Genomic DNA, 144,179 nt, shown 5'->3' on the forward strand with positions numbered 1-144,179 from the left:
CGACGGAGGGAGGACTTCAAGAAGCGCCAAGAGGCGGGGACCCGCCTGAGCGCCTGCGATAGGCTGAGCAAGTTTAAACCACGCCCAGTCTCTACTGTGATAGGCCAACAGATGGGTTGGAACAATGTCTATCACAGTATAAGAACACTGTTTACATACATCTTGTCAGTTCTCTGTTCTGCCCTGCGTGGTATTACAGTGAGCCCGTATATACGAAAGTTGCATTTGCCATTTATTACTTAGCTAATAAAAAATACATAGTATACAATCGGTGACTCATTGTTATATTTATCCTGATACCAGATTCGAATTTACGCAACTCTAACAAGTTGTGGGTGATTATTTTCTGTTATGTGTATGTCTCCTTTCAGAACTGTTTCGTTTCTCCTTTGTTATTTTGTTTAGTGTTCTCGGTTTAATAAATATATGATGAACACTTACCATGCTGCGCTTTGGTCTTCACCTCATTCCAACGATGATCATGACATGCTGTACAAAAAAGAACATTTCTATTGTCAGAGTTTTGGTTGCACACATGTACATTCTCTTGATTAGAAGATATGTACTGAAAAACCCAATGTAAACCTAATACACAAAATGTTTTAATAAATATCTTTAATGTCTGAGGTACAGGAAAACAAACACTCACTTAATAGGGCTGACCTCTGACCTCTGTTCTGACTTCCTGGTGAGGCCTGATCACCCTAGCTAGAAAGACAGCAGACATTATTTTTGTATTTATTTATGGGCTATGTAAAAACAAATATTTAAGAAGAAGTGTATCATTTATCAATAGTCTTAAGTGTGTTTCAGACCACAAGAAGGACAGAGAGAGAGAGAGATGTTTCTAGTCTATTTTACCATTACCTTATGGGATACAATTATTTCCTCATGGAGTTATCAAGAGATAATTTGATTTGTTATTCTAATTAGTTTATTTTTTATTTAACAGGCAGTGCTGTTTTTTTGTTGTTGTTGATGCATGAATCAGGGTGTAAGTCATGTGTCCAAAGGGGTAATTACTGGTGCCCTGGTGCCCTTTGGTATATACACTGGGGCCCTTTGGTAAATAATACCGGTCCCCTAAACTAAACTGTTGTTCTGGTCTGACCACAGATGGTATGGAGATGGGTGGAAGATAATTCTGCCGAGAACAGTGTGAACCTCAACACCCCCTCTAACTGGCTGAAAATGGCGTTCAGTATGGTCCTTCACTTCTACAGAGAAACCTGAGTCCGAGCTAGCAACCTGTACACAGAATCCAGAAGCTATCAACTTCTTTTTCTCTCATGCTTTTTCTCTCAGGAGTGTGATGTGGGTCCACGTAGAGTGAGCATGGAGAAAATCCAGTCTAAACTTATCTCATGCTGCTGGCGTACTGGTAGGAAAATGGACAAGACATAATGGACTGTAAAGGACACCGGCGGCTCAGGTGAGAGACATTATCAACGGCCATCCACTTCAAATGTGCCATTAAAAGGACAAACTGAAACACTATCTGAAGAAGAACATGAAGAAATGCCAGGAAAGGAAGGATGAGTGCCGGGGACGGAGGGGGTGGTCAACCGGGCCTGTAATTGATTTAGGCTTATCCAAAATTGTTTATTTGGGGTATCAGGTTGATTGTGCACACAGCAAAATGTAAAGCAATTTAGACTAAGAATGCATTGAAATACCAATCTGTCATTACCACAGGTGATGAGAAAAGTTAGGGTCTTAAATTAAAGTGATAGAACCAACATGAAGCACTAAGGACTGTCATTAATCAATTTGGTTTAGATAATTTATCAACAGTTATAGTTAGGATTTGGAAAGGCAAGGCTTCTAGAGACAGAGCTTTGCCCTAAAAATGTGAGGAGAGCCACTAGATTGTATCTTCGGCTAACGTTGCCCCGATCTCCTTCTTAGCAGGTTTGGTGTGAAACTGTTATAACATGTGTTCTCTTTCTCTTCCCTGTGAAATGTTATTAACATGCTGTAAGGTGATATGCACCTATGCACCTCCCATTTCCCCCTGTAAATATGGACGATAAGTAATGATTGAAGGTTGTTTTCTTTTAACAAATTGGGGTAAGGTCATCTAAACCCTTAACCTGTTTACATCATGTGGAACACTGTGCTGATGAGCAAGCACCAACCTTTTGAGGGTCTTAGCAGAATTGTTAAATAACAGGGTTTTATACTGTATTTCGACTAAGTTGATGTCCCAGTGACAGTTAGTGAAAAACATAGGTCAATGCAACCCGATTGTGGTGAGAAATATGGATACAATGGTTAATATTGAGAGATTTATTCACTTCAGTTTCAGGTCTCAGATTAGAGAGAAGAAGCCTCATGAGGTATTGGTCTATCACATGTCATGAATCCGTTTTGGTCAGTCACATGAATGAAACAAAACGGTAATGATGAATTAATTATGCTAAATCGTGCAAACTATTTATTTCTATATGGCTGCACAAACTCCCCCTGTCCATGGAGTGGAGGAACATGCACAGGTAGCCTACATTGTAATTCATTTGACAATCAGATGAAAACATCATGACTGGTTGTGTTCATGCCAAATTATAAGCTAAATCGTTTTTTACAGTTAAATTAAGTATTTATTATTAGGCCCTGCCTATAGTTTATTATGTGTAGGTCTATGTGAGTAGCATGTTAAATGCAAGAGTCATGGATTTACATAGGACTACAATATTATTTGGTCTAAAATTCAAAATCACATTAGATAGGTTGTGGTTTGTGATCGATTACAGTAAGGTAAGCTTGTATGATAATTTAATGATGGTTTGATGGTGGCTGTGGTAACTCATAACAACATAGTTTTGTCATCCCACAATAAAAAAGTAATTGTTTAGCACATCCAGAGTGTCGAATTTGGTCAGCAAAAAATAATGGTTTATTTGATCAAATATAAGTTTCGTAATGGTTAAGTTGTTACGAATGTTACGAATGTATATAATGTTTTTTTGTTTGTTTTTCACCCCCTTTTTCGTGGGATCCAATTGTTAGTAGCTACTATCTTGTCTCATCGCTACAACTCCCGTACCGGCTCGGGAGAGACAAAGGTTGAAAGCCACCGATACACAACCCAACCAAGCCGCACTGCTTCTTAACACAACGCACATCCAACCCGGAAGCCCAATGTGTCTGATGAAACACCGAGAACCTGGCAACCTTGGTTAGCGTGCACTGCGCCCGGCCCGCCACAGGAGTCGATGGTGAGCGATGAGACAAGGATATCCCTACCGGCCAAGCCGTCCCTAACCCGGACGACGCTATGCCAATTGTGCGTCGCCCCACGGACCTCCCAGTCGGTTACGACAGAGCCTGGGCGCGAACCCAGAGTCTCTGGTGGCACAGCTGGCGCTGCAGTACAGCGCCCTTAACCACTGCGCCACCCAGGAGGCCCATCACGGCAACTTTGAGAGAAAAAACACTATAAGGGAGTTGTCTCGAGATGGTTATGCATATTCGTTAAATTAGTTGGGAGCATCTCTATCCATTGAATACAGGTGGGTGACGTCAACAACCCTCGTGCTTATTACATCACTTTACATCACTTTTACATCGAATATTCAAAAACAGATTTACAGTGATGAGATGTATCCACCAATCCAAAGAAAGGATGAGCGCAAGCTAGACAGCCCGCCGTGCCGTTTGGTGGACAACGATTCCCAGTACCAGGGCGGAGAGACTATCTTGTCAGTATATCCATAATCTTTGGCACAACTTCATTACCTTAGTCAAAGGCTGTGTTCGAGAGCGTCATGATGTATCATTGTTAAATTGTGACTGACTTACTGATCTACAAAGACTATTGAGTTGTTATTTAGGATGCACGGTGATTTGTAGATCAGTCAGTCTCGACTCGCTTTTAAAATTGGCTGCAATGTCGAACGTGACAAAAGTCAAGGTGGATGTTCGATTAATTTTGCCCGGGCGCCCGACTAGGCGTGTTTTGCACCGGTTGAAAGTTGATTGTTGACTTCGGGTTTAGAATCGGGTGCCCGCTCTGTCGGACGGCGAAGTTGGCTCAAAATAAAAGTGATGTAAAAAGCACGTGTAGTAATGAGTATGATTCTGTGTTTTCCCATGCAAAGTGATTGCTTTTTTGATACAAATGCTTTATCTGCCCTCCAATAAAACAAACATAAAACATGTATTTTATGGAAAATGTATGTTGTATGTTTCTGGACGATACCATGCTGCCTTGTTGACAACATCAACCGACCGGCGCAGATTACTGTTCGATATGAGAGGCGCTCCTCCCTACCCGCTTTCGCCAGACGACGTGACGGACACTTCAACGCGGGCCAGGGTAAAATAGGTCCCTCAAGTATTCAGGGTCGATTGGACAAGAGGCTTAACCCTCTGACACCACCCACTGTTTCAACCAACTACAGCCCCTTTCGACTAAAAAGGGACGCTGTCATTATTATCTTCTTCCTGTTCAGTCCACTCACAACAGCAATGGCGGCTGCTGCACGGTTTCTTCTCAGAGGTGCAGTCTCCAAAGCCTCCATCGCGAATGTAAATGTCGGTGCTCAGAGCTCGTTTGGGATCACACTGCTGAGGTTATCCCCGAATTGCTCATCCAAAACTAAAACACAAAGAAGGAATGCTGCGCACTTCACCTACCACCCTGACCCTGTCCCCACAGAGTATGGTAAGTGAAATGCCCTTGCGTTCTAAAATAATTTCTCATACAGCCAACTATCTTTGCTGAAATGGTAAAGATCATTTGAAAATATCTTCAATTCGTGGTCTTTAAATTTTTTTCTATATGAGTTAGCTAGCTATCGAACTAACATGATAACATTAGCTAGTTGGTTATAACGTTATTCCAGCTGCATTCCTGCTTTGCTTTTTCTGTTGGCAAATTGGCTGTGTTGCATGCCCATACTTCTGTTTGGCAGATGTAGATGGCCGTCACATGGCTCTTTCAAGGGTATCAGTGAGCATTTCTGGCAGTGGACAGCTGTTTGGAGCTGCTAGAAAGTAATTCATAATAATTTCCTTTTTTATTTTATTCATGTGAATACATTAATATATGAAGGGGGAACATTCAATACAGCTAATTCATGAGTTGAATCAACAGCTATGTTTAAACCCTTTCTCGTGCTTTGGAGTCTTCAGATTTGGCTAAAATCGAGTGACATAAAACACAACTTGTTTCCTACATGTATGATACATCTACCAACATGCACATATTTACCTCGACTAACCGGCGCCCCACACATTGACTCTGTAACGGTACTCCCTGTATATAGCCTCACTATTTTACTGCTGCTCTTTAGTTATTTGTTACTTTTGTTTCTTATTTTTTTTACTTATAATTTCCTTAAAACTGCATTGTTGGTTAAGGGCTTGTAAGTAAGCATTTCACTAAGGTGCATGTGACATAAAATGTGATTTTGATACTGTTTGCTGTTATTATATACTTTGCATTTTACAATTGAATTATACATTGACATTGATCCTGGGAAATTCCTGGATATTGCTGTGACTCACTTTTTTTTGTGTGGAGACCTCAGAAGTGTACTGTAACATTTCGTATCTCCCAATGTTACAGTGTGAAGTTTTCATAGGCTCACATACATGAAGTTTATGTGATTGCAAAAAATTCTATGCTTCAAACCATAAAGATGTACTTTAATATGATTAATAAAAAACAAATTGATACTGTCATTAACAGGGTTTTTCAATAATTACTTATAATTGTTATCGTTAAGTGGAGACATTATCGCACAACATCAGCTGATTCAGGAAAGGATTTTCTGAATGACAAGTCAAGTGATAAAGACCTTGTGTGATACTGCACACAATTTAACAACAGCCAAAGTGTGGGAATTAATGTTCATCTCAATGATTGACTGAACATTTGTGTCTGTTGGGGCGGTCATGATAATTAGCCTACTTCGTGGACAACATTAAATCAAGATTCCTGAGGTAAAGATTAGGGTTCGTGTACATTTTGATTGTTTGTTTTCCGAGTTAAAACGGCCTGTTATTAGTTTGAGAATATAAAACCAAAAAAAAACAACTTGCTATTTAGATGGTTAAATGTGGAATGCCTGGTCAAGTGCACAGCCAACACTCCCGTCCTTTCAAAGTAGGTCACCCTTGAATATATATATATATTTTTAAACTAGGCTAGTCAGTTAAGAACACATTTTTATTTTCAATGACGGCCTAACAAAAGTCAAATGGCCTCCTGCGCAGACGGGGGCTGGGATTAAAATATAGGACAAAACACTCATGACGAGAAGCATCCACAACTGTCAGTAAGACTGTCCATGATTTGATTCTTTGAATGAAGAGATAAAATGGTCCAGTGAGTTTTTTGCAGTGCGTTCCATTCGCTAGCTGCAGTGAACTGAAAAGAGCCAAAGTGCGGGAATTAATGTTGATCTCGATGAGGGATGTGTGTGCTTTGGGGACCTTTTAGCAGAATGTGACTGGCAGAACGGGTGTTGTATGTGGAGGACAGGGGCTGCTGTAGGTATATCAGATAAGGGTGGGGAGTGAGGCATAAGCGGGTTTTATAAATAAGCATCAACCAGTGGGTCATGTGACAGGTATACAGAAATGAGGAGTATAGAGGGCAGTGATGTGTCCAATAAGGAGCATTGGTGGCAAATCCGATGGCTGAATGGTAAAGAACATCTAGCCGCTCTAGAGCACCCTTACCTGCCGATCTATAAATTACGTCTCCGTAATCTAGCATGGGTAGGATGGTCATCTGAATCAGAGTTAGTTTGGCAGCTTGGGTGAAAGAGGAGCAATTTCGATTGAGGAAACCAAGTCTAGATTTAACCTTAGCCTGCGGTTTTGGATTATCTTGGCAAAGGAGAAATGCTCTCTGACAGGGACGTAAGCACATTTCTGCACAAAATTTGAGTGAACTAAGCTTTTTGTGCATATGCATTTATTTCAACTAACATTTTTACATTTTGCGTTTAGATTTTTGCTCAGTGTAGTATCTTCCTGACAGGTGGTTATTTTTTCACATTTTAAAGAAACTGAATATGCTTCTCTACATTTCTGCTGAAGTCTGGGTAAAAGATTGAAAGGAATTGTTCCTGGATGTTACAAGACTGTGTTAGCCCTCTTCGCTAAAGCCCATAGGGATGAGATGAGGAAGGTAATGTAAAGGATGACACACTGCTTGCTTCATGAGTACCGCTTCCCCCTAATTCAGCTTATATCGAAAGTTGAGCTCGGGACCTCTGCCTCAGACATGTCTGCCCTTACAATAAAATATACAAAACATTTGAAGTGTGGCGTCCCATCAGGTTATTCATTTTACTGCAATCAGGGTCACTCAGTGTTTTATTGGTCGTCTTAAACAATTCTACATTGAAACAAAAGTATAGACCTTACACACGTGGTAATGTTCTTAAAAAAAAAAAAGACACCAGTACCATGTCAGATAGATGTAGAGTTGAAATGTATTCAATTTTGAGTTTGTATCCCAATATTACACTTTTATACATCACACAGGACTAAATTATAAAGAAACTGTTTGACATAGAAACATCAGATTTTCTGCAACCCCCCCCCCCCCCCCCCACAAAAATGAAATTATGAAAAATATTAACATTCCACCCATCGGGTAATTTTACTGCAGGAAACAGTAAGGATTCTTCAGTAAAGTCTGTTGCCATTCAACGAGGGATGACTTGTTTCCAGCCAAACTGAAGTATGTGGACACCTTTAGTTTCATGTCTCTGGCAAGGGCACATATTATAAGGGTAACGTGACTGTCTGGGTTAAGACTTTTGTTAGCCTGCGGAGCTAAGGCCTAGGCTTTGGTTCTGTGACTTGCGACACTTTCATGATGAGTAACTTGTTAGAGACCTGAAAAGTTGCATTGTGTGGTGCACAGGAGACCTGAGTTAGAACCCCATCAGTCAAACTAATATGTCTTCAGGTCAAAGGCAATAATGTTGCACATCACATGCATGGATCACTAATCCACCTCTGTTGCAGTCTCATTGGAGTACACAGAACCTTCTGCTTCTGTTTGCCAAAGAAAGTGTTGTTGTGCAGTAGGCTTGAGTTTGAACCCAGTCAGTCATGTACAAAATTATTGGCACCCTTAATCAAGATGAGCAAAAAAATATTGTCTAAATAATGCAAATCATATGTTTTATTGTATGCAAAAAAAATAATGTATATTTTAATGAGACAGGAGAACTCCATACATAATATTTCCAGATCCTTGATATTCTTTCATGGCCATTGCAAAATGTAGATTTTTGTGGTCAATTAACAATTTCTTTGGATTTTGGGTGACTTGGGGTTATTGATTTGCTGGAAGATCCACCTCCGGCCAAGTTTCAGCCTCCTTGCAGAGGCAACCAGTTTTTTGGGCAAAAATATTAGGGTACTGGTTAAAGTTCATGATGCCGTTGACCTTAACAAGGGCTCCAGGACCAGTGGAAACAAAATGGCCCCATTAAAATCAGATCAACCACCATACTTTACAGTCGGTATAGGGTTATTTTCTGCTTATGCATCCTTATTTCGACCCCAAACCCACAACTGGTGTGCGTGGCCAAAAAGCTATATTTTCATATCATCCAACAAATGTAAACGCCTAGAGTTTGATAAACTGCATTGGCACTTGGATTGGAATTGGTGCTATGGTCAGATGACGTGAGAAATGGTTATCGGAGCCAATAAATGCATTTCACATATAACGTGTCCTGCCCATTCTGTGACCATAATGCAGAAGGCACAACCATGTTCCAGTGTGTCTAAGGTTTCAGGAATAGGGTCATAGTAGCTTATAGCCCAAGCGGTTCAAACGCTAGTCAAGTTCATAGGAAGAAAATAAATTCAACCTTTTGATTTATTAGGATCACCATTAGCCGACACCAATGGCAACAACAAGTCTTACAGGGGTTCGACACATAACGAAAAATACTATAATTACTACAATTTACATTTAAAACATTGTGTGTGTCTGTCTATCTGTTACACATACATGTCAGTACATACCAACAAGTAGGTCACATGAGGGAGAGGCGTTGTGCCGTGAGTTGTTTCTTTATATTTTTTTTTAGACCAGGTTTGCTATTCACTTGCGCTATTTAAGATGGGAGTTCCATGCCTTCATGGCTGTGTACGTTTCCTTGAATTTGTTCTGGACCTGGGGACCGCGAAAATACCCTTGGTGGCATGTCTGGTGGGGTAAGTGTGTGTAAGTTGACTATGCAAACAATTAGGATTTTCCAACACAATGTTTTTTAAAGAAACAACAAGAAGTCAGTCTTTCCTCAACTCTTAGCCAAGCCAGACTGGTAAGCATAGTATTAATATTAGCCCTCTGATTACAATGAAGCGCAAGACGTGCCAGTTGCAGCTTAACCATTTCTTTCTTTATAGCACTTGACCATATGACTGGACAATAATCAAGATAAAACTAGAGCCTGCAGGAATTGCATTGTGGAGTGTGGTGTCCAAAAAAATCAGAGCATCTCTTTATTCCGAACAGACCTCGCCCCATCTTTATAACCTTTGAATCTATGTTTTGACCATTACAGTTTACAATCGAAGGTAACACCAAGTAATTTAGTCTCCTTAACTTGTTCAACAGTCACACCATTCATTACCAGATTCAGCTGAGGTCTAGAACTTAGATATAATGCTCTTAATTTTAGAGCTGTTCAGGACCAGTTTATTTCTGGCCACCCATTCTAAAACAGACTGCAACTCTTTAAGGGTTTCAGTGGCTTCATTAGCTGGGGTTGCTGATGCGTATATGGTTGAGTCAGCAGCATACATGGACACACATGCTTTGATTAATGCCAGTGGCAGGTCATTGCTAAAAATAGAAAGTGTAGAGGGCCTCGAGTGCTGCCCTATGGTACACCACACTTTACATGTTTGACATTAGAGAAGCTTCCATTTGAAAAAAGCTCTGAAAAGCCATAACATCAAATAAAATGTTATTTGTCACATACACATGGTTAGCAGATGTTAATGCGAGTGTAGCGAAATGCTTGTGCTTCTAGTCCCGACAATGCAGTAATAACCAACAAGTAATCTAGCTAACAATTCCAAAACTACTACCTTACACAAGTGTAAGGGGATAAAGAATATGTACATAAAGATATATGAATGAGTGATGGTACAGAGCAGCATAGGCAAGATACAGTAGATGGTATTGAGTACAGTATATACATATGAGATGAGTATGTAAACAAAGTGGCATAGTTTAAAGTGGCTAGTGATACATGTATTACATAAAGATGCAGTAGATGATATAGAGTACAGTATATACGTATACATATGAGATGAATAATGTAGGGTATGTAAACATTATATTAGGTAGCATTGTTTAAAGTGGCTAGTGATATATTTTACATCATTTCCCATCAATTCCCATTATTAAAGTGGCTGGAGTTGAGTCAGTGTGTTGGCAGCAGCCACTCAATGTTAGTGGTGGCTGTTTAACAGTCTGATGGCCTTGAGATAGAAGCTGTTTTTCAGTCTCTCGGTCCCAGCTTTGATGCACCTGTACTGACCTCGCCTTCTGGATGATAGCGAGGTGAACAGGCAGTGGCTCGGGTGGTTGTTGTCCTTGATGATCTTTATGGCCTTCCTGTGACATCGGGTGGTGTAGGTGTCCTGGAGGGCAGGTAGTTTGCCCCCGGTGATGCGTTGTGCAGACCTCACTACCCTCTGGAGAGCCTTACGGTTGTGGGCGGAGCAGTTGCCGTACCAGGCGGTGATACAGCCCGACAGGATGCTCTTGATTGTGCATCTGTAGAAGTTTGTGTGCTTTTGGTGACAAGCCAAATTTCTTCAGCCTCCTGAGGTTGAAGAGGCGCTGCTGCGCCTTCTTCACGATGCTGTCTGTGTGGGTGGACCAATTCAGTTTGTCTGTGATGTGTACGCCGAGGAACTTAAAACTTACTACCCTCTCCACTACTGTTCCATCGATGTGGATAGGGGGGTGTTCCCTCTGCTGTTTCCTGAAGTCCACAATCATCTCCTTAGTTTTGTTGACGTTGAGTGTGGGGTTATTTTCCTGACACCACACTCCGAGGGCCATCACCTCCTCCCTGTAGGCCGTCTCGTCGTTGTTGGTAATCAAGCCTACCACTGTTGTGTCGTCCGCAAACTTGATGATTGAGTTGGAGGCGTGCGTGGCCACACAGTCGTGGGTGAACAGGGAGTACAGGAGAGGGCTCAGAACGCACCCTTGTGGGGCCCCAGTGTTGAGGATCAGCGGGGTGGAGATGCCTACCCTCACCACCTGGGGGCGGCCCGTCAGGAAGTACAGTACCCAGTTGCACAGGGCGGGGTCGAGACCCAGGGTCTCGAGCTCGATGACGGGCTTGGAGGGCACTATGGTGTTGAATGCCGAGCTGTAGTCGATGAACAGCATTCTCACATAGGTATTCCTCTTGTCCAGATGGGTTAGGGCAGTGTGCAGTGTGGTTGAGATTGCATCGTCTGTGGACCTATTTGGGCGGTAAGCAAATTGGAGTGGGTCTAGGGTGTCAGGTAGGCTGGAGGTGATATGGTCCTTGACTAGTCTCTCAAAGCACTTCATGATGACGGAAGTGAGTGCTACGGGGCGGTAGTCGTTTAGCTCAGTTACCTTAGCTTTCTTGGGAACAGGAACAATGGTGGCCCTCTTGAAGCATGTGCCGTACACATACCGTACCAGTTAAATTCAGTTCATTCAAGGGTTTTTCTTTATTTTTACTCTTTTCTACATTGTGGAATAATATTCAAGACATCAAAACTATGAAATAACACATATGTAATCATGTAGTAACCAAAAAAGTGTGTGTATGACACAAGTAATTTTTCCACCAGTTGTTTACAGACAGATTATTTCACTTCTAATTCACTATCACAATTCTAGTGGTCAGAAGTTTACATACACTAAGTTGACTGTGCCTTTAAACAGCTTGGAAAATTCCAGAAAATGATGTCCCGATTTTAGAAGCTTCTAATTTACATAATTTAAGTCATTTGCAGGTGTACCTGTGGATGTATTTCAAGGCCTACCTTCAAACGCAGTTCCTCTTTGCTTGAAATCAAAAGAAATCAGGCAAGACCTCAGAACAAAATTGTGGACCTCCACAAGTCTGGTTAATCCTTGGGAGCAATTTCCAAACGCCTGAAGGTACCACGTTCATCTGTACAAACAAAAGTACGCAAGTATAAACACCATGGGACCACACAGCTGTCTTCCCTCTCAGGAAGGAGTTCTCTCTCCTAGAGATTACGGGAAACGGGTACAAAAGTATCTATATCCACAGTAAAACGAGTCCTGTGTCGATATACCCTGAAAGGCCGCTCAGCAAGGAAGAAGCCACTGCTCTAAAACCGCCATAAAAAAGCCAGACTACGATTTGCAACTGCACATGGGGACAAAGATTGTACTTCTTGGAGAAATGTCCTCTGGTCTGATGAAACAAAAATATAACTTTTTGGCCATAATGACCATCGTTATGTTTGGAGGAAAAAGGGGGACGCTGGCAAGCCGAATGACACCATCCCAACCGTGAAGCACGGGGGTGGCAGCATCATGTTGTGGGGTTGCTTTGCTACTGTAGGGACTGGTGCACTTCACAAAATAGATGGCATCATGAGGAAGGGAAATTATGTGAATATATTGAAGCAACATCTCAAGACATCAGTCAGGAAGTTAAAATCTTGGTCGCAAATGGGTCTTCCAAATGGACAATGACCGCAAGCATACTTCCAAAGTTGTGGCAAAATGGCTTAAGGACAACAAAGTCAAGGTATTGGAGTGGCCATCACAAAGCCCTGACCTCAATCCTATAGAAAATATGTGGGCAGAACTGAAAAAGCGTGTGCGAGCAAGGAGGCCTACAAACCTGACTCAGTTACACCAGCTCTGTCAGGAGGAATGGGCCAAAATTCACCCAACTTATTGTGGGAAGCTTGTGGAAGGCTACCTGAAACGTTTGACCCAAGTTAAGCAATTTAAAGGCAATGCTACCAAATATTAATTGTGTGTATGTAAACTTCTGACCAACTGGGAATGTGATGAAAGGAATAAAAGCTGAAATATATCATTCTCTCTTATTCTGCCATTTCACATTCCTAAAATAAAGTGGTGATCCTAACTGACCTAAGACGGGGACTTTTTACTAGGATTAAATGTCAGGAATTGTGGAAAAACTGTGTTTAAATGTATTTGGCTAAGATGTATGTAAATTCTGACTTCAAATGTATCTAACAGTACAGCTCCCACAATCTTCCTATTGTACATTTCTTTCAAACAAACCAATCTTCAGTCATTCGTCAGTGCAGCACATGTTGAGTGCCTTTCTCTATAAGCATGCTGAAAGTCTGTTGTTAAATGGAATTGTATTTGGTCAAACACAATGTTTTCCACCAGTTTGCTGAGAGTTGGTAGCAAGCTGATAGGGCTGCTGTTAACCAGAAAAGGCCGCTTTAACACTCTTGGGTTGCGGAATAACTTTGGCTTCCCTCCAGGCCTGAGGACAAAGACTTTCCTCTTGGTTTCGATTTAAAGATATGACACAGGAGTGGCCGTAGAGTGTGCTACCATCCTCTGCATATTTCCATCAAAGTTGTCAATGCCAGGTTTGTCATTATTGATCGATAACAATATTGTCTCCACCTCTCCCACACTAACTTTACTAAAATTCCAACTTACATTGCTTTTCTTTCAATATTTCTTTTTATGTATGAGTATGATGGCTCACTGTTCGTTGTTGGCATTTCCTGCCTAAGTTTGCTCACTTTGCCAATTTAAGTAATCATTAAAATAATTGGCAACATTGGCTTCAGAAACTGCCAGAAACCTGTTTAACACAGCATTTGATTCTCTGTTCTCTTCTAGCATTCTTTGATGGCAAAGTACCAGAATGTTGTCTCTGTAAATTCAGTTCTCCAAATTAATTTAAAAGAACCAATCTGAATGCTGAAGTGCGACATGGTTACTCGCATACAGTGCCTTGCGAAAGTATTCGGCCCCCTTGAACTTTGCGACCTTTTGCCACATTTCAGGCTTCAAACATAAAGATATAAAACTATTTTTTTGTGAAGAATCAACAACAAGTGGGACACAATCATGAAGTGGAACGACATTTATTGGATATTTCAAACTTTTTTAACAAGTCAAAAACTGAAAAATTGGGCGTGCAAAATTATTCAGCCCCCTTAAGTTAATACTTTGTAGCGCCACCTTTTGCTGCGATTACAGCTGTAAGTCGCTTGGGGTATGTCTCTATCAGTTTTGCACATCGAGAGACTGACATTTTTTCCCATTCCTCCTTGCAAAACAGCTTGAGCTCAGTGAGGTTGGATGGAGAGCATTTGTGAACAGCAGTTTTCAGTTCTTTCCACAGATTCTCGATTGGATTCAGGTCTGGACTTTGACTTGGCCATTCTAACACCTGGATATGTTTATTTTTGAACCATTCCATTGTAGATTTTGCTTTATGTTTTGGATCATTGTCTTGTTGGAAGACAAATCTCCGTCCCAGTCTCTGATCTCTGATCAGTCTTCTCCTTGTATGAGCTGAAAGTTTAGAGGGACGGCCAGGTCTTGGTAGATTTGCAGTGGTCTGATACTCCTTCCATTTCAATATTATCGCTTGCACAGTGCTCCTTGGGATGTTTAAAGCTTGGGAAATCTTTTTGTATCCAAATCCGGATTTAAACTTCTTCACAACAGTATCTCGGACCTGCCTGGTGTGTTCCTTGTTCTTCATGATGCTCTCTGCGCTTTTAACGGACCTCTGAGACTATCACAGTGCAGGTGCATTTATACGGAGACTTGATTACACACAGGTGGATTGTATTTATCATCATTAGTCATTTAGGTCAACATTGGATCATTCAGAGATCCTCATTGAACTTCTGGAGAGAGTTTGCTGCACTGAAAGTAAAGGGGCTGAATAATTTTGCACGCCTAATTTTTCAGTTTTTGATTTGTTAAAAAAGTTTGAAATATCCAATAAATGTCGTTCCACTTCATGATTGTGTCCCACTTGTTGTTGATTCTTCACAAAAAAATACAGTTTTATATCTTTATGTTTGAAGCCTGAAATGTGGCAAAAGGTCGCAAAGTTCAAGGGGGCCGAATACTTTCGCAAGGCACTGTATGTGCCAAATATTTTGCTGTGCATCCTGATGTAAAAATATAGGGAGTGCCAGTGCGGCTAGAATGTATTTTTCATTGTTCTCCTAAATACCTTTTTGTGTGCCTACATTTTTCAACTTAGGCACTCATGTGTTCCTTGTAAAGAGGTCAGAGTAGAATCTTGAAATGCGTCTTGAGAAGTTGAGTATATAAACCTTTGTTAAAATTGGAAATTATAGTTTGAACTTGGTACACACACAATGAATGCGATATTTACCATATTGAAACTGATTATATAAATATAGAATTTTAATATTAACCTCGTTTGAAATCTGAATGCAATATTCATTCAGTTTCAAATTAAATACAACTTCAATTTATTAATTAAACGATTCCATCTGTACATTACAAATTCTCTCTCTATATGTGTGTATGTGTGTATGTATATTTCAAAAATATGGAATTCAAATCGTTTCTGTTTGCACTTTAATCGTTCAATAAAATTCTCCCAACTTCTTGTAGGCCCCACTACAAAAATGAATTTATTTCAGTCTGTGACCAGTGCCTTGGACAACACTCTCGCCAGCGACCCAACCGCAGGTAATTAAACTGGTCTGGGTAGTCATTTCATGTATTCATCAATATCTTGAAACACATGCAATTTAGAAATATTAGGTTTATGTATTACTGTGTCAATCAATGAGATGTATCTGTGCTTCAGTCATCTTTGGGGAGGATGTCGCCTTTGGTGGAGTATTTCGTTGCACCGTGGGTCTCCGAGACAAATATGGTAAGAGGCCGAATCGTTTCCCCTTACCATTTTAGACAAATAAATCAGTATGTTTGTGCTGATTAATGTTAATGACATTGTGATGCCACCAGATGGCAGCCGAGGATCATTTTCATGCCCTTGTTGGTCAAAACTCTGTGTGTGTGTATGTGCATACACCTATTGGTCAAAACTCCAAAATTGTGTGCGTTACTTTGCATGTGTGTGTGATAGTCCTGACACAGCTGTGCTTGCTTACAATTGTTGATGGCAAGGAGACGCATTTCTACAGAAACTTTTTTTTCATATAGTAGTAATCATTTTTGTCAGCTATGCCCATGCATACTGTTAGGCTATTCATTGCACAGTTGTATTCCTTCTCTTATTATCCTAATATGAAATTATGGATTGACTTGTGCAGGTGTACTGCTGCTACAAATATGCGGGTTTTGAAATGGCCATTATATCTTTTGTGTGCTGCCTCCTCATAATGTAGAATTCTTTACCCTCAACTCCATAATGTGGAAACCAGTCGTGATTCACCCCTGACTAGGTGGAAATGTATGATTAGGTTTTGGAAAAGCCAATGCACGTCTCCCTCTCTGCTGTCTTTTGTTGTCATTGACGTCAGATGTGTTGACCTTCTGCTAGGGATCATTATTTTTAATCTCGTCTAAGGGAGGTAGATGGCGGAGAGGGATTTTTTATTTTTTTATTATCCCCCTCTCTCTACCATTATACTACATGCAGGTTTATGGGAAGTATCCTGATCTCTATTTGTGTGGCTGACTGACTCATTCACCAAAGTGATGCATTACTCCTCCACTGAGTAGCGTGCGCACAGGAAGTGTCTCCTGCGCCGTTCACCTGTAAACGACTAGCCACTTCGACCTCGGTCTTTCTATTTCTCCTAAATGAAAATGAGAATCATGAATGACTAGCTAATAGATGCCTCAAACATGTGCAAGTGCAGTGCATATTCCTCAAATGTGAGCTCCAAAAGTATTGGGACAAATTCACTTATGTGTATTAAAGTTGTCAAAAGTTTAGTATTTGATCCCATATTCCTAGCAGGCAATGTTTAAATCAGGCCTGTGACAAACTTGTTGGATGCATTTGCTGTATGTTTTGATCGTGTTTCAGATTAGTTTGTGCCCAAATGAAATGAATGGTAAGTAATGTATTATGTCATTTTGGAGTCACTTTTATTGTAAATAAGAATAGAATGTTTATGAACACTTCCACATTGAGTGAAAAAATGATAACCTCCCCTCTTATCGTAATGGTCAGAGGTTAGCGTGTCTTGAGGGTATGATATTTGTGCGTCTAACATTGTCACTCATCATTATTCGATTCATTCAGGACTATCCGTAATCATGGTAGCATCCACATTCATGTAGAAGTGACTCCAAAATGACACGATACATCACCTGTAACACAACCAAAAACAAACAGAAAATGCACCCATCAAGTTTGTAGAGTCACGCTGTGATGTAATGGTTGGAATATAGGATCAAATACTAAACTTTTGACTACTTTAATACACAAGTGAACTTGTGGTCCCCTAAAATAGGGAGACTGTAAAAAGCACTGTCATTTTTAAACGGTTCACCCGATATAGATGAAGATACCGTCTGCACTTTAACACCATAGTCATTGTATCATTTCAAATACAAAGTTCTGGATTACAGAGCCAAAACGACGACAAAGCATTCTCACTGTCCCCAACACATTTGGAGCTCACTGTGTCACTCATTGACCACCAGATTTATTTGTTGTATACTCTGGCTGTGTTTTACAAGTACACAGGATTCTGATTGGACTGACAGGTTGGCCTAATTCTTCATTTCTGAGGGCTTGTAGGGCTCTAATGGTGTCCGGTTTTTGGTGAGAAGTGGGCAGAAAAGAGGTTTGGAGGGACCAATGAAAGAAAATGCTTGCTTCTTGGCAATTAAACAAAGCAAAGGAACCAAAATAACATTCCTCCCAAAATGTAGAGCCCCAGTCCTGCGGCTCCCGGTCAAGATTATAGAGTGCAGGATGGAAAAATAGTTTTTGTTTATTATTCAGACTAGGGCTTTTTAGTGCATCACAGCCTAATTTGCTCCAGTTGAGGTGCAGTCATCTCTCTCTCTCTCTGAATGTCACTTATTTTAAGTCCGGATGCTATTTTAAGGAGACGCTGCAATGAATTAACACACTTATGAAGCAAGTGTTGGGTAGGGGAGTGACTGACAAACCTTGTCATCCATCATTGTCCTATTACACTGTATTTTTCTTGGATTTCATCCCTAATTGAAAAGGAATGAGTGGATGTTTTGGAAGTGATTAGTCAGCAATGCAGAGCATTAACTCTTTCCTTTGGTTGATATGGGTGTGCTGTTATTTGTTGTCATCAGCCCCCTTGGCAGATAACTGAGTAACCCTCTTTCTCTCTCCAGGTAAAGACCGTGTCTTCAACACTCCTCTGTGTGAGCAAGGCATTGTGGGATTTGGAATCGGTGCGGCAGTTGCCGGTGCCACGGCCATCGCTGAGATCCAGTTTGCCGACTACATTTACCCTGCCTTCGACCAGGTGAGCCAGTCTGACTGCGCGCTGTGCATGAAGTGTAATTTCTCAGTCACTTGTTTGCCTGTTTGCTTACGCAGATGGTTTTATTTGTTATTTTCATAGTCCAGCCTCTTGTGTGACAGGAACAGATTTGATCGGGGACTACTGGGATCCATTTCCCACTTCTGCTTCATTCATGCATATGTTTTCACCCACCAACAAACACCTGCTTCATCTGCGTCCATGTCAATCTTGTGTAATTAGTGTAAATATAATATTTTCCCTAGTGAGTTCTCTGCTCATAAGTGATTAGGCTTCCACACAATCAAGTTGTAATCAAACGCTGTCAAAAAAGCAAAACATTATAATTGAGGTGCAATTTGGCCAGATGCCAACCACACACTAGCTTTTAACACTATCTGCTGACGCATTTCCACTCTAAATAGCACAGCTGATGTTTGAAAGACAGGAAATTGACACCGGAAATCTGCCCGAACTATGCCTCCCTCACTGTAAAAATTTGCTCAAAGATAATACTAGGGTAGTGAGTCTACCTCAGAAGATAGCAATGGGACTTTAATGCACTGACCTGGAACTCGTTTCCAGGCAGCATATCCGCATCCCAAAGACCAATGAGTTTCCCTCCCTTGTCAAGGCAACCGAAAAACCGCTGAATGTTGATAATGATGAGATATTTCAGACTGCTGCCATATTGCTACAGAGTAAAATGGCATGCCAGGCGCGTTGAATCACTCACACACACACACACACACACACACACACACACTACTCTCTCTGTACTCTCAATTAAAACGAGGGAATCCAACATGGCCCCCAGAGATGCATAAAATCAAGAAAGAATTGTCTACCTGAATATTAGATGAAATAGAGCCTTGGATACCACCAGTGGAAGGGTCAGGTTCTGTCAACCGTGAATACATAGGGGGGAAATGGTTCTGAAATCAGGTTCCTAGGGACTTGGAGTTATTCACCTGTTTTATATGATAGGGCACATTCTATAATTTCATGTAACCATATTTACTGTTTGTTTATGCATTTCTGTGAATTACTTAGTTGGTAATAAATAAATGATTTAAGACAATTGATGTATGGATGACTCATAGTGAAGACTAGGTTTGTGCAGATAACCAACAATTTACGACGTTTGGAATGAGACTAACGTGAGGTAAAATAAATAAATAATTAATCAGAAGACCATTGATCAGATATGAAAATATCTGAATGGTTATATTGGGAAATTATAACTTTGTAATCTGAATACTTTCCTTGGTGCCCCAACTTCCTAGTTAATTACAGTTACATGATTATTCAGTTTAATCGAGTAGCTAATTACAGAGAATCTTTGATAAAAACAAAGTCTTCAGTTTAATGATAGTAAAGACACGACAGCTGGGTAGTACAATTTTATACAGTGTCGACAGAGTTCACTCTGAACAACTGCAAGTAACCATAGAGATCATACATATAGCGTTCTATTCTGAAGACACTTTTTGTTGTCTGTCAGCCATGTTTGGTATCTTACACACATTTCAGTAGTCAATTCTCTGGTTTCTGTTGGAGAGTTTTGGCCCCTCGGAGGTGGGAAGGGCGTACTGGTCCTTGGGCATAAATTAGGGCCGAGCCTACAAAATCGTGTGAGGTCCAAGTCTTTCTGTTATGGGGGACTGAGGTATTGTTATGAATGTCTAGCTGTGACTGACCAACTTGATGAGTGGTGTTTGTTATTATTTATGTATCTCTGTCTGTCTGCCCTCAGATTGTAAATGAAGCAGCAAAGTACCGCTATCGCTCCGGCAACCTATTTGACTGCGGGAACCTCACCATCCGGGCGCCGTGGGGCTGCGTGGGCCACGGCTCGCTCTACCATTCCCAGAGTCCAGAGGCCTTCTTCGCCCACTGCCCAGGCATCAAGGTTAGACAGTCATCCCTATTTCCCTCCCTCCCTCTCTCCCTCCATCCCATCCTCCACTCACTCACTTCTCCACCTCACATGTACTTTTAAAGCACCTTATAACATATTTACTTCTGCACTGCTTGCCCCTTCCTTAATGAGCCTGTCTTTATGGTCTAAGGCACACACATCTTTCTCTTTGTATCAGTTAGCCAATCTCTCTCTTCACTTCACTGCACTTATTACATATATTTTGGTGTAGTCGATCTCCGTGTATGTACCTTGCAAAAACACCTACTGGACTGTTTGGATTGTTGATTTGATGAGGGTAGAAAAATGTCTACCTCAAATTGCTGTTGACCTATTCATGCACCCACTCCCTTAATTTCCAAACCCTGCTGGCTGCTGCATTGTGCTTTACATCCATAGAAATGAAAGGGAAATTAAGCACACAGACTCTCAAATAAATACCTGACTCACTGTACGCCGTGTGCTGTCACCTGGGGTTCAACCGGCTGATCTGTGAGCGTGTGTGATTTAAGATGGCATTTAAGGCACATGCGCTCGGAGGGAAACGAGTGCGTGCTAAAAATGTCAAATATGATTCACCCCCCCCCCCCACACACACACACACACACCATCATGAAAGGAATAAAAGTCTAAAGTTCTCCTACGCAGCCAAGCATCACAGCACCAGTTAGCGCTTTACAGCCATAGTCAATTCAGTAAACATCCTCTGTTGTCTTTTTCAAAGGTCAAGGTAATAAACACTGCAAGGGGTGAGAGAAGGCTCAAATGTCTTGCTCAGATATAGAGGAAGCCGGCTTCTGCTTTCCACCCAATTGCACATCGTTTGGATCTGGGTTGTTTGTGTGCGTATCAATTGAATAGTATGGTCTGTTCTGGTACAGATACACCCTGTTTGCACTACTAAGTCAAGGCTGTACTGTTGTCCTGGGTACACTGCCTTAATAGTTGCTGTAACCGTGCTGAAAAAGGACAACGTTATACGAAAATGTCCGAGCCAGTACAGTTCAGGTTGGCACGATATTTAGTGTGGAAAAGGTAATATTGTACTATGTATATCACTCCAGGTTGTAATACCCAGAGGTCCGGTCCAGTGTAAGGGACTGCTGCTGTCGTGCATTGCAGATCAGAACCCCTGCATATTCTTCGAGCCCAAGATCCTCTACAGAGCAGCGGGTGAGTGAAAGAGCCCATCTGACCCAGGTGATGTGTGTTTGTAGGCGAGGTGTGTTTACAACAAGTTTCCTCAAGCATTCTCAATGACCTTCTGTCAGCCTTTTGTCTCCTTGGTGACAGATGGCTTGTTATTGTTGTGCCAGAACAGAACAGCAAACAAACTATGTCCTGGCTGCTTGGCTCTGGGCTGAGTGTGAGTGAGTTCAACAGATTCAATCGCAAGTGTGAACCAGCTGGTCCAAATGGGCCGTAAAGTGCTGACAGCCTCTGGCCTGGCCTGTGTCCTGTCCTCTGGCTGGCTGTCCACTCTAGCTCTGGCAGGACTGGCAGCATGCTGGCTAAGGCGCCTGCCTCAGGCCTACATCGTTTTTTTTGGCTTTTAGAGCAGGGATCGACGGCCTTCACGACAGAATGACCTCTTATTATCCCTTTCAACAAAGCCTATAATTTCCACACACAGCTTTGGGTGATAAGAGTCTATTCAATTAAGTTGTGAGATTGTTTTGATTAAGGCATTAGAAAGTTGTCATGCCCAGAACATTATTTTTCTTCTCAGGTATTAAAACCATTCGATCCAAAACGAGCCTTATGTCCGTTTTTCCCTCTGTCTCTTCTGGGTTTGTGTTCAAATAAAATTTTATTGGTCACATACACGTGATTAGAAGATGTTATTCCGGGTGTAGCGAAATTCTTGTGCTTCTAGCTCCGACAGTGCAGTAATATCTAACAACATACAGTTGAAGTCGGAAGTTTACATGCACTTAGGTTGGAGTCATTAACTTGTTTTTCAACCCCTCATACATTTCTTGTTAACCTCTCTAGGGTATGTGGGACGCTAGCGTCCCTCCCATCTGGCCAACATCCAGTGAGGTTGCAGAGTGGCAAATTCAATTACAGAAATGCTCATTATAAAACTTCAGAAAACAAAACATATTTTACATAGGTTTAAAGATGAACTTCTTGTTAAACCAACCACAGTGTCATATTTATAAAATGCTTTTCGGCGAAAGCATACCTAGCCCAGAACATAGCCCAGTTGACAAATTATTACAAACAGTAACCAGCCAAGCAGCAGCGTTACAAAACTCAGAAATAGAGATAAAATTAATCCCTTACCTTTACCTCTTCATATGGTGGCAATCAGAAGACATTAATTTACTCAAATGTTCCTTTTGTTCGATTAAGTCTCTTTATATCCAAAAACCTCAGTTTTGTTAGCGCGTTTTCTTCAGTAATCCACAGGCTCAAACTCAGTCAAAACAATCAGACAAAAAAATCCAAATTGTATCCGTAAAGTTCATAGAACATGTCAACCGATGTTTATATTCAATCCTCAGGTTGTTTTTTTAGCCTAAATGATCTATAAAATTTCAACCAGACAATAACGTTGTCAATATAAAAGGTAAACAAGAAATGCACATGCTCCTGAAAAAACTCTGCGTCACGTTAGGGTCCACTCGTTCAGACTGGTCTTACTCCCTCATTTATAAGAATACAAGCCTGAAACGATTTCTAAAGACGGTTGACATCTAGTGGAAGGCATAGGAACTGCAAATGGAGTCCTAAGTCAATGGATACTGTAATGGCATTGAATAGAAAACCACAAAACCAAAAAAAAAACTACTTGGATTTTTCTCAGGTTTTCGCCTGCTAAATCAGTTCTGTTATACTCGAACAGTATTTTAACATTTTAGAGACTTTAGAGTGTTTTCTATCCAAATCTACCAGTTATATGCATATCATATCTTCTGGGCCCGAGTAGCAGGCCGTTTAATTTGGGCATGCTTTACATCCAAAATTCTGAATGCTGCCCTCTACCCTAGAGGTTAAACTATAGTTTTGGCAAGTCCGTTAGGACATCTACTTTGTGCATGATGACACACATAATTTTTCCAACAATTGTTTACTGACAGATTTTTTTCACTTATAATTCACTGTATCACAATTCCAGTGGGTCAGAAGTTTGCATACACGAAGTTGACTGTGCCTTTAAACAGCTTGGAAAATTCCAGAAAATTATGTCATGGCTTTAGAATCTTCTGATAGGCTAAGTGACATAATTTGAGTCAATTGGAGGTGTACCTTTGTATGTATTTCAAGGCCTACCTTGACATCATGAGAAACAAAAGAAATCAGCCAAAAATTGTAGACCTCCACAAGTTTTGTTCATCCTTGGGAGCAATTTCCAAATGCCTGAAGGTACCACGGTCATCTGTACAAGCAATAGTACGCAAGTATAAACACCATGGGACCACGCAGCCGTCATACCGCTCAGGAAGGAGACGCATTCTCTCTCCTAGAGAGGAACGTACTTTGGTGCGAAAAGTTCAAATCAATCCCAGAACAACAGCAAAGGACCTTTTTGAAGATGCTGAAGGAAACGGGTACAAAAGTATCTATATCCACTGTAAAACGAGTCCTGTATCGACATAATCTGAAAGGCCCCTCAGCAAGGAAGAAGCCACTTCTCCAAAACTGACATAAAAAAAGCAAGACTACGGTTTGCACATGCGGTCAAAAATCATACTTTTTGGAGAAATGTCCTCTGGTCTGATGAATCAAAAATAGAACTGCCCATAATGACCATCGTTATGTTTGGAGGAAAAAGGGGGACGCTTGCAAGCAGAAGAACACCATCCCAACCTTGAAGCACGGGGGTGGCAGCATCATGTTGTTGGCGTGCTTTGCTGCAGGAGGGACTGGTGCACTTCACAAAATAGATTGCTTCATGAGGATGGAATTGATTTGGATATATTGAAGCAACATCTCAAGACATCAGTCAGAAAGTTGAAGCTTGGTCGCAAATGGGTCTTCCAAATGGACAATGACCCCAAGAATACTTCCAAAGCTGTGGCAAAATGGCTTAAGGACAACAAAGTCAAGGTATTGGAGATACAAAGCCCTGACCTCAATCCTATAGAAAATTGTTGGGCAGAACTTAAAAAGTGTGTATGAGCAAGGAGGCCAACAAACCTGACTCAGTTACACCAGTTCTGTCAGGAGGACTGGGCCAGAATTCACCCAACTTATTCTGGGAAGCTTGTGGAAGGCTACCTGAAACGTTTTGACCAAAGTTAAGCAATTTAAAGGCAATGCTACCAAATACTAATTGAGTGTATGCAAACTTCTGACCCATTGGGAATGTGATGAAAGAAACAAAAACTGAAATAAATAATTCTCTCTACTATTATTCTGACATTCTTAAAATAAAGTGGTGATCCTAACTGACCTAAGACAGGCAATTTTTATTCGGATTAAATGTCAGGATTTGTGAAACTGAGTTTAAATGTATTTGGCTAAGGTGTATGTAAACTTCCATCTTCAACGCAATGTAAACAAATCTAAGTAGGAATGAATTAAGACTTTATACTAATGGATGAGCGATATCAGAGAGGAACGGACTAAGATACTGTAGAATAGTATAGAAAACAGTATATGCATATGAGATGAGTAATGCCAGATATGTAAATATTATTAAAGTGACTAGCGTTCCATTCCTTAAAGTGGCAAGTGATTCCTAGTCTATGCCTATAGGCAGCAGCCTCTAATGTGCTAGTGATGGCTGTTTAACAGTCTGATGGCCTCGAGATAGAAGCTGTTTTTCACTCTCTCTGTCCCAGCTTTGATGCACCTGTACTGACCTTGCCTTCTGGATGATAGCGGGTAGGGTAGTTTGCCCCCGGTAAAACATTGGGCTGACCGCACTACCCTCTGGAGAACCTTGCGGTGATGCAGCCCGACAGGATGCTTTCAATCGTGTCTGTAAAAGTTTGAGGGTTTTAGGTGACAAGCCAAATTTCTTTAGCCTCCTGAGGTTGAAGAGGCTCTGTTGCGCCGTCTTCACCACACCGTCTGTGTGGGTGGTCCAGTTCAGTTTGTCTGTGATGTGTATGCCAAGGAACTTGAAGAATTCCAACAGCACCTTCTGCTGTTTCCATAAGTAGTCCACGATCATCTCCTTTGTTTTGTTGACGTTGAGTGAGAGGTTGTTTCCCAGGTACCACACTCCCAGAGCCCTCACCACCTCCCTGCAGGCTGTCTCGTCATAGCTGGTAATCAAGCCTACTACTGTTGTGTCGTCTGATAACTTGATGATTGAGTTGGAGGCGTGCTGGCCACGCAGTCATGGGTGACGAGGTATTTTAGGAGGGGGCTGAGCATGCGCCCTTGTGGGGCCCCAGTGTTGAGGATCAGCGGAGTGGAGGTGATGTTTCCTACTTTCGCCACCTGGGGGTGGCCCATCAGGAAGTCCAGGACCCAGTTGCACAGGGCGGGGTTCAGACCCAGGGCCTCGAGCTTAATGATTAGCTTGGAGGGTAATATTGTAGTAATAATGCTATTTTCAATCTATGTAATTGATGAAAAAACAAACAACTGTCAAATACCCGAAGCTGTTAGGTCATTATGTAGATTATTTATGACATGCATGCCACACACAGCCTAGCGGAATAATCTGTCTGGTAGTAAGAGCATGCAGTGCTCAACAGTTATACGACTAACTATGAAGAACAACATACAGATGTCACAACTCACTTTGTGGATTTGTGGGATGGTGTGAGTGCACAGAGATATGGAGGAGTCCAGTTGTTGGGCAGGGCTGAGGTGTAGGAGCTTGCTCCCCTTTCTGCAATTGCTTGGAGACTGTGTAGTGTGAGACCTGGAGAGTCAGGAGGGTGTTTGGCCCCCTAGCAACTGCCATAGCTACTTCCTTGGCAACCAATAAGAGCCAGGTCACACAGGTCCGAGAGAGTTTGAGAGGTCAGTTTATGGTACCCATATACTTTCAGGCACCACTCCTGGTTGGATAGAGAGTGGAGTGTGCAACTTGAAAGGGTTGTGAGGTACAGTGGGATATGCAGGTCCAAATTGTGTACAGTGTCTATGACTTAATGAAACCACGTCAGAGAGGGAGAGATTCGGTGCATCTCTTTGAGGAGAAGTAACTCTTGTCTGACTCAAATAGTTCCATGGCATACCACCTAATGGATATTTCTCTCCTTTCCTTTTGTGAAAATATCTCCTAGCTATGTTTCCCCAGAGCGAAATGACCCCATTTTGTTCCTTTTCCCCCCGAACTTGGTGTCAACAATCGCTCGTCTGTTTCCCATAGGGCTCTCAGAACTGGTAGCAGTTAGGTAATTACTTTAATTTCCGAAAAGCGCAGAAAGCACTACCTCGTGCCGGGTCCTAATCCCTCTGAGCGGTGCTTGTTTAGATGATGTCATGTAATGTTTTTCATTGAAACAGTCATTTTCTTTTCTTACCAAGCCAGAGGGGATGGAACCACAAGCGCTGGCTTTATCAGGACCGTAGTTAAATGTAGGCTAGTTAGTGACAGAGATTCCCAATATTAAGAGAATATTTTTTTATGAAGACTGTTATACATCACCATTGTCACGTGAGCTTATGATCTCACAGCTGGATGTTGAGTGGACTTCCTTTAAGTGAGTTGGGGACTGAAAAAAGGCAATCACCGCCTGACATTGGTCTTCTTGAGTAAGATCGGTCACTACTACTATAAAATGACTGCTGTGTCACGGTCTGAAACGGGGAAGCTATGTACACCAGAGGAGGTTGATGAAATTCCACTATATAAAGATCCCTGAATCCAGTCAACAGTAGTTCACTGTTTTGTTCGTTGGTGGCAGGGGTGGGATTTTACTTGATGCCTGTTGTGGCTTTCTGTGTAAGGTTAACTTAGTAGTTTACTGTATGCTTACGTATTAGAAGTATCTCAAGATGTTCCCGAGAGAGAAATAATTTGAAATTCCATCATTGGAGTTGGTATTTTGAAAGAGTGCATTTTCTTTTTCCAATTCCACGTCTTTCTAAATACCCCTGAGGATTAGATGACTTGCTCTGAGAGATACTGATTAACCAAAATAAGCAGCCTCTCATCCCTGACATCACTTAAATTTGGAAGCCATTTAATTGTAAATAAATGTCCCATGTGGCCTATAGGTGAAATCTATGATTCATTTGAACCATGTACCAGCACACACACTGACTTCAGGATTGGGTTGGGAAAAGCCAGAGGTAGCTCTTTTGACTCGTTTGAAATTGAAGCCGGCAGCCTGTTTCTTAACCTCTAGAGGGGGAATGGGTGGAAGTCATCCCGACTGTTCCAGGAAGAATAGAGTCGGAAACCGTAATGTCTCCCTCGAGTATCAATAGTACGCCCAGTGGCTGTTGCAGTTCATGTGTTACCTTGCAAGATACTTTTTTTTAAAGAGCACCAGTCTCCCCACTGAACACCCACACACACCTTCTAAAGGTCTTATCTTGCTTGTCAGGGTCAAAGCTGTGTATGATGAGCGCCAAAGACCTGTGTAATGTTGTTACCAAATAACTACATAATAGGCTATGTTGGTGCCTCAGTTTTTTTTTTTTTTGCCACCAAGTGTTTAGGAACTCCAAGATTACTACAAATAGGGTGCCAAAGGGTCGGATGCATGAATATAATGTCCCTTGTGTGTGTGGAACACATTTTGAACTATATCCTGTCCCGCAAATGTTTTGTTGTCCACATTGATCAGGGTGACTGGCCTATAGTTGTTCACTAGATATTGTTAGCGCATAGATTTATTTTCTTATTAATAATAATAATATGCCATTCAGCAGACGTTGTTATCCAAAGCGACTTAGTCATGCGTGCATAAATGTTAGGTATTTGTGGTCCCGGGAATCGAACCCACTACCCCTGGTGTTGCAAGCGTCATGCTCTACAAACATAGCAACAGAGGACCATAGAGAGGCGCGCACACAAGGCTCCTTGTGATTGATGAGGTCTGGGAAAAGCATCTCAAATGGGCCAGAGACTTTGTTCCTAACTGGAAGCACAGATTGTAGGCTTTCATTTGTGAGTGTGCCGGTTATTTCCCTTCTTGTCATCCACTCCATCATTGAGCTCTACGGGTGGTTATGGACCATCGTTTGACAGAGCAACCACAGTTGGCCATAACAGAGTGATTAATGTGTGTTCGGATTTTGACCCCCAATTATATTCCTAGCGTGTACTGTAGTTGCGTATGTGCACCAGGTCATGTTGGCCGTACTGATAAGATACTTGGGCTCTTTCTAAAAAAAATATATATTCTCCTTCACTGTACTGATCTGCAAGATTAGCTTCCACCATAGGGTTTCACCTGTCAACTAATTTACAATCAGTGCGGATGAAGGGGAGGAGATGAGAGTACAGGTTTTGAAACAATTGAGATGGAGGTCGTGTTTTGTTTTTTCTTTGTTTGCTTTGCAGTGGAGCAGGTCCCTACAGAGGCCTACACCATCCCACTTTCGCAGGCCGAGGTAATACAGGAAGGAAGTGACGTCACTCTGGTCGCGTGGGGAACACAGGTGAGACGTGGAATAAGGAGCCATGGGTTGATTCTACATACTCGACCCATAGAGGAGATGGAGCTATATATCTATTTATGACTGTGCATGAGTCATGACCTTAGCCAGAAGTCATTGTTTATGGTATGGAGGCGGGCAGAGTAGGGACATCCGCATTACATCTTGGGTCTTTGACATTTTTAAGCCGACACGGACGAGCCATGGATTACCTCCTAGCTCCATCACAAGCCCACGCCTCTCAACAGGGGTTGGTGGTTTATCGTGTCTACACTGACGTCTCCGCTGGACCGATGCTGCTCCACAGTGTTAACAGTCCACGTCTACACAAGGCCTTCCATTGTCTTCAACTCCTGTCCCCCTGATTTATTTTCCTGAGGAGAGGATTATGGTCTCTATAGCGCTCTTGGTGTCGTTGCCCCTTACAAAGATTATGCTAGCCCACTTAATGGGCTTAACCCACCCAGAGAAGGAGACTAATGTAGGTACAGCTGAAGAGCAGAGGGGGTCTAAGCCTGAGGGCCTGGAATAACTGGGAAATCAACTCCTTCAAAGCCGTCATTTTGCAAAGATGAAAAATCCACCCAAGTAGTCGAAATCGGGGCTTTTTAAAATGCCACCCCATTACTCTGGTAATCCATCAGCCCTCCATGGACGAGTGAAAAGAAAACAACTCTCAGCAAGTGGAGCGGTCGGAACCGCGCCTGGATCCTGCCGTGAAGGCCTGCTAATGAGCGTAACAGAGGGGTTCATTTTGCCAGTCCTGAAAATCCCTACTGTTATATTGTGAAGTTTCAGAGGACCGTTGGCATTTTATTGCGCACTTTAAACCTGTTCATATGTTGACAGAAGTACCAGGCTATATCATTGCTTCAGCAATATTCAGTATATTAGTAGTCGTCTCTAGCAAGGTTGACTAACACCAGAATAGAATATTTATCTTTTTAATATGCCTATTGTAGACTCGTGTCTATATGGGCTAGAAGCCTATAGATTGCTGTGTTCCTTTTTTTTAATCAATTGCCTGTCTGATTTATGACTCATGACTATCACTCAAGACCCACACATTTAATAGATTTTATTAATTAACCCTCACACACATTCATAGACGAACTCAAAGCCCTGATGCACCGTTTAGGGATAACGATGGAGCCAGTATGTCCTGCTGTTAGATTGCCGGTGATTCACAGGCACAGCAGTCTAATCTGCCAATAAACATGGAGTCTATCCAAGCAACTTTCTCCGTTAGTCCAAACTGACTTGAAAGTTAAGGGGTGCTGTGCAGTGGTTTTCTGCTGACTCTAAAAGGGGTTCTTGATGTTATTATGATGTGTTCTAAAATCCATTCTGGATTAGAATGGAATACATGGCCTTGATCGCTGACTCCTGCCTTGCAGATTCATGTGCTGAGGGAAGTGGCCAACATGGCTCAGGAGAAGCTGGGTGTGTCCTGCGAACTCATAGATCTACAGACCATCTTGCCTTGGGACACTGAGACTGTTTGCAAGGTAAGACGCATGCTAGGCTATATACATTTGCGTACACACACACACACTCAGGGCTGGGTAGGTTACTTTCTAAATGTAATACTTTAGTTACTTGTCCAAAATTATTAGCAGTAACTTAACTTTTGGATTACCCAAACTCAGTAACGTAATCTGATTACTTTCAGTTACTTTTAGATTGCTTTCCCCTTAAGACATTAGACAAGACTCCCTCAAACATCAAAATAAAATTGTATTTGTCACAGGCTTTGTAAACAACCTTTGTAGACTAACTGTGAAATGCTTACTTACAGGCCCTTCCCAACAATGCAGAGAAAAATATAGAAACAATTATAGCACAATTAATAATAATAACTTATATAAACTTATATAAACAGGGTAACAGTACCGAGTAGATGTGCAGAGGTTCCAAGGTAAATATGTACATATAGGTAGGGGTAAAGTGTCTAGGCAGCAGGATAATTAATAAACGCTGGTAGCAGCAGCATATGTAACAAGTCAAAATAATTAGTGTGAAAGATGGTCAATGAGGGTCCGTGCAGCTATTTGGTTAACTATTGATTAGTATTATGGCTTGGGGTAGAAGTTGTTTAGGGTCCTGTTGGTTCCAGACTTGGTGCATCGGTGCCACTTGCCATGCGGTAGCAGAGAGAAAAGTCTGTCTTGAGCGGCTGGAGTCTTTGAAAATGTATAGGGCCGCCTTCTCACACCGCCTGGTATAGAGGTCCTGGATGGCAGGGAGCCTGGCCCCAGTGATGTACTGGGTCATACGCACTACCCTCTGTAGTGCCTTGCGGTCGGATGCCAAGCAGTTGCCATAGCAAGAGGTAATGAAGCCAGTCAAGATGCTCTCAGTGGTGCAGTAGTACAAGGATTTGCGGATCTGAGATCCCATGCCAAATCTTTTCAACTGTTTTATCCCATAGGCTGGGATCCGCACTATGCAGCTGAGGCAAGAGCGCATTTTTTACAGGCTGTCCACTGGCCTCAAAAATTATTGATATGCAGCTTAAACTTCTTCAATTCAACCATTTGAGTTATACATATCCAATTGTGAACAGCCATCCACAATTGCCACAATAAGTAAGGCGCAAATGGCTAAATGAGAGGGCAGCAGTGTGATTTACATCAATGCGCTATGTAGATATCAATAATATGTAGCCCGTAGGCTACATCACTGCTGTTGTCCTTGCCCTTAGAGTTTTTATTTTGTTTGTTTGTTCTTTGGATGACGACAACGGTTGCACTATTGGAAGACATGGCTTGGACAGTAGGCTACAAAATCCTATTCCTGCTCTTTTCCCACGATCCCTCAAACACATTTGGTGTGTCATCATAGTGGTCTCTGGTCAGACTTCCTCAGGCGGAACAAAAAACATGGCTGAGGATTATTTCTGTCTAATAAAACTCTTTTTGATTGGCTGGGCCTGGCTCCCCAGTGGGTGGGCCTATCCCCTCCCAGGCACACCAATGGCTGCACCCCTGCCCAGTCATGTGAAATCCATAGATTAGGGCCTAATTAATTTATTTCAATTGACTGATTTCCATATTTGAACTGTAACTCGGTAAAATCTTTTTATTGTTGCATGTTGCGTTTTTTTATATTTTTGTTCAGTTTAGTTGATGGTCCCTGCAGTAGACTGTGTAATTTAGCACTTACATTTCCCTTCAATGTGGCACAGAAACCATGTTATTTTTCTCTATAGTGCAGTTTCTGCCGTTCCTGATTGATTGAATTCCAACTTTATTCTCCCACAGCTGGTATGATTTCATTAGGGCTGTATTTCTACTTTGCCGCACGATTAAAGTAACCGTAGCACTCACTCGTGTTATTATGTAATGGAGGAGAGAAACTGTTTTGTTAGCCTTTCAAAGTATTCTAATGATGTCTTGAGTTTAAAGTTATGGTCCATTCAAGCCTAGAGGAATGGGGGGAGAGGAGGTAAGCGAGGCCTGTATATTTTGTCCACATACAGTGCCTTCAGAAAGTATTTACACCCCTTGACCTTTTCCATATTTTGTTGTTACAGTCTGAATTTTTTATTTTTTTGTCAATGGCCTACACACAATAGCCCATAATGTTAAAGTAGAATTAAGTTAATAAAAAAATTTAAAAAAATGGAACAAATTAATAAAACAATGAAAGCTGAAATGTATTCAGTCAATAAGTATTCAGCCCATTTGTTATGGCAAGCCTAAATAATTTCAGGAGTTAAGATTTGCTAACAAGTCCCTTGATAAGTTGCATGGACATTACATTTTTTTTAATGACTACCTCATCTCTGTACCCCACACATACAATTATCTGTAAGGTCCCTCAGTCGACCAGTGAATTTCAAGCACAGATTCAACCACAGACTAGAGAGGTTTTCCAATGCCTTGCAAAGAAGGGCACCTGTTGGTAGATGGGTAAAAAAAGAAGCAGACATTGAATATCCCTTTGAGCAGGGTGAAGTTATTAATTACACTTTGGATGGCATATTAATACTTCCAGTCACTACAAATGTACAGGCCTCCTTCCTTACTCAGTTGCCTGAGAGGAAGGAAACCGTTCAGGGATTTCACAATAAGGCCAATGATGACTTTAAAACAGTTATGGAGTTTAAGGGAAAAGAATGCCTGTACCGAATACAAATATTCCAGAACATGCATCCTGTTTGCAACAAGGCACTTAAGCAATACTGCAAAAAAATGTGGCAATGCAATTCACTTTTTGACCTGTATACAAGGTGTTATGTTTGGGGTAAATCCAATATAACAAATTACTGAGTACCACTCTCCATATTTTCAAGTACAGTGGTGGCTGCATCATGTTATGGGTATGCCTGTAATTGTTAAGGACTGGGGAGATTTTCAGGAGAGGAGAAAAAATTTACGGAATAGAGCTGAGCACTGGCAAAATCCTAGAGGGGGAAAAAAAATCAATGGCAAGACCTGAAAATGTCTCTCTAGCAATGATCAACAACCAATAATGGGCAAATGTTGCACAATCCAGGTGTGAAAAGCTCTTAGTCTTACCTAGAAAGACTTACAGCTGTAATCAATGCCAAAGGTGCTTGGACAAAGTATTGACTCAGGGGTATGAATACTTATGTAAATGAGATTTCTGTATTTCATCTTTAATACCTTTGCAAAAATGTCTGAAAACAAAAACATTTCGCTGTCGTTATGGGGCATTTTGTGCAGATGGGTGAGGGGCGGAAATAAATAATAATATCTATAGATAGAGATATCTAACACAGCAAAATGTGGAATAAGTCAAGCCGTATGAATACTTTCTGAAGGCACTGTATTTTGTCACCTCCCGAGATGTGTCAATGCCATGCATTTTAAATGGCCCACTTCAAACGTGCCACATACTGTTTTGTTGTGAACGTGGCAAGCCGCTGGTGACTCGATACCGGATTGATTTTTATATTGCCTGTTTTATCATGCAATTTGAAAGTCCCTCTGGTGAAGCACATGACACAGTTGGTAAGCTCTGCGAGGCCTGGCGCTGCCAAGTAAATCTTATAACTGACAGTTAAGGCACAAGATGAAAATTGTGGTCACAGGCCGGTAATTTAATAGGGAGCCCAATTGGAATCGGTGGCATATATTATTATTTTCTTGGCACCAGGGGCGCTTCAAATGAAGTGTGCAACAGTCTGTTATGGGCTGTTTGTTCAGAGACAATCTTCTCAAATAAACGGGGTGATTTTCAGCATTGGCCGCTCCATTAAACCGGCTCTATGAAATTGAATAGTGTGTTTATATACCGCTTATGGTTCTCGGGGGCAAGGCCACCGTCTCCACACTTGTCTTCCTCTCCACTGTTTTCTCTCCTCTCCTTCAGCTAAATGTGTTGTGGATTATCTGTCCTCACACCTTTTTTCCATTTCCCCTTTCCTTGCCAGTTTATAGCCTCCTATCTCCTCATTCTCTTATTACGTATTCTTCTGTTTTCTCTTGAATTATGTCCTCACTCAGTCCTATAGCCATAAAATTCAAATGCCGACAACACTGCCTGGGAATGTGTTGTTGTCTCTCATCCTCAGTGTCTTGCCCTATGTGACCCATGTGGCATTATTTGAAGGTTGTGGTTGATTAGAGAACCTTTTAATCACGCAATTAACTGGAGAGGATGAATTAACCACAGGCGAAATAATCCCCATGTACCCGATTTTTGTCATGAATGCAACGTTAAAATATTTTGTTTTATCTTTTAATAAATCTGAAGCATAAAGAACTTTATGTTCCAGATGTCAAATTAGGAACAAATGCGGGTCTCTGTAAAAATGATGTTTTCAGACAGTGGGGCCAGCTAATGAAAACAACCCTGACATGAAATAGAATATTGTCTCCTTTTTTTGCACAAAAGGTGGGTTAGTGGACAGGGAAATGGGGTTCCGTTAACCAGAAATGTCTATGCTGAAGTACTGTGTTTTTAATTTTTGTCTGTCTTAGCAGTGCATGTTTTGGTCACAACGCACAATAAAACAAATGCCCCATGTTTCAGTATCATCATTCCCACCTGTGCTCTGCCTCTACAATGATTGTGTGTGTGTCTTGGTGTGAAGACTAGACACAAGTATTCATCCACTGAGTGAAATAATGGATTATTTTTGTTTTATACTCCTGGCGTCTTCGTTGGGAAGTGCTGGCTGCTGAGCGGTTCAATTACAGGTTTTGACCAGTGTAGGTTCCCTTGGGTGCTACAATGTATAGCACATGAAGGTTGCCTTTGAAACGAGTCTACCTTTCCATATCTGCATTTGAAGAGCAAGCTGATTGTACTCTCATTGCACAGCAATTTAGGGGGGCATAGCTGCCTGACGATAGGGAAAATATTTCACTTTTATGGTTGGTTTTACTAACCCATATTGAATAAATCCAAGAGTAACAGAGAACTAAAAATGTTATTTCATTAGCATTGACGTAACTGGGATTTCAGACATCAGGCCAGGACTATCGAGTCTGAGTGGAACCTTTTTAAATCATATGAACTGCTGTCCAGGAATATGTCTACAAAACTAAATTATCATTCATCCTACCTAAAAATGCAATCTAGTCCAGGTCCCTGCTTAATCTCTGTGAAACAGACCCCTTATGTGTGCTTACGCTACTCTTTCTGTCAACTCTCTGACTACCCAGAATCCTCCACTTCCAATCCTAAAGTAGGCCCTATATTCAAAGGTTAGGTGGAGAGTGACTGACTGCAGACTGACAGAGGGCTAGCCCTGAGTGAGCCCTGCCTGCCTGCCCTGGCTCTGTGGCTAGAACTACTGCTGATGCTGAGCCTTTTACAGACACTGGGGCATTCACGCAAGGCAGCTATGGCAGGAATGTCCACATGCATTTACATTTAGCATTTTTGTATATTGTTTCAGGGTCAGCCGGCCCTACAAGTGTTTGGGGCACAATTGTCACAAACCTCTTCTCTCCTTCTCTTGACTCACCCTACTACTGAGCTCTCTGACAGACCAGCTATTTTAGATTTACAGGGGACGACTGTGGCCAGAATTACACAAGTCACACAGCCCTCTCTCGCCTTAGATCTTTTGCTACTAAAGGGGCGATGTGACATTTCATGAAAGGATTGCTCCGAGGAATAACTCTCAGAGCATTGTGACCTCAATCTTCATCCTGTTCCATCTGAGTTGGCTTCCTCCGTTGTGACTTCCTAGGATTCATTATGTGCCAGTCTATATGCTGAGGTAAGGGGGGGAAATGGCACAATTGGAACCATCAGAGGCTAGTAAATAGTATTATTCTCTGATCCATTGATTTTGATTGTCAGTGCTGTTCTTGGCTTCAAGTACATGTCAGAAAGAATTCAGTCTGCTTTTTAATTCAGTGGTTCGCTTGATCTCCAGCGTTTCCAGGAATACCTACGTGCTTTCACATCGGCTTGCATTAAATGGGTGATAGGCTCATGAGCAGACGGAGTGTGTGTACACACACGCTCAGCTTGTTGGTCTATGGATGCACATCCAAACACGGACGCACATTCAATTAGGACTTCATATACATCTATGAGTCACAGTCGGCTCCTGCGTCTTTCAACAGCGGACATCCATGCCCAGATTGACCACGATGTCGATATGAGTCAGTTCAATCAGTTCTTATCTCTTTGAGCCTGGTGGGTCTTTATAGAGGAGTGTCCGTGTGTGTCTCTTAGTACATGTGATCATTAACACGATAGCTCTGGGTTTCCTGTTCCCTCCATCCGGAGCCATCCACCCCGGTGGTAACCGGCGGCGACACAGGGATCTAAATATACAGTCAAGTCGCTTGTTGACAAAGGGAATAGACAGAAATTGCTGTAGAAATGGAGAGAAACTGTATTTTGTCCCGCTGTCTGCGGCAGTCCAGTAAATGTAATAGTCGTTCATTTAAGGGATAAACAAAATGACTGGTTTGGCCCTGCCAGACCCACAGGCTCAAATGATATAATGTGGAAAGTCTCCCTCTCTCTTGCTCCTGGGTCAAAAGCCAGTGTGGTAATTTATTTAAAAACCCATATCATCCTCTTTGACAGACCTTCAGTCTTGTTGTTTTGAGTTGCCTACATCTTAAGTGCTCTTGAGCTGGCTTTTGTGCAATCTAATTTTGATCTGACATTTCTACCACATTGTATAGCTCATTGTCCATATTCAATACTTAGTCCAGTTTCGTATTAGTGCCTAGTCAGTGATTCAGAGCCATTTTCCAGGCCTGGTCAGACTCCTATCTGGTCAGTGTGAAACCGCCTTTTGAGGGTGTGCAGTCAGTAATAGAGCGGTGGCTCAGTTAGCAGTGATTTGGAGATGGCTCTTCCCATGCCGCACAAACCAGACCCGTCAGCCAAAAGGCCTGGGAGCTGGAAGACCTTGAGGAGCTCAGGCCCTCTCCCTACAATGAACCTCTTAATACTTTCCACCCATACCTTCAGCTCTCTCCATTGAAATATAGCTATTTTGACTGCTTCGTCCTCATGACACACAATACCCTTCCAGACTGGGTCTATCCAAAGCAAAGAAACTAGCTAACATGATCAAGATGTGGCTCGGGCTCATGCTTTGAGGTTCCAAGCTCCATGCGCGCAGGTCCACTATAAAATGCATCGGAGGAAATTCACGGTAAACGTATGTATTTGTTTGATTTTTACAGTGAGACTTGGAAAGGCGTTTTGTACCCCGGCCCTAGTCTGTGCGCTAGGCGTCTGGAGGGTTCATGCTCAATTCTTTAGTATCTGGACGGCAGAGTTCATGTACTGTTTAATTTAGTTCTGTCCTCATTGCCTTAAGTCAGTGGGTTCAAAGATTTTTTTTAAAGACTTCTTCTCAGGCTCATTTTAAGGTCACTAAAGCGCTGATGAAATAAGTTGTTCCACTATGAACAACCAAGATTAGCTTATTTCACCTGGGATTGCTCTCACAGCAGAGGGCCATGGAGCTGACATTATAATAAGATGGCATATCCCTTCGGTCACGGCTGGGAAATGCTATTTTAGAAATCTCCTTGTCTCCCATCTCTCCTCACACTTGGTCATGGTCTGTTAACTCTTTCTTAGTCATCGATATCCCCTTTTACTTGACTTCTTTTACCTCTCTTGGCCTCACTTGCTTACTCTCCCCTCTCTCAACATCGCTATTGTTATCGCACACAATATTTCTTCCTTTGGCATTTGTCCTCCTCTCAGGCAGCAAGTCCATGCTGGTTTGGGAGTCTGCAAGTCCTATCTGCTCCCATAAAACACACCTTTCCCATTTCCCCAGCCCCAAACTCGGCACACATTCCACATCATATGGTGTCCCTTAATGACCCCTGGAAATTGTGTGTGTGTGTGCTCACTTCTCCCTCCTCCTCTCCAGAAATATGTACGACTTTGCCAAAGAAAAGCCAGAACACCCACTGTAACAGAGCAAAAAGTAAAGAAGAGAGAAGACTTAACCGAGACCACTGACTTTCCGCAGCATGGAGGAAACTCCTGTCCTTCACCCTTCTGCTACCTCAGAGCACTGCTGCCACAGATGGAGATTGCTGCTGGTGTGTCCTATTTGACAAGTAGAAAGGGATGTGTAAACATGAAACAGCCAGTGATATGTTCTCCCTGTCTGCTCTGAGTGGTGTGGGCATAGCGTGTTTTCTGAACTTGGTTACCCGAGGGGCTGGTGTTCCCGGCAGTCGGCACTTCACACTGAGGGCTAACACCTGCCATGGTAACAGAGATGTGTTGGCAGGTGCTGGCTGGCCGTACCCTGTTTCATTAGTTTATTCAAAGTTCACCGGAAGTGGAACATTTAATTTGAAAAGCCCCAGGGTTGCATGGGTACGTAAAGGCGTGGATATAAAAGGTGTGATTGTCACTACAGAAGCTGTATATTATCCATAGTGGATTACCATCACAGTCACTCCATTTGTCAATAGATTAATTTGTAGCAGTGAATGGAAGACGTTAGGCTGTGTGTACGGTTTTTGGCCATATCTTGACCAAGAAAATATCACTTAAATCCGTATCGGCCTAGAATTTTCACTACCGTTCAAAAGTTAGGGGTCACTTAGAAATGTCCTTGTTTTTGAAAGAAAAGCATGTTTCTTGTCCATTAAAATAACATGAAATTGATCAGAAATGCAGTGTAGACATTAATGTTGTAAATGACTTTTGTAGCTGGAAACGGCTGATTTTATAATGGAATATCTACATAGGCGTACAGAGAGATCCATTATCAGAAACCATCACTCCTGTGTTCCAATGGCACGTTCTGTTGGCTAATCCAAGTTTATAATTTTAAAAGGCCAATTGATCATTAGAAAACCCTTTTGCAATTATGTTAGCACAGCTGAAAACTGTTGTGCTGATTTGTAAAAAGCAATAAATCTGGCCTTTAGACTAGTTGAGTATCTGGAGCATCAGCATTTGTGGGTTTGATTACAGGCTCAAAATGGCTAGAAACAAACAACTTTCTTCTGAAGCTCATCAGTCTATTCTTGTTCTGAGAAATGAAGGCTATTCCATGCGAGAAGTTGCCAAGAAGCTGAAGATCTCGTACAACTCTCTTCACAGAACAGCCCAAACTGGCTCTAACCAGAATTGAAAGTAGATTAGTGTCTAGTTTGAGAAACCGACGCCTCACAAGTCCTCAACTGGCAGCTTCATTAATTAGTACCCGCAAAACACCAGTCTTAACGTCAACAGTGAAGAGGCGTCTCCAGGATGCTGGCCTTCTAGTCAAAGTTGCAAAGAAAAAGCCATTTCTCAGATTGGCCAATAAAAAGAAAAGATGGGCAAAAGAACACAGACACTGGACAGAGGAACCCTGCCTAGAAGGCCAGCATCCCGGAGTCACCTCTTCACTGTTGACGTTGAGACTGGTGTTTTGCGGGTACTATTTAATGAAGCATATAAATTATCAGTGGAGAGGTCTGTCTGCCTACAGGCCCGCTGGTGACACGGGTAGGGGCTACCCTTTTTGGTGCGGTAGTGTGAAAAGCTCATAATGCTCCTGTTTTGATTTAATATGTATACTTCCTAGAAAATGGTTCCTCTTAATATAATTGTGTTTCCTTCAGTTAGACTGACTCAAAGTGTTGGGCCTCTGCCCTCGTTGGTGACGCAACCCATTTGGTTAACCCGTAAGAGGCAAGAGTCATTGTGTGTTTGCACACGCCAATATCTCTCCTAAATGAAGATGTGTCTGTTGTGAGAGAGAAATAGATGATGGTATGAGAATTGGGGGCACAGATGCAATCTCGGCAGCGTGGCCTGCACTGTGTTTCTGGGAAGTGGTGCTGCTGACTGTATAGGGAGCTCTGGAGCCTGTTCACTTGCTTTAGATAAGACTTACCACTTACCAACCTGGCCCACCTCACCCGCTAAGTGCCTCGCACACTAAGTGCTCTCTTACTCAAAGAAAGCTAGCAAATATACTGTACCGGCAGTGGAACGGAGTGTTCAGACTTTGTTTGTTTGTCATGAATTGGGATGGAAACAATGCGAAATGCAAACACTTTTTAGGATTGGTGGATTTTTTGGGATACAATGTCACAAGTAACAGGCTTTTCCTCAGTCTATTGCTGTGGTGGTACTGTACTGTAGTTTTTTGGTAGTACATTTTTTTAGACTTTTGAATACATTTTTACTTGGCTTGTCCTTCAAAATGTGATTTTAATGTCACATGCACAAGTACAGTAAAATGCCTTTATTGCAAACTCTAAACCCAACAATGCAATATTCAATAACAATGTGTTATAACTTTTGCAACCTCCTGTCGCGCCGTCACGACTGTGTGTCTGTCTTTGGACCATTTTAAGTTGAGTGATTTTGGAGGAACTTGAAGCTGTCTAACAGGCTCCACTGTTCTGGGGAGGCTTTCCACTGATGTAGGAACATTACTGCTGGACTTGATTCCATTCAGCCACAAGAGCATTAGTGAGGTCGGGCACTGACCTTGGGCGATTAGGCCTAGCTTGCAGTCTGCATTCCAATTAATCCAAAATGTTTTTGATGGGGTTGAGGTCAGGGCTCTGTGCAGGCCAGTCAAGTTCTTCCACACCGATCTCGACAAACCATTACTGTATGGACCTCGCTTTGTGCACAGGGGAATGGTCATGCTGAAACAGGAAAGGGCCTTCCAACTTTGTGGCAACAGTTTGGGGAAGCACATAATCGTCTAGAATGTCATTGAATGCTGTAACATTAAGATTTCCCTTCACTGGAACAAGGGACCTAGCCCGAACCATGAAAAACAGCCCCAGACCATTATTCCTCTTCCACTAATTCTCTAGGCAAAGTTGCAAAGAAAAAGCCATATCTCAGACTGGCCAATAAAAATAAAAGATTAAGATGGGCAAAATAACACAGACACTGGACATAGGAACTCTGCATAGAAGGCCAACATCCCGGAGTCGCCTCTTCACTGTTGACGTTCAGACTGATGTTTTGTGGGTACTATGTAATGAAGCTGCCAGTTGAGGACTTGTGAGGCGTCTGTTTCTCAAACTAGACGCTCTAATGTACTTTTCCTCTTGCTCAGTTGTGCACTGCGGCCTCCCACTCCTCTTCCAATTCTGGTTAGAGCCAGTTTGGGCTGTTCTGTGAAGGGAGTTGTATGAGATCTTCAGCTTCTTGGCAACTTCTCGCATGGTATAGCCTTCATTTCTCAGAACAAGAATAGCCTGATGAGTTTCAGAAGGAAGTAGTTTTGTTTCTGGCCATTTTGAGTCTGTAATCAAACCCAGAAATGCAGCGGCTCCAGATACTCAACTAGTCTAAAGAAGGCCAGTTTTATTGCTTCTTTAATCAGCACAAGTTTTCAGCTGTGCTAACATAATTGCTAAAGTTTTTTTTAATGATCAATTATTCTTTTTTAAATTGATAAACTTGGATTAACTAACACAATGTGCCATTGGAACACAGGAGTGATGGTTTGCGTATAATGGTCCTCTGTACGCCTATGTAGATATTCCATGAACATCTGCAGTTTCCAGCTACAATAGTCATTTACAACATTAACAATGTCTACACTGTATTTGTGATCAATTTCATGTTATTTTAATGGACAAAAAATGTGCTTTTCTTTCAAAAATGAGGAAGTTTCTAAGTGACCCCTAACTTTTGAATGGTGTGTGTGTGTGTATATTTGTATACAGTTAACTCATTTTTCAAAAACTCCACAAATTCTTGTTAACAAACTATAGTTTTGGCAAGTCTGTTAGGACATCTACTTTGTGCATGACACAAGTCATTTTTCCAACAATTGTTTACAGACAGATTATTTCACTTATAATTCACTATCACAATTCCAGTGGGTCAGAAGTTTACATACACTAAGTTGACTGTGCCTTTAAACAGCTTGGAAAATTCCAGAAAATGTGATGGCTTTAGGAGCTTCTGATAGGCTAATTGACATAATATGAGTCAATTGGAGGTGTACCTGTGGATGTATTTCAAGGCCTACCTTCAACCTCAGTGCCTCGTTGCTTGACATCATGGGGAAATCAAAAGAAATCAGCCAAGACCTCCACAAGTCTGGTTCATCCTTGGGAGCAATTTTCAAACGCCTGAAGGTACCACGTTCATCTGTGCGTACTATTGTTTGTAAGTATAAACACCATGGTACCACGCAGCCGTCATACCGCTCAGGAAGGAGACACGTTCTGTCTCCTAGAGATGATCGTACTTTGGTGTGCAAATCAATCCCAGAACAACAGCGAAAGACCTTGTGAAGATACTGGAGGAAACGGGTACAAAAGTATCTACATCCGCAGTAAAACGAGTTCTATATCGACACAAGGCCACTCAGCAAGGAAGAAGCCACAGCTCCAAAACTGCTATAAAAATACAGACTACGGTTTGCAACTGCACATGGGGACAAAGATCATACTTTTTGGAGAAATGTCCTCTGTTCTAATGAAACAAAAATGGAACTGTTTGGCCATAATGACCATTGTTATGTTTGGAGGAAAAAGGGGGAGGCTTGCAAGCTGAAGGACACCATCCCAACCGTGAAGCACAGGGGTGGCAGAATCATGTTGTGGGGGTGCTTTGCTGCAGGAGGGACTGGTGCACTTCACAAAATAGATGGCATCATGAGGTAGGAAAATGATGTGGATATATTGAAGCAACTCAAGACATCAGTCAGGAAGTTAAAGCTTGTTCGCAAATGGGTCTTCCAAATGGACAATAACCCCAAGCATACTTCTAAAGTTGTGGCAAAATGGCTTAAGGACAACAAAGTCAAGTTACTGGAGTTGCCATCACAAAGCCCTGGCCTCAATCCTATAGAACATTTGTGGGCAGAACTTAAAAAGTGTGTGCAAGCAAGGAGGCCTACAAACCTGACTCAGTTACACCAGCTCTGTCAGGAGGAATTGGCCAAAATTCACCCAACTTATTGTGGGAAGCTTGTGGAAGGCTACCTGAAACGTTTTGACCCAAGTTAAGCAATTTAAAGGCAATGCTACCAAATACTAATTGAGTGTATGCAAACTTCTGACTGACTGGGAATGTGATGAAAGAAACAAAAGCTGAAATAAATCACTCTCTCTACTATTATTCTGACATTCTTAAAATAAAGTGGTGATCCTAACTGACCTAAGACGGGGAATTTTTACTCTGATTAAATGTCAGGAATTGTGAAAAACTGAGTTGAAATGTATTTGGCTAAGGTGTATGTATACTTCCGACTTCAACTGTGTGTGAGATATATAAACTCAAAGGTACTTCCTGAAAATCCAAATAACTTCAGATCTTCATTGTAAAGCGTTTAAACACTGTTTCCCGTGCTTGTTCAATGAACCATAAACAATTAATAAACAGGCACCTGTGGAACAGGTGTGGCAGACCACGTGTAACAACACCTGCACAGGATTGGTAACATCACACCTGCGGGACCGGTACAGGATGGCAACAACAACTGCCCGAGTTACACCAGGAACGCACAATCACTCCATCAGTGCTCAGACTGTCCGCAATAGGCTGAGAGAGGCTGGACTGAGGGCTTGTTGGCCTGTTGTAAGGCAGGTCCTCACCAGACATCACTGGCAGCAATGTCGACTATGGGCACAAACCTACCGTCACTGGACCAGACAGGACTGGCAAAAAGTGCTCTTCACTGACTCGTCGCGGTTTTGTCTCACCGGGGTGATGGTCTGATTGTGTGTGTGTGTGCATATCACCGAATTTTAATATGCTGTTGTAGAGAGCACGTTCCATTTCATAAGTCATATTTTCCCATCTCAAGAGCTCAAATTTAAGAAAAGTGCCAAAAAGGGGTTGACGATTGTATCTTAAATCAGCCATAACTCCCCTAGTGACAGGGAATGTGCAACAGGGAGGGGCAATTGCATGCAAGCTTAACAACAAAGTTACTTGTTAAAACATGCCTAGCCCGCCTATCTATCTATCTATCTATATGGGTTACAGGGTCGACGTGTTATGCTCTATACCACAAAACACCAGAAAATGAAAAAAAAGAAAAGAGTAGAACCAGCTCACCTGCTTTCACACTATGATTTGACTATTCATGTTCAATGTTTCTTTTGAAAAAATCTTTTAACAAGGAATATTTTCGCCATATTAAAATATCACACAAAATATATAATAATCTTCAGGAATGACTTTGTCAAAGCAATTATATAACTAGGGCTTTACAATGATGGTGAAAACTTTTGTGGTTAAGTGAGTTAAAATCTTCCTCAAAGTGATGTGAGTGGGAGGCATTGGGAAGGTGGGGGATCAATAGGGAATGTTCTGGATGAGGAGTTTTTATTGGTTTCTCAGTCAAACTGAATTGGAAACCAATTTACAAACATAATTATATGATGTTATCCTGGGTAGAATATATTTATATTCCGGACATTGCTCATTCTGATATTTCTTAATTTCTTTCTTTTTAACTTTTTGGATTATGTGTGTATTGTATTACTGAAATTTTGGAGCTAGAAACGCAAGCATTTCGCTTCCCTTGCGATAACATATGCAAATATTTTTTGGACGTGACTAAACTTTGATTTTGGTTACAGGCTACAATTTGTTGCACGCCCCCCACGCTTCTGCAGGGTCATCACCTCAACTGTTTCGGTGGATTCAGTGCCTGTTTTGAGGGAGGTAATATCCTCAATCAGTGTTTTTTTTATGTCGGATCCAGGACGGCTGGTGCAGCCGGTCTTTCCTGGTTCCGAAATGCATTCAAGACTTTACCCCTGTTCTATACTTACAGTGCGTTCAGAAAGTATTCATACCCGTTGACATTTTCCACATTTTGTTGTTACAGCTAGAATTTAAAATTGATTAAATTGCGATGGGCTTTGTTACACCGACTACAACAGTTGACTACTCCAATTTCAACACTTTAATCAAATCAGTAGGCCTAATATAAATTATATTTAATAATACCATATACAGTGCCTTCAGAATGTATTCACACCCCTGGACTTTTTCCACATTACAGCCTGAATTTAAAATAGGTTGAATTGATATGTTGTCACTGGTCTACACACAATAACACATAATGTAAAAGTGGAATTTACAGTTTTACAAGTTAATTAAAAATGAAAAGCTAAAATGTCTTGTCAATTATTCAACTCCTTGGTTATGGCAAGCCTAAATAAGTTCAGTAGAAAAATATGCATAAGTTACAAGTTGCATAATAGTGTTTAACATTATTTTTTTTGAATGACTACCTCATCTCTGTACCCCAGACATACAATTATCTGTAAGGTCCCTCAGTCGAGCAGTGAATTTCAGGCACAGATTCAACCACAAATAACAGGGAGGTTTTCCAATGCCTTGCAAAGAAGGGCACCTTTTGGTAGATGTGTTTTAAAAAATAAAATAAAAATTTAAGAGCAGACAATGAATATCCCTTTGAGTATGGGGAAGTTATTAATTGCACTTTGGATGGTGTATTAATACATCCAGTCACTACAAAGATACTGGCGTCCTTCCTAACTCAGTTGCCGGAGAGGAAGGAAACTGCTCAGAGATTTCAATTACATAGTTTTCCCCTCTCACACCCATTAACTGAGGATGGATCAACAACATTGTAGTTACTCCACGATACTAACCTAATTGACTGAGTAAAAAGAAGTGTGTACATAAATAAATATTCCAAAACATGCATCCTGTTTGCAACAGTATGTGCCAAAGCAATTCACTTTTTGTCCTGAATACAAAGTGCTATGTTTGGGGAAAATCCAATACAGCACATTACTGAATACCACTCTCCATATGTTTTAAGCATAGTGGTGGCTGGATCATGTTATCGGTATGCTTGTGATCGTTAAGGATTGGAGTTTTTCAGGAGAAAAAATTAGCTCAGAATGGAGCTAAACACAGGCAAAATCCTAGAGGAAACTCCCCTTTTCAGCAGGACAATAAGCTAAAACACAAGGCCAAATCTACACCATAGATGCTTACCAAAAAGACAGTGAATGTTCCTGAGTGGCCGAGTTACAGTTGTATCTTAAATCTATGGCAAGACCTGAAAATAGTTGTCTAGCAATGATCTACAACCAATTTGACAGAGCTTGAAGAATTTTGAAAAGAATAATGGCCACATTTTGCACTATCCAGGTTAGAGGTCGACCGATTTCAATCGGCATGGCCGATTTCAAGTTTTCATGACGATCAGTAATCAGCCTTTTTGGATGCCGATTTATGGCCAATTTACATTGCAATCCACGAGGAGACTGTGGCAGGCTGACCACCTGTTACTCGAGTGCAGCGTCAAAAGGACCTTGTGGCTGCAAGGAACCAAGGTAAGTTGCTAGCTAGCATTAAACTTATCTTATAAAAAACAATCAATCTTCATATAATCACTAGTTAACTACACATGGTGGTTGATATTACTAGGTTAACTAGCGTGTCCTATGTTGCATATAATCAATATGGTGCCTGTTAATTTCTCATCGAATCACAACCTACTTCACCAAACGGGTGGTGATTTTAACAAAAGCGCATTCGTGAAAAAAGCACAATTGTTGCACAAATGTACCTAGCTATAAACATCCATGCCTTTCTTAAAAAATCAATACACACACATAGTCGACACGTCATACTTCTTATAATAACTACAACTTAAAACTGGGAATATTGAAGACTCATGTTAAAAGGAACCACTGGCTTTCATATGTTCTCATGTTCTGAGCAAGGAACTTAGTTAGCTTTTTTACATGGCACATATTGCACTTTTGCTTTCTTGTTCAACACTGTGTTTTTGCGTTATTTAAACAAATTGAACATGCTTCATTATTTATTTGAGACCAAATTGATTTTATTTATGTATTATATTAAGTTAAAAATGTGTTCATTTGTTATTCAGTATTGTTTTAATTGTCATTTATTACGTGTGTGTATGCATGCATGTAAATTATGTATTTCTAAAAACATGTTTTCACTTTGTCGTTATTGTGGGGCGGGGTGTGTGTATGTATTTAATATTTAATATATTTTAAATTCAGGCTGTTACACAAAGTGGAATAAGTCAAGGGGTATTTATACTTTCTGAAGGCACTCAGTCTATGAATTCAGAATACTCACAAGCCACCGGTTATTACAGTCAACTGGCTGGGGGCAAGCAGTGTTACGCACGCACACACACACACAAATACACACACACACACACACACACACACACACACACACACACACACACACACAGTACCAGTCAAAAGTTTGGACACATTTACTCATTCAAGGGTTTTCCTTAATTTGCACAATTATTTACATTGTAGAATAATAGTGAAGACATCAACACTATGAAATAACACATGGAAGGAATCATGTAGTAACCAAAAAAGTGTTAAACAAAGTGGTTTCTTGGCAGCAATTCGACCATGAAGGCCTAATTCACGTGGTCTCCTCTGAACAGTTGATATTTGAGATGTCTGTTACTTGAACTCTCTGAAACATTTATTTGTGCTGCAATGGGAAGTGCAGTTAACTCTAATGAACTTATCCTCTGCAGCAGAGGTACACTACCGGTCAAAAGTTTTAGAACAGCTACTCATTCAAGGGTTTTTCTTTTATTTGTACTATTTTCTACATTTTAGATTAATAGTGAAGACATCAACTTGTTGCCAGAATATGGACTTGGTCTTTTACCAAATAGGACTACCTTCTGTATACCACCCCTACCATGTCACAACACAACTGATTTGGCTCAAACTTATTAAGAAGGAGAGAAATTCCACAAATTAAGACACACCTGTTAATTGAAATGCATTCCAGATGACTACCTCATGAAGCTGGTTGAGAGAATGCCAGGAGTGTGCAAAGCGGTCATCGAGGCAAAGGGTGGCTACTTTGAAGAATCTCAAATATAAAATATATTTTGATTTGTTTAACACTTTTTTTGGGGGTACTACATAATTCCGTGTGTTATTTCATAGTTTTTATGTCTAAAATGTAGAAAATAGTAAAAAAAACTAAGAAAAACCCTGGAATGAGTAGGTGTGTCAACTTTTCACTGGTACTGGACAAGCTGGTCTCTCTAGGCTTGATAGGAAACCAGAAAAAAGCTGTCAGACTTAATCTCACCGCATTCCATTCTCCAACGAGACTCGCACACAAATTACGCTTTTCTCTCCATTGGGTGTGTCCAGATTCTGGCTCTGATTAGCCATATTTCAGCTGCATCACGCAGTGCTTTTTTGACAGTGCCTACATCTACTGAGGATGATGGCTTCTGTGATAGAAGCCCCCCCCTAGGGCTATTGTTGTAGCCTTTCCTGTGCTGAGTGCTAGTTGCTCACCTAGTCTCATCTCACAGCTTAAACTAATATTTTTGTGTGTCCAGGCCTATAGGCCAATTTATTGTCAGTTTGCTCCCGTGGGTTCAGTTGTACCCTGCAGTGTGATCACGTCACACGTTTTACTGTTAGATGGCAACTCAATTCGGGGGTTATGGACAGTGGCACGGAGTACACTGCGTATGAATTACTTAAGGCTCCTATCATATCTGGCGCTCAGGCAGGATATTTGGTTCCTATGGGTCCGGCCCTTGAGGGGGCCAATCTGATGTAGCCTTCACCCCGAAAGTCATAGCTATGTCCTACAGGTCTTTTAGCTTTTTGAGTTATTTCCCATTTTGCGTCCTTTTTGCTTCTGAAGAGCAGCTGAGTTTAAATGCCCAATGTCCAGTAATATCATTATGCACGTACATTGAGCGGATCTGGGATATCCGGTTATGTGACCAGCTTTTAGTTTGTTTTGCTAATCCAGCTGGTAACTGATGATTAGCAGACGCTCTCCCCTGGCAGGCCCAAGGTTAGAGCCTGTATCTGCTTACTGGGTCGCACTTATTCTATAATATCTTTGGTCCGTCATAAGCCGAAAGGCCCTGGAAACAATCACTAGCGACAATGTCACACGAAGAAAGAGCCTTGTGGTTTTTGGGGCTGGCTCCCTACATATTTATTGTTGAAGCCAATGTCTGTAATTACAATATTAACATATGCTCTGGTCTGGCCTAGTGGGGTTGCGTGCTTATTGGCCAGTATGTCATAACCTTGTCATGTGTCCTTACTGTGGTGATGTTTCGGCGGTTATATCAGTGGAAAATGACTCATGGTTGTTTTTCGGTGGTGGCTCTCGCTCGCTGCCTGGTGAAATTATGGCGTGACCCGACACTGCCGGAGGCATCGCCTGTGGTGGACTGGTGAGTAGTTTTTCAGACGACAGGGACTTATTCAGGTGAAATAAAGTTTTATCCATAGTGTTATATTAAGCCCATTGTTGATTTTTACTGCCTTTGTTTCAACACTGTTTGTGAGATTAATATGGTGTCTCTTGATCTGCAACTCTTCATTCAGGCTCTCTCTCATCACCTTTTCCTCCTCTCTCTATCACTCACTCACACTGCTTTCCCATTGACTTTCCAGGCTGCAGCCAGCGTTCTACATTCCTCGGCAATGGAGATTTCTAGAATTCCTCTCCTGTGTCACCTTCTAGCGGAGGCCAGGCTTACATTTGCTAAATCCACACAGAGGCATAAAAAAAAGGGTGAGAGGAACAAGGGGCTCTTTATCCTTTTTTGGAGGCACTTTTTCCTAGAGGAGTTCAGGGATGTGGTGCAGATTGAATTTAAAGTGGTCTAACTGGCCACTGAGGAAGCTTACGGTCAGGGTTGACATGACATACAGTCAGTGTGGGTGCTGTGAGACAACCCTACTGTGTACAAGTGAGTGATGCACAGCCATTGGCACCTTACAGATGCACGCATTGGGAAAGATACGCGCACACACTGTGATGGAGAATAGGCCTGGTCAATAATGAGCCACCAATTCCCCACTGCACTGATGCGTTTTCCCTGTTTTTGTTTTCATAAATTGGCACAACCGACACTTACAGCAGGGGCTGATGGTGTTCTCTTGAGATTGAACCTGTGAAAGCGTAAGCCACTTAACATTTGATGGGCTGCTGGGTCGTCAGTTTTCCACTCGGCGATAGGAAACTATTGGATAAGGGTCTGGACAGATTAAGATCATTAAGGTCAGCTTGGAGCATGGACTGCTAGCAGCAGGCCTGAGTGGAAAAAATAGTGAGAGAGAGACCGGGCTGTTAGTCATGAGGATGGTACTGGGATCCAGGGTCCAGCACGGCCTCAGAGAGAGCGAGAGGGAGAGACAGGGAGGGAATGCTTTGTTGTTTAACAGGGGACGTTCAAATAAAATTGTATTTGTCACATGCGCCGAATACAACCGGTACATAGACCTTACAGTGAAATGCTTACTTACAAGCCCTTAATTGTTCAACTATTTACTAAAATAAAGTTTAAAAAATAAACAAGAAATGGAGAAATAGCAAATGATTAAAAAGCAACAATAAAATTAGCAGTAGCGAGGCTATATACAGGGGGTACCAGTGCAGGGGGCACAGGTTAGTTGAGGTAATTGAGGTGGTATGTACATGTAGGTAGAGGTAAAGTGATTATGCATAGATAATAAACAGAGAGTAGCAGCAGTGTAAAAATGGGGGTGGGGACAATGCAAATAGTCCAGGTAGCCATTTGATTAGCTGTTAAGGAGTCTCATAGCTTGAGGGGGTAGAAGCTGTTAGTGAAGACACTGTCCAGCTGGTCAGCGCATGCTCTGAGCACGTGTCCTGGTAATCCGTCTGGCCCTGCTGCCTTGAGAATGTTAACCTGTTTAAAGGTCTTACTCACATCGGCTACAGAGAACGTGATCATATGACACAAGTTAAACTCCCCCTTTGTTACATTTCCCAACGTCTACAGACCACTGCTCATGCCCTATCAGAGCTGTTCGTCAGGTCCTATGGTCTGTGCTCCGAGTTGTTGATGGCGTTATGGTTTAAGGGCAGAAAGGTAGTGTAATTTGATGGGATGTCGGGAGTTATTTCTGTCTGAGGTCTCCCATGGTGTCCTAACTCCTCTCTCTGTAGGCAGGCTTGGACAAGGGCCCAGTGCCTGAAACATTTTCCTCCCACTCTCTGTGCTTTAACTGGCCTCCCACTCACCCCTCTCGCTAATCGTGCAGCGCCACTTAAAAGGACTGAGTAACGAGTCAAGCTGCGCCGCGACTACCATTTGTCATTGCGATCTCAAGGCGGCGGTGTGAGTTAGGACCCGGCGGCGATGATTACAGGGTGGGCCAGGCGACTCAAAGCCCAAAGGGGCCACAACTCCTCGCTGGTTGCAGGGTTCCCCATCTTCACTTCTTGTCCCGGGGTTTTGACGGAGTGCCCTGTGGACGAGAAGGGTTGGGGGGAAACGCTGGGAGCCTCTTGCAGGTGCTCTCTCCCGGGATGTTTTTTTTTGTGTGTAGCGTGTGTGCTGGATTTTGTTGTCAACCCTGCTATTTATGTACTTTTCTTAGCCATGTGAAGTATAGGCTAGATCTCACCTGTACATTTTCTAAAGTGTTTCTCCTAATATATACAACTTATTGTGTTGGACTTTTGGCAATATGAAAGACATTGATTTCTTCTGTACCACTCAACCGCAGTGTTTGTTCGCTTCTCTGACTGCACATAGTCCTACAGTGGGAGAGTCCATGATCAGTTTGGGGTTGTACTTTGTGTCTCTTTCATTCTGCTTTCCTGCTGACATCAATATCAAGATTTTCAAAGCAGCAAGGAAATCGATTGAACTGCAATCAGAAAAGGTGTAGCATGTGGAGTTATTGGCAGGTCTTGGGCAATAATAGAACTGTCAGTCAGTCGAGGTTCAACTGCAAAAAAGTTTCTATTCGAAAGAGGAATTTTAGCCTGCAACCGTGTCTATATGAGTGGACCCAGTGACCCTGAGGCAGAGTTGGACTGGACGGGCACAGGCCTGAAGGCTGTGCTACTGGGTAAGCTGGCTGCATGTTGGTTGGTGGTAGTGCGGTTGGGACGAGCGTAGGCTGCATGGCCTGGGACTCCAAGGCAGAGTAGAGTGAAGCTGAGCGCTGCTCATTATGTTGGGTGTGTATGGGAACGCCTGTAAACATGACATTCCCTCTCCAGCGAGCAGGCCTGGGTTAATGACAGCCCTGCAGCACAATGAGCAGTAAAGTGCAGCCACCACTGTCGCCACCCGATGGCCAGGACCTTCCTACTCCCAGGCCAGGACTGCGACGTGACAGACCCAGAGTGGACATTAACCCCTCTGTCCCACCTATTGAAATAGAATGACTACAATGGACATCCGTTCAATTCCATTTCTATTTTCTCACGCTCTCTCCCCTTTTATCCCTTTCTTTAAAGTCTTCCATATTTTCCAGAGAGGACATTAACCTCTTTCCCACCATGCACCACTCTGACTCTCTCTGCGCTCCTCTTTTCTGCTCACCCCCCCATCCACCCGACTGACTCTGGGTTCTCACCCAACTCTGCCTACCTTCAACACTCCTCCATCCATTTCTGCCTTTCATCGCTTTTCTCAGATTTCCCTTCTTCCCTCTCCTCTTTCATGCTTTCTTTCCTCTTATTTGAATTTCTCCATATTTCCCCCATTACCTTCTGGTCTTCCTCTTCTCACTCGTTACTCTTTCATATGGTGGAGCAGTGATTTATCGTTCAGCCTCCTAGCTCCGTACTCATTGTTTCAGAGGTTTTTGAAAGCTCTACTTGAGTCTTGATTACACGCAATCCACTCTTCCTCTCCTCCTCATCTCCCTCTCCTTCTCTCTCTTCTCTCTCTCACACACACACATTGACTCATCAGGCCACTGTCCAAGTAGTTAAATCGTAGCAATAAAAGCCTCCAGTCAATATGCATGCCTGTTTTTGTCAGGCTGGAGTGTACAGTGATATTCATGGCATGTTCGTGTGCTCTCATTTCTCCAAGCGTATAATTCTCATGTGGAAAAAGCCTACTGCTCATATTTGGGCCCTCTGCTGTGGCTCCACCACTGTCTATATAAGGCAACTTGACATTACGACATTGGGTCCATGTTCACCAACATGAAAGACTGGTTTTGAGTGAAATAAATCGGTAGTGTGCTACTGAGAAAGGGTCACTGGCTCCTCTGAAGAGGAAGAGTCAGGGTTAAAGGTCGGGGCCACAATTACTATGTTTGAGTAAATGAGTACACTACTGTCATTGTGTGTGTGTCCAAGAAAAGTGTCTGGCCCATCCCTGTCCCCTGGGTGAGGCAGTGATTTGAGATGAGTGAGTAGGACAGGGCCAGTGTTGCGGCCAGCAGTATTTGGGGCGGCCGGTGGCCTAGTGGTTAGAGCGTTGGACTAGTAACTGAAAGGTTGCTAGATTGAATCTCCGAGCTGACAAGGTAAAAATCTGTTGTTCTGCCCCTGAACAAGGCAGTTAAGCCACTGTTCCTAGGCCATCATTGTAAATAAGAATTTGTTCTTAACTGACTTGCCTAGTTAAATAAAGGTTAAATAAAATTAAAATAAGCTGAGGTCTGACAGCGTCCGCCATGGTATTTGCCCTTTTTTAAAAGCGTTGTGTGCCAGGCACCTGAGAGAGCGAGACAGACGGGACACTGATAAATGGAATACGAAGAAAAGGCGGGGGGGGGGCGAACCGGCCGACAGGCGGGGGGGGGGGGGGGGGGGGGGACCGGCCGATAGGTGGACCGGCAGGGCGGAAGGCACGTGCAGGAGGGGCTGAAGGCGCAGGCAGACAGGCGGGGGACCGACCGGGGGAGGGGGGGGGGGGGGGGGGTGGCAGGCAGACGGATGGACGGACGGAAGATGCGGACTGAAGACGCGGGCGGGCGAGTAGGAGACACAAGACAGAAAACGGGTAGAAGGAAAATGGACAGACTGAAAGAAGACAAACGGACATATTTGAGAGGTTGAGGGAAAAGTAGAGATCAGATGGACGTAAGAGCCGTTTCTTCTCCATAGTTTTTTGTCTGTCCCACAAAATCTTTACCCAAACACGTAAGCAGTGATTATAGCTTTAAACGGTCGAGCTCACAATGAAATGTCAGTTGCTTCATAACAAAAGATTGCTGGGTATGATCTAGCATTTGAGGCAAGAGATCTGGGAGCTGGAATACTCCTCAGTTTGAATCTGGTAGTGTTTATTACATTACATTTGTGACTATTATTAAGAGTGTGATCTCACATAATCTTGGCCTAAGCCTCACCTGGTTCTCAAATTCTTATTTAGCCCACATAGTCCAACATTTTGGGCACCCCTGCTTTACATTCAGCAATACTCCTGTGGTGTGGGCCAGATGTGAATAGCTCCATTTTGTCTTGTCCATTTATTGGCACAGCATGCACTGGAATGACAGTCACAATCACACATCAGAATACCCTTCGGCAAGGGACAGGCTTTCCCAAACCACCGCCCCACCTATTAGTGCAGAAATCCAGAAGGCATTTGGAGTGTGATTACTAAATGGGTAATTCGATTCCCTGGCCCCCGGGGGGTGAAATTCTTTCTCACGATATTGAGAATAACAGCGCTGGTGCCTTTTGTAAGAAGCATCTGAAGAATGTGCTTGTGTTGGAGTATGGTATGCAGCTCCACTCCTGGCACTGAGGTAGAGGCAGCCCCTAGTGTTTAGGGGTAAAGTGAAACGCTTATTTAAACACAATCTCTCTCTCTCTCTCTCTCTCTCTCTCTCTTTCTCTCTCTCTCTCTCTGACAACAAGCAGGAGGACTGGGGTCAATTTAGCTGCAGGGAATTGGGCGGTAGCCTCACTTATTTATCTACCTGTGAGTCATATTCCGTAACATGTCACACCATGATATTGGTGCCCTCTCTCAACCCTTGCCTGATTTGCTATCTGCGTTACATTTTAGCCAGGCACCCTCGGGTTCTCCCAATTTCCAACCCTTTAAAGCAAAATGATATAGCCTGTGGTGCTGTTTTGTTTTATGTGATAAAGGTATTTTTAAGGTATTTCACCTGGTAGTCAGTTACTCAAGCTCAGTAGACAAGGATACAAATATAATTGAAATTATTATTTTAAAGGGATGGGACAAAAATGTATTCCTGCTCACACAACGAGGCACTGTGTCGCAACCAAACCAGGGACCCCGGCGACGTAAACAAACACTCAACCAGCCTCTTTAATATCAGCGACACCCAGAACGCTTTTGGTTTTGATACTGTATCTGTGGTCCTTTTGTGGAAAGCAAATGAAGCTATAGTTTTGTATCATTCTATATCCATGTGTTGCGTATTTCTAGGGTATGTTTTGAGTGACGTCAGGAGTCTCCATACCAAATGAAAAATAAAGCTGTATATAAGCTGCGGTGCTTACTCAAAAAGGTATTGTAGATAGGGCATGTTGTGATACATTGGGCGTTCACTTGCCAAGTGGTTTAGAAGGTGGCGGAGCCAGGCGATAATTTTCCTCCTGTCTGTTCTAGCTGCAGTGTGTCACATGCCTGCAGTAGACCCTCTTGTATAGGGGAATGAGGGAATCACAGCTTTGTCTGTGTAGTCCATTATCTCTGTGGAAACAATCTTCTCATTCCAAACCGGAGAAGGAATTTCGCTTCTCTCATAGCTATAGCTCAGGGCTGCATGATCCAATAGAAACAGTTCAGCTGAACCAGTCCATTACTACCACACAACACTAGTAGGTTTTTACAGCCTGGATTGATTGAGGCTAACTGTACTTCCGTCAATTATAATTGCTATACCGGTATTTGTCTCCTAATCAAGAGTCGGGATATAATCTATTGAGGATAGAGCGATGTGATTTGGAGACGATGGAGTTAAGGAGAGACAGACGAGGTTTGGATGAGATCAGACTATACGATAGTGTTAGTTATACGCTGTGGTCTGTTGTGCGCTGTTGCGTCTTCCTCCTCCACCGCAACCTATTCTTCGTCCTGCTGCTGCTGTAAAGTAGGGTTTACAGTAAAGCCAGATGAACAGCCTCTCCGCATGTCGTCCAGATCGTTATCTACCAGCTTAAATCAAACCCAAGTAGCATTTCAAAAGAACACATCCTACTGCTCTCCAACATCCACACCACACAAAGCCTGGCCATGCAAACAAAGCCTGGCCATGCAAACATACTTTTCGTTCCATTCCACTGTTCCAACCAGCAAAATAGAGTTCTGAACCGGTTCGAACCACAAAAAAAGTGGTTATTTTTATATCATTCCTTTTTTAACTAGATTTGTTTTTACATGTATTTTTTTAAACATTTTAACTAATTAAATTACTTAACCAGTCAGTGCGGATAGAGCAGGCAAGCTAGTTGTTTACGTGCAAGATGCGATGGCAATTTTGCGGGTGGTGAAAGAGGGGGAGAGTGTTGAGACGAGGCTTGAAGCACTGGGCATCTTATGACATGCATTATTTGAATTAGGCCCACAGAATTCTATCTAGGAGGAGTGTCTTCTATGGAGGAACTCTGAATGTCTTTTTGAGCTAGCTAGCTAACAAGCTTAAACAAGCGAGCGAGCTAGCTAAGAAGCTTGTGTGTGCAGAGCGGCACCAGAATTAAAAACACATCTTACCTTTTTGTAGTTAATAAATCCAATGTGAAACGTGATAACTAGGCCTATAGTATCCCTAACTAGCATTGAAAAAGTTTATCCTTCTCTAACTAATTCCAAATCTCTCTCCCTATCTTCTGAATCATGCCTGTACAACAGTACAGTAGCCTTTGCTTCGGAGGGTCAGGTAGCCTAAACGCACGCGCACACACACTGGCAAAGATTTTCAGCTTGTAGGCAGACACTTGAATGATGTTCTGAGTGACAGTGAGGGCTTTGAATAGGTGTTTTGTTGTGTTTTTTTTTTGTGGGACTGGAAACATTGTTGTGGCACGTGAAATAACTTTTATTACGCGGTTCCCAAGCTTTTAAAGTAACGGTTCTGTTCCGGAACAGTATGCTTCACCTTTGTTCCAGGTTCTGATTCTGTTCCCTGAAAATGTTCCAACCCCTGATATTGTCCTCTGTTGAGCTTTGTGTGATTTGCACAATACTTTGAGCTGTGTGTTTTTGAAAGGTTGTATCTTATTTAGTCAATTAGATAATGAAATTGTAATCCAAATATGATCTGACCTAGTTTCTGATGAGAAGCAATTATTTGGTTGATGAATTTATGGGAACAATTGACAAGAGACCCTGAAAGGAAGCACAAGAGACTTAAAATTAGGAGTATGAAAGTGCCGCTTAGCTAGCCTGTATGTTTCCATAGCATAGAGTTTCACACTACCCTACACAGTGATATCACCCCACAATAACATAAGTAGCCCCCTGTTTAAGACCCCCGTCTCATTCCCCCTTGTGAACAGTGATATGGCAGAGCAGTGGTATGTGATACGCCCACTCCCCTTACAGAGCACCTTCAGCACTTCACCGCTAACCCCACACACACACATACGGTCAGTGTTTTCCCTAAGTACATGGCGTAGCAAGGGAGTTCTGGGCTGGGGGGGGGTATGCCCCCAGTGAATTTCTTTTGCAGTACGAGTTCTATTTTGGTGGCCTCTGGTACGTTATAATGCCTTGATTCCATCTGAAATAAACAGGTACATTATTGAATACTTTAACAACTTTTACCGCCCAGATTTGTAAAATGGGTTGTGGTATTGAGAAGACTTTAAAATAAAAATTACTGAAACTGTAGGAATGCAATGTGTTGGTAGTTTTGGTTATCGCCTAGGCTTATATGATCATGACTATTTTCTAAATAAGATAACCTTTGACATTAATCCCGTCCTCTCTTAAGATTAGTTATATTTACAGTTGTCCTGCAATATATGAATTGCCACAATGATGTTTGTTCTTCAAATATGTATAGTATTGGCTCTACTCCTGTGGACACTCAGGTTAAGGAAACCAATGTGTCTTTTTGTAATTTGGGTGAACTATCCCTTTAGCAGTTTGGCCTGTCAATCGATCACTGTGGGTGGGATTGTCAGGGAAGGATGTTTGTGAGTCAGTTGGTAGGGTTCCAGACTTGTCAATCAATCACTGTGGGTGGGACTTTGAGGAAAGGCGATAGATGAGTGATCTAGTTAGAAAAACTAGTCGTACAAATGTAATTTACTGTGGCAAATACTAAATCTAGTCTACTCTTTTAATTTAGTTTATTGTGGCAAAAAACCTGAGAATAAAGGTTTTCTTTCCGTCTAGCAAATATGGTTCTATGTTGAGAAATAATATAGAATTGCAAGAAAATGCTATAAAATAAAATAAAGTCGGGAAGGACCACAACTCCCTGCCAGGTTGTGCACTCCTAGTTTTATACAAAGTCAGGCAACCATGAATAGACCAGAGGCTGGTGGGAGGAGCTATAGGAGGACTGACTCATTGTCATGGCTGGAATGGAGTCAATGGAACTCTATCCAACACATCAAACATTTGGAAATCACGTTTGACTCAGTTCCATTAATTCCATTCCAGCCATTACAATGAGCCCATCCTTTTATAGCTCCTCACATCAGCCTCCACTGGAATAGACCTACAGGTATGAATGAAGCAGGTGCTTAAAATGGGCTTTGCTAGACTGAATGCAACAGTTGACTACTCCAGTTTCTACACTTTAATCAAATCTTTAGGCCTACATCAATACATTAAATAATACCATATGCAGTGCCTTTAGAAAGTATTCACACCCACTTTTTTCACATTTTGTTGTGTTACAGCCTGCATTTAAAATGGATTCAATTGAGGTTTTGTGTCACTGGCCTACACACAATAGCCCATAATGTCAAAGTGGAATTATGCTTTTTGAAATGTTTACAAATGAATAAAAAGTGGAAGCTGAAATGTCAGCTATGGCAAGGCTAAATACGTTCAGTAGTAAAAATGTGCTTCAAAAGTCACATAATAAATTGACTCTGTGTGCAATAATAGTCATTCAAAAATCATGTTAAACACTATCTTATCTCTGTACCCCACACATTAATTAATTACCTGTAAGGTCCCTCAGTCGAGCATTGAATTTCAAACACAGATTCAACCACAAATACCAACAAGGTTTTCCAATGCCTTGCAAAGAAAGGCACCTATTGGTAGATGGATAAGAATAATAAAAGCAGACATTGAAGTTATTCAATACAATTTGGTATATCAATACATTCAGTCACAACAAAGATAGTCATCCTTCCTAACTCAGTTGCCGGAGAGGAAGGAAACCGCTCAGGGATTTCACCATGAGGCCAATGGTGACTTTAAAATGGTTACATAGTTTTCAGGCCGAAAGAAAATAAATGAATGGGCCACCGAGCAATAATTTTGTGGATTTCAATTCATCATTACCACTTACATTACATGGGACGTCACATGGGATCTCCCTCCTCCGTGAAAAGAAATTCAACTGCAGCCAACCAGAACGCACAAAAATAACACGGATACTGAGAGGGGGACAGACAGCACACTGACAAACCAGCAGTGTTCCTGTCATGACTGACAGGTGCCTGTCCTATCACTGGAAGATGCATGTCGTTCATTCTATTGGGAGAAGGCTATATAGACTTTTTTGGCTATCGACTTGAAACTTTTAAATAAAAAAAAGACTAGTAAATTAAGTGAAAAGGGTATCCAGCTAACTATGAGTCTGAGGCTATTTTAAGCAAAAGCCAGCGCTTATAGAAAATACTGCACTCGTTTGTGCTCACACATATGCTAAACAAATTGTTAGAATGGTGTGTGTGTGTGTGTGTGTTTGTTTGAGTATTCATGATCTCCGGGGAGCTATTGTGTGATGAATTGTTACTCATGGGCTGACTGTACTAACTGTACTAAAATGTATCAAATGTGAAATAGGGGTCCCTCTGGGTTAAAGGTTGTGAACCCCTGTGTTAGAACATGCTACAAACTGTGTTTGCATACTCAAATCATGTTCACCCTCTACCTCATTGTACATTTGTCATGATACCATAATACGATGCTTGTCTCGTTGCCTGCCACATGCTTGCCTTAGACACCACAGGCAGGCTGGGGAGAGACATTATGTGTACAGTAACCATAGATTTTGTCTATGGGTGATGTCACACTGAATGGATCAGACTGTGTGTGTTGTGTTTTTCAGTCGGTGGCCAAGACCGGACGGTTGCTTATCAGCCACGAGGCTCCAATCACCGGAGGCTTTGCTGCCGAGATCAGCTCCACAGTGCAAGTAAGTTTGTTTTGTGTGTGGTCATGCATGCAGAGGGTTCTATTGGAATCCCTGGGGGCCTTCAGAGGTGAGATGTGGGATGGATTGCAGATAGACAGTAGGGTATCTATATCTGTGTGGATTGGGGTATGGGGTTGTACTTTCTGTTTGAAATGTGAAATGAAATTCAAATATCTGTCAGTGGGTGTCCTCGGTCAGGCAATAAATCTGAGCTTAAGAGGCACTGACTGATACAGTCGAAGTTGGAAGTTTACCTACACTTAGGGTAGGGTCATTAACTAATTTTTCAACCACTCCACAAATTTCTTGTTAGCAAACTATAGTTTTGGCAAGTTGGTTAGGACATCTACTTTGTGCATGACACAAGTAATTTTTCCAACAATTGTTTAAAGACAGATTATTTCACTTATAATTCACTGTATCACAATTCCAGTGGGTCAGAAGTTTACATACACTAAATTGACTGCCTTTAAACAGCATGGAAAATTCCAGAAAATAATGTCATGGCTTTAGAAGCTTCTGATATGCTAATTGACATAATTTGAGTCAACTGGAGGTGTACCTGTGGATGTATTTCAAGGCCTACCTTCAAACTCAGTGCCTCTTTGCTTGACATCATGGGAAAATCAAAAGAAATCAGCCAAGACCTCTGAAAATAAAATTGTAGACCTCCACAAGTCTGGATCATCTTTGGGCGCAATTTCAAAACAACTGAAGGTACCACGTTCAACTGTACAAACAATAGTACGCAAGTATAAACACCATGGGACCACGCAGCCGTCATACCGCTCAGGAAGGAGACATGTTGTCTCCTAGAGATGATCGTACTTTGGTGCAAAAATTGCAAATCAATCCCAGAACAACAGCAAAAGACCTTGTGAAGATGCTGGAGGAAACAGGTACAAAGGTATCTATATCCACAGTAAAACAAGTCCTATATCGACATAACCTGAAAGGACGCTCAGCAAGGAAGAAGCCACTGCTCCTAAACCGTCATAAAAAAGCCAGACTACGGTTTGCAACTGCACATGGGGACAAAGATCGTACTTTTTGGAGAAATGTCCTCTGGTCTGATGAAACAAAAATATAACTGTTTGTCCATAATGACCATTGTTATGATTGGAGAAAGAAGAGGGAGGCTTGCAAGCCGAAGAACTCCATCCCAACCGTGACGCACGGGGGTGTCAGCATCATGCTGTGGGGGTGTTTTCCTATCGAACATTTGTGGGCAAAGCGTGTGTGAGCAAGGAGGCCTACAAACCTGACTCAGGTACACTAGCTCTGTCTGGAGGAATGGGCCAAAATTCACCCAACTTTTTGTAGGAAGCTTGTGGAAGGCTACCTGAAACGTTTGACCCAAGTTAAGCAATTTAAAGGCAATGCTACCAAATACTAATTGAGTGCATGTAAACTTCTGACCCACTGGGAATGTCATGAAAGAAATAAAAGCTGAAATAAACAGACATTTCACATAGAAATAGATATTTCACATTCTTAAAATAAAGTGTTGATCCTAACTGACCTAAGACGGAATTGTGAAAAACTGAGTTTAAATGTATTTGGCTAAGGTGTATGTAAACTTCTGACCTCAACTGTGTGTCAGATATGTCATACTCAAACTTGGTAGACTTTGTCAGTTGAAATGAGTAATATATATTAGATCAAGACAGTTGAAACTAATACTCAAACCTTGGACTGTACTGTACTGACTGGACTGGAGATGTATCCCCTCTCCCTCACTCCATGCTTCCCTCCCTCCCTCCCTCCCTCCGTCTAGTGAAGACTGCTCTGGCCTGGTGAGGGCATGATCAAAGTATGTGCTGTGTTCCGTTCAGGGAGAATGTAAGAGGGCATAAGCCACAGTTTCAACTCCATGAGCTATTCCTGAGTTCTGATTATGACCCTTGTCGGCAGTGCCGCCAATCGCTTTGTTTTTTCTTCCTAGACCACACTCAAAGGTATCTGGATAATGGCATGCTATTCAGTGTAGGCATTACCTCAAGTGGATGATGCCCTGTGTGTCTGCATCAGCGCTGGTCTAGCGCTGAGATGAGGGCCCTGGAATTGGTCCTTCTCATCTCCCTGGCTGTCACTCATGTTGTTATCCCCAGACCTGCTTATTGGTAGGATTAATGGTCTGAGTCATACCCATGTTTTCACATGTTTTGTGTCCCGAAGTAACCATTGTTGAATGTGAGATAGCATATGGTGAATATAACTGTTTATAGCGTTTAATACCTTGTTTTTATTGTGTATAGCCATTAGCTTTATGAGCTTTGTGTATGATGAGGTATTGTTGAGACTGCTTTCATCTCGCGCCAAATTAATCCTCAACCACTACTGACAGAATAAATGATCACACGCACTTGCACCTCATGTCTAATGTCTAAGTGTATCCAGGTGTTGCGGCCATGTGCCACGTTGTCCCCCCTCAAGAGTAGGGCACACACAGACTCTCGTGGCCAAGTTCCCTTGGTAACGTGACAGCACTGGCTCTGGAGGGCCCACTTGCCCCCTGTCCAGATGGCCCAAGGGTGATGGTCAGTACTGCAACTCGCCGGACTGTGTTGACTCACCCGCTATTAACGAGGATGTGGTGTGGGTTCTGCACTGATAACGCAATGAAACGGAAAAGGCTCTAAAAATATGGCTTTTAGCAGAAAGGTGCTGAGCTATCAGACCTGGGTCAATCCTCTGGGAACTACCATAACAACAACATATCAAGTGCTCTCAAGGGAACGACCAGAAAGGGAGACCTAAACCACTACTTAAGCAGAGAGCAGAGAGAGCAGAGAGGAAGACCTGCAGCACCAGAGCTTAGAGCAGAGAGGGAGACCCTGTATCACACCTCACCACCAGAGTCAAAAGCAAGACTCGACCTGGAATATCCTATTCAGGGGCACATGGTGGGAATGAAGGCTTGTGATACAAATGGCTTATAGTCTTGTATGGGTTACTGTTACAATTGACAAAGTGCATGCTCAGCTGTCAGAGTCCTGGACTCAACTTTTATTCTATTCTTTATGTGAAATATACTTTGAACAATGTGCAAATAGATTTTCTTAGAAGTGACAGGGCTGAGAGAATGCCTTGATTTACCCACCCTGGAGTTTGTTGTTTAATTTGGATTGTTGTTGAATAAATAATTGAAATCAGGCCGTCAGTAGGCTTATCCCAATGTTCAGCAGTTTTGTTATCTGGCTTTGAGGCATGTGCAAAACTCTTTCCACCCCTTTCCATGTTTTAAAGTGACTCCAGTAGTGGCTATATATAATGATTTTGTCAATGTATTATGTCTGGACAGGAGGGTGAAACTAAAGGATAATCGGGTCAAAGCCAACTGCCTCAGGGCAGTGTAAGCACGGTCCAATTATGGATTAGGTTTACTTTCTTTAAAATTTGGAACTGCAGAGTTGATGGATGAAAGTTTCCATTCGGTGGATTAGCTGCACCTCACAAAAGGTGTTGTCATTGGCTGACCTCTACTCATATCAGAGCTTCTCTGCTGACTTACAATGGACCTCAGGGATACAAAGAGTGCCATGGTAAAGTTGAGCAGCCTCTCCCATACTACTGTGCGTTCAGCTTTGTGACGATTAACACATGGACCTTGCTGTGCTTCATACAGTACCAGTCAAAAGCTTGGACACATCTACTCATTCAAGGTTTTTCTTTATTTTTACTATTTTCTACATTGGAGAATAATACTGAAGACATCAAAACTATGAAATAAAACACATCATGTAGTACCCCAAAAAGTGTAAAACAATTCAATATTTTTTTGCGATTTTTCAATGTAGCCACCCTTTGCCTTGATGACAGCTTTGTGCACTCTTTGCATTCTCTCAACCAGCTTCACCTGGAATGTTTTTTCAAAAGTCTTGGAAGGAGTTCCCACATCTGCTGAGCACTTGTTGGCTGATTTGACTGATTTGGCAATTCTACCACGAAGAGCTGATTCACGTAGTCTCCTCTGAACAGTTGATGTTGAGATGTGTCTGTTACTTGAACCCTGTAAAACATTTATTTGGGCTGCAATCTGAGGCTGGTAACTCTAATGAACTTTTCCTCTGCAGCAGAGGTAACTCTGGGTCTTCCTTTCCTGTGGCGGTCCTCATGAGAGCCAGTTTCATCATAGCTCTTGATGGTTTTTTGACTGCACTTGAAGAAACTTTCTTGAATGTTCTGCATTGACTGACCTTCATGTTTAAAGTAATGATGGACTGTCGTTTCTCTTTTCTGATTTGAGCTATTCCTTGTCACAACACACTGATGGGCTCAAACGCATTTAGAAGGAAAAATGCATTACAGTACCTCATGAAGCTGCTTGAGAGAATGCCAAGAGTGTGGAAAGCTGTCAAGGCAAAGAGTGGCTACTTTGAAGAATATCAAATATATTTTGATTGAACTTATTTGGGGGGTTACTACATGATTCCATATGTGTTATTTAATAGTTTTGATGTCTTCACTATTATTCTACAATGTAGAAAGTAGTAAAAATAAAGAAAATCCCTGAATGAGTAGGTGTGTAAAAGACTGGTACTGTATAGTATTTATAGGCTAGACCCCTGGGATTGGATTGTACAGTAGAGGCTGTGTTTACAAGCCACACTGTGACTTTAAGTCTGTTTCATGCTATACATGGAAGTACACTTAGGGATGAAGCAGAACAGTTCATGCTGCATCTCCCCAGTCACTGCAAACACCAATCCCAGATTATAAACTGGGTGGTTTGAGTCCTGAATGCTGATTGGCTGACAGCTGTGGTATATCAGACCGTATTCCCCGGGTATGACAAAACGTGTTTTTACTGCTCTAATTAAGTTGGTAACCCGTCTATAATAGCAATAGTTTTGTCGTGCCTAAGAACAGTCCTTAGTCGTGGTATATTGGCAATATACCACATGCCCTCGGGCCTTAATGCTTAATTATACACAGCCTTTGGTCCCGTAACCTTTGCTGTAGCCCTACCACAGCTTTTAGACACGTTGGAATCATTCACTCTGGTTGCTCTGCCGAGTTCCTTCCTTTTATTTGTGTGTAATGGGAATGGTGCGGAGTCCAGCATCAAACTCCAACCCAACGCTTATCGCTGAGCTGTGGTTATTGCTGAGCTGTGGTCAGGCCCGGATTACTGGTCCGGGCCTCACATCAAGGATGGCCGTCTTCCATTCCGGCCCAGTTGGGGTTGGTCAAAGATGAAGGCCTGCGTTTTTCTGCCATAAATGCCTTCCGAATCAGAAGCAGAGCCCTTGTTTGGCTGTCAGGCTGTTTTAAAGAAAGCTGGGTTTTTTCCTCAGGCGCTGTTTTCCTGCACCTTCCACTGTAAAACCATGGCTGGATGCCCCATCTCTCTCCGTCACAGGATACACCAATCTCCTTCAAAGGGATGTGTTTATGGAAGAGGCCTGTTAGGCTACACACACACTGAGGAAAGTGAAATTGGATAGCCTGCAGGCTGTGGTAGAGTATGGACATGAGGTATCGCTCCAAGCTCCATGTTCTCTTTTTTGACAATTGATGGGTTGAATGGCCACAGCCTAGCATGAACCACTCTTTGGCCAGTTTGGGTGTTAATTCATCCATACTGGTCCATCCTTTACCTGTAGAGGTAGATTTTAATCTAAATTGCAAGGAATTTCCCTAAATTTGACCTTCAATAGGATGATCAGAGATTGTGTGACTCATTTTTCCTTCCAGGAAGTTGCTTAGTAAGTAATATATGTAAGTACTAGTACACAGGAAGTCTTTAATTAACTCCTCTAATCAGTCTCTAAAAGCTTCCAGTCTTTATGAACCCACTATCTGCGGCTGTCTTTGAACCCTCTGAAACCATTGTTCATATGGGAACCATGGAAGTAAACAAATACTTTAAAGATCAACATGGATTTTCCAAGAGGTCTTTAAAAAAAAATGACCACACCATGTATTATTTGTAAACCCAGTAAAATAAGAACTCTGATGAAAAAAAATGGATGGACTGCTGTCAACCTCGGAGCGGTGTTTAAATGGCCTATGTTTGTTGATAATCAGTCATTGGAGAGCCTATGTAAGTATGATACAGGTACAGATTAATCGGTGCTGAGAGACTAGGCAGAGGAAAGTACACACATGTATAAAAAAATACTTAACTGAAATATCTTATTTACATAAGTATTCAGATCTTTGTCCTCGGTTGCAACACTCACTACCGAGTTCCAAACTGCCTCTGGAAGCAACGCCAGCACAATAACTTTGTTGGGAGCTTCACGAAATGGGTTTCCATGGCCCAGCAGCCAAACACAAGCCTAAGATCATGCGCAATGGCAAGCGTTGGCTGGAGTGGCGTAAAGCTCGTGGCCATTGGACTCTGGAGCACTGAAATGTGTTTTCTGGAGCAATGAAACTCTTTACCATCTGGCAGTCCAACGGACAAATCTGGGCTTGACGGATGCCAGGCGAACGCTACCTGCCCCAATGTATAGTGCCAACTGTAAAGTTTAGTGGAGGTGGAATAATGGTCTGGGGCTGTTTTTCATGGTTTGGTAGTGAATTTGGCATCCTATTTATAGGGCTAATGGTAGCTATTTCTAAACTTCCTAAGATGGATGAATGAGAGTATACCTAGCTAAATGTTGAAATGATGGTGTCCTTTATTGGGCAAATCAGATGTCAATGTGGCCTACATAAACTCAACCTTATTCCAAATTGACTTTCACATACAACTTATGTAAGAAAAGTTAGTTATTTTCAACTATTCAGTGTATTTTTGGTAGTCTACTCAAATGAGTATGGAAGCTTATCAATGTCTAAATGTGTTGACAGGGTAGGTCCGCTGAATTGAACACCGCTTGTTTCCAAATCTAAGCAGGGTACATAGAGGTAATCATCTGGACGGTTGACTTGTTCTCTCTGAAGTGCATTGCCCCTTGTATACCAGTAGGAGTCAATGTTCAGGCAGGAATCGTTGGATTTTGGATTCACATTTTATTTCAATATACCTCTATATTTAGGTTCATGAGGCATGACACTAAAACGATGTTGATTCAACCATACCATTTTACTATCAACATTGAAACAAGTTCAAATAAAATGTCTAGGGCTGTCCCTGACTTTAAAAAAAATCTTAGTCGACCGAGAGTCGTCTGTTCTTTCAGCCAATCGATCAGTTAAAAGTTTTAAATGTGAATATTTCCATATGTTTTAATAAACTAAAAAAAAAACTGTTTCTGTTAAGCTCCTGAAGTTGCTGGTAAAGGGCTACACCAGCGGTCTGCAAGCTTTTCAAATTGGAGTGCCAAGTTATCGTACCATTTCGACGGATCTACGTGCCAGTTATGATTTTTACATGCACATTTTCGTGGAACAGTTTCAATTTATAATAGTCTTTATATCTCAATCAATGTCTTGTCGTTAATCTAAATGAAAAAGATAACCAATCTAAAAGTAACTTTCTATTGTCATTGCCAATATGTAAAAATAGCAGCCTGCAGGTAGCCAATATCCTGATAAAAAATTAATATCCTATAAGTCATATTGGCTACACATGGCCTGTTTGCAAGGAACCTGAAACATTAGTATCAACTATCAACTTGGTCCAGCCCGACGCTAGTGCTAGCAAACTTACAACATTAAATAAAATATTCTGGGCCCTCAGTTTCCCACACCAGTGATCTCCTGACACACAGCTGTAGGCTATTTGCGCAAGGGTTAAGAAGTAATCAGGTAGGCCTATTTTATGGAGCATGACACTTTCTCCCCCTTTCATGCTGAGTGGTTAAGGAAAGAGAGCGAGCTGGAAAGATTTTTCAAATAGGCTGTGTTGAACTATTGTCATTCTCAATGGATATAAAAACAGACTTTGTTTACGTGCTGTTAGAGGTGAAGAAAAAAATACTTTGAGAGGCTCCACAGTGGTGGTGAGTTAAGACAGTCAGAAATAGAATCAGATCCCCAGATCTGGGCACATTTATAGGCCTACATTTGCTCGCAGGCCAGGATTCCTAGGCCTACTTCTATACTTAATCGGGTGTGTTTCCTTTCTCAAGACTGACAGGAGCGCTCCAAACAAAAGATCATTTATAAATTGACAACTCGTAAATGGAATGAAAGTGTAGCCTAGGTTGTGCGTTCTGCAAACGGTTTCCACTCCTACAATGAGAAAGGTAAGACTGTCATAATATATTGAATGTATTAACAGAAATGACCGTAACCAAACAAACATTGTAGATTAGAAATGATGGGAATTTACTCTAAATGTAGACTTACTACCGGTGTGCCATTTGCCACAGCCTCTGCAATGGATTAGTCCACTTAGTCAGGTGTGAATGATGGATGTCTTATGTGCTATTTAAAAAAATATATAATATATACAGTGCATTCGGAAAGTATTCAGACCCCTTGACTTTTTCCACATTTTGTTACGTAACAGCCTTATTCAAAAATTGATTAAATCTTCTTTCCTCATCAATCTACACGCAATACCCCACAATGACAATCAAAAAGTGTTTTATTTTTGCAAAATTATAAAAAATTTCAACTGAAATGTCACCTTTTACATAAGTATTCAGACCCTTTACTCAGTACTTTGTTGAAGCGCCTTTGGCAACAATTACAGCCAGTATAACGCTACAAGCTTGGCACTGTATTTGGAGTTTCTTCCATTCCTCTCCTCTCAAGCTCTAGGGTGAAGGTTGGATGGGGAGCGTTGCTGCACAGCTATTTTCAGGTCTGTCCAGAAATGTTTGTTTGGGTTCAAGTCCAGGCTCTGGCTGGGCCACTCAAAGATATTCAGAGAATTGTCCCGAAGCTACTCCTGCATTGTCTTGGCTGTATGCATAGGGTCGTTGTCCTGTTGGAAGGTGAACCTTCACCCTAGTCTGAGGTCCTAAGCACTCTGGAGCAGGTTTTCGTCAGGGATCTCTCTGTCCTTTGCTCCGTTCATCTTTGCCTGGATCCTGACTAGTCTCCCAGCCCTGCCACTGAAAAACATCCCCACAGCATGATGCTGCCACCACCATCCTTCACCGTAAGGATGGTGCCAGGTTTCCTCCGGATGTGATGCTTGGCATTCAGGCCAAAGAGTTCAATCTTGCTTTCATCAGACCAGAGAATCTTGTTTCTCATGGTCTGAGAGTCTTTAGGTGTCTTTTGGTGAACTACAAGTGGGCTGTCATTGGCCTTTTACTGAGGAGTTGCTTCAGTCTGGACAGTCTACCGTAAAGGCCTGATTGGTGGAATGCAGCAGAGATGATTGTCTTTCTGGAAGGTTCTCCCATCTCCTCAGAGGAACTCTAAGAGCTCTGTCAGAGTGACTGTCAGGTTCTTGGTCACCTCCATGACCAAACCCCTTCTCCCCCGAGAAGGCTCTACGAAGAGTCTTGGTGGTTCCAAACTTCTTGATGATGGAGGCCACTCTGTTCTTGTGGACCTTTAATGCTGTAGAAATGTTTTTGTACTCTTCCCCAGATCTGTGCCCCGACACAATCTTGTCTCTGAGCACTACGGACAATTCCTTCGACCACATGGCTTGGTTTTTGCCTAGACATGCGCTGTCAACTATGGGACCTTTTTATATAGACAGGTGTGTGCTTTTCCAAATCATGTCCAATCAATTGATTTTACCACAAGTTGTAGAAACATCTCAAGGATGATCAATGGAAACAGGATGCACCTGAGCACAATGTCGAGTCTCAATGCTTATGTAAATAAGGTATTTCTGTTTTATTTTTTATAAATAAGTAAACATTTCTAAAAACCTGTTTTTCGCTTTTGTCAACATGGAGTATTGTTTTAGATTGCTGATACATTTTTATTTAGGCTGTAACTTAACAAAATGTGGAAAAAATCAAGGGGTCTGAGTACTTTACAAAGGCAATATATTTGGGACTAAATATAAAAAAGTATCGAATAGTCGACTAAATGGGGTCAGTCCTAAAAATGTAAAAATGACATGAAATTCAACAAAATTTCAACCACCCAATTGAATGTAGGATGAAAAATATATGTTTTGTTTCTCTATGACATTTTCAATGCAATTTCAACATGAAATAGTTCTGATGATTATGTTGAAATTAGATTGTGACAACCTGTTAGAGGTTAAGTCAATGTATTTAAGTGAACATTTTACCCTAATTTCAATGTTTACAATGCTGGTTCAAATTAGATCAAAACAAATAACTGGTTGATTACTTATTTCAAATCCAATATATTTTCTACATTGATTCCTAGTCACAATACGGATTCAGCTAGTGTGTGCCCAGGAGGCAGTGTGTGATTTGTCGTTGTTGGGAGTCCCATTTGGTAATATTGGTATAACCCAGGAGTGACAGAATTCCCCAATCTGTGGCTGTCGCTGACACACTTTTTCCATGTGACAGGAGGCAAAACGCACAACTGCAAATCTAAACCCCCGCCAGTTGGTATTTTTATATTTTTCAATATTGCCTCCTCGAGAGATGCAGTCCGCCATTTTGTCATATTTATATGCAGACATTTAAGTCAGATTGCATATAATGATGTGTTTTCTCCAAAGATAAACAGCGATTTGAGTGAAATCGGAGTTCTGTGGCACATCACCATTTAGCTGTGGTGACAAGCAACCAGACTGTTCCTTCCTCCTGCTTCCAGTAAGTAAGTGTATTTAGAGGAGATTACAGTTTGGAATCTGACAGGAAAAAGCCTTTAGTACTGTCTTTGTCTGCCTGTGGATCATAGACTGTCTCATGAGACGTTCTCCCTTAATGCTCTGCACTCTAGAGACATGGATGGTCCTCAATCATGACAGTAAATTAGTAGAGATGGACTAGGCTACATGGCCTATGCTACATGTTTTCATTCTTTAAAAAAAGTCTGACAGGATTTATCACACTTCTGATGTAACTCTACAAAAATGCAGGCCTGACCAGACTCATCTTAAGTTTTAAGCTTCATCTTCATGATTAAGTGTGCTGTCAATCTGTCACTGAAGTCCACTGCAGGCCCCCTCCAGCTGTCACACACGTGTCTGCCTTTTTACACTGTTACACTCCTAGCCCCCATGACCAGGAATAGCTTTCCACTGAGTAACATGGCAAGGAAAACTGGTCAAATATTATAATTAGCAGCTCAAATGTTATTATTTGCCTTAGAGGCATACATGCCACTGCCAGACATTGTGAGCGTCCTTTCTGAGAGTTCTGCATCAAGACAATCTTCACCTTCCAAGTGTTGAAGAGCTATTAAAGTTCTTCAAGACTGTGAAAACAAATGTTGGGCTTATAAGATTTTAACCTTAGAGGCTAAATTGATTCATGTTCTTGCCTCAACTAGGTGCAATAGGTGAATCGATATATTTGACTATAGAATGTGAACTTATGGTCTTATACATACAATGCATCATGCCCAGTTTCCCAGCTCTGCCCTAGACTGTTTGAGGGGACAGAAGGACTTATCCACGGAAACCGTTTGGCCCACATGGCCAAGGAGGGGTAGGATTGGATGGGGAAGGGAGGGCATGCTGGCTGGCACTAACTGCAGGCATCCATTAAAGCTAATCAGCACTAATTAGCGAGGCAGAGCGGGGATGCCTGTTGTGGGCTGAGTAATGACACCCCCACCCCCCCTTTGATACACTGCAGTGGGCCATGAGCCATACACATGAGCACACTGTAAACTTGTGATGGATTCTGGGTTCTGACTCCTAAACTTGGAAAAGTGTTAATTATCAGGTATACTATTGAAATATTGAGTGCTATGGTTATCTGTAGGAGTTAATGGTTATCTGAAGGGGGAATGTATATGGTGGAGGCAATTAAATTTGGAATGTGTTGAGTGCAGTGAAAACGATCAGATGTTGGCAGGCACTGATAAGGGTGGAGAGCTGTGAATTAGTGAGGAAGCGGGTCGAGGTCAGGTCACCTTAAAGGGGGGAAGGAACAGTTTGTGGCCCGTAATCATTTAACTTCTTGCCTAGCAATAAAGATGTAATATTTAAAGAGGCGGCGGATACTCCACCCAAATTGGGGTGTGTGTGTGTGTGTATATATATATATATATATATATATATATATATATATATATATATATATATATATATATATATATATATATATATATATATATATACTACCACTGGTGGAAACGTGTCTTTGTCTGTGCAGCTGCATTGACCCAATGGGTGGAATAACTTGGTTTAAGCTTTCCTAATCGTCCGTGAGGTAATAGGGTCATTTAGAACCTAACACCTGGAAAAAACTGACTTGCTTTTAACACCGATTTATGTACCACAGTGGTAATAGTGTATACTGCATATGTATTCCCGTCTCGTGGTACAGTAAACCCTTATGGCCCAGAGGACCATTTTGTCTGTCTGCTAATTCCCTTTTAACATATCAAAGGATCCTGAGACATGCCGCTGCTGGCAATGCTGAAGCTATAGCTGTGAATTAGACTCCGCGGGCCTGGCATGGTACTGGGGACGTGGAGCCGACACGCATCTGCAGGCTCTCTATTGTGTTTTTACAGTCCGTGAAATAAGGAGACGCACAAAGGCTTTCTCATGGAGCCTGACGTTCTTCTGAACACTGCCAGATGTTTTTGAGGAGATGAAAAACATATTACTGCAGAAACATGCAAATACAACACAATGTCTACAGAGTAGGGCTAGCCTGTCTGTCTGTGTGAATGCTAGTTGCTAAGACCTTATGGTTAATTTGGCTCAGCGGTGGCTTTTCTCTCCTGTGGAAGCTATTGGCCCCTTCATCGCATTCAGATGCTGTGGGAGGAGGTCAAAAGCCAATAGAGACGAGTGATGGCTTGTTTTCCAGTGCTGCCAAAACACAAGCTGTGCGTTGTCCAGCTCTGAGCTGTGATTTTAAATATGCCATTTGTCTCCCAACTTTTAAGGGTAGTGGTAGTGAATTCACTGAACCTGTTGGTAATGTTTCAGTGAAGCACTTCTAGTGTTACTGTGGCTACAGCCATGACAGTGAAGCTGATACCATTCCACTGGCTCAGTGTCTAGCACAGAACAGGGGCCTGGAGTTTATTCTGGTATTTGGTATTGCATTAGGATACCCATTTAGCTGTTGCAAAAGCAGCAGATATTCTCCCTGGGGACAACACAAAACATAATACCGAACATTAATAGACAAGAACAGATCATGGACAGAACTACATCAAAAATGTTTAAGGCACACGTAGCCTACATATCAATACATACACACAAACTCTCTAGGTCAAATAGCGGAGAGGCGTTGTGAGGTGTAGCTTCATCTGTTTTTTGAAACCAGGTTTGCTGTTTTTTTGAACAATGTGAAATGAAACTGAGTTCCATGCAATAATGGCTCTATATAATACTGTACACTTTATAGAATTAGTTCTGGATTTGGCGACTGTGAAAAGATCCCAGGTGGCATGTCTGGTTGGGTAAGTGTGTGTGTAAGTTGACTATGCAAACAATTTTGGATTTTTTTAGCACATTAATGTTGCTTATAAAAAACAAGTGATGCAGTCAGTCTCTTCTCTACTCTTAGCCAAGAGAGACTGGCATGCATAGTATTTACTGGACTGAACCAGTCGTCTGGACTGAACCACACGACTGGACAATAACCAAGATTAGACAAAACTAGAGCCTGCACGAATTGCATTGTGGAGTGTGGTGTCAAAAAAGCAGAGCATCTCTTTATTACGGACAAACCTCTCCCCATCTTTACAACCATTGAAACTATATGTTTTGACCATGACGGTTTACAATCTAAGGTAACGCCAAGTAATTTGGTCTTCTCAACTTGTTCAACAGCCACACCATTCATTACCAGATTCAGCTGAGGTCTAGAACTTAGGGAATGTGGTCAAGAAAATTGCTGGCCCTATGTGTGTAATGCAAAGTCCGATAAACAGTTGCATTAACTGGGTCATGTTTAGGCACAAGAAGGATGGAAACCAACTAAAACGGGGAGGTGCTATTTGAACATGTCTGACTACAAATACTTTCACATATCCTCTTGCAAAAATTTTCCGACGCATGCCCTAATGAACACGAATTGTTGCGAATACCCAAACACCAGCAGAGCCTGTCATCCATGTCCAGAGGGATGTGATGAGACTGACCACTTACCTGTTGTGTGTACACAGGAGGAATGCTTCCTCAACCTAGAGGCGCCCATCGCTAGAGTCTGCGGCTACGACACTCCCTTCCCCCACATCTTCGAACCCTTCTACATCCCAGACAAGTGGAAGTGCTTTGACGCCATCAAGAAGTTGATCAGCTACTGATCTCAAACTACTGATCCCCAGGTGAGTACCACGTTGGAAATATATGTGTCTGTTCTCTGGGGTTTGTAGTTTTTAACTGTGCACCTTTTTGAACCCCCACTTCATTTTTTTTTAATCCAATCAAAAATCACCTCCAACCACTTTTTAACAATGATTCATAAAGAACAATATAGATTATATCAGGAGCCTTATATCAGGTATGCGTTCAGCAGTCGCAATGTTCTGGAACGTTGACAATAGAAATGTACAGTGGCAAGAAAAAGTATGTGAACCCTTTGAAATTACCTGGATAAATGCATAAATTGGTCATCAATTTTGATCTGATTTTCATCTAAATCACAACAATAGACAAAGTGTGCTTATTAAACTAATAACACACAAATTATTGTATTTTTCTTGTCTATATTGAATATATTATTTAAACATTTACAGTCTAGGTTGGAAAAGGTATGTGAACCCCTAGGCTAATAACTTCTCCAAAAGCTAATTGGAGTCAGGAGTCGCTAACGCTAACCTGGAGTCGAATAAATGAGACGAGATTGGAGATGTTGGTTACAGCTGCCTTGCCCTATAAAAAACACTCACAAAATGTGAGTTTGCTATTCACAAGAAGCTTTGCCTGATATGAACTATGCCTTGAACAAAAGAGATCTCAGAAGATCTCAGAAGATCTCAGAAGCCTTAATGTTCATCAGTCCACAGTAAGACAAATAGTCTATAAATGGAGAAAGTTCAGCACTGTTGCTACTCTCCCTAGGAGTGGCCGTCCTGCAAAGATGACTGCAAGAGCACCGTGCAGAATGCTCAATGAGGTTAAGAAGAATCCTAGAGTGTCAGCTAAAGACTTACAGAAATCTCTGGAACATGTTAATATCTGTTGACAAGTCTACAATATGTAAAACACTAAACAAGAATGGTGTTCATGGGAGGACACCACAGAAGAAGCCATTGCTGTCCAAAAAAAACATTGCTGCACATCTGAAGTTTGCAAAAGTGCACCAGGATGTTCCCCAGCGCTACTGGCAAAATATTATGTGGACAGATGGAACTACAGTTAAGTTGTTTGGAAAGAACACATAACACTATGTTTGGAGAAAAAAAGGCACAGCACACTAACATCAAAACCTCATCCCAACTGTAAAGTATGGTGGAGGGATCATTGTGGTTTGGGGCTGCGTTGCTGCCTCAGGGCCTGGACAGCTTGGGATCATCAACCAAAAAATGAATTCCCAATTTTATCAAGACATTTTGCAGGAGAATGTAAGGCTATCTATTGAAGCTCAACAGAAGTTGGGTGACGCAACAGGACAACGACCCAAAACACAGAAGTAAATAAACAACAGAATGGCTTCAACAGAAGAAAATGCACCTTCTGGAGTGGCCCAGTCAGAGTCCTGACCTCAACCCGATTGAGATGCAGTGGCATGACCTCGAGAGCAGTTCACACAAGACACTAGAGGTCGACCGATTATGATTTAACGCCGATACCGATTATTGGAGGACCAAAGAAGCCGATACCGAATAATCGGCCAATTTTTTAAAAATGTATTTGTAATAATGACAATTACAACAATACTGAATTAACACTTATTTTAACTTAATATAATACATCAATAAAATCAATTTAGCCTCAAATAATTGAAACATGTTCAATTTGGTTTAAATAATGCAAAAACAAAGTGTTGGAGAAGAAAATAAAAGTGCAATATGTGCTATGTAAGAAAGCTAACGTTTCAGTTCCTTGCTCAGAACATGAGAACATATGAAAGCTGGTGGTTCCTTTTAACATGAGTCTTCAATATTCCCAGGTAAGAAGTTTTAGGTTGTAGTTATTACAGGAATTATAGGACTATTTCCCTCTATACCATTTGTATTTCATTAACCTTTGACTATTGAATGTTCTTATAGGGACTTTAGTATTGCCAGTGTAAAAGTATTGCTTCCGTCCCTCTCCTCGCCCCTACCTGGGCTGGAACCAGCAACACAACGACAATTAGCACGCGCTAACTAGCTAGCCATTTCACTTCGGTTACACAAGCCTCCTCTCGGGAGTTGATAGGCTTGAAGTCATAAACAGCTCAATGCTTGACGCGCTTGACGCACAACGAAGAGCTGCTGGCAAAACGCACGAAAGTGCTGTTTGAATGAATGTTTACTCGCCTGCTTCTGCCTACCACCGCTCAGTCAGATACTTGTATGCTCAGTCAGATTATATTACCTAGCAGGACATGCTAGGTAATATCATCAACCATGTGTAGTTAACTAGTGATTATGATTGATTGTTTTTTATTAGATAAGTTTAATGCTAGCTAGCAACTTACCTTGGCTTACTGCATTCGCGTAACAGGCAGTCTCCTTGTGGAGTGCAACGAGAGAGAGGCAGGTCGTTATTGCATTGGTCTAGTTAACTGTAAGGTTGCAAGATTCGATCCCCTGAGCTGACAAGGTGAAAATCTGTTGTTCTGCCCCTGAACAAGGCAGTTAACCCACCGTTCCTAGGCCGTCATTGAAAATAAGAATGTGTTCTTAACTGACTTTCCTAGTTTTTTTTTTTAAATCAGCAAATCGGCGCCCAAAAATACAGATTTCAAGTTTTTATAACAATCGGAAATCGGTATTTTTGGGTGCCGATTTGCTGATAAAAAAAAAAAAGAATAATACTTTTTTTAGACCTTTTATTTAACTAGGAAAGTCAGTTCAAAACACATTCTTATTAATCGGTCGACCTCTGCAAGACACCCCAAGAATATTGCAAAACTGAAACAGTTTTGTAAAGAGGAATGATCCCAAATTCCTCCTAACCATTGTGCAGGTCTGATCCGCAACTACTGAAAACATTTGGTTGAGGTTATTGCTGTCAAAGAAGGGTCAACCAGTTATTAAATCCAAGGGTTTGCATACTTTTTCCACCTTGCACTGTTTACACGATGTGTTCAATAAATACATGAAAACGTATAGTTGTTTGTTATTAGTTTAAGCAGACTGTTTGTCTATTGTTATGACCTAGATAAAATTGTATTACCATTTTATGCAGAAGTCCAGGTAATTCCAAAGGGTTCTCACATACATTTTCTTCCCACTGTATTTTGTAGAGCTGACATGACTGAGGACCAGTTCTGCATGAGATATTTCTATCTGAAAAAATCAAACATTACAACCCACTGAACGCAATCCTGATCTCTGTGCTGCTTGCATGGCTGACTGACAAGACGTCTAGATTTAATGATTATGCTTCATGTCTCCAATTGAACTTGTGTAGCTCCATGCTGTTTTTTTATAGTTTGTGCAAATGATTATCTTTTATTTGTGGCAGCGTTGATGAGTAATTCACTGTGAATTGGAGAGCGCTGTCGTCATTCGCCTCGATCGGCTGTGTTTTTAATCCCTTTTTTTAATTGCCTGTGTCGTTTTTGAGCACCATGTTGTAAAAACAAGCCTGGGAAGAAGTCACCAAAGGCATGGTAAATTGAATTCCACATGAGTCAACCCCCGCCTTTCTCTCGCTCTCCCTCTGCAATTTCAAATATGATATCTGGACTGACGTACTGAACCTTTTCTCTTCTCCTTATTCTTCCCAGAGCCACGTCTCGGAGGACCTGGACTCAGAGCTTCCTCTCGCCATTGTTCTCACCAATGGACATTATCCAGAAAAATACACTTTGTCGGCCATCCAATCAGGAAGCATAATCCAGACGGTTCTTTTGGCCCTCCGTGTGCAAGCACAGACTGTTACTTCTGGTTTAGTGAACCTTTTCTGTAAATGGGGAATAGGTGTCCTCTTGGTCATCTCTCTTACTACTGTACGCTTTCTAGCTTCCATGGTAAATCAGATCCACACAGACAGTTTCGCAAACACTAAAGTGAGTACCAGTAAGGGTTATTCTATAGGAACTCTGACTGTTACGATTGTTGAATGTGTCTCTGCCTCAGTCTTCCCTGTTTAATTTTACCCCTCGATATGACTCTATGCCTTTTCTCATTTTAGTTTTGTTTCACATCAAGTTGACTGTACTAAAAATAATGGACCTGTTTTTTTTAATGAAAATAAAGTAATTGACCTTACAGTGGTACATCAGCCTCATTATGTTTGACAGTTCTTTAAAGGGACAATCTGAAGTAACTACATCCATTTTTTTTACTTAGAAATTAATAATAAGTACCCTTTGATTCTTGAAGAATATAACTTAGAAATGTCTCATGAGTTCAACTGTCGTAACCCATCAAAACCCACAATATAAGCTCGTATTACTCCAATGTTTGCAAACACAGTCAATGTATACAAACACTGTATAGCCTCAAAATATGATTACTATAATTTTTATATCATGGCTGGTCAGTCCTTGCATCCATAGCTCTATCTATGAAATTGAGTGGTTAGCTTTTTGGCGAAACAGTGGCGGGAGTATACTTTGTTTCAACTGCTGATTGCTACTTTAATGTCTTGGTGGTTTTCATAGCTGAGATGGTAGTTTTTATACTGGTCATTCACTTGTATGATGAAGCTATGGAGGTGACCTTTGAGAATATTTGAGTAAGATCTACTGAATCTGTTGTGGAATACCTCCATGGGCTCTCGAGTAGCGCAGAGGCCTAAGGCACTGCATCTGTGCTAGGGGTGTCACTGCAGACCCAGGTTCGATTCCAAGCTGTATCACAACCGGCCGTGATTGGGAGTCCCATAGAGCAGTGCTAAATTGGCCCAGCGTCGTCCTGGTTAGGGTTTGGCCGGGGTAGGCCGTCATTGTAAATAAGAATTTGTTCATAACTGACTTGCCTAATTAAATAAATCTGGTTTGTGCTCATTAGGGCAATAAAAGGAAAATGTTTTAAAACCCAAATAGTCCCTCCCTGTTTCAATTCACTTTCTTACACTTGGGTGCCTATTGAACACGACCCTGGCGGATTGAGCACAGAAAAGGCTGACTGAATCAGCTCTCCAATGCCTTCAAGTACCCTATCAATCATTATCTCTGATGTCCCAACCCTCAGCTAGATGCACACATGAGAAAATACCTTAAGACTCCTGGGGCGCGTAGACAGGCTGACCCACTTTAATCAACATGTCTAACCACAGCTCAGACCTCGAGACTAGAGATAAGAATTAAAGGGGCTTCAAGGAGGCGTATGGGATTAAGGTGGAACAGTCTCACTGATGGAGGCATCGTTATTAGGGTATCTAGATTAAACACTACAGAATCCCATGACTTTTACATGTTCCTACTATGTACCCTGGGAATCTGTACACATGGGTGTTCAGAGTCACACTTCAACACACACACACACACACACACACACACACACACACACACACAGAGAGAGAGTTAACTCCCATACAGTCCGAGTATTCAGCCTTTCTATCTCTCTTCCCTTATCAGCGTAAATGTTACAACAGCACCTCACCTTTCAGCATATTTCACTTTGGGCCTCCTGTGCTCCTCTGGCTCACCCACAGAGTAATACGATCGGAAAGATTTGAGAGGCCTCATTCATGAAACTACACTGAACAAAAATATAAACGCGTTAATGATGGCATATATCATGAGCTGAAATAAAATATTCCAGAAATGTTCTGTACGTCCCTGTTCGTGTGCATTTCTCCTTTGCCAAGAAAATCCATCCACCTCCATCATTACAAAGGTGATGGGAACAATAAAAGGCCACCAAGGTGCACCTGACAACCTTGGCTGGCGCGCATTGCGCCCGGCCCGCCACAGGAGTCGCTGGTGCGCGATGAGACGAGGATATCCCTACCGGCCAAGCCCTCCCTAACCCGGACGATGCTATGCCATGTGCGCTGCCCCACGGACCTCCCGGTCGCGGCCAAATATCTCTGGAGAAACCTGAAAATAGCTGTGCAGCAACGCTCCCCATCCAACATGACAGAGCTTGAGGGAATCTGCAGAGAAGAATGGGAGAAACTCCCCAAATACAGGTGTGCCAAGCTTGTAACTTCATACCCAAGAAGATTTGATTCTGTAATTGCTGCCGAAGGTGCTTCAACAAAGTAGAGTAACAAGTCTGAATACTTACAGTTGAAGTCGGAAGTTTACATACACTTAGGTTGGACTCATTAAAACTCGTTTCTCAACCACTCCACAAATTTCTTGTAAACAAACTATAGTTTTGGCAAGTCGGTTAGGACATCTACTTTGTACATGGCACAAGTAATTCTTCCAACAAATGTTTACGGACAGATGATTTCACTTCACTGTATCACAATTCCAGTGGGTCAGAAGTTTACATATACTAAGTTGACTGCCTTTAAAATAGATAGCATCATGAGAAGGACAATTATGTGGATACATTGAAGCAACATCTCAAGACATCAGTCAGGAAGTTAAAGCTTGGATGCAAATGGGTCTTCCAAATGGACAATGACCACAAGCATACTTCCAAAGTTGTGGCAAAATGGCTTAAGGTCAAGGTATTGACCTCAATCCCATAGAACATTTGTGGGCAGAACTGAAAAAACGTGTGCGAGCGAGGAAGCCTACAAACCTGACTCAGTTACACCAGCTCTGTCAGGAGGACTGGGCCAAAATTCACCCAACTTATTGTGGGAAGCTTGTAGAAGGCTACCCGAAACGTTTGACCCAAGTTAAACAATGTAAAGGCAATGCTACCAAATACTAATTGAGTGTATGTAAACTTCTGACCCACTGGGAATGTGATGAAAGAAACAAAAGCTGAAATAAATCATTCTCTCTACTATTATTCTGACATTTCACGTTCTTAAAATACAGTGGGGATCCTGACTGACCTAGGACAGGGAATTTCTACTCAGATTAAATGTCAGGAATTGTGAAAACCTGAGTTTAAATGCATTTGGCTAAGGTGTGTGTAAACTTCCAATTTCAACTGTATGTAATTGTGATATTTCAGTTCGCATTTTTTTTATAAATTAGCAAATTTCTACAAACGTGTTTTTGCTTTGTCATTATGGGGTATTGTGTGTAAATTGATTTACGCAGAAAAACTGTGTAGTACATTTTAGAGTAACGCTGTAACGTAACAAAATGTGGAAAAAGTCAAGGGGTCTGAAGACTTTCCGAAGGCACTGTATATGTTTAGTTGAGAGCAGTAAATAAATGTGTACTACCGGTCAGTGATCACGGCTATTCAACATGTCACTCTGTCTATTGGATGTTGGCTAGGCTCAGAGCCAGAGTTATGGTTGGGCCTCAGGAGGCCTGGCCCAACCTACCGTACCTCCTTGCCAATCCAAATAAAATATTTGAATATTGTTTTGACCAAGATGCACACCGACAGAAAGACTCAACAATCTTAGATAAAGTATTAGAGTGAGAAACACAGTGCCCTTCTGGCTCAGTATGTGTAGTCCATGTAGCTGATGCTGTCTGGACAAAAAAAAGAGTATGGCATGTCATACTTTATTGGGCAAACATCATCAGACTACATCTGCTACATATAGTGAGGCAGAGAGGTGCTGTTTCGCTCTCTCGGATGCTTTCTCCAGTGAGATTTGTTTCAGCCACTTGTGAATTGAAGGAAAGTTGGCGGGTGCACAGTGCGCTGTTCGGATGCTAGAATTATTTTGGACGAACGTGCAAAGGTAACCTACTATTTGAAGTGATTTTTTTTTGACAGTGAGGTGAAAACATCATGACTGGTTGTGTTCATGCCACTTTAAAAGGTAAAACATTTTTACAGTTAAATGACATACCTTTACTCTCAAACCCATTTAAATGTAGGAGCCTGTGGGGAAAAAAACGTGCCCTTCTATGGAAATCAAATGCCCGTCCAACTGATTTGTTCTGGCCGGCCCTGGATTAGGTAAAGGGATCGTTTGGGATTCCGGCAATGAGGCCCGCTATCTACAGTGCCTTGCGAAAGTATTCGGCCCCCTTGAACTTTGCGACCTTTTGCCACATTTCAGGCTTCAAACATAAAGATATAAAACTGTATTTTTTTGTGAAGAATCAACAACAAGTGGGACACAATCATGAAGTGGAACGACATTTATTGGATATTTAAAACTTTTTTAACAAATCAAAAACTGAAAAATTGGGCGTGCAAAATTATTCAGCCCCTTTACTTTCAGTGCAGCAAACTCTCTCCAGAAGTTCAGTGAGGATCTCTGAATGATCCAATGTTGACCTAAATGACTAATGATGACAGATACAATCCACCTGTGTGTAATCAAGTCTCCGTATAAATGCACCTGCACTGTGATAGTCTCAGAGGTCCGTTAAAAGCGCAGAGAGCATCATGAAGAACAAGGAACACACCAGGCAGGTCCGAGATACTGTTGTGAAGAAGTTTAAAGCCGGATTTGGATACAAACAGATTTCCCAAGCTTTAAACATCCCAAGGAGCACTGTGCAAGCGATAATATTGAAATGGAAGGAGTATCAGACCACTGCAAATCTACCAAGACCTGGCCGTCCCTCTAAACTTTCAGCTCATACAAGGAGAAGACTGATCAGAGATGCAGCCAAGAGGCCCATGATCACTCTGGATGAACTGCAGAGATCTACAGCTGAGGTGGGAGACTCTGTCCATAGGACAACAATCAGTCGTATATTGCACAAATCTGGCCTTTATGGAAGAGTGGCAAGAAGAAAGCCATTTCTTAAAGATATCCATAAAAAGTGTTGTTTAAAGTTTGCCACAAGCCACCTGGGAGACACACCAAACATGTGGAAGAAGGTGCTCTGGTCAGATGAAACCAAAATGGAACTTTTTGGCAACAATGCAAAACGTTATGTTTGGCGTAAAAGCAACACAGCTGAACACACCATGCCCACTGTCAAACATGGTGGTGGCAGCATCATGGTTTGGGCCTGCTTTTCTTCAGCAGGGACAGGGAAGATGGTTAAAATTGATGGGAAGATGGATGGAGCCAAATACAGGACCATTCTGGAAGAAAACCTGATGGAGTCTGCAAAAGACCTGAGACTGGGACGGAGATTTGTCTTCCAACAAGACAATGATCCAAAACATAAAGCAAAATCTACAATGGAATGGTTCAAAAATAAACATATCCAGGTGTTAGAATGGCCAAGTCAAAGTCCAGACCTGAATCCAATCGAGAATCTGTGGAAAGAACTGAAAACTGCTGTTCACAAATGCTCTCCATCCAACCTCACTGAGCTCGAGCTGTTTTGCAAGGAGGAATGGGAAAAAATGTCAGTCTCTCGATGTGCAAAACTGATAGAGACATACCCCAAGCGACTTACAGCTGTAATCGCAGCAAAAGGTGGCGCTACAAAGTATTAACTTAAGGGGGCTGAATAATTTTGCACGCCCAATTTTTCAGTTTTTGATTTGTTAAAAAAGTTTGAAATATCCAATAAATGTCGTTCCACTTCATGATTGTGTCCCACTTGTTGTTGATTCTTCACAAAAAAATACAGTTTTATATCTTTATGTTTGAAGCCTGAATTGTGGAAAAAGGTCGCAAAGTTCAAGGGGGCCGAATACTTTCGCAAGGCACTGTACTTCCCCAGAGTCCAATGATCTCGCGGATACCATTTTCTTTTGTCTCTGCGTGTAGTTTGAAGGAACTTGCTTTCTAGCGATTGTGCAATTGCTAACGATTGATAGTGCAATGACTGGAATTCTATGGGAACAGTGGACTTCCAGTCAGTTAGTATTAGCTTGCAAAACTTCCTATAACTTCCTTCATACTGGACACCGATACGTAAAAATGGCATTCAAGACTATGGGAAGTAGATGAAAGGCCTCATTGACAAAATCCCAAACTATCCCTTTAACATACAGTATGAAACATATGGCCCCAATAACAGGGCCAACCTCCCCCTACAGGTAAAGTATGAGCCGTTGGAAAGATTAATGGATAGAATGCATGAAACATCCTGAGATGATGTAAGATTGACATGTTCGGGGTAGAAAAGTATGTATGTGTGTTAGGATTAATCATCTGAAACACTTTGCAACGATGGAACCTCTACACACAGGGACTAAGTGCATGAAAGGAGTGGCCTGTTGTGACCGCGGCCAAATATACAGTACGAGGTCTCATCCCCGAGGATTAATTTGCTCTCCAAGTGTAAAACTCAAACCACCTGCACGCTTTGGAGGAGAAAGGTAGATCGTACATCAAAGCAGCACTAACAAGAACTGAGCGTACAGTAATTCTTTCCTCATGGCCAGCGCCATATGAGATCAAATAAAGAGGACAGAGCTGGTCTGCCTTGTCCAGATGATGCCCAGGACAGCTGGGCTGAGGAGATCTGGACACCGGGGAAGTGTCTTGTGGGCTTAATCAGGAACACAACATGTGTTGGACTTTGTTCTGAGAGTACTGTGACCGCTAGTCAATGTGCACTTTTGGCTTTTTCTGTGTTCTATGGATGTCATTTTGACTGCAACGGTGAAGGCCACACATTGGAATGACGTGTTGTTGACAGCAATTGTTTCTTTGCCAGCTGTTCCTCAATTTATTTGGTGAAGAATTTTAGAAGACATCAAACAACAGCAGGTTGAACTCTAAACATTAGTTGATGTATTGTAGTGGCTTGTACTGATTCTGAGCAGGGCTTTGCCGAGATAAATATATCTATCCTTTAATGACGATGTCTCTCACATTACTACAAAGTAAGATGGATGCCTTGACCGCTTCCGCAATCGTTCAACACCAACTATCATAAAGTTCTTGCGGTTCACATCAACAGGAAGCTGTGATTTTGGTCTTCAAAGGCGACCAAATAAACTGAGAAAGTAACAAATGTTGAACTATTAAGTTGAACCTTTAACTAATAAAGGTAAAAAAATAAAAAATAATAAGACAATGCCACTAATCACCCAGTCTCTGCCAACCTCATGTTCGCTTCGCTGAGAATTCTCAGCACTCCCCGACTGCGAAACCCCAGGGAAAATGTAAAGATAAAATGTCTGTCATTTTGGTTAGGGCAAAAGCCGGGCCTGTAACCGCGGTGGTGAGGTGGCCCCACCCTAGGGTGTGGCAGGCAGCAAGAGATGACCTCTGGTTTGAAGGGTATAATAGAATCTATGCTCTGACACTGTCATTAGGCACTATATTTACATGAAACACGAAACCACACGGTGGGCTGGCTGGTCACCGTTCAGTGTATCCCTCCTCTGCAAGGGGGAAAGGATCCACTGTGGTCCCTTTTCAACTCTAACTGGTGTTTATTGCGGGGGAAAACATCAAGCTTTTCATGTACAGTGTTATATGACTGCTGTGTCATTGAAAATAAAAAATATTGCTTATGACAAAATTCTGCGAAATGTTTACTGTCACATATTTCCTCTCTGCCTTCACCACCCCTATTCAAAGTCAAAGGACCACTGTAATATTTTATAATACGCTGAGTGTTTCAAATGCATATAGTAGAAATGTTGAATTGACTAAGAAAGTCAATAAAATAGTGCATTTATTTGCATGATGCAACAGATTCTAATGAAAAAAGCACGGAAGATATGCTGTCAGTGAGGTCAGTCGTGAGGTCAGTCTTGCATTACAACTTTAATTGAATTTGGTGAACTCATCCTCAAGAAACATGTTCAAATCTTTGCACTTGATATAACAAAATGGCATTATAGTCCCTCCTGTGTATTAATTATAATTAACTAGAAGCCAATTTGTCACAATTGTGACTGGTTAATAATAAATGTTGCAGAGCTTGATACTCTTTTCCAATACTCAAAGTATTCTCAAGATACGATGTGATGATCACGTCATGTACCATTGGCATCTTTGTGACGTTGATTAATTCCCTATTTCTCGGCCTTAGTAAGATGCCTCTGTGACTGTGGGCAGGTAGCCCAGCGTTAAGAGCGTTAGGCCAGTAACCGAAAGGTCAATGGTTCGAATCCCTGAGCCAGCAAGGTGGAAAAATCTGCCGTTCTGCCGTTGAGCAAGGCACTTAACCCCCAACAACAATTGCTCCCCGGGCCCCTCCGCACCTCTCTGATTCAGAGAGGTTTGGTTAAATGTGGAAGACACATTGCATTTGAATGCATTCAATAGTGACTAGATTTTCCCTTTCCCCATCCCTGTTGGTGCATTCAGACAGACTACAGCTGAAACTCAGATTCCAGTAATTTCTTGTTCTGATTGGTCAAAGCTCTCAGACGTTCAACACCGCAAGACATTTTGCTGTTTTCTTCAGCTTCCGCATTCCCATCCATCCCATGATTCGTTCAATCTTCCCAATGTAAAAACGGAAAACGTTTTATTGTTTCCTTGGGATTAAGCAAAGAATGTGGTGGACATCGATATCCTATTTAGTTACTAATATATAATAGTAAATAATTGGAACGCTAAGATATTTTCTTGAGGTCAACCATTTGAACTCCAGAGTTAAATCCACATGCCGGTCTCCAATGTACATGGAGGCATTACATCCCCCAAGGAGATACAGATAGGCTTATGATGTTGATCCAAGACTGAAACCTCTTGGAGTTGAAGGTATTGCAAATCCTTTTCAACTCAGTGAAATGAGCATTGACAGGAGAAAACCCACTAACCAGCTGTTCATCTGTTCCCATCCAGACACAGACATAGACACACACACACACTCATTCTACGTTTGTTGACTGGAGTCACAGAGGACTTATTGTGTGTCCTTATACTGATTATTCAAACTTCCATTACTTCATCAAACATTTACCTGAAATCGGACCCACACACACCTACACTTTGTGCTCTCAGCCCATTAGGACACTGATGGCAGAGCAGAGCAACAGAAGAGGTTCAGTGGGCACACAGGTCTCCTAGCAGCATCAAACCCCTACTGAATACACACAATCTAATAATACATACATTATACACGTAATGGTCCGTCTCTGTCTTTCTGTCTCGGTCTTTCTCTCTTTACTGTGTTTTAGTGGTGTAAAGTACTTGAGTAAAAATACTTTCAAGTAATACTTAAGTCGTTTTTTAAAGGGTATCTGTACTTTACTTTACTGATTATATTTTTGACAACTTTTACTTTTACTTCGCTACATTCCTAAAGAAAATGATGTACATTTTACCCCATACATTTTCCTTGACCCAAAAGTACTCGTTACATTTTAAATGCTTAGCAGGACGGGAAAATTGTGTAATTCACGCACTTATCAAGTGGTCATCCCTACTGCCTTTGATCTAGTGGACTCAATTAACACACTTGCTTTGTTTATACATGATTGAGTGTTGGAGTGTGCCCCGGGCTATCTGTTAATAAAAACATATTTTTTTTAAATTGTGCTGTCTGGTTTGCTTAATATAAGGAATTTGAAATAATTGATACTTTTACTTTTGATACTTAAGTATATTTTAGCAATTACATTTACTTGTGATTCTTAAGTATATTTAAAACCAAATATTTTTAGACTTTTACTCAAGCAGTATTTTATTCGGTGGCTTTCACTTTTACTTGAGTAATTTTCTAGTAAGGTATCTTTACTTTTACTCAAGTACAGTGTCAGGAAAAAGTATGTGAACCCTTTGGAATTACGTGGATAAATGCATAAATTGGTCATCAATTCTGATCTGATCTTCTTCTGAGTCACAACAATAGACAAACAAAGTGTGATTAAACTAATAACATATCAATTATTGTGTTTTTCTTGTCTATATTGAATACATAATTTAAACATTCACAGTCTGTTGGAAAAAGTATGTGAACCCCTAGGCTAATAACTTCTCCAAAAGCTAATTGGAGTCAGGAGTCCGCTAACCTGGAGTCCAATCAATGAGACGAGATTGGAGATGTTGGTTACAACTGCCTTGCCCTATAAAAAACTCTCACAAAATGTGAGTTTGCTATTCACAAGAAGCATTGCCTGATATGAAACATGCCTTGAACAAAAGAGATCTTAGAAGACCTAAGATTAATTATTGTTGACTTGCGTGAAGCTGTAAAGGGTTACAAAAGTATCTCTAAAAACCTTGACATTCATCAGTCCACAGTAAGACAAATTGTCTATAAATGGAGAAAGTTCAGCACTGTTGCTACTCTCCCTAGGAGTAGCCATCCTGCAAAGATGACTGCAAGAGCACAGCGCAGAATGCTCAATGAGGTTTAGAGTGTCAGCTAAATACTTACAGAAATCTCTGGAACATGTTAACGTCTGTTGACAAGTCTACGATACGTAAAACACTAAACAAGAATGGTGTTCATGGGAGGACACCACAGAAGAAGCCATTGCTGTCCAAAAGAAAACATTGCTGCACGTCTGAAGTTTTTTTTAAAGTGCACCTGGATGTTCCCCAGCGCTACTGGCAAAATATTCTGTGGACAGATGAAACTACAGTTGAGTTGTTTGGAAGGAACACACAACACTACGTGTGGAGAAAAAAGGCACAGCACCCTAACATCAAAACCTCATCCCAACTGTAAAGTATGGTGGAGGGAGCATCATGGTTTGGGGCTGCTTTGCTGCCTCAGGGCCTGGACAGCTTGCTATCATCTACTGAAAAATTAATTCCCAAGTTTATCAAGACATTTTGCAGGAGAATGTTAGTCTTTTTGTCTGCCAATTGAAGCTCAACAGAAGTTGGGTGATGCAACAAGACAACGACCCAAAACACAGAAGTAAATCAACAACAGAATGGCTTCAACAGAAGAAAATGCACCCTCTGGAGTGGCCCAGTCAGAGCCCTGACCTCAACCCGATTGAGATGCTGTGGCATGACCTCAAGAGACTAGTTCACACAAGACATTCCAAGAATATTGCTGAACTGAAACAGTTTTGTAAAGAGGTATATCCAAAATTCCTCCAGACCGTTGTGCAGGTCTGATCTGCAACTACAGAAGACGTTTGGTTGAGGTTATTGCTGCCAAAGGAGGGTCAACCAGTTATTAAATCCAAGGGTTCACAAACATTTTCACCCCCTGGACTGTGAATGTTTACACGGTGTGTTCAATAAATACATGAAAGCGTATAATTGGTTGTGAGTTTAAGCAGACTGTGTTTGTCTATTGTTGTGACCTAGATGAAGATCAGATCAAAAATGTTCACAAATTTATGCAGAAATCCAGATATTTCCAAAGGGTTCACATACTTTTTCTTGCCACTATGTGACAATCGGGTACTTTTTCCACCACTGCTGTGTTCTTCCTTTCTTGAGCTATAGCCCGTTTGTGTGTCGTCCTGTGATGCCGGCTGACGGGCCTAATGAATGGTTGCTAGGGGGACTCAAACACTGTCAGCGGAGTTCATTTGGCTTGGCTGACCGTTTGACTGGGTGATTGTTTTTCTAACGATGACGTGCTCTTTGAGACCGAGGGCAGCTCAGTCTCATGACGTAAGTGGCACTAATTTGTGTGTCAATTAAGTATTTCCAACTCTAATTGAGGCACCCTTGCATGTCATGCTCCACACTTGCCCACTTAACCCGTGTGTGGTGTTCATGCTTTTGTTATTCACCCAATGTTCGCCGATCTGATGGACCCACAACATTAGATTTTTTTAAACAATGCAGCCATAACAATTTTCTTAAAAATACCTCTGCTAGATCACATTTATCAATAAAAGTGATATTCATTTTATTTAAATAACATTTGATTTTTCAAGACGTGGATTTAATCATGTTTACCTTGAACAAATATCAATGAAAAAAGGTTTTCATCATTGTTGATGTTTATTGCTTTGAACTGAACAAATTGGATAGACAAATTTTGCATACAGTATTTTATGGAAATGATACGAGCCGCATTGAACACAAATTAAGGCCGGTCTATACACCACATGAGGGACAGTGTTACTGTGTGTGTGTTGCAAACATATTTCTTGCACTTGATGCGTGTGTACTGTGTCTTCCTGTCTTTCTTCAGTCCACACACATAGTATCACCTCTTCTTGTTGCTACCGGCTGCCATCTAGAATGATGAAAACACTTAGTTCAGAAATTTTACTCACTCACATATATAGTTACAGCTGTGTGTTACAACAATGTTCTTCACAGTATCATTTTTTTTTTAGCAAACATTGAAAATGGGTCAGACAGACCCGAACACCACACAAAGGGTTAAGCCCCATGGCAAACAACAAAATGTGAGGTTTCCACCAGTGGCTCTGAGGTAGTGAGGAGAGAGAGTGTGTAACATCTTTCTACACCACGGACAAGCTTTCAAATATTTAGCTTTGCCTGGAGCAAGCATTGTGTATGACAGCTGATACAATAGAAATGCCTACCATCTGTGCAGGACTGAAAAGGCAACATAGCATTTGAAAAGGTTTAGCCAGAAGCATCAGCACTGGTTTGACCGTGTATACAGAAACTCATTGCATTTAGTGAGTAAACAACATTTTCAAGAAGTTTTGGGAAACTGGTCATAATAAAGTCAGACTGAGCAGCATTACTCTCTATGGCCTATGATAATAAATACACCGCACACCATAGACCTAGGACTAGGAGTGAGGCATTACAGTGTACATTTCTATGACATCCCTGTGTGGAGTGTGGTCATAGCTGGTGTGTGTATTGTGTGTGGAGTTTGTGTTCAGACTAGCGGTGTTTACTTACTTACTTATTAATCCATCTCATTCCTGGAGGGACATAAGGCCTGTACTAAAGTTTTCTATTGTTGCCTGTCTTGGGATGCATTCTTTGCTCCAGGCTATGACAAGTGGATCTTCTTCGATTCTGAGTCTACACCTGCGCCAGATCATTGTTGGACGTCCTCTTCGCTTTCCTTGTGGATTCTGTGTGACCAACCCATCTCCACTTCCGATTCCTTAATGTTGCTCGAGGCAGGCTTCTTCCACAGGTCTATATTAGAGATCCACTCAGGCCACCATATGTGCAAGATTTGTCTGAGGCAGGAGTTGACTAAGACCTGCAGCTTGTGTTTTAGGTTCTTGATCGGAGTGGTATGTTTAGTGTACAGTCAATGTCGATCCCTCTCCAGCTGTCCGGAGTGTATACAGTGTATGTTCAGAGCAAACCTTGCTAAATGTGTGTAGTGTGTGTATTGTGTAGCCAGAGCATCAGTGTCCAGCATATGGTCAGCGTTGATGCATTCCAGCAGTGTGAGTCAGAGGTTTTAAGGGTGGCCAAGTGAAGGTTAGAGGTCAAGTGAAGCAGTCGGATGTTGTGAGATGTTGATGATGAAATGGAGGAGGAGGACTATCTCATCTCCTTCCAAGCTTTGATCTCACTGGGTTTGTTTTAATTTAAACCCAAAGTCATCTGAGTATGATTTATATGCACAGATGTAAATTGAACAAAAATATAAACGCAACATGTGAAGCGTTGGTCCCATGTTTCATGACCTGAAATTAAAGATCTCAGAAATATACCATATACCCAATCAGCGTATTTCTCTCAAATGTTGGTGCACAAATGTGCTTACATTCTTGTTAGTGAGCTTTCCTCCTTTGCCAAGATAATCCATCCACCTGACAGGTGTGGCTTATCAAGAAGCTGATTAAACAGCATGAACAATATACAGATGTACCTTGTGCTTGTGACAATAGAAGGCCTCTCTAAAATGTGCCAAAGCCTATCGTGCATTGTCTTGGCTGTGTGCTTAGGGTCATTGTCATGTTGAAAGGTGAACCTTCACCCCTGTCTGAGGTCCTGAGCACTCTGGAGCAGGTTTTCATCAAGGATCTCTCTGTACTTTGCTCCGTTCATCTTTGCCTCGGTCCTGAATTTTCTCCCAGTCCTTGCCCCTGAAAAAAAAACACAGCATGATTCTGCCACCGCCATGCTTCACAGTAGGGATGGTGCCAGGTTTCCAAAGAGTTGAACTTAGTTTCATCAGACCAGAGAGTCCTTTAGGTGCCTTTTGGCAAACTCCAAGTGAGCTGTCATTTGTATTTTACTGAGTGGCTTCCGTCAGGCCACCATACCACAAAGACCTGTTTGGTGGAGTGCTGCAGAGATGGTTGTCCTTCTGGAAGGTTCTCCCATCTCCACAGAGCAAATCTAGAGCTCTGTCAGAGTGACCATCGGGTTGTTGGTCACCTCCCTGACCAAGGCCCTTCTCCCCCTGATTGCTCAGTTTGGCCGGGTGGCCAGCTCTAGGAAGAGTCTTGGTGGTTCCAAACTTCTTCCATTTAAGAATGATAGAGGTCACTGTGTTCTTGGGGACCTTCAATGCCGCAGAATTTCTTTGGTACCCTTCCCCAGATCTGTACCTCGACACAATCCTGTCTCGGAGCTCCACGGACAATTCCTTCGACCTCATGGCTTGGTTTTTGCTCTGACATGCACCTTCAACTGTGGGACCTTATATAGACAGGAGTGTGCCTTTCCAAATCATGTCCAATCAATTGAACTTTCCACAGGTGGACTCCAATCAAGTTGTAGAAACATCTCAAGGAGGATCAATCAAAGCAGGATGCACCTGAGCTCAATTTCGAGTCTCTTAGCAAAGGGTCTGAATACTTATGTTAAACTATTTCTGTTTTTTATTTGTAATAAATTTGCAAAAATTCTAAAAAACTGTATTCACTTTGTCATTATGGGGTATTGTGTTTAGATTGCTGAGGATCTTTTTTTATTTCATCCATTTTAGAATGCTGTGTAACAAAATGTGGAAAAATTCAAGGCTTTGAATACTTTCTCAAAGGCACTGTACTTTTTATTCCATTTAACACTATACCAAATCACCCTACATATGCATTCTACTGCATTCAAAAAAGTATTTCTCTGTTCTCATTCTGCTTCTACGCTTTTGTCTCATATTTCCACCGCTGCAGAACATTGCCAGTCTAGGCTTGTGGCATGAGGCTTGTATTCTCCTGCCACTGGCTTATGTACTTTCACTTTTCAAACACCCTTGTAGAGACAGACCCCTTGATCTACTCCCGATCCACAGTTCTGTCAGATGTAACTTACTGATCATGGTGCTGAAGGATCCAAAGGAATGTGATTTCTGCTTGGAGAACATAGAGGGATGAGTTATCAGAGTTCAGCGAAGGGGATAAATGTATGAACATTAAAAACATTCCACTTTCCTGGTGACTGAAATACAGACACTCAAATCAGAAGAGGGGCAGACACAGAGTTACCAAATACAGCTGGGAATGATGGGAACTGATTGACCCAAGAACAGACTGGAGATTTGTGATGGACAGAAGAATTACATTAATACCCCCTGCTAATATCCACACAGGGATCTTCTTTTAGAAACACTTTAGAGGATTATGTCAACTCTGAGAAGGCAAAGATAGTGAGTAAATATGACATATTTTCAGGGAGACAAATACAGCTGTTGTTTGGTTGATAAGACATATACATGTCTGTTGTCCTACGTAAGGGATCATCCAAGATTTGACAAAGTCATCAAATCAAGGTCAGGGAGAGGTCTGTCAGTAGACTGTGTGGAAATCAGTTTAAGTAATCAATGCCAGCTGGGCAACCCTCAAAATACAGATCCATCTGTATGACAGTATAACATTATAACGCACTGAATGGTCATAATACTATCAACATGTTTTCTTTGACAAAGATTCTCACAGTAAGGACTGGTTTATACAGAGATCTAGATTCAATGCATTGCAAAGATCTTTCACATACAAATGGAAATGAAGACACAATGCATGTGTGCATGGGACTACGCTCTTACTAAAGAACTCAGTGGCAGTATGAGACAGGAATGCAACACACTAGTACAGTATGTGTAGAACATTACAGGGACATTGTCCTTCGAATAATGTCACACATGTCAACGAGATGGCCAACCCAGGTAGTGGCAGTGCTGGCAACAGTAGCTGCAGTAACCCATGGGGAGGAGGTCACGCTCGGACTATCAGAAAGGGGGCAGATTATTGTGGCCCTGGTGGCACAAAATAATAAAAAGTTCTGACTGCACAGAGAGGAGTGGTAAAATGGTCACAACAGATGATGTGGTGTATCTGAGCTCCATCAGCTGGGACTTGACATTGGTTAATGAAATCTTCCCATTCTTGATCAATTTTGCATGCCTTCTCAAACGGCTTCAACTGTATATGCCACAGGAGGTTGGTGGCACCTAATTGGGTAGGACGGACTCGTGGTAATGGCTGGAGCGGAATAAGTGGGATGGCATCAAATACTTCAAACACATTGTTTCCATGTGTTTAATGCCATTCCATTTGCTCCAATCCAGCCATTATTATAAGCAGTCCTCCCCACAGCAGCCTCCACTGGTATATGAATTCGCTCATCAAGTCTACTCTTGAGTTGGGCTCGGGGATGGAACAACTGTTGAACATCTGAGCTTGTGGTTGTTTGCGGAGGAAGGAAGGGGGTGTGTGTGTGTGTGTGTGTGTGTGTGTGTGTGTGTGTGTGTGTGTGTGTGTGTGTGTGTGTGTGTGTGTGTGTGTGCGCGTGTGTATCCCACATCTGTTGCTATGGAGTAATGATGTTAGGGACAATACAGGATGAATCCCAATAACTGTTTGCCAAAAATATTTTTTTTGTCATGCGAATCCTGGTTACAGATAACAATCCTTTGTATGAACTGCTTACATTATTATGCATATGATTTGATAATTGTGGAACTAAATTAAGATATGCAAGATTTTCTTAGGCATATATATATTTTTTTAAAATAATTGTTACCATACATTCGAAGTGAAGTCATTGGAAATGCTTTTGGCAGTTTATCTGTTTCTGTTCTTTGAGTGGCGCTGTGTGGTCTTTTAAAAGAGGACCTAGGATGGACAGGGATGGTCTGCCAGTCACTGGGACGACAGTCTAACTTGGGATGGGGGGAGGTTTTAGCGGGTGGAATAGTGGAACGCAATTGGAGGTTTACTCAGTAACTGTGCAAATGCCATGGTACAGCTGTATGGACACTCAATCATTATGGTACTTTTTCTTTTTACATCTCGCTTTCGGTCATTTCAATATGAAATCATCTCCAAAATATTGCTCTTTTTAAAATAAGCCATTGAAAGTTTATTGCAATTTCAGTTTAATCCACCAGAAAATACAAAAAATATTACAGCAAATATTATGGTTCAACTCAACTGTACTAATTGAAAAATATATTGAAAAATAAAACAAACAAAAAATTGTATAATCTTTGTAAATTATATCATAAATAGGACTGGTGGGGTCATGTCACACATGCAGCTAAGAAACATTTACAGAAAAGTCTGCTCTACTGAACATTGCAACCAACTAATTGCAGCATTACCACAACAATGGAAGAGGCAAGTGGAAGGGGGAGAAAGAAAGGAACTTGTCTGTCGGCCCTGCATTAGGGTCTAGGGTGTCAGGTAGGGTGGAGGTGATATGATCCTTGAGAGATTAGTCAAGGATCATGTCACCTCCACCCTACCCTAGACCCACTCCAATTTGCTTACCGCCCCAATAGGTCCACAGAAGACGCAATCACACTGCTCTAACCCATCTGGACAAGAGGAATACCTATGTAAGAATGCTGTTCATCGATTACAGCTCAGCATTGTCGTGACGTTGTATTAGTTATTGTGACGACTGCTGCTCATCGAATGATTAAGGGTTTATAATGAATCAGACAATTATTAACTCATTAACCTGGGGGCACCATGGGGAAATTTGTTTTATTGAGTTTCTATTTCCCAAATTAACTCAAAGAATATCAGAATATCGATTTTACAACAGTCGCTAATGAATCAATTTCCTCTACAGTCTCATTCTGAACTTCGCATAATCTGGGAATCTGCACAAACCTGAGTCCCACCAATGAGTTCGTACCACAATAATTTTAGTTGATTATTTATTTACTAGAAAGCTAAAATGATAATAAAACATACACATACACAAAAACATAGTCTAGGCTATTGATTAGAACTTAGTATAACGGGCCAACACACTATGACGCGTGTTACCCAAAATGGGGATTTCAAAGAGAGAGAAACAGAGAAAGTACACGAGAGAAATATACATTTGGGTGCATCTTGCCATCTACTGCATCATCGCTCATCCATATATTTATATGTACATATTCTTAGTCATTCCTAAGGCAGTTGTTGTGAAATTATTAGATTTTATTTTTGATATTACTGCACGGTCGGAACTAGAAGCACAAGCATTTCGCTACACTCACATTAACATCTGCTAACCATGTGTATGTGACCAATAAAATTGGATTTGATTTGATTAAAGACCAAAATTGGTTAAAGAAAATGGTGATGAATGAAAAACTATACCAAAAAATTGACAGCTGTGCCATATAGATTGCAAAATAGTTTGGAAGTGATTTTTAATGTATCGATTCCATGGCACATGGTTATGAACTGATACACAAAATTACGCTGAATTCTAAAACTTGGTACTGTCCATACAGTATTTATTAGTAGTACTTATTTTCCACCATAATTTGCAAATAAATTCATTGAAAATCCTACAATGTGATTTTCTGGATTTTTTTCCCTCGTTTTGTCTGTCATAGTTGAAGTGTACCTATGATGAAAATTACAGGCCTCTCTCATCTTTTTAAGTGGAAGAACTTGCACAATTGCTGGCTGACTAAATACTTTTTTGCCCCACTGTATGTATTTATAATATATATATATATATATATATGTATATATAATGGCATGGAAATTATGCAGATTGTTACATTGATGGAAGACAACATATATCTGCAATATCAAAGCTGATCTACCCACCCCCACCCACAAAAAAAAATAATGTATAATGCATAATAGCTACTGATAAGAGATAGGTAAATTAGTCATTTATTTGGAGAAGGGGATTGTAAATACACATAGTAATTGTTAACTATAAAAAAAAATATTTATGATCCCTGGAGACGAATGTGAAACCAGCCACAATGAAGCATACATAAAATCAAATCAATGTGACATGTACTGAGCCTCCTTTTCCACAATAGAATATGCTATAAATAGCTGTGCCGTTATTCAGAATTGTTATTGTGTGCCCTCATAATTTGCATGGATGAAATGTGAACTCCCAAGCTAGGCTTCTGTAGGGCTTAACCTGCCAAGTTGAAGTATACACCTTAGAATGTTTTAATTATAGCCTATGCCCCGGATTTTCTCAGTTTTATTTGACAATTTGTATCATCTTAAATATTAGCCATTAATGGGAGCCACCGTCAATAACACCCACATACATTTGTAACGGTCACTTTAGCGCTTCTCTTTAAACTGTAGCTTACATTTTGAATCATTCTCTTTCGTTTACCTTTCTTTCCACTGTTGCCTCCGTGTAAGTAGTTCCTGAGGGTCACTATAGCATTAGTGGATCTTATTAGGCTAATGTTGTTCAAATAATTTGGGACATGGAACCTCTGAATCATCATGGAACTCCATACGTAGCAGGATAAACCTGGAGCCTGGCGCACAGTTCACGACGACTGGAACGTTGTCATACATTTCCATGATTAGTGAGGGTAGATTTATGACTACTGTTCCAGCCCTATTCTACACTTTTTTTCCACCATCCATTATTTAATGGATTGAACTTGAATATGACAACTTTCAGGATGAATCAAACCACTGTATCTTTATTCATCAGTATATTTAGCATGTATTGGCTCTCCAAACCTGTTTTTTTATAATTCATACATTCTAAACCTAAAATTTGCCTAAATAATCTACAAGATTAGAGTATGTTTTAATATACCAGTCTGTGCTGAAACAGAGACGAAGCTGCATAGATGGTATTCTTTCACTGAACCCTATTTTCTGAACCCGTTCTCTCTATGTATTTTAATTTGTTGTCACAATTCTAATTAAACATACACCATATTTAAAATGATGGCTTAAGATAATTGTACTGAACATACTATTGAATGAAAACTTCATGTGAAAATCTGTTGGCCAGCAAGTGGGAGGGTTTTCAGCAGTTTAATTAAATGTACTCAGCTCATGCAAGGGAACCACGCCTGCAAACCCATTACGTGACTGAATAAGGTAAGTCTGAATACCAAATATTGAGAAGTGTGTTGGCTTAGATTTCTAAATCGGAATTGGCCCCTTTGTCATTATGGGGTATTGTGTATAGATGAGTGAGAAAATAAAATATATTTAATGCATTTTGAATTGAGGCTGTAACACAACCAAATGCGAAATAACTCAAGAGGTATGAATACTTTCTGAAGAAACTGTGCATTGAAAAAAGTTGAATTTTCAATTAACTGAAAGTGAGAGGTTGTAATCTGGATAAAGGCAAAAATACATGTTTTTAATTCATCTACTGGAGAACCAGTTTTGGTTTAAGTATAACTTTTGCATGACTGAAGCTATTCGCAAGAGGTTTGACGCTTTGATATTTAATAATTGTAGCCCCCCCAAGCTCGTATTAATTATATAAATATGCACATTTAATTGTCTGGCTTACCTTTCCAAATAAAGTGAAATATTCTTTGCTCATATAATTCAAAAACAATTTGTCTGGAGTAGGCAACGCCATAAGTAAATTGTGATATGACTAAATAGTTAATCAGTGTGATTTTTCCATAAAGAAACAGGTGGTTGCAAGGTCTTGTCTATATTTGCTAACTTTCTATTGAAATTTGTTGTAGTGAGTTCATTCAATTTTTTAGGGATATGAATACCAATTATGTTTACTTCACCATCAGACCATTTTATTGGCAAACTATAGGGTAATGTACATTTTGTGTCTTTTAGTGATCCAATATGCAATATAGTACACTTATCATATTTAGGTTTTGGTCCAGAGAAGCTAGAGAAATTATCTAGATCATCAATGAGACTGCGCAGTGATCTAGATTGCGGACTTAAAAGATAATTTGAGTCATCAGCATACATTGACACTTGTTTGTAAGCCCTTGATTTTTAACTCCTTGACATTATTGTTGGATCTGATTTAAATATTTTGATGGCCAAAACAAATTGATATGGAGACAATGGACAACCTTGTTTTACTCCTCTTGACAGTTCAATACTTTCTGAGAAGTAACCATTTTTACTATTTTACACATGGGGTATACATAACTTTTACCCATTGTATAAGAGATTCTCCAAAATTAAAATAGTCCAGGCATTTATAAAGAAATTGTACTTTATCAAAGGCCTTTTCAACATTCAAAAATTTGCCTTGAAGACCAGACTTGGTTTCTTCGATGTTTCATAGTATTCTATTGTTTCAAGTAATTATGTTATAATATCTCCAATGTATCGTTCATATAAAAAACCTGTCTGATCAAGATGAATAATATCCAGTAAAACCTTTTTCATTTTGCCAGGATTTCTGCATCACAACATTAAAGTGTGAAGGGCCTCCATTTTTTTAAATGGACTGTATCTTTATACTTACAGTGGTTGCTCAACTAAAAGTTTTGAGATTATGCTGCAGGACTTAGAGGTAATTTGTGGTTTAGTACGGTGCCCTGCATCACTGCATTACTGCTCCAGACCAGCGCAAGGGGGAGTTAGAGCACTGATTATGCTTACTGGAAAATACTCTTTCAAAATTAATGGACGTGTGGAAGGAGGGAAAAAAATTGCATTCAGAGATCAAGACAGCGCTGCTCTAAGACAAGCATTTCTGGTCTTGAAAAAACAAAGAGATTTTTTTTCACTGAATCTCAGTTTGGTTATTGGTTAGACTACAATTAGGATGTGGAAATGTTAGGGTTATTTTGCTCTTACTGTAGTACTGTAGCCTACTCTCAACCGGTCATGTTGTGCACCGCCATTATGGGCTAATAGAAGGGCAATAGATACTTTGTGCAAGGCAATTGATCAGCATAAAAAATGGATGGGGCCTCCCGAGTGGCGTAGCGGTCTAAGACACTGCATCGCAGTGCAAACTGCGTTGCTACAGATGCTTGTTCAATACCCAAGCCGGCCTCACTCTCTAAAAACATAAATAAATCATTATAAATAACAAACTGGCTTTAGTTACAAATTAGTAAGAATGTCTCACCCCATGTTCAAGAACAGCCTTTTTCTCATTCACTTTCAGTTACTTGAAAATGAAATCATCTCCAAAATATTGTTATTTTTTAAACAAGGACCTGAAAATGAGATTGTGAACTCTGCAAACAATGTTTCCAGTCCGTGAATGAGAAATATATATATATATATATATATATATATATATATATACAGTGGGGCAAAAAAGTATTTAGTCAGCCATCAATTGTGCAAGTTCTCCCACTCAAAAAGATGAGAGGCCTGTAATTTTCATCATAGGTACAATTCAACTATGACGGACAAAATGAGAAAAGAAAATCCAGAAAATCACATTGTAGGATTTTTTATGAATTTATTTGCAAATTATGGTGGAAAATAAGTATTTGGTCACCTACAAACAAGCAAGATTTCTGGCTCTCACAGACCTGTAACTTCTTCTTTAAGAGGCCCCTCTGTCCTCCACTCGTTACCTGTATTAATGGCACCTGTTTGAACTTGTTATCAGTATAAAAGACACCTGTCCACAACCTCAAACAGTCACACTCCAAACTTCACTATGGCCAAGACCAAAGATCTGTCAAAGGACACCAGAAACAAAATTGTAGACCTGCACCAGGCTGGGAAGACTGAATCTGCAATAGGTAAGCAGCTTGGTTTGAAGAAATCAACTGTGGGAGCAATTATTAGGAAATGGAAGACATACAAGACCACTGATAATCTCCCTCGATCTGGGGCTCCACGCAAGATCTCACCCCGTGAGGTCAAAATGATCACAAGAACGGTGAGCAAAAATCCCAGAACCACACGGGGGGACCTAGTGAATGACCTGCAGAGAGCTGGGACCAAAGTAACAAAGCCTACCATCAGTAACACACTACGCCGCCAGGGACTCAAATCCTGCAGTGCCAGACGTGTCCCCCTGCTTAAACCAGTACATGTCCAGGCCCATCTGAAGTTTGCTAGAGAGCATTTGGATGATCCAGAAGAAGATTGGGAGAATGTCATATGGTCAGATGAAACCAAAATTGAACTTTTTGGTAAAAACTCAACTCGTCGTGTTTGGAGGACAAAGAATGCTGAGTTGCATCCAAAGAACACCATACCTACTGTGAAGCATGGGGGTGAAAACATCATGCTTTGGGGTTGTTTTTCTGCAAAGGGACCAGGACGACTCATCCGTGTAAAGGAAAGAATGAATGGGGCCATGTATCATGAGATTTTGAGTGAAAACTTCCTTCCATCAGCAAGGGCATTGAAGATGAAACGTGGCTGGGTCTTTCAGCATGACAATGATCCCAAACACACCGCCCAGGCAACGAAGGTGTGGCTTCGTAAGAAGCATTTCAAGGTCCTGGAGTGGCCTAGCTAGTCTCCAGATCTCAACCCCATAGAAAATCTTTGGAGGGAGTTGAAAGTCCGTGTTGCCCTGCAACAGCCCCAAAACATCACTGCTCTAGAGGAGATATGCATGGAGGAATGGGTCAAAATACCAGCAACAGTGTGTGAAAACCTTGTGAAGACTTACAGAAAACGTTTGACCTCTGTCATTGCCAACAAAGGGTATATAACAAAGTATTGAGAAACTTTTGTTATTGACCAAATACTTATTTTCCACCATAATTTGCAAATAAATTCATAAAAAATCCTACAATGTGATTTTCTGGATTTGTTTTCTCATTTTGTCTGTCATAGTTGAAGTGTACCTATGATGAAAATTACAGGCCTCTCTCATCTTTTTAAGTGGGAGAACTTGCACAATTGGTAGCTGACTAAATACTTTTTTTCCCACTGTATATTGGTCTTATTGCTCCCAATTGGCGCAGCGGTCTAAGGCACTGCATCTCAGTGCAAGAGGCATCACTATAGTCCCTGGTTTGAATCCAGGCTGTATCCCATCCGGCTGTGATTGGGAGTCACATAGGGTGGTGCACAATTGGCCCATCATCATCTGGGTTTTGCACAGGTAGGCCGTCATTGTAAATAAGAATTTGTTCTTAACTGACTTGCCTAGTTAAAAAAAGGTTAAAATATTTGATTTTTTGCAATTTTGTAATGTGTTTTGTTTCGTAAATTGTTTTGTAAATATTAATTCACATTTGTGGTGCCACACAAATAAACAATGAAAAAATACACTTATTGTTTTGTTTCTACTTGAACAAGCTGTAACTGGACTGTAGCATATTACTTACTAAACTGTTGTTACACTAAGGTTTTGGTAAATCCCAAACTCTAAAAGTAATTGGAAAGGTAGATTCAAATGATTTGTGACATTGTGGTTACAATAAAGAATGCTAACAGGATGCTATGTTTTTATTTACAGTGGTGATGGACAGCTGAAAGCATTTTGAAAATTGATTTTCACTAGTGTACTGTAGTACTGTAACAGGTGTAGCCCATCATGCAAACAATGTTTTCAGTAGACTCTTCATAGCTTGGCTACTGTAGGTGTGACAATCCCCCAATTTGCAATGTATTCGATGCTTAAGTGTTACATTTCTAACTCAAGACCTCATGCCGGAGAGCGATTTAGATTGCAAAATAGTTGGGAAGAGATTCCATGGCACATGGTTTGGGTCATTGTCTGCATTTGGAGAATACAAATACATTTAGACTAACAGCTAACATTAGGTACTATACTAGAAATATACATGTAAATAGGCCTAAACATAACAAAATATTGCTATAATCCTACCTTGAAAGAAACAATCTGGTCCCAGAAACACCTCTCGAGTCCAGTATATCTCTTGATGATTTCTCCATCAAAGAAATCTCAAGCAACGATACCTGAAAAAGGAGGCAACAGTGAATTATTGTGGAATACATAGCAGTTTGTAAATTAAATCTCCAACATATCATTCTTTTTTAAACAAGCCATATGAAGTTGGTTGCAATTTCAGTGTAATCCACCAGAAAATCCACCAGAAATAATACAACAAATATTGTGGTTAAACTCAAATGTACTAATTGATTAAAAATATCAATTGGAACCTTTGACATGTAGAACGGGGGAAAAGTATTGTTATTATTATTGACCTTGTTTTTCACAAATGTCGCAGGCTGTGAATTCTGCAAACATCGTTTCTAGGATGGGCTATTAGCAGGACAAAATATATTGGTCATGGCTCCTGACTGGCGCAGTGGTCTAAGGCACAGAATCTCAATGCAAGAGGTATATCACTACTCTCCCTGGTTAGAATCCAGGCTGTATCACATCCGACCGTGATTGGGAGTCGGGGTTATGGGAGGGTTTGGCTGGACGGGGATGTCCTTGTCCAAAAGAATAGGCACATGGGCATTTGGTTTCTCTCCCTCTAAAAACAAAAATATATATTTTGGTTTTTATTCAGATTACAATCACTCACCTTTGGTTATTTGAAAACGAAATAATCTCCAAAATATAGTTATTTTTTAAACAAAGCAATTATTATTATTATTATTAATTAATTAATTTAGAATAATATAAAAGCCCATCAGATATTCTCACAGATCAGATTTGCCCTAACAAAACATAACAATTAGATATTAATTTAGAATAATCCAATCCTCTAAATGTATTTTTTTTAGATATACTGTAGGACTACTATAGGCGACATGAGTCTCACTAGTGTTGAGTAATGTGCTTTTAAAAGTGGTGTAGGTCTTATTTATTTCAAAAAAACATACTGAAGTAAGAAGCATTAGGATTTGAAGCAATAGCCTACCCGCGTGTGGTCCACTATTTCAGCACAGTTTCGCACTGCTCTGAGACAAGCATGGGGACTGGTCTTGATGAATCAATGAGATTTCTATTTTCACTGAATCTCTGTTTGGGTATTGGTGTGGAAATGTTATGCTCTTAGTACTGTACCCTACTTCTGACAGTCACGTTGTACAGCACCATATTTTCCTAACGGAAAACCTAGGGTTTTGTTTTTCATTTTTTTTGGAATAGAAACACCATAATATTTATCAAATTAACTAAGCAAAATTTCTTAAAATCAATCCCATATACAGTGGGGAGAACAAGTATTTGATACAGTAACACACAATTAATTACTTAATGTAATTGTAATTAATTACAATGTGATTTTCTGGATTTTGGTTTTAGATTCCGTCTCTCACAGTTTAAATGTACCTATGATAAAAATGACAGACCTCTACATGCTTTGTAAGTAGGAAAACCTAAATCGGCAGTGTATCAAATACTTGTCCTCCTCACTGTATTATGTTCTTGCAAAAAAGGTTTTAAATTCTCTAATACAGCCAATATTAAAGACTATCAAATGTTTCTCAAAGATCCCCTCTGGTGGTCAAACTAGCACTAACTAGCAATAATGGCAACAATGGCTGACAATTAAATGATGTGCAATATAATTCTGCAGCAGCCCGCAAGGTGGGCTGCAGTATGACGCAACTTTTACAGGAAGTAAAACTGTACCACCTGGGTCCAATTTCAGTAATATTTCAGTACTATTGCACAGTGCTCCTTGGGATGTTTAAAGCTTGGGAAATATTTTTGTATCCAAATCCGGCTTTAAACTTCTTCACAACAGTATCTCAGACCTGCCTGGTGTGTTCCTTGTTCTTCATGATGCTCTCTGCGCTTTTAACGGACCTCTGAGACTATCACAGTGCAGGTGCATTTATACGGAGACTTGATTACACACAGGTGGATTGTATTTATCATCATTAGTCATTTAGGTCAACATTGGATCATTCAGAGATCCTCACTGAACTTCTGGAGAGAGTTTGCTGCACTGAAAGTAAAGGGGCTGAATAATTTTGCACGCCCAATTTTTCAGTTTTTGATTTGTTAAAAAAGTTTGAAATATCCAATAAATGTTGTTCCACTTCATGATTGTGTCCCACTTGTTGTTGATTCTTCACAAAAAAATACAGTTTTATATCTTTATGTTTGAAGCCTGAAATGTGGCAAAAGGTCGCAAAGTTCAAGGGGGCCGAATACTTTCGCAAGGCACTGTAGACTTTGTAAAGTTTACATCTTAGCCAATCACTAGTTTACATCTTAGCCAATCACTAGTTTACATCTTAGCCAATCACTACCAAGATCCTAACAATTATGCCCTTGTGATCTTTACCAATTCATAATAATAATATTAATACTAATACTAATATTGGTATTAATCATAAACACGATAATATAATTAGGTATAATGATATATATAATAATAATAATATCAACAACAATGCAATCATCATCCTCATTACTGTCATCATCGGAAAAACTGTACTAACCAAAGGCAAGAAACGTATTGTCCAGATATTCTAATACAAGCTGCTCATTATCAGCTCACTTTGCAAGTTGGCAGTTGTCAATCACAACAAAAGAAAGGCATATCAGACCATTTCGTTCAGTTCATTAGATCTGTTTGCCAATAAAATTCAGTTCAGTAAAAACATTATAGGCTCACTTATTTGCATTCCGACAATCACAATAGAGGAAAGGCATATCAGCCGATTTCGTTCAGTTCATTAGATCCGAATGTCAGTAAAACAAGTGATAGAAATTGAAAACAATTGGAGACATTGTCTGTGGCTCCAATGGACTGTAGAAAGAGTAGTGTGGTTTTTAGAACCTATAGATCAGTTGAGGACATAGCACAGAACACCTCCACCGCCTTAAGTCAAACAAATTCAGTAAACAAAATACAACTCACACATTGTCTTACAGACACTAATATTTAAAAGAATCCCCATCTTGTTTTATTTGGAGTTTCGCCTGTGATTTATTTTGTCAAAATGTTTATAATTTTAATTTGTTGAGTTTTGTTTTAATTTGGGTGTATGTAACTCTTCCTGTTGCTGGGCCCGTTGCCCAGCTGAGAGAGAGCCTCTAATTAGAACAGCAGAAATACATACTTAGAGACATGTGGCTTTTGGGAGACTCTTTATTTAAGTCTGAGGGGAGAACAATGGAGGAACGATGCCTGTAGAAGAGATTTTTTAATTTAGCCTACGGTGTCGATACATTCAGACCTGCTCAGTATACTAGATCTGAGGTCTAATGTAGGCTATCAACCTCTCCTTGGAGAAAGAAACTGATTGCTGTTTTATGTTTATTGTTAATTATCTATCAGCTTCCAGACTTACCACACACTTTCATATCTAGACCCCTGAATCAGATAAGTCAAATCTTCTCGAAATTAAATCTATTGAAAAAAAATGTATGAATAGTGTCCGTTTGTAATCAAGACTCTTCATTTACCAAGTGAAACTCCCTCTCCCTCATTTGTAACATGATCATGGTGATTTACAGTGTAATAATAGCAGCTCTGGAACATAAACAGGCAATAAGAATCCATCTACGATGGTGTTGATGTGAGAAAGCCATGTCTTCATCCTGATAGCGATTTGGTTTTAGCGTTATCTCCGTCAAGGCAGGCTTGTACAGGAAGTGTGGGTGAGCCCGAGAGACATTTCCCTTGGCTCACTTGGCAGACTCCTTTGAAAGCAAAAGCCCTGATGGTGATAGATGTCTCCACTCTCAGACTGAGGTGGATCTATGCCAAGATTATAAAGCAATTGCAGTGGGCATGTGACTCGCCTACACTTCGTTTTAATTTCCTTTAAGAAGCAGAGACGCAGGTAAATGATACCTTAGCTGAGACACGTTCTTTAATTTCCCTTCTTAAAACATTGTTTGGTCTGATCACGTTCACCCACTAACATTTTCATGTGAAGTGGGGCCCTTGCCATACAGCTTGGTAGCATTTGCTTCCCCCCTGGTTTGGTGGTGACAGTTTCCATAATGAAAATGTAATGTAAGCCATCGCTCAGCACACAGCGTGGCAGCCCAGATGTTTAGGGATAAACATGCTGGTAATTAGGGCTCTGAACTCACCCTGCAATTTACCCTAGGCATAGACACTGGAAGATCACGCCCCTCACACCCTCTTCACGTAGCCCCTCACACCCTGGTCTAACACCCCTTGACCCCCAGAGCCTAGCCCGGACCAGCCATCTCCTAGCAGGGTGAATATTTAGGGGAATGGCTTATTTCCCCTTTTCCCTGAGGAGTTATTCAAAGAATGCTGTGCTTCTAGGAAGCAAAGTGGCATTCTGGAGAATGCAGCTGTGAGGGGTGTTAGCTAACCACTTAGTTCCTAATAACACTCAATTACTGGACATTACAGCCTTCCTCCCTAACCAGCAATGCCAACTCAGAAGTCAGAGTGGCTGTTCGGAGGTTGTAAGAAAGGTGAGGAATGGTGAAATCCTGGATAGGGGGGAAACAACTGTTGCTACGTTCCAGGTATTGAGGGAGTAGACAAACTTTCCACGCCTCTGTCATCGCCTCTCTCACATATGTATGTATGCAGTATACATTTAGGGCTGTTTCCCGAGATTTTTTGTGGAAAATGCCGGTAACTTTAGTTGAATAGTCCCGTATAGATGATCTACACAACATCACACGATCAACAAACGATCAACTGCAACTCTGGTTGATATGTAATCGCCTGCTTAGGTCATGGTTAGGGTTAAGTTTAGGGTTAGGGTTAGACTAAAAATGTGTCTTAGTCCAGGACTAGGCTATGCTCAATCTTGTCCATACTGTAGGCTACCTTCCTCTTATTATTTTTATGTTATTTTACTGCTGCATGCTATCTCTTCTTAAGCCCCTATTGTCCATCATGTTTGTCTTTGTTTGATGCTTATCTCTGCACTGTTTCAAGATCAGAAAGCATCTCCCCATCTCAACCTACCTTGTATGACATGCTACTCAATACAGCTGTGCCACTGTCCATTATTCTCTCTCTCTCTCTCTCTCTCTCTCAGTGAAATTAAATTCAGATTGCTTTGTTGGCATGAAATACAATTGGTAGATATTGCCAAAGCAGTAGAGTGGTACAGCATTTTAGTAAATACACTACAATGCAATGATGATAATGAAATACAGTTAATTCAGGAGTAGTAATAATAGTACATTAATAATAGGAGTAGTAATAATAGCCATTTCAGCCACACCCGTTGCTGACAGGTGTATGAAATTGAGCAAACAGCCATGCAATCTCCATAGACAAACATTGGCAGTAGATTGGCCTTACTGAAGAGCTCAGTGACTTTCAATGTGGCACCGTCATAGGATGCCACCTATCCAACAAGTCAGTTCTACAAATTTCAGTCCTGTTAGAGCTGACCCGGTAAAATGTAAGTGCTGTTATTGTGAAGTGAAAATGTCTAGGAGCAGCTCAGGCGCGAAGTGGTAGGCCACACAAGCTCACAGAATGGCACCGCCGATTGCTGAATCGCATAGTGCGTAAAAATCGTCTGTCCTCGGTTGCAACACTCACTATCGTGTTCCAAACTGCCTCTGGAAGCAACGGTAACACAATAACTGTTCATCGGGAGCTTCATGAAATGGGTTTGCATGGCCGAGCAGCACCACACAAGCCTAAGTTAACAATGGGCAATGCCAAGCATCGGCTGGAGTGGTGTAAAGCTCACTGCCATTGGACTCTGAGGCAGTCGAAACGCATTCTCTGGAGTGATGAATCCTGCTTTACCATGTGGCAGTCTTCACCATGTGGTAGTCTGACAGATGAATCTCGGTTTGGCGGATGCCAGGAGAATGCTACCTGCTCGAATGCATAGTTCCAATTGTAAAGTTTGGTGGAGGAGGAATAATGGTCTGGGGCTGTTTATCATGGTTCAAGGTAGGCCCCTTGGTTTTAGTGAAGGGAAATCTTAACGCTACAGCATTCAATGACATTCTAGACAATTTTGTGCTTCCAACTTTGTGGAAACAGTTTGGGGAAGGTCCTTGCCTGTTTCATCATGACAATGCTCCTGTGCACAAAGTGAGGTCAGTACAGAAAGGGTTTGTTGAGATCAGTGTGGAAGAACTTGACAGGCCTGCCCAGAGCCCTGTCCTTAACCCCATCGAACACCTTTGGGATGAATTGGAACGCCGACTGCGAGCCAGGCCTAATCGCCCAACATCAGTGCCCAACCTCACTAATGGTCTTGTGGCTGAAGGTGTTCACATACTTTTGGTAATGTAGTGTAATCATGTATACATGTGCAACATTACTACTGTTGTATTGTTTGATCTTCATACAAATAACATTATAATAAAAATGGCTAAAAAATGAACAACAGAATGTATGATGGTTACAGTATGTATTACTTGAAAGTTATATACAATGTAAATACTTCAGGGAATTAATGTTCATGGGATGTCCATCAGGCTATGGCAATCATATACATAACTGGCAGTTATATTTGTGTTTTCTCCCTCACCAAGAATAATTCCCAGCGTTATGTCATTATTTTAACGTCATTAAGCAGACGCTCTTATCCAGAGTGACTTACAGTAGGGAGTGCATACATTTTCATATTTGCTCCTCTTTGGGTAGCCATATCTTTTTGTGTCTCCCTTTTTCTATAGCCACTTGTTGGTCGCTGAGCATGTATTTGGTCAGGATCTGTCTCTGTTGTGTATTTCTGACAAAGTAAAGATATTCTGCCAATTTGTATTATCTTTTGAGGGCCAAGTCGCAGTTTAGTTCATTCTGGGATGTTGTTTAATTTTCCCAATTTGTATTACAGGAGGTTTAATATCTGTAACAATCTGATTGATTTCCCTGTGTGTTTGGATAATCGGGTTGTTTAGCATTTTTAACAGCTGACTTAGGGGACCCTTTTCAAGGTTTAACTGTTGGGTTTACAGTGCTTTGAATTGTAATGATGTTTTGGGGCTTAATTTCAAATGGTTCCAAATTGTGTGTCCTTTTCTTTATATTTACAATTAAAGGGAATCTTCCGATTTCTGCTCTGCATGCATTATTTGGTACATTGTTTGAGATATTTAGGATAATTCTGTAGAATTCTGTATGTGCTTATAATCTTAATTACAGGTTGTATCTGAAACCTCGCTTCCATGTAGTGCAATTGGTAAAATATTGACTATTATGCACCAGATTTGGATAGGATGTCATGTTCTGACCCTAGTTCTTGTGTTATTTGTTTGTTTTAGTTGGTCAGGACGTGAGTTGGGTGGGCATTCTATGTTTTGTGTTTCTAGGTTGTTTTTCCTGTGTTCGGCCTAGTATGGTTCTTAATCAGAGGCAGGTGTCGTTAGTTTCCTCTGATTGAGAATCATACTTAGGTAGCCTGGGTTTCACTGTTGTTTTGTGGGTGATTGTTTCTGTGTCTGTTCGCCACACGGTACTGGTTCGGTTTTGTTCACTATTATTGTTTTGTATTTGTGTTCATGTTGAGTTTTTCATATTAAAAACCATGGACACTCACCATGCCGCATCTTGATCCGATCCTTGCTACACCTCTTCAGAGGTAGAGGAGGAAAACCTTAACATATACAATTCTAAATAATTCCTTTCTATTAAAGCTTTGTGGCTTTTTCTTTTAGTGCATTCACTGCCAGGCCAAATCCACCAGATGCACAATGTTTTTTGTCCCAGGTAGTTGGGCATTATCAACCCATTGGGCATGTTTAAGCAATGGTATTTCCTAATTTGAAGGAGTGTCTGCTGCTTTGATTCCTGGAAGTTGATGTTGATTACCTAGTTGATCATGTATTCCCAAAGAATGTTAAGTTGTTCCTGAAGACCTTGCTCTGTTGGTGACAGTAGGACAAGGCCATCTGAGTAGAGCAGGAATCTGGCATCCTCATCTTTGAGGGTGAGTTCAGGGGCTGCAGATCGATCCAACAACACTGCTACTTCATTGATGTAGACGTTGAACAGGGTTGGACTTAAACTGCACCCTTGTCTAACCCCTCGCCTGTCAAGTTCTTTCAAAATCGAACCCAGAAGCAGACCAGGACAAGGAAAGTAGGAAGAAGGTGAGTATTTATTTACAAGTGAATGTGAATGGGTAGATATATCCAGGTGGCGTAGTGGGCATCGGTGGTGAGTTGATGGGAGTAAATAGGTGGATCCAATGGGGTAGCGGAATCCTCCGACGACCAGGCGGAAATGGGGTAAATGATCCGGGTGAGTAACTGAAGACAGAACAAACGGAGGTAAGTTTAAGGCAAGCAATATGTAAAAAAACAACAAAACAAATTCTATCCAACTTGAGGCTGATACTATGGCACAACATACTGTTCATGGCTAACGATCCGGCAGGGAATGGATGTCAGGTCCGGGCTTATGAAGAGGAGAGATGATGATCAGGACCAGGTGTGCAGATAGCTGATGGGATACAGGTACACCCCAACTGGCTACATTGCCCGGCAACCAGACAGGGTAAAAACACTCCGGGACAGAACATAGGCAAAAAACAGACTCAGGAAACAGGATTCGTGACATCGCCATTGTGCAAAAAACGTATTTTGTTGAGTAAATTGATTTGTTGTACAGTCGTAGCCAAAAGTTTTGAGAATGACACAAATATGAATTTCCAAAGTTTGCTGCTTCAGTGTCTTTTGATATTTTTGTCAGATGTTACTATGGAATACTGAAGTATAATTACAAGCATTCCATAAGTGTCAAAGGCTTTTATTGACAATTACATGACGTTGATGAAAAGAGTCAATATTTGCAGTGTTGACCCTTTTTCAAGACCTCTGCAATCCACCCTGGCATGCTGTCAATTAACTTCTGGGCCACATCCTGACTGGTGGCAGCCCATTCTTGCATAATGAATGCTTGGAGTTAGTCAGAATTTGTGGGTTTTTGTTCGTCTACCCATCTCTTGAGGATTGACCACAAGTTCTCAATGGGATTAAGGTCTGGGGAGTTTCCTGGCCATGGACCCAAAATATTGATGTTTTGTTCCCCGAGCCACTTAGTTATCACTTTTGCCTTATGGCAAGGTGCTCCATCATGCTGGAAATGGCATTGTTTATCACCAAACTGTTCCTGGTTGGTTGGTAGAAGTTGCTCTCTGAGGATGTGTTGGTACCATTCTTTATTCATGGCTGTGTTCTTAGGCAAAATTGTGAGTGAGCCCACTGCCTTGGATGAGAAGCAACCCCACACATGAATGGTCTCAGGATGCTTTACTGTTGGCATGACACAGGACTGATGGTAGCGCTCACCTTGTCTTCTCCGGACGAGCTTTTTCCCGAATGCCCCAAACAATCGGAAAGGGGATTCATCAGAGAAAATGACTTTACCCCAGTCCTCAGGAGTCCAATCCCCGTACCTTTTGCAGAATATCAGTCTGTCCCTGATGTTTTTTTCTGGAGAGAAGTGGCTTCTTTGCTGCCCTTCTTGACACCAAGCCATCCACCAAAAGTCTTCGCCTCACTGTGCGTGCAGATGCACTCACACCTGCATGCTGCCATTCCTGAGCAAACTCTGTACTGGTGGTGCCCCGATCCCACAGCTGAATCAACTTTAGGGGACGGTCCTGGGGCATGCTGGACTTTCTTGGGCGCCCTGAAGCCTTCTTCACAACAATTGAACCGCTCTCCTTGAAATTCTTGATGATCCGATAAATGGTTGATTTAGGTGCAATAATACCGGCAGCAAAATCCTTGCCCGTGAAGCCCTTTTTGTGCAAAGCAATGATGCTCTGAAAGCAAACATGTTGACATGAGTACCCTGATATCGGGGAATTTGTGCCATTCTGAAAAAAATGTTACATGTTTCCATGGTTGACAGAGGAAGAACAATGATTCCAAGCACCACCCTCCTTTTGAAGCTTCCAGTCTGTTATTCAAACTTAATCAGCATGACAGAGTGATCTACAGCCTTGTCCTCGTCAACACTCACACATATGTTAACAAGAGAATCACTGACATGATGAGAGCTGGTCCTTTTGTGGCAGGGATGAAATGCAGTGGAAATGTTTTTGGGGGATTCAGTTAATTTGCATGGCAAAGAGGGACTTTGCTATTAATTGCAATTCATCTGATCACTCTTCATAACATTCTGGAGTATATGCAAATTTCCATCATACAAACTGAGGCAGCCTGAAATGTGGCAAAAGGTCGCAAAGTTCAAGGGGGCCGAATACTTTCGCAAGGCACTGTATATGTAACAAGAATGCATCAGAAATGGAGCAATTTGCTTCAATAGCCTTTATTTTTCTCTATATCTTCGCATATAGTAATTTACTTATGAAAAGTAAAAGGATTAAACAAAATTTCCTGAAATTCCAGGGCTGCAATAATAATAAAATAAAAATTAAAATAAAACATCAACATGGATAGTATAGTCACTCATACTGTACAGTATTGTGAGGGTTCTAGTTCTCCCTCTCTCCTGCATTGGCCACAAGTTCTCATCGACATCACCTCTTATGTCTTCTCTGGCGATGCATCTTGAAAAGCATCTTCTGGAATGTCTAATCCAACAATTGCAGCCTTCAGGAGAAGTGTCTCCACACCCCACATTCATGGCATCCAGTCATGTGGATGGTGGTCATAAACCTTCCACCTCCATGCAGAGAAAAACTCCTCTATGGGGTTTAGGAAGGGGGAGTTTGGAGGCAGGAATAGTACTGACATCCTGGGATGTGCAGCAAACCAGTTTGTGACTGCAGCAGAGTGGTGGAATGCAACATTATCCAACCCAACAATGAAGGTATGGCAGTTTCTTGCCCCTCTCTCCTCCGCTGGCACAAGTCAATTATGCAGGTCATCCAGAAAATAAATGAGCTTCTCTGTATTGTAGGGGCCAATGAGTGGTTTGTGTAAGAGCAAACCGTCATTGGACAGCGCTGCACACATTGTGATGATAGCTTCTCCCTGGCCGGGGACATCCACGGTTGCACTCTGTCCAATCACATGTCTTCCCCCTGCGGCGTGTTTTTGCACAAAGATGAATGTACGTGCAGTTTGCCTGGCTTCCATCGCCATTAAAATACAGTAAATCCACAGTTTTACAGTACTTTACATTATGCATAGCTATGTATGTACCCTGTTAAGTTACTGAACAGACATCTTACCTAGACATATTGATATCGGAGTTCTTTCCCACGTTCACCGTTTCTCTCAAAGGGTACAGTGTACAACTGCTTCATCCTTATTTTATGTTTCTCTAGGACTCTGGTAATTGTCGTTGTGCTGACCGTATTCACATTCCCAAAAGTGATATTGTCTGCCAGCACTCTGTCCCAAATTTCCTGTCCCAATTACCATGTCAACAATGGGAATTTCCTGCACATCTGATAATATTCTGCCTCGCCCTCCTTTGGGAGCCAACCCTTGGATCCTACTGAAAAACACAATCAATATACAGTATTATTTCAAAATGTTAGTATATGTACAAATGCTAACATACTGTATTGCACTGTAATCTGTAGTTCATTTATCATTGAAGGATGCACATCTCACCTGTTGTTTTGCTGGAAAATTTGTACTATTGATGCAACTGTTGAACGCTGCAGATTTGGTTGCACCCTTAAACCGGACTCTCTCAAAGAGAGACCATGGTTTACAACATCGTCAATAATTGTGGCCCTTATCTCATCAGAGACCACCGCTCTTGGTCTTCCTCTCTTTTGTCCTCCATGCATTCTCCCTCTCCCTGCCACATTTATTTCCCCACCAACCTGTCTTCCTTGATCCATGTTTCCAAACTAAATCATTCCGAAGATGTCCTCTTGTCTGTTTGGTAACGAGACTAAAAACAGAAAACTTGGGTAGGCTATCAGCTGAAATTGCAATCAGCTGTGTTTGGAATTATTAAATATTCTGCAGAGATTTTCTATATGTTTCAATCTGATTGCTGGAGAAATGCACAACGTTTTTACCATCATTGTGCTTTGAATGTGTTTTTAAAACAGTGTGTTAGCATTTGAAAATGTGCTGCAAATATATCGTTTTGCAGGTGGTGGAGTATGAACTAGAAAAGAAGAGTGTGAAGAGTTTTGACAATGTGACTTCAGTTTTGACCAATGCATATTAGCAATTGAAAAAAACTGTAATAAGGCATCTTGCAGCTCATTCTTGATGCTTTCATGGGCACATGCCTTTCCAGGTTTATTTATTTGTATTTTCTTAAGTTCAGCATGTGGAATTTGGTAGTCAATTGGGTTCTGGTTGTTTTTAATTGTGTGTTCTAGGGAGCTGAGTTTTTCATGCCTATTTTCAGGGTTTAAAGTAATGTCTTCTGATGGTATTATTGCATAGAGACCTTCAAAATGGTTAGGTTTTCCATTTAGACCATTCTATTTCTGCCTCACTCTCTCTCTTTCTCTCTCTCCCTCGCTCTCTCCTTTTCTCTCTCTCACACTCTCTTTCTCCCTATCTCACTCTCTCTCTCTCGTTAGTATCTCTTCAATCTTCCTTCCCTTCGGGAAATGTACATGTCATATATTAAAATGAAGAGAGAGAGATGAAGAGAAACAGAGAAACCGAGAAAGAGAGGAAAGGGTTATTCAGGTCATCTTCCAACAGTGGTGTCGATTCCCCAAAATTATTTTTAGTTTGCTGAAGGCCCTCTCCACACTCCACTCTATCATACATGCAAATATTTACATGATAACGTACACACACACAGAAATATGAATTAAAACAAATACCACAGACACAGACACTCACACAAATATATTTTATACACACATCCAGAGTGATTGATAGCTGCACACAAGGGATCCCGGTGGAATATCCAGTAATAAATTTGTATTTTCATAGAACCTGATATGCCAAGAACTTTTGAGCAAGCAGAGAGATCCCTGCCTGCATCAACGACTGTGAACACAATTTAAGAATGTAATTTAGCGTATGATTTATTTTTGAATGTTTCTCCTGACTGCATTGCTAAGGCCTTGGATTTCCACCTTATCAGTGTTAGCGGACACAAATTAAATGTCTCTACAGTGGCTTCTCTTAGTAAGGAGTGTGTGTGTGTGTGTGTATGTGTGTGTGTGAGAGAGAGAGAACTGTAGAGTGAAAGATTGAGAAAAAATATTTTCCCTGTACTCACAGAGCGGCCTGAGCTCCGATATCGACTAGTAGGACGTCCAAATCAGATAATCAGCTGAAGGGAGTCCTAGGGTGGGATCATCTGTGGTTTGGGATTATGATGTTCACTCTAACTCAGAGGAAATAACTCAAATTATTCCAATCACAGACACATACTGTGCAGGCTACTGTTAACATGCAGTCAGTTTGTATGGTAAATGTATTATGTTCTTAAGGACCTGTACATTTTAATTGGTTTTTGATAGTAATGTTTTATTTCATGTCCTGTTGTCTGATGAGGACTGAGCATTTTTTTCTGAGAATTTTCAATCCAATACATTAGAGCATGAAAGAAGATGTTAAGCAAGGTTCTCTCCTGGGTATCTTGCAGAGTAACTTGTTTAAGGATATTGGTGTTCGGGACACCTCTGTGTGTACCCAGACATCACTTCCACTGAGGAGTACTGTATGTATGAGGACCGAGGTGCTGCTGTGTATAGAGGCAGTCTTGTGCTTCTAGTCCTGTAATCAATCTGCCAAGCTTCTGCCAAGATCACTCCACAGCAGGGTGACCGGAGGAGGGCTGGAGAAAACTCAGCCAGAGTGGAGAGGGAGAGGGAGAGGGAAATGGGGAGGGGGCAGTATTTTGATGTTTGGATGAAAAACGTACTTAAATGAAACTGCCTATTTCTCTAGGCCCAGAATCTAGAATATACATATAATTGTCAGATTAGGATAAGAATTACTCTAAAGTTTCCAAAACTGTCAAAATATTGTCTGTGAGTATAACAGAACTGATAATGCAGGTGAAAACCTGAGGAAAATCCAACAAGGAAGTACATAAGAGAAACAAATCTCCCTGTTCCATTGCATGCCTTCCCTCCATTTAAAGAGATATCAACCATATTCCTTTCCCTATGGCTTCCACATGGTGTGAACAGTCTTTAGACATAGTTTCAGGCTTTTATTCTGAAAAATGAGCGAGAAGGATCACATCAAGTCAGTGGATGGCTGGGTGCCAGCAGAGTTTTGCATGCACAACAGCTTGGAGCAGACATTTTCTCTCTCTCTCCTATTGAAAAAGCTACGAATGAAATATTATCGATTATTTATTGAAAAAACAACCTGAGGATTGATTATAAAAAACGTTTGACATGTTTCTACAAACTTTACGGATACTATTTGGAATTTTCGTCGTGACCGCTCGAGCCTGTGGATTTCTGAACAAAATGAGCCAAACAAATGGAGGTATTTTGGATATAAAAATAATCTTTATGGAACAAAAGGAACATTTGTGTAACTGGGAGTCTCGTGAGTGCAAACATCCGAAGATCATATAAAGGTAAGCGATTCATTTTATTGCTTTTCTGACATTCGTGACCAATCTGCTTTGCTGCTAGCTGTTTGTAATGTTTTGTCTGCTGAGAGAGATGTCCTAACATAAACGCTTGGATAGCTTTTGCTGTAAAGCTTTTTTGAAATCTGACACACCAGATGGATTAACAGCAAGCTAAACTGTGTTTTGGTATATTGCTCTTGTGATTTCATGAAAATTAAATATTTTTAGTAATTGAATTTGAATTGGGTGCTCTGCAATTCAGAGGATGTTGACGAAAATGATCCCGCTAACGGGATGGGTGCGCCAAGAAGTTAAAGACCCTAAAACAGCCCCTTCCTTTAACACCAACACTACAGTTCTGGAGAAAACTGGGAAACAAAACAGAAGCTATTAGCAGGTAAGCCCGTACACAGTATGATTCATTACCTCTTGATTATACTGAGAACCTCACTATGGTAAAAAGTGGCCTTATGTAAGCACTATATTCTAAATCAACAGTATTGGAATCCAACAGCGAAGTTTTGAATATATCGATGTGTGATTAAAAAGCAGCAACAGTTTTCCTATACCAGTTTATTACTCACTAAACGCAATAAGTTATCATTGATAAGCCACCGAAATGTATGCTTTTGTGAAAAAGATAGTCACACATGGTCCATGATTCATAAATCAATACACTGCATTAGATTAGATTAGCTTTCTGACAGAGCAGACCACTCTTAGAGGAGTGTCTGCTCATGTTTTCTGCAGGTTGTTAGGCAGGGTCTTTCCTAAATTCTCAAACTGAAACTAATTACTCTGACATCTAAAAAGTTGTTTTTGTGCCAAATTCTCAGTGATTTCATAGTAGTGAATTAAAATCTCCAGAGCAGTTCCAGCTCTGTTGCAAATTATGCTGGGAGAGGTGCCAGTTCCCAGTCCTTGACCACCTGTGTGTCCTCGTAGGATCTCACTCTGCACCCCCCAGGAGGAGACAGCAGACTCACCTCTGCTGGCCTTTAACAGGTGCCAGGGTCACCAGGCTCTTAAAGGGCACAAAACTGATGTAATTTCAGATCTCCTTTAATTTTTAAAATCATTTTAGCAAACACTCTTATCCGAGCGACTTACAGTAGTGAGTGCATACACTTTCGTTCTTGTCCCCCGTGGGAAGCACCATGCTCTACCACCTGAGCTACACGGGACCCTTCATCTACAGGACCCATCTCCTATTCTAATCCAAGATGGCGTAGCAGTAGGACGTCTGTTTGTCTTGTCTCATGTGTATATACATTTTTCTTCGTATATATTTTTATATTTTTAAATCTCAATTTCCGTCTTCCGACTGAACATACTCTCCTGCAACCCACCTCACCCAATGTGGTACGGATCTGCTATTTTTTACACTTTAGAACTGGAACCCCCATCAGAAGCTAGCCAGATAACTAGCTAGTAGTCAGTTAGCTAGTTAGCGGTCATCACCGTTAACTCGGACATCAGCCAGCCTCAGCCCGGTTCATTCTTGCCAGTCTGCACAGCATGATGTCAAACCAGAGCATATCGGACTGTTTTTTCTCTACCACATCTCCGGATTCCTAACGCAAGCTCTGAACCTGTACACAGGATCATCGCAGCTAGCTAGCTGCTATCCGAGTGGCTACTCCTGGCTAATGTCTCTGTCCCGAAGCAAGCACCAGTTAGCCTGGAGCTAGCCTCGAGCTAGGCCCATCGCCCAGCTAGCTGAAGAGGTCCATTAGCCAATTCTTGGGCTACAATACCTACCTATTGACCAGGACCCTTTTACTGCCGACATTGAGCCCCGCCAGTCCATCACGACTGGTCTGCCGATGTATCCGTCCAAGAAGTTTTCAACAGGCTCTCCTGTTGCAACGTCCCCCAAAGGCCCATCTGCTAGCCTGCTATCCCCGGTCTGCAAGCTGTCTGAATCGCCATGTCTCCAGCTCGCCTAGCTACTCACTGGACCCTATGATCACTCGGCTACACATGCCTCTCCCTAATATCAATATGCCTTGTCCATTGCTGTTTTGGTTAGTGATTGTCTTATTTCATTGTAGAGCCTCCAGCCCTGCTCAATATTCCTTAGCTAGCCCTTTTGTTCCACTCCCCACACATGCGGTGACCTCACCTGGCTTAAGTGATGCTTGCCTCGAAGCAAGCATAGAAGGCATTTAGCTCGTCTGATAGGCTCACATCACTGGGCAGCTCGCATCTGGGTTTCCCTTTGTAGTCCATAACAGTTTTCAAGCCCTGCCACATCCGAAGAGCATCAGAGCCGGTGCAGTAGGATTCAATCTTAATCCTGTATTGACGCTTTGCTTGTTTGATGGTTAGTCTGAGTGCATAGCAGGATTTCTTATAGACTTCCAGATGAGTGTCCCGCTGCTTGAAAGTGGCAGCTTTAGCCTTTAGCTCGATGCGGATGTTGCCTGGCTTCTGGTTGGAATATGTACGCACGGTCACTGTGGGGACGACGTCGTCGATGCACTTATTGATGAAGCTGATGACTGAGGTGGTATAATCCTCAATGCCATTGGTTGAATCGAGGAACATATTCCAGTTTGTGCTAGCAAAACAGTCATGTAGTGTAGCACATTGAGCGAGTCACTGGTACTTCCTGCTTTAGTTTTTGCTTGTAAGCAGGAAACTGGAGGATATAATTATGGTCAGATTTGCCAAATGGAGGGTAGGGGAGAGCTTTGTATGTGTAACCGATGTGAAATGGCTAGCTAGTTAATAGTGTTTCAATCTGTGACATCACTCACTCTGAGACCTGAAGTAGTTGTTCCCCATGCTCTTTTGTGGCTTTTGTGACGCAATGGGTAACGATGCTTCGTGGGTGACTGTTGTCTGAGTGCAGAGGGTCCCTGGTTCGAGCCCAAATCGGGGTGAGGGGACGGATAAAAGCTATACTGTTACATATGCATCTCTGTGTGTGGAATAAAGGTGGTCTGTCAGGACCCGGTTACGAACCCGGGTCTCCGGTGTGAGCCTCAAAAGAAAATCAAAAAATAAACAAGATCAAAAACAGAGTACCACAAGCGAGTCCAACTGGCGCAACAAATGTTCACAGCATCACTGGGGCTGGGTGCTAACATTCAAACACAGAGCAAAGAACCGAGGAAAACTAAGGGTTTAAATACAATCAAGGGAAAGGAGGCACAGGTGCAAATAATAACTGGGAACAAGGGAAAACAAAAGGGTCAAAAAGCACAATGGGGGCATCTAGTGACCAAAACCGGAACAACCCTGGCCAAATCCTGACATGGTCAAGAGTTTTTTCCCCTCTGGTTGCACATGTGACATGCTGGTAAAATGGATTTAAGTTTGCCTGCATTAAAGATCCCCGGCCACTAGGAGCGCTGCTTCTGGGTGAGTATTTTCCTGTTTGCTTATGGCCTTATAGAGTTGGTTGAGTGTGGTCTTAGTGCCAGCATTGGTATGTGGTGGTAAATAGATGGCTACGAATAATATAGATGAGAACTCTCTTGGTAGATGGTGTGGTCTACAGCTTATCATAAGGTACTCTACACCTCGGGTGCGCAATGCCTCGAGAATTCTTTAATATTGGACATTGCGCACCAGCTGTTATTGACAAATATACACACACCCTCACCCCTCGTCTTATCCGACGTAGCTTCTCTGTTCTGCCAGTGCATTGAAAATCTCTCCAGCTCTATATTAGTCATGTCGTTGTTCAGCCACAATTCTGTGAAACATAAGATATTACAGTTTTTTATGTCCCGTTGGTAGGATAATCGTAATCGTAGATCAAAAAAATTATTTTCCAATTGCATCTTAGCAAGTAGAAGTGATGGCAGTGGGAGTTTACTCGCTCGTCTACAGATTCTCCAAAGGCAGCCCGATCTGCATCCTCTTTTCCTCCGTATATCTTTCTTGTCGGACTTGTTAAAGGAAAAAGCTTCTTCCAGTTCGTGGTGAGTAATCCCAGTTTTGATGTCCAGAAGTTATTTTCGGTCATAAGAGACGGTAACAGCAACATTATGTACACATGTTTTTTTTTTTTTTAAGTGACAAAAAAAATAGCACAAATGGTTACGGGCATGTAAAATTCTCTCTCTCTCTCTCTCTCTCTCTCTCTCTCTCTCTCTCTCTCTCTCTCTCTCTCTCTCTCTCTCTCTCTCTCTCTCTCTCTCTCTCTCTCTCTCTCTCTCTCTCTCTCTCTCTCTCTCTCTCTCTCTCTCTCTCTCTCTCTCTCTCTCTCTCTCTCTCTCTCTCTCTCTCTCTCTCTCTCTCTCTCTCTCTCTCTCTCTCTCTCTCTCTCTCTCTCTCTCTCTCTCTCTCTCTCTCTCTCTCTCTCTCTCTCTCTCTCTCTCTCTCTCTCTCTCTCTCTCTCTCTCTCTCTCTCTCTCTCTCTCTCTCTCTCTCTCTCTCTCTCTCTCTCTCTCTCTCTCTCTCTCTCTCTCTCTCTCTCTCTCTCTCTCTCTCTCTCTCTCTCTCTCTCTCTCTCTCTGTCTCTGTCTCTCTCTCTCTCTCTGTCTGTCTGTCTCTCTATTGACAGTTTTATTTCAGAATGGCTCTGATCTGTTGCTAATAGTCAATAACAACAACCCTCTGTGGGCTAGAAAGAGAAAGTGCATACCAGATGTGACATACATGGTGTAGAAAGCATGTGGCCCAAAGGGAGTGCACTGCCCTGGAGCTTGCAGAGGTAGTTGAAAACAGCTGTTTGACTTACAGGTGTGTGTCCTCTGGTCTGTTGAAAGCAGAGTCATGGAGAAGTCATAGTGTGTCAGGTTCCAAGGTTCACAGCAGGGTCACATACATCAACCTACATCAACCACTCTCGCTGATCTCTGAGGTGATAATCAAGCTCAAAGACCCGGTGCTAGATGACGTCACCAAGCTGCCAAAGCACTTCATCCCACTGGGCACACCACTTAATTTCAAAGTGGGAATTCTGTGAATTTTTGGTTGAGACATTGGTCAACGAGATGTCAACCTTTATTTGCCCACTGAAAAGACAGAATGTTGTTGCATAACCAAATTCCAATAGAATAACAATGTCAGATTTTTGGTTTAGTTGTCATCTTACTGTGTTATCACTTCGCTTTCAACCACTTAAAAGCACAAAAATGTTAATGTGGGAATACAAAATCAAATATTTTGTATTTATTCAACAACTTAATTTGTTATCTCTGTGCCAATAGCACAACCAAATGCCCTGGATTGCAGTAGAGATTATATTAAATTCACATTGTGCAAGTGATTCTTGCAAGTTCTGTACAGACTTTCTTCTTTTCACTCTGTCAATTAGGTTAGTAACTACAATGTTGTTGTTGATCTATCCTCAGTTTTCTCCTATCACAGCCATTAAACTTGGTAACAGTTTTAAAATCACCACTGGCCTCATTGTTAAATCCCTGAGCGGTTTCTTTCCTCTCAGCTAACTTCTTTCGAATTTCTTAACTCTCAGAGTTAGGAAGGACGCCAGTGACTAGGTGTATTGATTCACCATCCACCATGCTGACGCTGTTCCTGTCTTGTTCTGTCTGTTCGCAAATAAATGTCTGACTCCCCGTACCTGCTTCTCCAGTCCGGCGTCGGCCCTTGCACCCTGGTCTTTGTGGTTGAATCTGTGTTTGAAATGCACTGCTCGAATGAGAGACCATACAGACAATTGTATGTGTGGGGTACAGAGATGAGGTCGTCATTCAAAAATTATGTTAAACACTATTATTGCACACAGAGTGAGTCCATGCAACTAATTATATGACTAAGAGGTTGAATACTTATTGACGCAAGACATTTCAGCTTTTAATTTTGAATTAATTTGAAAGAATTTCTAAAAACATTATTGCCTTAACAGGAAGCCAATGTAGGGAGGCTAGCACTGGAGTAATATGATCACATTTTTTGGTTCTTGTCAGGATTCTAGCAGCTGTATTTCGCACTAGCTGAAGTTTATTTAGTGCTTTATCCGGATAGCCGGAAAGTAGAGCATTGCGAGGGTAATTTTGGGGCTTCACCATGTTTCATTTAAATGTACAGCTGTGTGTCATCCGCATAGCAGTAAAAGTTAACATTATGTTTTCGAATGACATCCTCTAGAGGTAAAATATATAGCGAAAACAATAGTGGTCCTAAAACGGAACCTTGAGGAACACTGACATTTACATTTGATTTGTCAGAGGACAAACCATTCAGAGACAAACTGATATCTTTCCGACAGATAAGATCTAAACCAGGCCAGAACTTGTTCGTGTAGACCAATTTGGGTTTCCAGTCTCTCCAAAAGAATGTGGTGATCAATGGTATCAAAAGCAGCACTAAGGTCTAGGAGCACGAGGACAGATGCATAGCCTCGGTCTGACACCATTAAAAGGTAATTTACCACCTTCACAAGTGCAGTCTCAGTGCTATGATGGCGTCTAAAACCAGACTGAAGCACTTCGTATACATTGTTTGTCTTCAGGAAGGCAGTGAGTTGCTGCGCAACAGCTTTTTCTAAAAGCTTTTTCTAAAAGCTCATGAAGCTGGTTGAGAGAATGCCAAGAGTGTGCAATGCTGTCATCAAGGCAAAGGGTGGCTACTTTGAAGAATCTCAAATATAACATATGTTTTGATTTGTTTAACACTTTTTTGGTTACTACATTATTCCAATTGTGTTATTTCATAGTGTTGATGTCTTCACTCTTATTCTACAATGTAGAAAATATGGGCATTTGCAAAGTCATCAACAGCCAGTGTCAATTCAACCCAGGGTTCAACAAAAAATATCCAATACATATAGGCCTACAGTTTCAAGCTTTGGTCAATTTCAAATTTAATCTACAAGTTCAAAATAAATGTCTCCATCTCAACCAAAAGTCAAAGTTAAAGAATTGGACTAAATCAAATCAAACTTTATTTAAAGTTCAAGTGTATTTAAAGTTTGATCTGATTATGTCCTATTCTTTAACTTTGACTTTTGGTTGAGATTGATTCATGTCTCTAACATTTAAATTATTAATTTGTAGACAAACTGAATATTGAATTGTGATAATATCAACATTTTGAAGGAGATGTATCTTCTGCTTGGATAGTTCCATCTGTGCCAATGACTTACAGTAATGCCAATACTGAATACTATCAAATGCTTCTCAAAGATGCCCTCTGATGGTCAAATTAGCAATAACTTGCAGTAACAGAAAAAATGACTGAGAATATAATGACGTGCTGCGGTAGTATGCAAGGTGTGCCGCAGCATGACGCAACTTTTAAAGGAGGAACCACTAGTCTGGCTTTAATTCCAGTTTGTATACAAATTAATAATTGATATGTTGGATTCACCTCTCCATCTCAAATCTAAGTTGAAGAATATGACTAAATCTAAAAATCACACTTTTAAATGCACTTTGAATTAAGTTTGGATTGACAAACAAACACAATTCAATATCACTTTTGCAATACAGTAAATAGCCTAATGACCTGTCAAGAAGTAAACAAATTGCGCTGAACAAAAATATAAACGCAACATGCAACAATTTTGACTATTTTACTGAGTTACAGTTCACATTAGGAAATCAGTCACTTTAAATAAATGAATTATGCCCTAATCTATGGATTTTACAAATACCTTAAAAAAAAAATAGGTAGGCGCATGGATCAGAAAACCAGTCAGTGTCTGGTGTGACAACCATTTGCCTCACGCAGCGCGACACATCTCCTTCGCATAGAGTTGATTAGGCTGTTGATTGTGACCTGTGGATTGGCTGTGTGAAGCTGGATATAGACGGGAACTGGAACACGCTGTCGTACAAATCGATCCAGAACATCCCAAACATGCTCAGTGGGTGACATATCTGGTGAGTATGCAGGCCAATGTTCAGCTTCCAGGAAAATGTTCAGCTTCCAGGAATTGTGTACAGATCCTTGCGACATGTTGCCATGCATTATCACACTGAAACATGAGGTGATTGCAGTGGATAAATGACACGACAATGGGCCTCAGGATCTAGTCACTGTATCTCTGTGCATTCAAATTGCCATCGATAAAATGCAATTGCGTTCGTTGTCCGTAGCTTATGCCTGCCAATACCATAACCACACCATGGGGCAGTCTGTTCACAACGTCACCTACACGACGCCATACATGCTGTCTGCCATCTGCTCGGTACAGTTGAAACTGGGATTAATCTGTGAAGAGCGCACTTCTGAAGTGTGCCAGTGGCCTTCGAAGGTGAGCATTTGCCCAGTCAGTATGCCAATTGCACACTCCCTGTGTTGTGTGACAAAACTGCACATTTTAGAGTGGCATTTTATTGTCCACAGCACAAGGTGCACCTGTGTAATGCTAATGCTGTTTAATCAGCTTCTTGATATTAGTGTGCATAATTTGAGAGAAATAAGCTTTTTTTGTGCAAATGGAACATTTCTGGGATATTTTATTTCAGCTCATGAAACATGGGACTGTCACGACTCTGACCGAAGGTGGCTCCCCTTCCCGTTCGGGTGGCGCTCGGTGTCGCCGGCCTACTAGCTGCCACTGATTATTTCCTCCCCCTCCTTATGTGTTCATTGAGTGCACCTGTTTTGAATTATGTATAATTAGTGAGGCTTTATTTAGTCAGCCGGCCCGCCTGGTTCCTTGTGCGGGATTAATTATTGTGACCTTCTGTGTTGTGTAAACTTGTGTGCACGTCTGTGAGTTACGTGCTTTCACCATTTTGTGGGTCTTTTCTGGACAGTTTAAGTCCCCCTGTTTGGGGCGTTTGTTTTGTATTACGCCCTGTGTTTTCGTGGGGTTGGCTTATGTTCGCCGTTGTTGTGCATTAAAATAGCACTCCCCTGAACTCTCTGCTTCCTGCGCCTGACTTCTCACCCACTACACTCAGATCGTTACAGAATCCCGACACCTCTGAGGAATGGAGTCAGCAGGAGCAACAGCCAATCCCCTCCCATCGATGGAGGAAAGGGTTCTACATCATACCACCGTTCTCCATCGGATCGGAACGGCTATGGATCAGGTGATGGAGAGAATGGACCGATGGGAGAGAAGTGGTCTCCTCTCTCCACCTTCGGCTCCCCCCCTCAGGACTCCCCGTCTCCCGACTCCAGCACCCTCCGTCTTACGCTCCCGAGGGTATATGATGGAGCGGCGGCGGGGTGCCAGGGGTTCTTACTCCAGCTGGAACTGTACCTAGCCACCGTCAGACCCACTCCCTCGGGAGCGGAGAGGGTGAGTGTCCTCATCTCCTGTCTCACGGGTCGTGCTCTGGAGTGGGCGAACGCAGTCTGGAATGGCCCAGACTCAGCGAAGGAGCACTACCCAGAGTTTTCCCGCCGCTTCCGCGCAGTGTTTGACCACCCTCCAGATGGCCGAGCGGCGGGAGAGCGACTATTCCATCTCCGGCAGGAGAAGAGGAGCGCCCAGGATTACGCGTTGGAGTTCCGGACCTTGGCAGCAGGATCTGGGTGGAACGACAGGGCCCTTATCGACCACTACCGGTGTAGTCTCCGGGAGGACGTCCGCAGGGAGCTAGCGTGTCGGGACACCGCTCTTTCCCTGGATGAGCTAATTGACATGTCTATCCGACTGGACAATCTGCTGGCTGCCCGCGGGCGTTCGGAGAGGGTCCTGTGTGTTCCACCACCCAGCACCTCCACTCCCGTTCCGATGGAGTTGGGAGGGACTGTGCCGAGGGGTACCGGAGGAGGAGGCTCCCTCTGCACCAGCTGTGGTCGGAGAGGACACACGGCCGATCGGTGCTGGGGGGGTCCGTCTGGGAGTCGAGATGGCAGGCGGAACATTTCTCGATCACCCCAGGTGAGTCAGCACCAAACTCACCCAGAACCCCCTGTTGGTCACATGTTTGTCTTGATTTTTTTCCTTAAATTTTTCCCCTCTTCCCAGCATAGGGCGCTAGTCGATTCAGGCGCAGCTGGGAACTTTATGGATCGCGGACTCGCTACTAAATTAGGTGTTCCGCTTGTGCCGATAGATTCTCCCTTTCCCGTGCACTCCCTAGATAGCCGGCCATTAGGGTCAGGGGTGGTCAGGGAGACCACTGTTCCACTGGACATGGTAACGCAGGGGAATCATAGGGAGCGTATCAGTCTCTACATTATTGATTCGCCTGCGTTTCCAGTGGTGCTAGGGATTCCCTGGCTGGCCCGGCACAATCCTAAAATTTCGTGGAGACAGGGGGTTCTCCAGGGGGGGTCAGAGGAGTGTTCTGGAAGGTGTCTGGGAGTTTCCATCGGTGCCACGTCGGTGGAGAGTCCAGACCAGGGTCCCACGGTGTGCATTCCCCCCGAGTATGCCGATTTGGCAATCGCTTTCAGTAAAAAGAAGGCGACTAAATTACCACCACATCGACCGGGAAGGGATTGTGCGATAGATCTCCAGGTAGACGCTGCGCTTCCCAAGAGTCAAGTGTACCCATTGTCCCAAGAGGAGACGTTGGCTATGGAGACATATATCACTGAGTCTCTGGGACAGGGGTACATTCGGTCCTCCATCTCACCCGTCTCCTCGAGTTTCTTTTTTGTGAAGAAAAAGGAGGGAGGTTTGCGTCTGTGTATTGATTATAGAGGTCTTAAATGCCATCACGGTGGGGTTCAGCTACCCACTACCTCTCATTGCTACGGCAGTGGAATCATTTCAGGGAGCGCAGTTCTTCACAAAATTGGATCTCAGGAGCGTATAGCCTGGTGCGTATTCGGAAGGGAGACGAGTGGAAAACCGCATTTAGTACCACATCGGGCCATTATGAGTACTGCGTCATGCCGTATGGGTTAAAGAATGCTCCAGCCGTTTTTCAATCCTTTGTAGACGAGATTCTCAGGGACCTGCACGGGCAGGGAGTGGTTGTTTATATCAATGATATTCTGATCTACTCAGCCACTCACGCCGCGCATGTCTCTCTGGTACGCAGGGTGCTTGGTAGACTGCTGGAGCATGACCTATACGTCAAGGCTGAGAAGTGTGTGTTCTCCAAACGAGCTGTCTCCTTTCTGGGTTATCGCATTTCCACCTCGGGGGTGGAGATGGAGGGTGACCGCAGTAAGGCCGTGCGTAATTGGCCGACTCCGACCACGGTAAAAGAGGTGCAGCGGTTTTTGGGTTTTGCCAACTACTACCGGAGGTTTATCCAGGGTTTTGGCCAGGTAGCGGCTCCAATTACCTCACTGCTGAAGGGGGGTCCGGTGCGGTTGCGGTGGTCAGCAGAGGAGGACGGAGCTTTCAACAAGTTGAAGGCGCTGTTCACGGATGCACCCGTGTTAGCCCATCCGGACCCCTCTCTAGCATTCATAGTGGAGGTGGATGCGTCCGAGGCTGGGGTGGGTGCCGTGCTATCACAGCGCTCGGGTACGCCACCAAAACTCCGCCCCTGCGCTTTCTTCTCAAGGAAGCTCAGCCCAGCGGAGCGTAACTATGATGTGGGGGACCGGAAGTTGTTAGCGGTGGTCAGGGCTCTGAAGGGGTGGAGACACTGGCTTGAGGGGGCTAAGCACCCCTTTCTCATCTGGACCGACCACCAAAATCTGGAGTATATTCAGGCAGCTAGGAGACTGAACCCGCATCAGGCAAGGTGGGCCATATTTTTCACCCGATTCCGGTTCACTTTATCGTATAGACCGGCCTCCCAGAACGTGAAAGCGGACGCACTGTCCCGCCTTTACGACACGGAGGATAGGTCCACAGAACCTACTCCCATCCTTCCCGCCTCAAAGCTGATAGCACCGGTGGTATGGGAGGTGGACTCGGACATCGAGCGGGCGTTACGGGCTGAACCCGCGCCTCCTCAGTGTCCGGCGGGGCGGAAGTACGTGCCGCTTGGTGTTCGGGACCAACTGATTCGGTGGGCTCACGTCCTACCCTCCTCGGGTCACCCTGGGGTGAGGAGGACAATAGGGAGCCTTCGGGGGAGGTATTGGTGGCCTACCTTGGCTAGGGACATTAAGGTTTATGTCTCCTCCTGTTCAGTATGCGCCCAGAGTAAGGCTCCTAGGCACCTTCCTAGAGGGAAGTTACAACCCCTCCCCGTTCCACAACGGCCATGGTCACATCTATCCGTAGACTTCCTGACCGATCTTCCCCCGTCTCAGGGGAACACCACGGTTCTGGTGATTGTGGATCGGTTCTCTAAGTCCTGCCGTCTCCTCCCGTTGCCCGGTATCCCTACAGCCCTACAGACTGCGGAGGCATTATTCACCCAAGTCTTCCGGCACTACGGGGTGCCGGAGGACATCGTTTCTGATCGGGCCCCCAGTTCACGTCCCGAGTATGGAGGGCATTCATGGAGCGTCTGGGGGTCTCGGTCAGCCTGACCTTCGGTTATCACTCCGAAAGTAATCAGCAGGTGGAGAGAGTAAACCAGGAGGTGGGTAGGTTTCTGCGGTCGTACTGCCAGGACCGGCCAGGGGAGTGGGCGAGATACATCCCCTGGGCCGAAATGGCCCAGAACTCACTACGCCACTCCTCTACTAATGTGTCCCCTTTTCAGTGTGTGTTGGGGTACCAGCCGGTCCTGGAACCGTGGCATCCGAGCCAGACCGAGGCTCCTGCGGTGGAGGAATGGGTGCAGCGCTCCAAAGAGACCTGGAGGGCCGTCCGGGAATCCCTTCAACAAGCTAGTGGACGGCAGAAAAGGAGTGCTGACCGCCACCGCAGTGAGGCCCCCGTGTTTGTACCGGGGGACAGGGTCTGGCTCTCGACCCGAAACCTGCCCCTCCGCTTGCCCTGCCGGAAGCTTGGGCCGCAGTGTGTAGGGCCTTTCAAAGTCCTGAGGAGAATAAACGAGGTGTGTTATCGATTACAACTCCCTTCCTATTATCGTATTAACCCCTCGTTTCATGTGTCTCTCCTCAGGCCGGTGGTAGCTGGTCCCCTACAAGACGGTGAGGTGCCGGAGGTCCCTCCTCCCCCTCTGGACATCGAGGGGTCCCCGGCGTATACGATACGGGCCATTCTGGACTCGAGACGCCGGGTGAGGGGCCTGCAGTACCTCGTGGACTGGGAGGGGTACGGTCCGGAGGAGAGGTGCTGGGTACCGGTGGGGGACATTTTGGATCCGTCAATGTTGAGGGATTTCCATCGCCTCGTCCTCCGGGTCGACCTCGAGGCCGGTGTCGGCGCGCTGCGGGAGCCGCGCGTCAAGGGGGGGGTACTGTCACGACTCCGACCGAAGGTGGCTCCCCTTCCCGTTCGGGTGGCGCTCGGCGGTCGTCGTCGCCGGCCTACTAGCTGCCACTGATTATTTCCTCCCCCTCCTTATGTGTTCATTGAGTGCACCTGTTTTGAATTATGTATAATTAGTGAGGCTTTATTTAGTCAGCCGGCCCGCCTGGTTCCTTGTGCGGGATTAATTATTGTGACCTTCTGTGTTGTGTAAACTTGTGTGCACGTCTGTGAGTTACGTGCTTTCACCATTTTGTGGGTCTTTTCTGGACAGTTTAAGTCCCCCTGTTTGGGGCGTTTGTTTTGTATTACGCCCTGTGTTTTCGTGGGGTTGGCTTATGTTCGCCGTTGTTGTGCATTAAAATAGCACTCCCCTGAACTCTCTGCTTCCTGCGCCTGACTTCTCACCCACTACACTCAGATCGTTACAGGGACCAACACTTTGCATGTTGTGTTTACATTTTAGATCAGTTATATGTTGAATTCACATCTCCAACTAAACCAGAAGTTAAAGTTAAAGAATAGGATTAAGGCAGTGGCTCAGATCAAACTACCCAAGCATTAGATACTTCTTTAAAATGTTAATATTTGGTTGTGTTGTCAACCAAATACAATTCAATGTTGCTTTTGTAATACGGCTACTAGCCTAAAGTTAAGGCTATATTACAAACTAATGTAATAGTATTTATTCAACCTTAAAGGGATACTTCGGGATTTTCAGATGAACTCGTGGATACTATTTTTATGTTTCTGTGTCCAGTATAAAGGAAGTTAGAGGTAGTTTCGCGAGCCAATGCTAACTAGCGTTAGCGCAATGTCTGGAAGTGTATGGGTATCTGGTAGCATGCAGAGATAAAAATTGTATCCCTGAGTTAATCTGACTCTGGGGAAGTAGATTAAGGTCTTTATTGACAAAATCCCGAAATATCTCTTTAAATTGAGTAACACATCCATGGCCACATTGAGGTTACTGTACCTATAAATGTCTTCTTATGTAATCCTCTTCACAATTATTATAATAATCTGTGCAGAATCTAGAACACCATTGCATTATGTATTTTTTATGTAATCTCAACTGCAAACTGCAATCCAGGTCATTTATTGTGCGATTAGATGAAGCACAGTGATTACACATTAAGTTGTTGTATTTCCCATTTGAACTTTTATCTTTTTGAGTGTGTGAATAAAGGTTGAAATCTCATTGATCAACATCTCAACCAAGTATCCATGTTGAAAAGATGTGGTGTGCACACTGGGACACAGTGGAGCATGGTGAGAGCTTCAAGTTCTTTCTTGTCCACATCACCAGCAAACTAACAAGGTCCAAGCACACCAAGACAGTCGTGAGAGGGCACGACAAAACCTTTTCCCCCTCAGGAGACTGAAAAGATTTGGCATGGGTCCTCAGATCCTCAAATGGTTCTACAGCTGCACCATCGAGAGCATCCTGACTGGTTGCATCACTGCCTGGTATGGCATCTGCTCGGCCTCCGACCGCAAGGCACTACAGAGGGTAGTGCGTACGGCCCAGTATATCACTAGGGCCAAGCTTCCTGCCATCCAGGATATCAGAGGAAGGCCCTAAAAATTGTTAACTCCACTGCAAGCGGTACCGGAGCACCATGTCTAGGGCCAAGAGGCTTCTAAACAGCCTCTATCCCCAAGCCATAAGACTCCTGAACATCTAATCAAATGACTACCCAGAATATTTGAATTGTCCCCCCCCCCTGTTTTACACCACTGCTACTCTCTGTTATTATCTTTGCATAGTCACTTTAATAACTCTACCTGCATGTACATATTACCAGAACCCCCTGTATATAGTCTCACTATTGTTATTTTACTACTGCTATTTAACTACTTTTTTTTTCTTATTCTTATTCATATTTTTTTTAATGCATTTTTGGTTAGGGGCTTGTAAGTAAGCATTTCACTGTAATTCGGCGCATGTGACCAATAAAATGTGATTTGATTTGTTATGCCCACATAGATCACAAATTCACATTCTCCCAGTCTGGTTTCCACTCTGCTCTGACCATCCAACTCCCCTCTTGTAGGGAACATCCTCTTCAGTTTTCACATGCTGTGTAATTATGTTGGAGTGTCTCTCGGCCCGCTTCAGATGGGGAACCACAAAAAATGTTACTGTCAGAAAAGGCATGTATTACCCTCCCATACCTTACCTTATTGTCAACCTCTCCTTGTGGTACAGCCATAACCTCTCTGCCCGCGTCCTGTCATCCTTCCCCCCCACACAGTGAGTATGACAGGCCTAAACAGAAGAACAACACAAACCCTCCCCAGATTCTTTATTTGTGAGTCTGTTTGATGTGCAGGACCACAAGGAGACTGCTTACTCTACTGTAGACTCCAATTTGTATACATACTGCTGTGTATAGAGACAGACTGCGCTGTTACTGTAGTTTCTATGCAAAGACAGATTAGGTCTGAGAGAGTGGGGTGGGTATATGATTTGTATGGGAAAGTGAGGTGGGTATTTCAACACAACTGGTACTTTCTGTTGTCAAAACAAATGTTGCATAATCCAACATGGCAATTAGATGTTTTATGTACTGTACAGTAGGTATGGTTTCTCAGAACAGACCTCGTAGGCAGGGCCCCACTCTCCTCACTAACACGTTGTCCATAGCTGCTCTTCAAAGGCAACGATGACATGCTGAGCTGAGCCCAAACTATGTATGCTTGTAGTTAGCTACAGTCACATTTTGGCCTGCAGAACATGTCTGTTGATTCAAATGTGGAGAGACTGAGTCAATCAGTCCCCTAAACATTGAGGCTGAGAATCCATTAAAATGCATCACATGGCAAAAATCAAAGACAGTCAGATGACATCTCTACTTGGTTAGTCACTTGGTATTGGCAAATTATGATAATTGATGGTCACGGACAGGATTCATCTTGCACGTATTAGGGCATACATTTGGACAAAGCTGAAAAACGACACTCTTTCTATCACTCCTCTCCACGGGTCCCAATGATGCCTCTTAATGTCACACTAATCAGGAATTCTGTCATGTTAGTGGAATTTAACTGTCTTACCTTCTGCATTTAAATATTAACATTTGTTCATGGTTTACCAAATATAATAACAATTGAGGGATGTTACAGTAAAACTCCCAAAGTTTAGGAGATTTGTCAACCCTGAATACGAGGCTGCATTAAGCACCACAGAATGACCGTGAGTTTGTGACAGACAGAACGTTCAGTCTCTTATTTTTTCTGTGGTTGTTTGAGGTTCGTTCAAGGCTGGGACAAGGTGACATGATGCTAGGTACATCCTGTAATAATTCCTTAGTCTGACACTGAGAGGAGGGAGGAAGCTAGAGGGGGGGGGGGGGTAAATACAAAAGGGATAGAGAGAGAGTATTACAGCGAGGATCAAGACAGGAGTCAGTATGACACTTTCACTGACCACACTCACGATTCAATTGGAAAAGTGAAGCCATGTCAAAGCCACCCCTGGTGAAGGACCACTCAGGGTCAGTCACACTGACCAGGAAGGCAGTGTCCACATAAGACAAACCCTGGTAAATGACAACTTCTAGAGTCAGTCAGAATATAAACACATCTGAGAAGACAATGTGATCGACCATCAGCACTCATTGCCGGGGCCTGTAACCCATACTGATATGAAATATATTGCCTATATTTTTTAAAACTTTCTATGGACCATCTGTGTCTATCTGTAAAACAGTGCCATCGGAAAGTATTCAGACCCCTTGACTTTTTCCACATTTTGTTATGGTACAGCCTTATTCTAAAATCTACACACAATAGCCTGTAACAACAAAGTGAGCACATTTTTGCAAATGTATTATTTACATAAGCATTCAAAACCCTTTACTATGAGACTCGAAATTGAGCTCAGATGCATCCTGTTTCCATTGATCATCCTTGAGATGTTTCTACAACTTGATTGGAGTCCACCTGTGGTAAATTCAATTGATTGGACACGATTTGGAAAGGCTCACACCTGTCTATATATGGTCCCACAGTTGAAGGTGCATGTCAGAGCAAAAACCAAGCCATGAGGTCGAAGGTATTGTTCGTAGAACTCCGAGAGGCACAATACTGGGAAAGGGTACCAAAAATGTCTGCAGCATTGAAGATCCCCAAGAACACAGTGGCCTCCATCATTCTTAAATGGAAGAAATTTGGAACCACCAAGACTCTTCCTAGAGCTGGCCACCAGACAAATGAGCAATCGGGGGAGAAGGGCCTTGGTCAGGGAGGTGACCAAGAACCGGATGGCCACTCTGACAGAGCTCTAGAGTTCTTCTGTGGAGATGGGAGAACCTTCCAGGACAACCATCTCTGCAACACTCCACCAATCAGGCCTTTATGGTAGAGTGGCCAGACGGAAGCCACTCCTCAGTAAAAGGCACATGACAGCCCGCTTGGAGTTTGCCAAAAGGCACCTAAAGACTCTCAGACCATGAGAAACAAGATTATCTGGTCTGATGAAACCAAGATTGAACTCTTTGGCCTGAATGTCAAGGATCACGTCTGGAGGAAACCTGGCACCATCCATATGGTGAAGCATGGTGGAAGCAGCATCATGCTGTGGGGATGTTGTTCAGCGGCAGGGACTGGGAGACTAGTCAGGATCAAGGCAAAGTTGAACGGAGCAAAGTACAGAGAGATCTTTGATGAAAACCTGCTCCAGATAGCACAGGACCTCAGACTGGGGTCCAGTCTGTTCCAAAAGGACAATGACCCTAAGCACACAGCCAGGACAACACAGGAGTGGCTTCAGGACTAGTCTCTGAATGTCCTTGACTGACCTAGCCAGAGCCCAGACTTGAACCCGGTCAAACATCTCTGGAGAGACCTGAAAATGAGGTTAAGTTCAGGGAGGAGGCAAGGGCTTCGTCGATAAACTTCCGTGGCACCTGAGTCCACTACAGCTGTAGAGACAACACTTGAGGGACAGCCAGCGAAATGGGAATCAGAAAGGGTTTGGAGGATAACAATGATAATAGAATACTCACGCCTAACTGGGAGACGGAAGGCCGCACTGCTCATAGGGCCGCCCTTATGCTCTAGTGGACCACGGGTTAGGACGTACCGAACACCACTGAAGCTGGTACCCCTCCTGGCCTCAATAGGGGCAGAGCTCCAGCTATCGCCAGCGACGCCACTCTGCTACAGAGAGGTGTGTGGCCCCTACCTCTATGGGTTCAGGCTCTGCCTCAGAACAGCCAAAGGAGGGGGATGAGTTGGACACCGACGCTCCCAAAGAAGGTTATCCAGACAGATGGCCATTGCAATGAGAGCATCCAAGGATATGTTGTCATCCCAACTCCATCTGGACCTCTTTGCGCAGTCCACTTCTGAATAGAGTGAGGAGCACCAGCTCATTCCATCCACTGAAGGCTGCCATAGTCCGAAAGGTGATGGCATACTCCTCAACTGTCTGGGCACCCAGCTGGAGTTGGAAAAGTTGCTCACCTCCCTCTCAGGAGGATGGTCGTAGACCACCCTGAACCTCTCATAGGCACCCAGCTCCTCTTCTCTCTCTCAGATGGCCATTGACCACTCCTCCACCTGTCCGGACAGCAGGGAAATCACCATGGCAACCTTGGACCTCTCAGTGGAGGGTGCTTCCATCTGATAGGCAAAATAGAGGGAGCACTGGTGTGGGAAACCACAGCATTTCGATGGAGTGCCATCATACTTCTCTTGAAGGGACAGTTGGGCATCACTGACCTGGGCGGATGGCTGGGTAGGCTGGGGAACTGGCTCCCTGTGACAACCTGTGGTAGGAGGCCCTCCGTCAGAGGTATGGAGAACTTTGCTGGTGGAGTCAAGGAGGTGGAGAACGCAGAGGACATCCTTCAGGGTCGTACACAGTAAAGCCAGCTGGTTGTGGTGTTGGTGGAGTAGATGACCCTGTTCCTAAACTGCCTGGAAGATGGTGTAATCATCTGCTGCTTTCATGATTTCAGAGGCAATGTTCTGTTACAAAGACACAGGGAGTCAGGAAGCAGGTGCAGATGGTGAGCTTAATAATAACGATCATGGAGAGTTACAAAACAAGCAACGCATCTGGACATGAAAACAGAAACACTGCCTGACGAGTGAGGTTGGTGAGGGCTATATGAAGGGAGAGTAATGAGGGTGGTGATGAAGTCCAGGTGTGCTTAACGATGGGGAACAGGTGTGCGCAATGATGGTTGCCAGGTGTACGCAATGTGGGTTTCCAGGACCAGTGGTTAGTAGACCTGCGACGTCGAGCGCCAGAGGGAGAAAGCAGGAGTATGTGTGACAAGCATGGAGCAACAGATGTACGTATTTGTGAGTCTCCCCTTTCATAGAGTGGTCATAATAGTTTCTCTTCATGTGGTGCAAACAGGAAACACAAAAACAAATAAAATACATAATATACGTAGCACTATATTTACATTACAATTCAGCCATTTATTGCTAGCTTGAGTTAGCTGGGGTATCAAAAAAGTTACATTTAATCATGGCTCTATTTAACACTGTGTGTTTCCCAGCCTCTGCTCTGGACCTGGGGACTGTGAAGAGATCTTTGGTTGCATGTCTTGTGTGATACCGATGAGTGTCCGAACTGTTTGCCAACTGCTTGAACAGATCGTTTGGTACCTTTAACACATCAACACCTCACACAAAGACCTATAGTGATGCAGTGATGCAGCCCTCTCCTCAACTTTGAGCCAGGGGAGATTGACATGCATGTTGTTGACATTCGGACTCTGTGTACATCTAAGTGCAATACCTGCTGCTCTGTTTTTGGTCCAACTGCAATTTTCCTATGCCCTTCTTTGCAGCAACTGACCACGCAACTGGACAGTAGTCCAGGTGCAACAAAACTAGGGCCTGTAAGACCTGTCTGGTTGACTGAGATATCAAGAAAGAAGCTAATGGGGATCCATAATAAATACAATACAATCATGGACAGACCTCTTCTCATTTTTGCAACCAGCAGTTTAGTCTCTTCAACTCGCTCAATAGCAACATTATTAAATAACAGATCCAGATGAGGTATAGGGTTGAGCGAGTGAATTGTCCCAAAAATTAAACTTAAATATTTTTCTGTTGATATTTAGCACCATCCTATTACTAGTTACCCTATGTTAAGGGTGTCAGTTATTTATTTTACTATTGCAGCTGACGTGTATACTGTTGAATCATCAGCATACATGGACACAGGCATTATTCATGATCAGTGGAAGGTCATTAGTAAAAAACAATGGTCCAAGCCGGCAACCCTGTGGTACACCACACTCAACCGAATCTGCATTAGAGGCTTCCATTAATGAAAAACATATGTGTTCTATTGGATAGGTAACTGTACATCCATGATAGGGCAAAGGATTTTAATCTATAACAGGTATGTTTTTTCAGCAATATGATACGATCAATAATAGCCTAACAAAACAGCTCCCACAATCTTCTTATTAACAATTTCTTACAGCCAATCATCAGCCATGTGTGTCAGTGTCGAGCATGTTGAGTGCCCTTCCCTGTTAATTTGTTTACTGTAAAGTAACATTGTATTTGGTCGAGCACGATTTTTTACAAAAGTTTGCTTGGCACCGGTAACAGGCTGATTGGTCTGCTGTGATCTATGATCTAGGGTGCTTGCCCTTTTTAGGCAGCGGAATTACCTTTGCCTCCCTCCAGGCCTGTCTTCTAGGCTTACAGTTCACCAAATACTTATTTTCCACCATAATTTGCAAATAAATTCATTAAAAATCCTACAATGTGATTTTCTGGATATCTTTCCTCATTTTGTCTGTCATAGTTGAAGTGTACCTATGATGAAAATTACAGGCCTCTCATCTTTTTAAGTGGGAGAACTTGCACAATTGGTGGCTGACTAAATACTTTTTTGCCCCACTGTAGATTGAAGATCAAATAGGAGTTATAATGTATTCCGCTACCAACCTCAGTAATTTACCATCCAGGTTATCGGTTCCAGGTGGTTTGTCCTTAGTTATAGATAGCAATAATTTTTCACCTCTTCCACACTAACTTTGCACAATTCAAAGTCTTCCATTATCTGGTCAGTTATGCATAAATATGAAGGCTCAGCATTTGCTGTTTGCACGTCATGACTAAGTTTGCTAATCTTGTCAACAAAAAAGTTATTAAAGTGGCTGTCAATATCAAAGGGTTCTGTCATGAATGAGCCATCAGCATCAATGAAAGATGGAGCTGAAATCGGACCTGTCTGAAATGAAAACGTATGGCCCTCCCTTCAGCAAAATATATTTAACCTAAACCCTCTCTGAACGCTTAAAAAAACAAGTGACCATCCCCTATACACAAAATAATAATTATAACAAAGTGGATAGCAGAGAACACATCTACCATTTACCCTCACTTCTTCGACTGACCAGAGTCTTAGATATGATGTTTTAGAAACTGTTCATCGTCCTGTAAACATTACATGGTAAAGCAGGAATTTTAATAGCGCACAGGGCTGCGGGCCAGAAGGTTGTGGGTTTGCAAGCCACTGTGGACAAGAATAGGGGTGGAAAGATGAACTTTATAGTAAAAGCATTGCATGAATCTACCATCGTATTTGCAGGTTCGAGAAAAAATAGCCTTTAATAAAAATTCTACATAATTTGACCTATTAGCAGAGTAATTGTTAATACCACACAATATACTGAAATTACAGGCTAAGAATGGACAGAGAGATTGGCCTATGTGTTCATATCTCTCCAATGACAAATAAGTGTCTTGTTTGCATCAAAACTTTCCCTGTTTGTAAATAATTTAATCTGAGACATGATTAGTAATCTGAGCATGGTACTTTCAAAAGTTAGGCCTACCTTTCCACCTCAGACAGAGTAGGCCTACTGGCGCAGAAAAATGTAAGTTTTTATTTCTGGCTACTCTTCTTCCGTGGCTTAATCCAATGACTTGCCTAGTTAAATAAAAGGTAAAAAAATCAAAGTGACAGAATTAGATTAGTTCCCAAACAAAGTACATTTTTTGTCTCCTTGGCTATAGAAGGTTGTTGCTCAGCCTCAATGTGAAACTAAACAATGACATTCCCATATGCATCGGAGTCACATCTTTCCCAGATGTTTTACAGCTTGTTCTAGCATAAAGCACTTTATATAAATCAGCCTGTGTTTTTTGCCATTTTCTTTACCCTCTTATACCCCCTAATTACGAGTCTTGGTTTTAACTTAACAGCCCTTCACTGACACAGAGGAAGGCTAGAGTGCATGGTGGGTGGAGGAATTGACCGACAAATCTATGGCTAAAGCAGCCTATAGCCTAATTTTGTCTGTCAAACAGGTAGGCCTGTCACGCCCTGATTTGGAGCCTGCCTGCCGTCCTGTACCTTTGTCCCTACTCTGGATTACTGATCTCTGCCTGATCTGAGCCTGCCTGCCGTCCTGTACTTTTGCCCCACCACTCTGGATTATCGACCCCTGTCTGCCTTGACCTGTCGTTTGCCTGCTCCTGTTGCTGTAATAAACATTGTTACTTCAACACAGTCTGCATTTGGGTCAGAACCATAAGCTGTCCATTTGACAGCTGCTGATAAATGTAGGCCTAATCAAAAATTATTTTCCGAAGAAGCCTTTGACTCTTCTCCGCCACTCTAGGCCTACACCGCAAAGCCCTTGGTTAGGCAGAACACAAAAATGTTTTTGTGCAAGAGCAGAGCAGGCTGGGGCTCAGGGTTGGAATATCCATTGGAGTGTGTAATGCAGCCTAGGTGTATTTACACCATCCCAGCAGCTATCTTAGAAATATAACTTTGCTCTGTGCTTCTCCAAGCATACATTTCTTAGCCTATAGCTTATAGGCTATGGACCATTTGATTGAGACCACACTAAATATCCTATAGGCGCACCTGATATTGTGTGGCCAGGAGAATCAGTGGCGGCGTCAGGCACACATCGATATACAGCCTAATAAGCAACTCATTCTAAAATTTCATCAATTACAAATTACATGACCCTCCACTGGACTGTTGCAGATTTTTTAAAAAATACTAAACCCTCCTCTTGACTGAAATTGAAAAAGCATGATCCTCCCCCATTATCCTCGAGGTAACCATTCTGCAAATGTCGATCCGTCCATTAGTTATGTGATATCTCATGTTTGCCAATCTGCTGCGTTGCCAGACTTATTTGCCATTCCCTTAGCCTCATCTCTATCAGGCATACAGTGTTTCAATTAATCATCTATCCATGTGGATTTGGTAGTTTAAACAGTCAGTTTCTTTATGTGCTCATGCCTGTCAGTAACCTGAAAAAGCTATTTCATAAATGCTTCAAGTGTTCCTTATTACACACATCAGACAAACAAATAATTTTCACATCTTCAACATAGGAAACATTACAAAGACCTTGTATGATCGCTTATACACTATTTTAGGCTTGATGAAAGCCAGTCAATATTGAGGTCAACCAGAAAATATAACGCTGTTGACATCACATACATTAACGAGCATTTCACACATTTTATACAGATACTGACTGTTAGCACTTCAACAGCATTTGACACCCCATTCACATACACATAACACACACATACACATACCACACACAATCACACACACAGACACACTTTTGCACTCATCATTTGCTGCTGCTACTCTGTACTGTATTTGAATCGTATTATTATCTATCCTGATGCCTTGTCACTTGACCCTGCCTTCATGTACATACTGTATCTACCTCAAATACCTCGTACTTGGAACTTTGTCCTGATACTGGTACTATGTAGCTCCATTCTTTTGTATTTGATATTTTTCCTCATGTTACTATTTGGCTATTTTTAACTCTGCATCATTGGGAAGGTCTCAAAAGCAAGCATTTCACGGTAACGTCTACACCAGTTTGATTTGAAGATGTTTTTTTTGTTTATTGACAATTATTTTCACATTGTAAAACCCACTAAAATAATTGTGCCTTGTTACCACAGTATGCTCAGTATGCACACTATGCACAGCAACCTGTGGTCCCTAAAAGGATTCTAATCGGTCTATGACATGGTTAGCTGACACTGATTTAGTCAATTCTCAAGTGCTAGATTTAATGTAAACAGTCCTCAAAGGAGAAAGGACCATAGCCAGCAGTCTCTGATACAAAAATGGTTGAGAAACACTACGTAAGGTTAAGCAGTGGGCAATGCACATAGTTAAAATTCAAAATGTACCTCAACATAGCAGCTGTCATCAAAATCAGTGATGTGATGCCACACAGATGCATGCTGGGACTGGTGACAACATGGCCGCCTATCATCTGGTTCTGATGTATCTTTGGGAAGTCTTGGCCAATGGTAATAAACAAGATATTTGGGCAGTGAAAACCAGGACTTTGAACTCTCTTTACCAATAGCCTACAGTAAATTGTCCCTGGATCCAATTGTGCTCTTTGTGCTTCAAACATTGTTTTTGCCAAATGGATTGTCTTGCAACTAGCCTAACAAACCTCAAATAGAGTCAACCATTCGGCATGTTTGTGAAATGGCGCTCAGATCTACACAGATTTTTTTGACAGAATCTGAAAATGATTAGCAAGTATGTAAAAACAATATGCTATCATTCATTTCAACTGATATGTTTACTCGTTGAGCTAAGGTCATTTAGCAGGTTTGTCGCATTTCAACAGCCATAATAGCTTTTACATTTTCACATACGAAAAACTGACAATAACGCCATAGGACCATTGCAACATGGCAAGTAAATAAACATGGGAAGATATAGATACAGTTGAAGCTGGAGGTTTACATACACCTTAGCCAAATACATTTAAACTCAGTTTATCACAATTCCTGACATTTAATCCAAGTAAAAATTCACTGTATTAGGTTAGTTAGTTAGGATCACCACTTTATTTTAAGAATGTGAAATGTCAGAATAATAGTAGAGAGAATGATTTATTTCAGCTTTTATTTCTTTCATCACATTCCCAGTGGGTCAGAAGTTTACATAAACTCAATTAGTATTTGGTAGCATTGCCTTTAAATTGTTTAACCTGGGTCAAACATTTTGGGTAGTCTTCCACAAGCTTCCCACAATAAGTTGGGTGAATTTTGGCCCATTCCTCCTGACAGAGCTGGTGTAACTGAGTCAGGTTTGTAGGCCTCCTTGCTCGCACACACTTTTTCTATGGGATTGGGGCTTTGTGATGGCTACTCCAATACCTTGACTTTGTTGTCCTTAAGCCACTTTGCCACAACTTTGGAAGTATGCTTGGGGTCATTGTCCATTTGGAAAACCTATTTGCGACCAAGCTTTAACTTCCTGACTGATGTCCTGAGATGTTGCTTCATTATATCCACATAATTTTCCTACCTCATGATGCCATCTATTTTGTGAAGTGCACCAGTCCCTCCTGCAGCAAAGCACCCCCACAACATGATGCTGCCACCCCGGTGCTTCACAGTTGGGATGGTGTTCTTTTGCTTGCAAGCCTCCCCCTTTTTTCTCCAAACATACCGATGGTCATTATGGCCAAACAGTTCTATTTTTGTTTCACCAGACCAGAGGACATTTCTCCAAAAAGTATGATCTTCGTCCCCATGTGCAGTTGCAAACCATAGTCTGTCTTTTTTATGGCGGTTTTGGAGCAGTGGCTTCTTCCTTGCTGAGTGGCCTTTCAGGCTATGTCGATATATACTCATTTTACTGTGGATATAGATTATTTTGTACCTGATTCCTCCAGCATCTTCACAAGGTCCCTTGCTGTTGTTCTGGGATTTATTTGCACTTTTTCGCACCAAAGTACATTCATCTCTAGCAGACAGAACGCATCTCCATCCTGAGCGGTATGATGGCTTCGTGGTCCCATGGTGTTTATACTTGCGTACTATTGTTTGTACAGATGAAGGTGGTACCTTCAGGCGTTTGGAAATAGCTCCCAAGGATGGACTTGTGGAGGTCTACAACCTTTATTCTGCAGTCTTGGCTGATTTCTTTTGATTTTCCTATGATGTCAAGCAAAGAGGCACTGAGTTTGAAGTTAGTCCTTGAAATACATTCACAGGTACACCTCCAATTGACTCAAATGATGCCAATTAACCTATCAGAAGCTTCTAAAGCCATGACATCATTTTCTGGAATTTTCCAAGCTGTTTAAAGGCACAGTCAACTTAGTGTATGTAAACTTCTGACCCACTGGAATTTTGATACAGTGAGTTGTAAATGAAATAATCTGTCTGTAAACAATTGTTGGAAAAATTACTTGTGTCATGCACAAAGTAGATGTCCCAACCGACTTGCCAAAACTATAGTTTGTTAACAAGAAATGTGTGGAGTGGTTGGAAAACGAGTTTTAAAGACTTCAACCTAAGTGTATGTAAACTTCTGACTTCAACTGTAAATATCACCTAGGTGTTATGCAAACACACAAACACACGCAGACACATATGCACACACTCACACATGCACGCACACATGCAAGCTTGCACACACACACTGGCAGTCTGCACTTTAACCTCATGGTCATTGTATCATTTTGGGTTTGAGGTGTTGGAGTGCAGAGCCA

General features: G+C 42.0%; 1 protein-coding gene across 1 annotated transcript; it reads left to right on the top strand.

The window, feature by feature from the left end:
- Window positions 1–4,290: 4,290 nt before the first annotated feature.
- Window positions 4,291–78,681, top strand: LOC139367080 (2-oxoisovalerate dehydrogenase subunit beta, mitochondrial-like). Its single transcript, XM_071105101.1, has 11 exons — window positions 4,291–4,666; window positions 15,632–15,709; window positions 15,831–15,899; window positions 18,320–18,453; window positions 20,207–20,362; window positions 21,436–21,544; window positions 28,800–28,897; window positions 30,292–30,402; window positions 60,298–60,384; window positions 74,479–74,640; window positions 78,198–78,681. Exons 1-10 carry the CDS (start codon window positions 4,471–4,473, stop codon window positions 74,617–74,619), a joined length of 1,179 nt encoding a protein of 392 aa, XP_070961202.1. The 5' UTR covers window positions 4,291–4,470; the 3' UTR covers window positions 74,620–74,640; window positions 78,198–78,681.
- The last annotated feature ends 65,498 nt before the right edge of the window (window positions 78,682–144,179 follow it).

The sequence above is a fragment of the Oncorhynchus clarkii genome, chromosome 2 (genome assembly GCF_045791955.1).
Source record: "Oncorhynchus clarkii lewisi isolate Uvic-CL-2024 chromosome 2, UVic_Ocla_1.0, whole genome shotgun sequence".
In the NCBI taxonomy this organism is placed as follows: domain Eukaryota; kingdom Metazoa; phylum Chordata; class Actinopteri; order Salmoniformes; family Salmonidae; genus Oncorhynchus; species Oncorhynchus clarkii.

Bases quoted from the DNA above. Each gene is read 5' to 3' on its own strand.
- LOC139367080 (XM_071105101.1), top strand. From the start codon at position 4,471: ATGGCGGCTGCTGCACGGTTTCTTCTCAGAGGTGCAGTCTCCAAAGCC. The intron at 15,900-18,319 runs GTAAGAGGCCGA...TTCTCTCTCCAG, and splicing joins GGGTCTCCGAGACAAATATG to GTAAAGACCGTGTCTTCAAC. The intron at 18,454-20,206 runs GTGAGCCAGTCT...GTCTGCCCTCAG, and splicing joins TTTACCCTGCCTTCGACCAG to ATTGTAAATGAAGCAGCAAA.